Genomic DNA, 144,179 nt, shown 5'->3' with positions numbered 1-144,179 from the left:
CGCCCTTTGCAGCTATAACAGCTTCAACTCTTCTGGGAAGGCTGTCCACAAGGTTTAGGAGTGTCTATGGGAATGTTTAACCATTCTTCCAGAAGCGCATTTATGAGGTCAGGCACTGATGTCGGACGAGAAGGTCTGGCTTGCAGTTTCCGCTCTAATTCATTCCAAAGGTGTTCTATCGAGTTGAAGTCAAGACTCTATGCAGGCCAGTTAAGTTCCTCCACCCCAAACTTGCTCATTCGTGTCTTTATGGACCTTGCTTTGTGCACTAGTGTGCAGTCATGTTAGAACAGGAAGGGGCCATCCCCAAACTGTTCCCACAAAGTTGGGAGCATGAAATTGTCCGAAATGACTTGGTATGCTGATGCATTAAGAGGTCTCTTCACTGAAACTAAGGCGCCAAGCCCAACCCTGGAAAATAAACCTCATGTCATAATCCCTCCTGCACCAAAAACTTTACACTTGGCACAATGCAGTCAGGCAAGTACAGTTCTCCTGACAACCACCAAATCCAGACACGACCATTAGATTGCCAGACATTGAATCGTGATTCGTCACTACAGAGAACATGTCTCAACTGCTCTAGAGTCCATTGGCAACGTGCTTTACACCACTGCATCCGAAGCTTAGCATTGCACTTGGTGATGTAAGGCTTGGATGCAGATCCTCGACCATGGAAACCCATTCCATGAAGCTCTCTACGCACTGTTGTTGTGCTAATCTGAAGGCCACAAGAAGTTTGGAGGTTTTTAGCTACTGACTCTGCAGACAGTTGGTGACTTCTGCGCACTGTGTGCTTCAGCATGCGCTGTAGGGGCAGGGCCACCCGGGGACATCACCCGAGTGGCCCCGCCCCATGTGGGGTGACGGCAGGCATCTTGATTGACGTTGGATCTACTGCAGGGGACATTCTTTTAATAAAGGACTTGTCAAAGACTGTGTCCTGTCTTTTTTCACACTACACTTTTTTTGTTTTTTGTGAATGAATAGGGGTACCATGTACCCCATACTCACATGGGGAGGAGGGGCGGAATCTAGGGGCTTGTTAAAGGGGGCTTCCAGATTCCCATAAGCCCCCTGCCCACAGACCCCCACAATCACCGGTCAGGAATTGTGGGGAAGGGGCCCCTGTCCCAGGATTGTGGGGAGCCCCCCCTGCCCCAAAGCACCCCCCATGTGGCCTGGTATGGTTCAGGAGGGGAAGATGGGGGGGCGCTCGCTTGTCCCCCCCCCCCTTCCCGACCTGCTGGGCTGCATGCTCGGACAAGGGTCTGGTATGGATTTTGGGGGGGGGGGCCCAATGTCATTTTTTTTTATTTTGGCGTGGGAGTTCCCCTCAAAATCCATACCAGACCCGAAGGGCTTGGTATGGATGGAAGGGGGGACCACACGCGGTTTATTTATTATGGTGCAGGTTTTTAAATGTACTTACCGCTTTTTTTTTCTTCACTGTAGCTCAGAAATTCAGCTGTCACTTTCCCCCCAGCTAAAAGAAAGAAAGTTTTCTTTTAGTTTATTTTCCTGAGTTAAGAGAAACAATGTTTCCTTTTAGTTTCTTAAAAGAAACCGTTTCCGTTAACTCCAGGGAAAATGACAGCTAATTCTGTGAGCTATAGTAAAGAAAAAAAAAATCTGGCAATTGCATTCAAAAATCAGCACTGACATACACTTCGTATTGTGAAAAAAATTTGTAAAAAACTGAGGCATTATTTTCAATGGATTTTCATTCGTAAACCGAAAACTACGTTAACTGAGGCATTCGTAAACTGAGGTATTACTGTACAAATCACCCAGAGGGGAATGTTTTTTTCCCCCCTCAACAAAAGTAGAGTTACTCTTTAAAGGACAAGTTCACTTCTTTGAACATGTTACACATTCCACTCGTATTTAGGGTGAAATATGTAATGTTTCAACAGCTGCAGTCTCTCCCCCTCTCCCAGTGACAGTGAGCAGGGATCAACTCCAGGCAACAGTCCTACAAATCAGGCCTGCCCCCATCTATACTCAATAAAACAATGACTCTCTCTGACTCCCATTCAGCAAGAATCCATGTCAATATCTCCCTCTGACCTGGTTGAGATTTAGAATGGTACCTATTAGGCCCTCTTGCCTTACATCTTGGCTATAAAACATTTAGCCAGAGACTTCAGCAATAACTCCTCTATCCAAGGGGTCTATACAAATCCAGATTTGGTAACAATCACCATAAGATAGGACTATATGGAGGACAACCTCTTCCTTTATGGGTCCAACCCAACTATCAACATTTGTGCTATTTTTCAGAAATGTACCATCTTTCAGTACTTTAAAGTTAATGCCAATAATTCTATTCCACTCGACACTAGCCTTCCTTTGGGAGTGATTCAGCGATTCAATATTTAGGGGATACAGATTCCAGCCAAGCTCATTCACATATATAGCCTTAATTGCTCACCCCTCCTCCATTCAACACTCCCTAGGTTTAAAAAGTGATCGAGTAAGATTTGGAACTTCTAACTGCTTCACCAGTCCTCGCCTCCGCTCGTATTTTGACTAGATTTGGTGCCTGAATTGGTAGCATGTCTCAAAGTTTGTCCAAATGTCAAACTTGGCTTACTGTGTTCTTGGCTTTCACCTTTTTTACAGCCTTTCCTGCTTATATCTTGTGGATAAATGTGGGGTAAAGCCGGACACCCCTTCTTTTAAGTGTCATACTTCTACTGTCATCCCCATCATCAGGATGCTTTGGTAAAGTTCAGGTGCTTTTCAATTCTGTGCCCCAAGGGATTCATCAAGTACCACGGATGATAATTTAACTGGGCTGAAAACTTGCTGCATTTTTGTAGATCCACTCAATCATTGCAACGTGTATATGGGGGTAGTCATGAGGTTGCCCTTTCTACAAACCTAATGAAAGATTTGTTGTTACCGCAGACTACATTTTCAAGACGTCAAAGTTGAACTATACTTACTTTGAATCCAGCGATGTGCTGTTTAGAACTCTCCGGCGACCGCTGACATCTTTGGGCGCCTGGCTGTTATTGGCCAGGCCAAGATGAAGTCACTAACGTGCAGGCGCAAGAGTTCCGTCAGCTGCTTGCACATCTCACTGTACAGGGGCAGACAGTGTCAAATCCTAAAATGTAAATTATTTCACTAATAGGCAGTGAAAGTCACATGCTTAGAATTTTAATTTATTACCAATAAGGTTATTCTAAAATTTCTTAAAAAATCATATTTGATAGGAAATAAAACCATTCTGTACATCAAAAGATAAAAAAAAAACAAACACACTGCTTACCATTCTGTCTAAGTTTTCAATTGATCTATATATTTCTCCTTGAGATTCATCATAATATGTATAACGAAATCGCTGACCTGGAAAAAAAAAAAAAAAAAAGTTTATATAAAAATTGAGAATCCTCACACAGTGGTTAAAAATGCAAATGGGAACTCAGTTCATCTTGGGCATACAATATCAAAATCCATACAGGGGACACTGCATATTTACTCCAGGCCACCTCACTATACAAGGTCCAGTTGGTACTAGTAATGTTCTATTCTCAAAGCACAATTGTATTCATGAGCACAAGTATCAAGCCAGAAACCATAATTCCACTCATAGTGTTAAGCTTTGACAACAGGAAGACCTCAATTACCATCCCTGCTGCTCTCATTAATAATGGGTAGCAGTAATAACCAATTCACATTAACAAGAGGAATGGCTCAACAACCTTGTTGATCATTCTCCAAATATCATATCCTTTTAAAATTTGAGAGCTTAGGTTAAATGATAAGTTGACCTTTTCAAAAAAACAAAAGAAAAAATGCACTTTTTATTTGCAAGTAAAAAAAAAGTGCATTATTTATTAAAAGGAGCCTGCAGAGCATTGCAACAAACAGATCAGGGGTGCAATCTCAGGCTTGGGCAGACTTTCAGGATAGCAGTCAATGTACAAGGTACAGGAAAGCAGTTACCTGAGAGCAGGAAGATTAATGGACGAAGAGTGCTCACCAGATGCTGGAACAGGTTAAATTTTCCACCTTAAAAATGGGTGAAACATGTAACATGTTCTGAAGGTGAACTTATCCTTTAAGCTTTCTAGGGCAATTAAATTAGTAAGGGGGATGGAGGACCTAAATTATGAGGAAAGATTACAGAAATTAAACCTATTTTTCATGGAAAAGAGGCACTTGAGAGGGGACAAACATTTCAGTAGTGGAAAAACTTTTTAATATAAGGCACATTAAGCTGAGCCAGAAGCAATTTAATCTTAAAGCAGAACCTCACCCAAGAGGGAAAGTTCCTCTTGTTTGTATCCTCCCCCCCTCCACTGCCACATTTGCCACTTTTCAGAGGGGAGAGAGAGCGGGTACAAGGTTTTGATACCCACTCCCAGTCAGATACGCCGTGGCGATCTGAGCAGGAAGTTTGCCGCCCCCCTTCAATCCCCACGCAGCCTTCTGGGGCACTTCACATGTCCCTGAAGACTGTGGGACAATTCACAAAGCGCTTCACACAAGGCTTCACTGCCAGTTAAGATGTAAGTACTTAAGATGCGGGCACCTGCACCCAAAGCAGATTGAAGAATCGGCTCGGGTGAGGACATCGCTGGATCACTGGACATGTAAATGTCCTTATATTAAAAGTCAGTAGCTACAGTAACTGTAGCTGATGACTTATTTTTTTGGGGAGAGCCTGGAGCTCCACTTTAAACTGCATATGGAGTGGTTTATATTAGAGCAGCAAAAATGTGGAACTCCATTCTACAATTGGTTGCATCAGCTGAGAGCATCGTCATCTAATAAAAAAACAATACTCATTTCTCATTGAACACAATACACAAGGATATGGGAATCCATACAAACGTGTATACAAACACACACACATTGGTATATTATCAAACTCTTCCTGCCAATAACAAACCAGTTTTGGAATTTCCAGAACATGTATTGATTCTCCTGTCCGGAAACACATCTAGGGCACAGGGGAGAGTCTCTGAAATGGTACACCCTACGTAACAGAAATAGCTGTGTTGGCATCAAGAAGGGGATATTGACATCTGAGGTAGCCTTTGTAGCATTCCCCGCCACTGCTCATCTGTAGTTTGACCGAAATCCTGTGTCCATTCATCATTACATGAAAGTAAAGTGGGACTGGTGGACCATGCAATTAGAGTTCTATATTCTTTGGTTAGGAAGCCCTTACACAGAGATTGAGCTACCAGTGGGACCAATTCCATTTTTAGGTCGAAAAGTTTTTCTGGAATTGTAAGGGTATGGTAAAGCTGGAGATACCTACACAAACCCCCCCCCCAAAAAAAACCCCCACAAAGATCTTGGAATAGAGAACGCAGTGGCACACTTCAGTCCTTCCAGCACCACCAGACTAACATATAACTGACAAAACTTGCCATTCTAGATTTTTTTTCCACAAGTCTGAAACTCCAAGTAAAGCAAGGTGGTACATTAAAACCCTAATGTTTATATTACAGAAAAAACTGATTATGTGGAGCCAACTCAAACACTTTTTAATATTATATCTAACCTGTACTTGCTATTCTCATTCAGGGCAAAGCAACAGGTTTGCTTTAATCCTCAAATATACCTTTATCATATACACTCTGTACTTTTCCTTCACTTCCCTGCTACTCTGTTCACTACTGGGTGTTGAAGGACATACCTAGTACATCCAGGTACAAAGAAGCATGTAACTCACTTCATTTGACCTCATAATGAGCCAAACAGTGCTGTTGTACAGATAGTCCCACAGGGCTGTGTGAACTGTGGCACCAGCAGCTTGTTGCTTACATGGGGCCTTTTTTTGCTCCTGGCAGCTGAATGAAGAGGCAAGAGGGTGAAAGAAAGGCAAGATTATGCTGCTGGCTACTAAACGAAACCTGTTGCTTAGTCCTTCAAAGTTTAAAGAAGGATCCTGCCTTTTGTAATAGCAAAATTAACAATCACACAAGAGCAGTTATAGAAGCGTGGACTGGCATTTAATCCAGATTTTATCTGCAGTGGTATCAATTAGGCTTATTCCATGTAAGGGGCACGAACTTAAGAGTAAAGATACACATTTAGAACAGAAATTACTGTGTATGGACCAATACTGGAACTTTTTTTTTTCTTTAATAAAAATGCTTTAGCTGACTGAAAGAATACTTACCCCAGTGGCAAAAATCTGAAGAAATTACAAAAAGGTTAGAAGGATCTGCTAAGTATTTGCTAAAAAGTTTTCCAAATTCCTGTTCCTTTGATTCACTAAGAGCTCCGACCAACACAGGAACAATGGTAAACTCATCCTTATGGCTGAAAAGAGAGAAAAGAGGAAACAAAAGTTATTTTGAGTGAATAATAATTGTAGCAATAAAGGAAAATGTATCAACTGCAGAATAGGATGGGACAGAAAAGGGATCATGCAAAAATGCAGAGAAACAAATTAGAATCTAACTACCAGGGGCAGACTGACAAATCATGGTGCCCCCGGGCAATAGGGGATCATGGGGCCCGTGTCCTTGCCCAAACTCAAAAAAGCCTATGAAAAAGGTACCAGGGGCATCTCGTGGGGCCCCCCACTGACCCCAGGCCCTCGGGCAGCGCCCGAGTTTACAAATGGTTAGTCCGCCCCTGCTAACTACACTATTAAAATCCAGTGGTTTCTAGATGTAGAGGTGGCAATCTGAATGGCAATTCTCAGTGGTACTTCCCTGATGATTTTTTAACCCATCAAAGCTACCTGGTTGGCTCCTGGTGTGAGTGCGCTTTCTTATGGGTGCAATTTCCTGTAAGTTTTGAACAGTGCTGAGGGATTGAGTCCTAAAGTAGATGTGTAGCCTAAACTATTTTGGATAAAGTAGATAATGGCTTTAACCCCAGACATGTTATTTGATGTTGTGTGTACCATTGGGGAAATTTTCCTGTACTTCATGTTCCAGAGAGAGATGCAACAGGACGTGAAATATGACATTTGAACAGGTGACACCCCCCGAACTGAAAGATTTTCCTTTAACTCATGTTCTGGGAACAACTAAAATACTGGATTACGCTTCACTTTTTCAGTGACAATGGCGACCAGTATAAATAGAGGGGTGAATCTTCCCAACACAGACAATAAATCGTGACAGAGGATCTTCTAACTATTCCCAATGAAGCTTGTGTTTAAGAGAACTGCAAGTGCCCTGTTGGAAGGTGGAAAGTATAGCAAAGGCCACACTTTCTGGTAACAAAAGTGTAAATCGGAAAGAACACCACACAATAGAAGAGGTGGCACACATCTCATTAAACCTGGCTATTTGCTACCCTGCAGATTTCAAAAGAACTTTCCCCCCCCATTTTACTTTTTTGAAGCTACCATTCCTTAAATTATGCATCCACAATTAAATTTCATGCCAAACCAGCAAGGCCAGTGTCTTTTCCACCTGCAAGCAGTTTCCCCTCTTTCCACTCCATCCTTGAACCCAGCCCTGGAAGTACTTTGTATTGCAAGCCATAAACTAAAAAAAAGCCTGCACAGAAGAGATGGCAAAAAAAAAAAAAAAAAAAAAAGACAGTTTGCTGCAACCCAGCCCTTTTTTACATTTTTCTAAAACTCTTAGGGCCGGTTCACACTATAGAAACACAGTCCAAACGCATTCCGGGTGCGTTTCTGTGCGCTTTTGCCGCTTTTTTGCATTCCAGTTAATTTTTTCCCTCCCTTTTTGTTCAATTTAAATAGGGACATGTGAGCACCAGTGCATTTTACCACATTCCAGTACAGTTCTGTGCACAATAAAAATGCAGCATGTTCTACTTTTTTTCTGCAACTGAAATGCACTGGAACTGCAAGTACTGATGTGAACTATGACATTGACAACTAAATAACCTACTTTCTCTGCATTTTGGATGCAGAAAAAAAGCACACCGAAACGCATGTAGTGTGAATTGGCCCTTAGTTTGAGTATAGACTTGGGTTTGTCCCAATCATGGTAAAATTCACCAAGACGACAAATACTGCTCTAGTCTATCCCAAATATCAACTACTCTACGTAAAACACTTTCTAAGGTTAACTTTCCCAATGCTAGTATTAGGACATACCCCCGTAGTCTTGATCTCGGCTTTATATTGAAGATGTTGACCTCCTGAACCTTATGTGCACCATGGAATACTCAGGAATCACACTTATACTACATTATGGTCTTTTATTCAGAATGACATTCTTACAAAATTATAAACAAGTACTTTTATAAATTATATACAAGTAGCAAATAATCAATGGCACCACAGACATTAAAATAGTACATTTAAAGTTTACCCCCACTTTCTACCTGGTGAAACGGTTGCCAGCAGAACAGGAAGAAGTGAGGGGAAAATCTTTATTAAAAGTGGTCCAGATAGCAGTAAAACACAGCAGTGGTATTAATCCTTCCCCACTCTATTCAAAACTGAAGAAATAAGCAGAAATAAAACAAAAAAAAAAACAAAAAAAAAAAAACACATCACAAACCTTTTGGCTGGACATAAACTTAGAACATTTAAAAATGTCCCTCTAAAGCACTCCTGAATAAATATGGTATGCTGAAGTTTCAAGACAAGAAATATCCAATGTACAAAGCATTAATAAGATCCCCTAAAAACCTGGAAACCAATGTACCTCTATTTGACCCCCTGAGAAAAAGAAAGCCAAATAACTGAGGTTCTGTTACATATTTCACACTTTCATTGCCGTAAATCATTTAAATTGAATGTAAAGGATTTTTTTTATTATTCAAACATATCATGCTTACCTTCTCTGTGTTATGGTTTTGCACAGAGCATCCCAGATCCTCCTCTTCTGGGGTCCCCTGCCAGCGCTCCTGGCTTTCTTCAGTGTGACTTGCTATCGGGTTACTTGTTCAGGCATGATTGCAAACCAGGCTGTGTGTGTCCATTGACAAACACAGCACAGCTCAGCCCCGCCTGTGATTGACAAGAGCAGGATCTAAATACTACCTCAATGTCCAGTAAAGAGAGGGATGAGAGAGAGAACTGCTGCTCTCAGGCACAGAGCTGGAGCAAGACTGGGCTCAAGTATAAGGGGAGGTTGGGGAAGAAGCTAAAAGCAGGGTTTTTTTTTACCGTAATGCAGAGTACACGAAGGTAAAAAAAAAACCCTTCTGCCTTTACGACTATTGTAATGTGCTCACTGGAACTCAGATAAAACATCTTGGTGGAACTCACACCACATTTAAAATCACTGTGTTCACGTGGTGCTCACAGACATTATGGCATGATCACCGATACTTGTTCTTGTGGAGAATAACGAATTTTAATTTTGTACTGGTTCGGCACAGACATTGGCTGATGTTTATCTCTTTGATTTGCATTAGCTTCATATCGTTTCCAGTTTACTACTTACTCTTTAGTAACCATCTATCATGCATAATACTGGATGTGGCAAGTGCTTTCTTTGGGATTGATGGAGAAGGAGTGGGAGGTGGGGGGACATGGAGGTGAACGATACTGCTACATCAGCCTGCAAAAACCTGCTTTCTATACAAAGTAAGTGGGTGGTGTTCTCAGGGGAAGAAATCAATTCACATCCATATTGAATGGAATTACATACAACAGTAATAAAAACACACCTTTCCATTGCTTTAGCAGTGTAAGGTAGATGCATTTCGATGCTGTGCTCATCTTCATCTGTTTGCATTGACATTCGCTCAAACATTCCAGTCTTCCACAACTCTCCGTAAACTGAAAACATCCAAAACACAATAGGCTTTATTTTCCATGTAAGGACACTAGTGACATGCCCAGACAACCATTTCCATGTAGCAGAATTAACATGGTCTAATTATAGTCAAGGTTTTCTCTCATTTTCATTGCCGTCTGAGCTTTAGTAACCATTTTCTTTCCATAAAAGTAGCATGAAAAGGTTTTCCTAAAGAGACAATGTCACCTTGACCATGCAGGGCAAAGGGACAGTGTATATGGAAATGGAGTTACTGTCAAGGGATCCATTATATGTGTCAGAAAATAATGGATCAGAAATTTCTTTGAGCATTGTGGTCAATTAAATTGGCTTCCTTAATACAATAAATGTTAATGTGCAAACCATAATATTAGGCATGTGTTAATTCAACACACCAGAGAAGACAGGTGTACTGTAGGATCTTAAAGCCCAATTTAAACAAAACCTTTTAAACTTTTTTGGATAGAGTGGGGAAGGCTTAGAACCTCTGTCAGGATTTTATTCCTGTGTCAATGACTGGTACAGGGAAAATCTGAAGAAATCTCCTCAATCTTCCAGGGTGCTTGAAACGATGGATTCTGCACATATTTTAATAAGACTGCTCCCCAACATGCTTGTAATTTTTTTTATTGGAACATTAACTGAAATATCGACAGGTCAACTAGAGATAAATCACATCAAACAATAAGCTGCTTTATGATCAAACATGATTTAAAGCTGAAGTTTAATCTGCTGATATATTGACTCTTCCCTGGTCGTCCCCCTCCCCCCCCCCACATCAACAAGCTCATTACATTCTTAAGTAAAACTCATTTTTATTACAAACCTTATTTTTAGGCACAGTGACAACATCATTGTGTCTCTGCTTCTCTATGCAATGCAGTCAGATCATGGCTGGTTAGAGGGACTGCTATTGTGCTATTCATTCGCCTTGCAACATCAGAGCACCCTGCCGCAGTACTCCTCTCCAAAAGCCCTTAGCTCGGATGCACATAGTGGGCTGGCTCTTTAGAGGAATTATGCGAATATCAAAATGTCAGGATGGGTGTCAGTCTGGAGGAGAGGGTGTTCCTCAGGTTTCACAGCTAATACAGTAGTTGTTCATTGGTTCAGGTCAGGTTTACATCAGGATTTTATCCTGTTCACAACTGATGACGTGCGGTTTTTGAAATGTTCCCATAGAAGTCAATAGCCTGCAATTTGCACCTGAACCTGACCGCACTGCTCAAACATTTGCAGGACTCTTTCAATCCGCAATGCCAATGCACAGGACATATTTGAACAGATATGTCATACAGATTGGATGCGTATCAAACCGCATCCAATCCGCATATATGTGAACCAGCACTCCAAAGGTGTATTTTAAGTGGTATTAAAAAAAACATTTTTAAAATTAGTACTGTCAGTATTAGTTTGTTTTAGGTAGGACAAAAAATATGCACTATTGTTTCTGGGCCCTATTATGGGCGCAAACAACAACATATACTGTATTGCTCCAATCGTCAGGAGCAGGAGAGTTTATTTTGGGTTGTTCTTTGCTGGTAGATCACAGTAATAGCAAGAAATGCAGCTAAATTTTACAAAATTATTTTTCTTTTATGCACTAGCTTTGCTTTCATAAAAAACAAAACAGAAACAAAAAAAAAAAAAAAACACGCAAGGTATAATCCACCTTTATACACTATGTAGTTGCTATGATATGAAAGCAAAGCGGTTGAGGGGTTAGGATCTTTTACCCTCCACCATGAAGGGAGCGAAAGTTTAATAGTAAGCAAACAGCTGAATTCATAGTTGAAACACATAACTAAAACATGTCATCTGACAGTTCTTTAATTCACTTCAGCCAGTTTATGATCCAAGAGCCCTGTTGCTAGGCTGACCAGGATGCTCTCAACCATACCTTTCTGATCAATATGGAGGTCATAGAGGGGTGTTCTATATATATCCACAGTGGAAAGTGCACATCTAGAAAGAGCCACATGGTGAGAAGGACCGAGAATGAAAACTCTTCGCCTGTTTTTGGGCAAAAGAGAAGAAATTTGTTTAGTAATCTAAATAAAATCTTTCCTTGCACTTTCAGGGACACATTTATAAAGACGAGAAAATCTAACAGTGAGATCCAAATCTAATTAAAACAATTTTTTGTCCCATTGTACCTCTGTAAAAATTTTCAAACAGCTTTGTTGATGTGTTTTAGGCTGTGATCTCACTCTTCCCAGGCCTCCAGCTATCTACAGATCCCCTAACCATCAATAGTGCCTCCGAATATCCTATAGTGGCCCACAGTGCCCCTATCGCAGAGCTCCTCAGAGCCCCACAGTCTCCAGAGTGCCTGCCAATGCCCCCCATAGTGCTCCCCAGCCCCTGCAAATTCCCTAGCCTCCTGGAGAGACCCCCCCAGCCACATACAGAGACCCCATTAACTACAGTTGTCCCCAGCTCCCTCGAGAACCCTCCTCTCCTAGAGGGCTACCAATTTTTTTGTACAGATTTATCCGACCCCCAACCCCTCGCCCCCCTTCCCAATCCAGGTGGTTGCTAAACACCTTTTCTGGTTCTTGCTAAATACAAAATATAGCTTAACAACCAGTCTCCCATGAAACCAACCGCTCTATTTGTGACACCAAATTCTAAAGACCTTGGGATTGTGTGGCAGCAACATTGGGAAATATGTAGTTTACAGCTTCCCAGGTTCTTTTTTGGTACCCATCTGCTTTTTTTCTCCAAGGGATCCTTAAAGAATCCTATTTTCTTAAAATTATATTCTTACATTGGAAGGTGGGAAAAGTACAAAAAAAAAGACCCAACACCGAAGCTTGAGGAATAGGAACCCCTTGAAGTATTGGAGAGACAAATAATGTACCCATTTCTTTCACCTGTGCCTTGTTGTTAGGTGCCAGCCCATACATCAAGTGCGGGATCTTGAAATGTAATGTGCGGTCATGAAATGCTATTTTGCTTGCCATTTCAAATGGATATTTGAGGACTTAATTGCACAACGGAAAGGATTTTTTTTTTTTAACTCTAAGTTTGGAACATAATTTTAGCATTGGCCAACAATAAACACAACTTGTCATAAATAAAATAATCTCTCACATCAGCATCATGAATTTTTTTTTTTTTTTAAAGAGAAGTATAACATCTAGTGGTGAGTTGAAGATATAGCAGCCAATTTTAATATGCAAGTACTGAGCTCTAAGATAAAGCCATTGCTTTGATTAAAGATAAAGCTGCGGCATTGGTACCTTATCTGCAGGGCATTTTTATGTTTTTCTTCATCTAGCTACAAGATGATACCAGGGATAAGATTTTAGGCCTGTGACCCACAATAAATGCTTAGTGCCCCCCACTCAGGCTGATGAGGTCCAATGAATTGGATGCTGCTGACTAGTGAGGGTGCAGTGTTGGGGAAAGGTTCATTCAGACCCAAATCTCACTGTAGAAATAGGAAGAGATAGCCTGGTCATAGCACACCTTGCCTGGCCCGAGTGGTTAGAAGGTAAAAAGCAGCCTCCGATCAATACATCCAAGCCATGAGCTCAACATGTTTTGTCCTGTCCCCGGGGCTTAATCATGGACAATCTTCCTATTTCTACAGTAGGTTTTTAGACCTATTATATCTGTATATCTATATTAGGCCTATATATTTGTTGATTGTGCCAGGAATCCAGTGCTGCCCTGTGCACTGTGCAGTCTGAATAACCCTGCCCAGTTCACCACTCCCACTACGTTTTGAAGAAGAGAGGAGGGGGAGGTGTCCTGTAGTTCTAACATTTTTTTGTAACACAGCTCTTGCATAGATACAGTACAGCAAGTTAGCATAGTCACCCTAGGCTGGTGTGCTACTGGCAGGATCACCAGGTGAAAAAGTGTTAAAAATACAAAACTGAAAATAGAATGTAGTCACCACATAAGGAATAGTAAATAGCAATATATTCCATTTGTTTTCTTGGGTTTAGATATACTTTTATTCCGTAATATGGGTTGTTGACAGCAATCTTAATCTGCAGCACATTGAATCAGCCAATCAAGCTAATTCCCAATAAAAAGGTTAAACTTCCATTCCCATTTTAAACTTTTTCAATAGCATAAATTTTATGTTCAACCTTTTTTGCCAATAGCATTTTGGTGATGGGTGTATTTCATCCTTTGCGTGACTCACAACCACTTAATATATTTATGCGGCTTGGAGATTAATGCAATAATTGTTGGGTTGGATTTTTTGGGGCTATAACCTATTTTTAGTGTTAACTATGTATCAGTCAGGCTTGTAGGGAAAAATGCTCATGCTAGCCTGCTGAAGGAATGAAGGAGGCCAGCAACTAAATCATGTAAACAGTTATCAAGGGATCACGCCCAGTTTTATTCATGCTGGTTTGTAAAATGTAATTGCTAAAAACTGCTTTTGCATAAGCCAAAACACATTACAAAGCAGACAAAAAGTATTTTTTACATATCAAGTCATAGGTTTAGAGGTAAAATGATGGATATAACCAATAAACGTGTGTGTAAGTCTGAAATGCCCTAACAGCCAGTACTGCTCACTCATTACATTCCTAAAGCCACTGTTTTTTGACTGACCCGCTGATAAAGTGAAACATGCTTCCAAAGCCAGCCACAATAGAATGTCCACACACACTTTCTTTTTTTGTTTTTAAACACAGAAAAGCAAAGCTGTAAAAAACAACCTATTTTTTTTAACCTACCCGTTCATCCTTTTTCCAACTTTGTATGTGTAAATGTTACCTCTAAGAAAGATTTTTAAATATTTACATTAATATGTAGCATTTTTGTATTGACTGTAGAAAACACTTTTCTTGGAGTAGGCAATACATTTAACCACTAACAAGCCCAAGAAAACACAGAACTTGGGGCTGCCTGCAGATTAAAGAGCCATATGAAGGACCTTACACCTGATGTTGATATCAGATGATCCAACAACCGCATCAACAGCCGCAACATCCACCTGTTAGAACCCAGTGAACAAAAGACCAAGTAGCAGCCTTTCGTCTCTGGGAAACAGAAGCTTGATGCTAAAGTCAAAAAAATGACTCGCAAATTTGGCAGTGGGCCTCAACAGAAACAGGGTGGAACCCAATCCTTGAGATCATAAACTGGGATCTGCCTAAGCCACCTAGAGATGATGGCACGAGAAGCCAGAGCACCCAAACAGGGTACATCTGGGATTACAAAAGAGGGAATCGGGTCTTCCTACGGCCTTGCTCACACCCGAGTGATTCAGAATCATGGGCAGATCAGCACGATTCTGCCCACATTTTGAATAGATCTAAAAGCGCAGCAAAAGGCGCAACGCACATTTGATTGTAATTCTTATAAAAGGAACCCCAACTGCAGTGCGATTTTGCTGAAATTGTTGCAAAACACACAAAGATCATGAATGATGATCAAGAATGAGTGGGGAAGAGTTCAGTTCCTTAGGCTTCTTCTGCTGAGGTAATGGGTGCTCATTCCACCAATGGCATTCTTAATGATTTTATCAAGAGCTGGTGCAGAAACACTGACTCAATGGACATGCAGATCAAACTCTTTTCACAACTAGGTTCACACCTATGAAGTGTGCGTTTAATCAGTTTCTGCAATGCTTTTTGCGGTGTGATTTGACATGGTTTTTGGCCATCTTGTAGCTGATTAAAACACATCAAAACATGTCAAAAATGCACTACATGCATTTCTGCAGCGTTTCCACTGAAGTCTATTGAACCAAAACGCAACATTTTACGTTTAAAAAAAGTCCCTGACCCTTTTCAGAAAACGCACTGGGTGAAAACGCAGAGATGTGAATGTGTCCCTTAGGAAATCAGGTTAAATGGACTGTAGTGCGTTTCTGCAAGATGCAAAACGCTTAGGTGTGAACCCAGACTACACAAGGGTTCTGCAGTCCAGCTCTTTAACTAAAGTGACCTGCACATATGAACTGATCAGAGACACATGCGAAAATTGAAATGAGAGGCTTCTAGCAAACCATCACAGCTGAAATTTAACACTACAGCCACCTGATCCACACATTCTATAAAGCAAGTAATCAACCCTGGCAGTGGTCAGATCACTTGAGGGATTTAGACCAGTAAGACATTGTTTGACAAAGCAAGACAAAATTGCGGGCAGGGCCCACTAGCTAATGCAGGCAATAGACGGGCCATTTATCGGCCGAATTGTCAGCCGATAAACGAAAAATCATTACCGATGCCACAAATGGCCACGAAAAAAGGGCCATTTTCCGTGGATTTTCCAGCATGACCGATAAAAATAAATGAGAAGATACGTGAAAAATGGCCGATGGGCAGGCCCCACTAACGGAGTAAATATCAGCCGATTTTTCATGCGGATGAAAATTCGGTCAATAAACGACCCGTCTATGGCCTGCATAAAGGTCTAGGAAGCACTTTAATTGCTTGAGAAAGACAGGCAGATTCTCTATCAGAATAGTAAGTGTACTGTTAAGGCGGGACACTGCCGGATTCACAGTGGGAATAGACTACTTCTGCACAAAATGCTTATTAAATGGATACAAGTCTAGCAAACATTTAGGTTGAGTAAGCAGCTTATTTGGATGTTTCTAATCTCCACAGAAAAATAATTGGAAAAGCGTGTGAAAAGTCCTTTTGGCCTTAGAACTTTTAATGACCCAAGGCTGGAACCATCATTGGTAGAAGCAACAGTTTCGGAGTGGTGTGTACTACATTATTAAGAGCCAAAACAGTCTTCAGCGTCAGAATAAAAACAGAAGACTGACTACTTGGGGGCAAGCTCATCAGTCAAGGAGTGGAGCAAGTTAGTCAGTCTTGGCAGCCAAAATAGAAGATCTGCAGGAGAGGGCATGGCAGTACGCTTGTGACCTCTGATCAGTCAGCAAATAACTAGGTCATTTGGAACAAAAAGTCTTGCACGACCATGGTAAAAAGCCCAAACTACAGGGAAGAGCGCCACACACACAACAGAGTCAAGGAAAACTAAGGATGGAACAGATCACATGATAGCAGGTTGTGGACTTTGGCACTTCCAGAAGCCAAGCTGCAAGCAGCCCCAGAACTGTTCATGGAATGTGAGCTGGGGGAACCCAGTATAGCATGTCAAGAATTAGTCATGTTGCAACGGGGTGGAAAGCAATTTATAAGGCTCATGGTAAGCAGACCTTAGGTAATCAAATAACCCAGAAAGCTGATGGCAGGTGAGGGTCAGATGACTGAAGGTGACTAAATTCACTAAAGGCGGGTAGCAGGAATGGATCGAAGTTCCAAGTGGCTCTTTTCATGCAGGGAAATGCTTCAACCTGTATGACAGGAAAGAGCGTGGGTGTCACTCCAGCCAGTGGCTGATAGAAGCTCTCAGTCCCACAGTGTTAACCACTACCACAGCAAAAACCAGCAGACGTGGGTAATAAAGACCCCCAGGTACCTATGTAACGGAGGCAGCTGCTAATGCATGGTCCGATCGGTCTACTCACTGAGACGTCAAAGATATCTTAGTCTGACTTTCAGTTTTTTGTTTATGCTTCCTGTACCCCTCAATGGATGAGAGAGATTCCTTTTCAGCATCCATCAGCTACTAATATACTAAATAAAGAAGGGTATTGCAACCCAGACTCTTACTAAAGAGGGCATATGTCAGCAAAATATATATATACACACACACACACACACAATTTATTATATCTCTAGCTATCCCTTGCAGTAGGGATGTGCCTAAAATCTTACATTTTCCAGAAGCTGGTTATTAATTCTGGACAATGCCTTGTATTACGGCTTTATGGCAGAATAGGGCTGGACCAACAAAGCCACACTTTTGGCATGCATAGGATGTTTGCTACAGACATAATAAATGTGTTAATACTGACAAAGGAGTCGGATCTTATATGTTCAGGGGTTGGACAAACCTATGGAAACACCACATAAAAGAATGAAATTGTTACCTAATATGGTGCTGGACTGCATTTGACATCCAAGATGGCCTGAATTCTCCTTGGAATTGAAAAATACAGTATCAGCCTTGGATGGTGGATAATAAAATCTGATGCAAAAATCATTCCAGATCTCGCAGAGATGCCGGAGGCGGAAAACTCACCCTAATCTTGTTCTCCAAAACTGACCATAGTGGCGCTATGATATTGAGATCCGGTGACTACGGCGACCAGGGAAGGTGCGAGACTTTCTTTGCATGCTCATGAAACCACAATCTGACAACACCAGCTGTGTGAATCAGAGCATTAGCATCTTGGTAAATGGTGCTGTCTTCAGCAAACAATGTCTCTATTGGGTGCACATGGTCGGCCAAAATTTGTACATAGTCACTGGCAGTTACTCTACCTTTCAAGGTGATGATGCAGCCTGCAGAATTCCAAGATATGGCTGCCCAAACTGATTGCGCTCACACCAAGCTATACCGTCGGCAAAAGAGACAGTCCTGGTCGTAACCTTATGACAAGGTTTGCCACACTTAACTATGTCCGGTGGTTGGGAACATTGTGACATTTGATTCATTGGACCATATTACAGTCTTCCATTGAACGAAGTCCACAATTTATAGGTGTTGCACCTCCCTCTCCACTTCTGAGCATTAATATCAGTCTAGTGGATTGCCAGCTGCAGCTCGCCCACAAATGTTTTGCTTATGGAGTTCCCTCTGCAGAGTTTTTGTGGACACGCACTTTGGAAGATTGAGATTGAGCTCTGCAGTCACTTTTGCAGCAGCTTTCTTATTCCAAGTCACAATCCTGTGCAATGTTTTTTTGTCTCTTTTGGTCAATTGACCAGGTCTGTTATATGCCATCATAACCTTTGACACTGTACATTGGAACGCTACAAATAAATTGGCAACTTCAGTCACAGAGGCACCAGCTAAGCGGGCACCAACAATTTGCCCTCTTTGAGGCTCAGTAAGCTCTGACATGACTACGTATTACTAGCTGCACACGCAGTGTAGAACGAAAGGTGAGGCTTCCCACCCGTTAGCTAGGTCTCATCACACAAGCAAGCAAAGGAATGTTACATCACTTCCGCTTTCACCGTGAAACATTTCGTCACTTTCACATATGCAAATCATATAGTGTTTCCATATTTTTGTCCAACCCCGTATATATAATACCATAGGTTCATTGAGCCAATATGGGCCCATTCTCCAGGAGCAAGCAACTGGTGGAAATGTTATTTGTAAGGTAAGCTCCAATGGAGCATGGTTAGATACAGCTTTGGGTAAATATTGTATATATTAACATTACTAAAATTATTATTGTTATTGGTACTTCTATAGTGCTGCCAATTTATGCAGCGCTTTTTATATATATTTTACATTTACATGAGTCCCTGCCCTCAAGCTTGCAATCTAAGGTCCCTAACTCACAATCATTCATACATACAGTACACAGGCCAATTTAGACAGGAGCCAATTAACCTACTAGCTTGGAGTGTAGGAGGAAACCAGAGTACCCAAAGGAAACCCACGCAGGCACAGGGAGAACATGCAGACTCCAAGCAAGTAGTACCATGGTTGGGACTCAGACCGATGACCCTAGTGCTGCTAGGCAGAAGCACTAACCACTTAGCCTCTGCGCAGCCCATTAGACTTAAAAATAATATCCAAAATTGAGTATTGTGTGAGTCAGACTGGCAGAAGGACTCCCTGCGATCAGGGTGCCTCTATCGTCACACCTCAACAAGATTATATCCTTCTGTCCAGTCCTTCAAGACTGAGGTGTACAGTTTGCTACAATGGAATCAATCAGTGGAACCCAGTAAATTAGTTGCGAGCGCAAAAAAGCGTAAAAGCAGCTAGCATATAAAAGGTAAACCTCTGCACCTCTAAACAACTGTAAAAAGCAATAAATATGCAGCGCTAAAATAGTGACATATGATGCATACTGATAGTTTTAATAAAACTATATAGAGTGAGCGCTGCTGAGCGCATAAATGGTGAAGTGAAGACTACGTCTTATTATGACGTTTCAATACGACAAAAATGTATAAAGTTGAGTGACAGATGTGAATAGTCCAATCAACCAATATAACAGTCCATAAAATGGGGTGATCTGTGCTCCGTGTTGGTAACTTCAGGTGCGGAGAACCAGTGAGACTATGCACTTACCAGAAGCGCATAATAAAATGCGCAAAACAGATGTATCCTATATATGGTCATCTAAGTCTGGTCTAGGGCTGCGGGGTCATCAAGCTCAAATGTGGACACATGGGATGATGCTGCTCACACACAAGGGTCACACTCCGCTCACATACCCATCAGAAACAGCTCCACGATGATACTCCAGATCCAGATGTGGTTCCACCTTATAGAGCTCGAAATGACCAAGCCAAGGAACAAATAGGTGCTGATAGTGTAGTATGTTTTTATTAATATCAGGCGAACAATCCAGATAAAAAAAGGTAAACTCACATGTGGTATTGGAAATGATAAACAAAAATGGCCGCCGGCCTTGCTCGCGGTCGTGTGCGGCGTGACGTCACTCCGGTGTGCTCCTTGCTGGCGCGTTTCGTGCACCAGCAGTTTGTCAAAGGGGTTACCCTGAAGTTATCAACACGGAGCACAGATCACCCCATTTTATGGACTGTTATATTGGTTGATTGGACTATATACATCTGTCACTCAACTTTATACATTTTTGTCGTATTGAAACGTCATAATAAGACGTAGTCTTCACCTAATCAGTGGAACCCATGTCTCATACCAGTTATATGACACTAGGCTGGAGGTGATGGAAGACATCAGGAGTCACCGTTTCATACATGGAAAAAGTAGGCCTTGGTAATATGACCAATTTTTGAAAACCTTTTAGGCCTTTTTACATCCAAACTGGATGTTTGGACCACACTGAAAATAGAAACTTTACAATCAGACTTATTATGCTATACACTTTAACCCACAAAAGTGATAAATATGACGAGCTTGATCCAAAAAAAAACCTTACGTAATAGAAGGGTCTACTTGCTTGTAGGCATGAGCAGCACAGGATCCACAGTAGGTATATCCAGCATGACTGTTTAGAAATATTTAGAGTTAACATGGTTGTTTATATCATAGGATAACATACAAATGATTTTAGCTGCAGCAAATTTTTTTTAATTTGCTTTAACAAAAAAAAAAAAAAAAAAAAGTGCCCATTTTTGCATGATCTAAGCAAAAAAAGAATATTACTTTTAACTGGTAAACTTTTTAAATTTAAACATTCCCCACCCCCACCAGCACTTACTATGCTATATTAACCCTGCCTTATGTCAGGCCAATTCTCAACACATATTAGTAAATGCAGAATCACCATGAATCCTTCCATCTAAAATTTTATTACAATATGACTTCTAGTAAGTTTAAATCAGAATACACAATACTTACGGTGCAATAATGGCTCTTGCAGGTCTTTTTGACGTTTGTGCTTGGGACAGCCAACCATCCAACTGGGCACTCAGCTGGGGCCCTAAAAAAATCATAAACCAAGCCATCAAACTGTGAAAATAGAAATTGAACACTGCGAGCTGGTGTTTACAAAATTTTTATTTAGATAATACCAACAAGTATTTCAAATTCTCTACTAGAAGTGTATTAATTGTCTACATTTTAAAAGTATGCTATTTCATTGGTCTTTCTGTGAAAAGTACTAGATAGCATGCACATTTTAGCTAGGTTCTGTGTGCCACTTTTGTTGCTGTACCTGCAAGGAAAAAAAAGGGACTTCACAATTTTCAAAATACAACCGCACTGCGCTTTGGCACCAATCATTTCTGCATGTGGGAAATTATACTGCGTTTTTCAGTGCATGGGAGTGCCATTAGATGTTAATGGTACCCCTGCGCATGGGCAGCTGCAGGACCATTTGTGCGATTTACACACTCCTGCACCCGTACAGATGGAACAGTCTCAGCGCTACCAGAGATTTTGAGAAACACCGGTTATGACTATATGAACAGATCTCCAACAATTCAAGTTTAACAGCAGCAATGCATAAATAATGCTTCACCAGCATTACGCGTTATGGGTGTAAACTGGGAATTTCAGCTAAAGCCTAACTAGTCCTCAAAATGCTCCCTTCCCCCTCCTAACATCTAAACTAAATAAGCTGTAAAGACAAAATACATATGCTTATCTATTTTCAGCCTACTCTGGTTACATGTTCCAGCTCCCATGTGGCAGCCAGTCGACAATGGTTGCACCATAGAAGTCTATGGGTGACGTCATGGCTCTCAGCTCTCACAGCCTTTGTAAGGTGCTCTCTCCATTTGTCAGCAGCCACTGCTAGCTGACACAGGGGATCACATGACAGGACCAAATCAGAATGAATATAGGCAAGTATATGTATCTTTTTTCCACAGGTTAGTTAGGAATGGGGAAGCAGCACTTTTAAGACCAGTTTTAGATGGGATTCTACTTTAAAATTCAAGAAATGTTTGCTATTCAGATGACATATAGAAGCTAAAGGGGGAAGTTAATGTAAAAGAAAACCCAGGAAGTTAAGGGAGGGCTACCTCCACCCTCCCTGACATCCTGGGCAATCACAGAGTGGCAACGACATGATCTGTATGGTCCACTTATATGTGCAAACAGGATACGTGCACTTCATTGAACAATTTATGCTATGCCTCTTCTGCAATAAAACAAACTGGTCTCCCTGTTCAGTCTTTAGAATGTACTCTGAGGTGGATATGCACAGCTCAGGGTATATTCTCAGCACAGTGGCTTGGTGCAGGGGTGAATGAATGAACTGCACACGCATGGAAGTTGTCATCCCACACCAGCCAATCAAGACAGTCGAAAACCCAGAACAAGTCAGAGGGAGAGACCCCATGGACATTTGAACAAAGTATTTGTGGAGCTTACTTCTGCTTCAAAGAGAAAGGTTCTACTGAAAGAGAAAATCTATGCTACACAACTCTGGTTTTTCTACTGCTTCTGGGGATTTAGTTCTTTAAAAGACCCAGCCATGAGAGAAGTATGAGCGCAATTACAGCCTCTAGGATTCTCTTGTGAGAGGTTTTCTTACGTTCTAAACCTGAGTGGATTGGGACTTTTCTGAGGGAGGAAGACCATTGTCTGATCACACGTTTCTGGGAGGGGCCTTCACTGATCATATATGGGGCCCCGGTATTATACCGATAGGGAGCCACACTGTTCTTCTTTGCTCTGATCACATGTCTGGGAGAGGGCCACATTGAGAATGTGTGGGGCCCCTGTGTTGTGCTAATCATATGGAGGTGCTCCTGTACTGATCATATGTACTGTGTGATATGGGGGTTGTACTGCAGGGCTCGACAAATCGCAGGTCGCTATGGTGAGGCTGTCAGGCACCGGAATGCCGCTTCACTGATCCAGGAATTTTACATCTATGTGGCCTAATCTCCTATCCATACATCTCAGCATACAGACAAGAGGCATTCTAATTGGTCAGCACAGTCTCATGGATAGTGCTGACCAATCAGAATCTGTCTAGCCCGCCCTGTCAGTGCTGAGAGGAGAGAAAGCTGTGATTTCAAATCCCCGAACCAGTGTCTCTTTCCTGTTTGTTCTTTCTAAAAAAAAAAAGTCTCCTAACCTTTTTTTAGCTGGCTCCTAGATTCAATGCAAATTTGTCAAGCCCTGACCTAAAGTCTCTTTCAGGAGGGCGGTAAAAACGGGTGTTTAAGCCACAGTTTTATGGCCCTACTGGCTGCCCAACTGAGCTATAAAATGACAGATGGGTGAGGGTGTTCATTTGCCATGGCATTTTTAACTAGCAGTGCAGTTTGACAGGTCGCACTGCTTGTCAAGCTCGCCCATGGAGTTGAATGGGTCCATGCCACAACCACATGCAATTACAGGAAGGGTTAAAAAAAAAAAATTTATACATACTACTCTTACAGAGGGCCCCCGACCCCCACTGCAAAGATGGAGGGAGCCAGGCATTAAGCATTTCTTAAAACTGTAGAACACATATTTGAAATGGAACGTGTGCAGTGGTAAGCGTTGTGCAAATTATTTGATGGTGACAAATATCAAAACCATAAATGTGTATATACTGTATATCGTGTATAATTGATTATCTGAAAATATTTACGGATATAAATAAAAAGGCTGTCACTGCCAACCACCTTTTGAAAAAAAGGTCTAAAATACTTGCAAAGCTGAAACTGAATTCTTACGAAGAATACTAAGGTGTAGAACTATTTCAGGATCTCCATAGGCCATTTGGGGGTCTGGAGACTCAGGTAGCCATAAGTTCTGCCCTTATTATAACCCACTACTGTAACAGTACTGCTTACAAAAAAAAACAGTGAAAAACATGAAGAACCCATCACAATCATATTTCTGCTGGTAAAGAAAATATTGAACAGCTGCCATGGGCTAATGCACTATATGCTCATGAAACCGTGCAAAAAACTACACTGCTTGACAAAACACAAACCTTTTCTGCATCATTTCACTCTGCAAATTTTATCATTTACAATCTACCTGCCAAAATCATAGCAGTAAGAGAAACTAAATATCAGTGGTGTTGGAGCCCCCCACATACACTAGGTAAATATGGCCACTTAGATAATGATAAAGTCCACCAAGTTTTTATTTTATCGCTTTTTCTGCCGGCATGTTCACAGGAAGACCCAATGATGCTGGGGGAAGCTCTGCAGGCTGTCCAACGATGTGACATGCTTGATGCTGAACGTGTTTGCCCTTATGCAAGAGTATAAATAAAGGACATTTACAAAGCTACCCTATCACGTGAACCAGCACATGCAAAGTCAGCACTGTCATCCTAATAAAGGAAGTGTGGAATGAGAATTTTAAAGCATGTAAAAACCCTAAGTGAATTTTTGTATCCCAGTGCTGTTGATCTTCTGCAGTTTCTTTACAGCCACTTCCTGTCTACTTCCATGCACTCCAGCAACTACGCACATCATGTCTTAGGGACCATATTCCCGATTGTGACAACACTGAAACATGCCTGTGCACCAGCTAAATTTCATCTACTGCAACCAATCAGCTTTGGGCGATGATGGGTATAATCTGACAGTGGCAGGTGCAGCTCTCAGGAGTATAATGTTCCAGTTTGGGGGGAGGTTGCGGGGGCCAAGGGGGGATTCCTCCATCCAGCTCATTTGCTTAAAAGGAGGAATCTGTTGTATGGCTAACTTATAGTTGTTGTTATTGCTCAAGGTTTACATTCTATGCAAGGAGGTAAAAAATCTTTGGTGTGCAGCAGCTCCCCAAAAAATACTTACCTGTGCCGCCTCTCGATCCAGTGGAGTGCACAAGAGCAGTGGCTCTCCGCAGACTCTTCCTCCTCATTGGCTGAGACAGCAGCCATTGGCTCCTGCCATTTTCAATCACAGCCAGTGAGGAGAGTGGGAAGCAGGCCTGAGCCATGCTAGTGTATGAATGGACACACAGAGCAGTGGCTCAGGAGCAAGACTGCTCAGGTGCCCACACAGCAGGGTGCTTGTTCTGAGGGAACTGGGCAGGAGGGAAAAGCCAGGAGCACTGCAGGCTAACCAAGAAGAGGAGGATTGGGGCTGCATTGTGTAAAACCACTGCACAGAACAAGTATGGCATGTTTGTTATTAAAAAAAAAAATCTGCCTTTAATATCACTTTAAGAGCTAGTTTAATAATGCAGGAGAATCGGAAGGCAGAGACACAGGGGTTTATTTACTAAAGCTGGAGAGTGCAAAATCAGACTCACTTCTGCATAGAAACCAATCAGCTTCCAGGTTTCATTGCCAAAGCTTCATTGAACAAGCTGAGGTTAGAAGCTGATTGGTTTCTATGCAGAAGGGAGTCTGATTTTGGACTCTCCAGCTTTAGTAAATAAACCCCAGTGTCATCCAGACACCCCCCTGTTAAAGGGTGACTAGGTTTTCGTAGGCAGAATAACCAGTATTATTTCCATAAAAGCTACAGAATTAAGACTAAAAACACTGTTCAAATCTCATGTGAAACTAGTGAATGGGTTTAGAACTGCTATTCTTAGTGTTATGCAGAAACGTATGCCTTGATCTGACATAATTTAAGGGATTACAGCAATTGCAGCAGAACCAATAAGGAAAACAACTAGCATTGGGGGGGGGGGGGGGGGGGGGGACATTGAGAATAAGGGCTTAGATACATTTTAAAATACATGATAAAGCAACTCCAAATGTTTTCAACTGATCCTACCACAAATGCCCTTGTTCTGTCCATTTCCTCCAACTGTGCTCCTGCTTTGTCAACTGTCACATGTGCCCTGATGCAAATTACAAGCAGCTATGCTGACACATACAGAGGTATAGCCAAATATTGTCAACATGGGGAAGCTGGTCCCGAACAATGATGAGCAGCCAGCGCTGCAGTGCAAACATGTAGACAGGATGTAGTCTGGAGAAGATCAACAGCACTGAGATGCAAAAATAAAAAAGAAGTATGAAAGCATGTGTTAATAAAGCGACACAATAACAATTGTAAACCAGTATTCAGCCAGTTAGATTTTAGAGCTACTGTAGTACCTCTATACGTCAACTTACCACCTCTACCCTGAAACTAGACACAGGCGATAATCTGTATGTGCAGTTTTTTTTTTTCGTTTAACCCGCTGGGCTGAACAAATAAAAACTTGCAGACTCCTATGCTATAAAAGTAATGTTGGTTCATTGATCTTCTCCGCTGCGCTATTGTATTGTATTGCCCCTTCCCCCAGGCAGAATACACTGATCAGTGCTCACAGTCATTGGTTGCAAACGCTGATTGGATGCTGACTATCCAGCATGTCCCTTTGACAAAAGCCGGTTGTTAGACCGGACAGACTGCTGTACACACTGACTGAAAGTCAGGCTGATTTTCAGACAATGTACTGTATACCCAGCTTTAGATGTACTCTCTGCTGCAGCAAAGATATGAAGCCCCACAAATGAGAGCCAGATAATTAGACACTACCAGGAGCGTTGGATCCTCAGGCTTCCAGGCTGCTTGCAGTGTCCCCCTTTCCCTCCGATCCTACGTCATCACTAGGTTTCTTCTGGAAGTACAAAAAAATCTCATAAAAACATCAGCAAATGCCAATGCAGAATGACCAGCAGATTTATTGCAGCTTTTTCTACAGAGATCTTGGCACTTATAGCAGAAGCACAGTGATGTTAGGGGCCAAGGGACCATCAATGCAGGTGGCCTACAAGTCTCAATCTGGCACCCGTGAAAAGGATGACTTTCTAATCATACTGTGGAAATGATGACTTTGCATAGGACTCTCAAACCGCTACAGCAAAGAAGTACATGTAATGCAGGTTACAAACCTGTGTTTACTTGTCAGGGTAGGACATGCTGAAGGAGTCTCTTTAAATCGCTACCAGAACACTGGTGGCACTTTTAGGGCCCATTTAGAACTACACATGGGTTTGGACCTGCATTTTTTGCAGAATTAGGTATGAATGTTGTGGTGTCAATGCATAATATGTGCTTTTGCATTTAGAGTGGACAGGGTTAACAGCCATGGACCAAGCCTTCTTAAAACCTGCTGCCAAAGCACCAAAATGCAAGCTCATGATTCCTGCGAAATTGCTGAAATGTAAGTTGTGGGTTGTCCCATCGGCCCCACTTAGAACATAAAACTTCAACTAAAAATAAGCTGAAGGAGTCGGGTGGACAATAGTTGGAAGAACAGTGACTGCATCTAGTCAGATGTTACTGACTGATATTGATGCAGCCATGGGTGCTGGCTATCCATGTATACGTGCACATGGTAGGTTTTGCCCATCTGCATCAAGTCCTGGAGTTTTTGGGTGCCTAGGAGGCACAGATACAGCATACAGCCTGCTGCCAGCAGGCCATCAAAATCAATGATAGGTTGAAATATGCTGCGGATGGATGTTCTGAGCAGTACTAGCATTTAAAGACCACATGCACCGAACAGAGGAATTCCTGCATTTGGGGCATATGGTTCTAAACCTGAGTACCGCTTGGTACAGTGTTCAGCTTGTCTGATTTTGATAGGCTGCTGGCAGTGGGCTGTATACCTGGACTTCCTGGGTGGCCAGAAATAGCAGGATTTCACACTGCCCGTGTGCAGGAAGACTAAGAACAATATAGTCAGCAGTGGAGATTCATTGTGACATTGAAGGAAAAATCTATGCATGTATGGCTTGCTTTATATGCCTTCTCATAGATTGCCATTCACTTCTATAGACCTCCCAATGCATTAAATGAAAAAAAATACCAGGTCATTTTTACAAAACACACTGCAGTGCTGGGATGGGAACACGTGCCACCTTTATTAAAGTAAACCACAATACAAATGTGTTTTAGCAGCAGTGTAAATGGGCTTTTAATCTGCCAAGTCACTTATATACAATATAATCCTGCTACACGTCTGTCCACCCCCACGCACACTCCATGTCTCATAGGATGTGATGACAGGTGTTTCTAATCAGCATAAAGAACAGTGGGGGTGCACTTACATCCTGCCATGTCTCCCATCCCCCTATCACTTCCATACAATATAATCCCACTCCATGCATCTCCCAGCCCCTCCCCTCCACAGTCCATGGTTTTCATTCCCAAGGTGGGATGTGGGGACATGGTTCTTTAGTCAGTATAAAAACACTGTACTGTGGGTGCTTTTCCATCCCATCCTGCCATGTCACTCAGCCCCCATCACCCTCATCCAACATAATCACACTCCATGTGTCCTGCTCTCACTGTAGGATGTAATGACACTGTCTCTTTTGTCAGTATAAAGACCAGAGGGGGGGAGGTGCACTTCCATCACTCAGCCTCCCCCCCCAAATCAATCCGTAACAATATGATCAAACTCCATGTTTCTCCCCCAACCCCTTCCACATCTCCTGCTCTCACAGTAGATGTAACAACAGATGTTTAATCAGTACAAAGCCCAGAGGCAGTGGTGGTGATGGGAGGGGGGTGCACTTCCATTACTCAGCATCCATCATTCCAATTCCATATAAGCACACTGCATGTGTCTCCCAGACCCCCCCCCCCCCATGTATCCTGGTAGGATGCAGTCCTCCTTAATGAGCATAAAACCTAGTGGGGGTTTGCTTCCATCCTGCCATGTCACTCAGCCCCCATCACTGTTACCCAACATTATCACACTCCATGTGTCCTGGTCTCACAGTAGGATGCAATGACAGGGTCTCTTTGGTCAGTAGAAAGGTGTGTGTGTTTTCTTCCATCCTACCACATTCCCCCCCCCCCCTTCTTCTGTCACTGCCATACAATATAATCCTATTCCATGTCTCTTGGTAGGAAGCAGTGACAGGGTCTCTTGAGCACTTCCATCCTGCCATATCACTCAGCACCCCCCATAAAATACAATCACACTCCATGTCTCTTGATAGGATACGATGACAGGGTTTCCTTCGTGGGGATACAGCTCATTGGGGGCGCACTTCCATCATTCCAGATCACTCAGCCCCCATAGATTGCAATTCACACTCCATGTGTCTTGGTAGGATGCGATGACAGGGTCTCTTTAGTAGGGATACAGCTCATTGGGGGCACACTTCCATGGTGCCATACCACTCAGCCCCCCATAGAACACAATCATACTCCATGTCTCATGATAGGATGCAATGACAGGGTCTCTATAGTGGGGATACTGCTCATTGGGGGCACACTTCCATCCTGCCATATCACCCAGCCCCCCATGGAACACAATCACACTCCATGTGTCTTGGTAGGATGCGATGACAGGGTCTCTTTAGTAGGGATACAGCTCATTGGGGGGCACACTTCCACCCTGCCATATCACTCAGCCCCCCATAGAACACAATCACACTCCATGTGTCTTGGTAGGATACGATGACAGGGTCTCTATAGTGGGGATACTGCTCATTGGGGGGCACACTTCCACCCTGCCATATCACCCAGCCCCCCCATATAACACAATCACACTAAATGTGTCTTAGTAGGATACGATGACAGGGTCTCTTTAGTGGGGATACTGCTCATTGGGGGGCACACTTCCACCCTGCCATATCACTCAGCCCCCCATAGAACACAATCACACTCCATGTGTCTTAGTAGGATGCAATGACAGGGTCTCTTTAGTGAGTATACAGGCCAGCAGGGGGCGCCCTTGCATACAATGTCCTCCGACTCCCAGCCCTGACTCCTCCCCCCTGTGTCTCCCCGGGCCCCCCTCCCCCACCCCGGTACCTGAGGCGGTGTACCAGCTCCCGGCGTGGCTCGCATCCCTGCACAGCGCTCGGTTGGACATCTTGGTGCCGGAGCCGCCTATGATGTGTAGCCGGGCTGTGCGGACGAGCGGGCTGTGTGTCCGGCGGCGAGGTGAGGAGGGCTGACCGGCCGGCTCGGGGCAGGGAGGCGGGCGGAGCTCGGACACTAATAATAATGATGATAGGAATGGGCTCCCCCGGTCACATCTAGGTTGGGAGGCTGGGGCCACATCTGTTTCCGGCCGGACACAGGTGGAGCAGTCTCCGCGGGAGACCACCGGCCTGGCCTTCTACTCCGACTGCGCCCAGCTTGCTGACAGGGCGGACAGAGCGGCTCGCTCTGACACGGGCTGAATGAAAAGTGTGCGGGACGGCTGTGGCCTGTGACGGGGGAGGAGCGGGCCGGGGCTGTACCGGGAGGCCTGGCTGGGAGCGCCTTGTGACTGAAGGCCTCTCACACCGGCTAAAAGTGCTCCGACAGGGAGGCGGCCAGAGCCAATGCAAACGCTTTAGTGGTTTGTCCCTTCTGAGCCGCGGTGAAAGAAGAGGTTACGTGGGCGGGGCGATCCGTGATTGGTTCGCGGTGTTGGTTGCGTCGGGCGGTGACTGGGCGGGGTGCTGGGGACGTCACTAGCCGGGTGGTCTGCCGGAGATTGGTCAGAAGGGTCTGGGTATGACACCGAGGGTGCATTCCTGGGACTAATAATGGGGGTGGGGGGGTGGAGCGCCCATGCGACGCCTGATTGGACGGCTAGTCTCTAGGGGGAAGTGGGCAGATCTGGGTGTTTGTCGGCAAAGTTGGGCCATTTGTAGAGCGGCTTTTGTTCTACTTCTCCATACAAGTCAATGGAGACTATAGGAGTTTATCCACTCCTATAGTCCTATACGCTGCCTGAAGCAGGTCCCAAGGAGGTCATTCGCATCTGACAATGAAGTCTGAATGGTGGCTCAAGCCATCAACACAAACCCATAGGTTCTTGGTTTTGAAGGGAACAAGTACCAGCATGCTCTGCAAAGGGGCTTTGTTCATATGGTATCTGCTGGAAGACCGGATAATGCTGCCATTGATTGTCTATAAAAAAAGGATTGCGCTGTCTCTTTAACAGTGACGATGAATCCTAACACTGACGTACAAAGCTGTCCACCATACTGCCCCAAATTACATCACCGACCTAATATCCAAGTACCACCCAACACGCACACTCCGCTCCTCACAAGACCTCCTTCTCTCTAGTTCCCTGGTCACCTCCTCCCATGCCCGCCTCCAGGATTTCTCCAGGGCGTCACCCATCCTCTGGAACTCGCTACCACAATCCATCAGATTATCACCTACTCTCCTTTAGGTACACCCTGAAAACCCACCTTTTCAGGGAAGCCTACCCCACCCCCTGCTAATTGCCGACCTCCTCCACTCCTACCACTCCACCCCCCACAGCTATCTCCTCCTGTACCACTATCCCCTCCCTCCTAGATTGTAAGCTCAAAAGAGCAGGGCCCTCGAACCCCTCGTGTATCACATTGTATTGTTATTGTACTGTCGCATGTTCTCTCTCCCTTTGTAATGTACAGCGCTGAGCGAGCTGTTGGTGCTTTATAAATACTGTATAATAATAATAATGATTACTACATCCTACATTGCTCAAAAAAATGAAAGGAACACTTTTTAATCAGTATAGCATCAAGTCAATGAAGCCAATATCTATATGGTCAGTTAAGTAGCAGAGGGGGTTGTTAATCAGTTTCAGCTGCTTTGGTGTTAATGAAATTAACAAAAAGTACACTAGATGGGCAACAATGAGACGACTCCCAGAACAGGAATGGTATTACAAGTCATAACCACTGACATTTTTTCCCTACTCATCTTTTCTGACTTTTTCACTAGCTTTCATTTGGCTAGGGTTAGTGTCACTACTGGTAGCATAAGGCGATACCTGGACCCTACAGAGGTTGCACAGGCAGTCCAACTCCTCTATTATAGCACATCAATACATGCTATTGCCATATGGTTTGCTGTGTCTCCCAGCACAGTCTCAAGAGCATGGAGGAGATTCCAGGAGACAGGCAGGTACTCTAGGAGAGCTAGACAGGGCCGTAGAAGGTCCTCAACCCATCAGGAGGTCCAGTATTTGCTCCTTTGTGCAAGGAGGAACAGGCTGAGCACTGCCAGAGCCCTACAAAATGACCTCCAGCAGGCCACTGGTGTGAATGTCTCTGACCAAACAATCAGAAACAGATTTCATGAGGGTGGCCTGGGAGCCCTACATCCTCTAGTGGGCTCTGTGCTCCCTTCCCCGCACCATAGAACTCAATTGGCATTTGCCATTGAACACCAGAATTGTCAGGTCCACCACTGGCGCCCTGTGCTTTTCACAGATGAGAGCAGGTTCACCGTGAGCACATGTGACAGACGTGAAAGGGTCTGGAGAAGCAGTGGAGAACGTTATGCTGCCTGTAACATCGTTCAGAATGACCATTTTGGTGGTGGGTAAGTGATGGTCTGGGGAGGCATATCTATGGAGGGACACAAAGACCTCTACAGGCTAGACAATGGCACCCTGACTGCCATTAGGTATTGAGATGAAATCCTTGGACCCATTATCAGACCCCGCACTAGTGCAGTGGGTCCTGGGTTCCTCCTGGTGTACGACAATGTCCGGCCTCATGCGGCGAGAGTATGCTGGCAGTTCCTGGAGGATGAAGGAATTGATACCATTGAATAGCCCTCACACTCGCCTGACCTAAATCCAATAAAACAACTTTGGGATATCATGTTTCAGTCCTTCAACCACCACCAGGTTGCACCTCTGTCCAGGATCTCAGTGATGCCCTGGTCCAGATCTAGGAGGAAATACCCCAGGACACCATCCATCGTCTCATTAGGAGCATGCCTTAACCTTGTCAGGCATGCATACAAGCACATGGGGGCCATACAAACTACTGAGTACCATTTTGAGTTGTTGCAATGAAATTTCAGTAAAGTCTGACTAGCCTGCTGCATAATTTTTTCACTTTGATTATCGGGGTGTCTTTGCATTCAGTCCTCTGGTACGTTGATAATTTTTATTTCCATCAAACGAGGGGGCATCCTTATATTCTTTTTTTTTTTCACTTTACCTAGTCCATATCAGTATAGATATGCGGCATATTTTCCCCATTGAGATCTGATGTGTTTTCAAAGTGTTCCTTTAATTTTTTTGAGCAGTTTACATAAATATGGAAGAACCAACAAGGTAAATACGAATCCCCTTGGAATTTTAACAGAAATAAAATAGAGAAAATATCTAAAAGACCAATTGTCAATTTTTATTCACGTAAAGACTTTAGACAAAAGGCCTATAACATTTGATAATGGTTCAGCTAGAGTTGCACATACTATATAAAAAAACTGGACATTCAACATATACCTTTGTGGAATACAGATACGCCGATATATATGAATAAATCTTGATTGATAGCGGTAAAGTCTTCTGATAACACCCAGCATGTTTCAGAACAGACTTCCTCAGGGAACAGATGGGTATAGTAGTGATTTTGAAGAGCATGTATGCCAAATAATCTCATCCTCCAGCCTCACCTTTTCTGGGTAGCAATGACCGGGCCTTCGTGCACCTGATCTCATTGATGGAAGAGAGTGAATCTACAGATCTTATTGACAGGTTGGATATTGAATCTTTGCTAAAAACAACTAATGGTGGGTATTTGTCACCTTCCTGTGACACCCACAATGTTTCCCTCAAAAAGATCTTTTACCAATTTCCTTCGATCAACAAGATATTTTCTCTATCTTGTTTCTGCGTTTAAAGTCCCAAGGGGATTCATATGTACCTTTTTGGTCTTTCTATGTGCAATTTGGGGATGTTGGCAGTTAGCACCTGTTTTGCATCACGAGGCTCATACTTTCTTAATCCTATATAAATATAAACACTCACATACAGTATATAATTTGTGCATTTCCCCCAAGTAATAAAGTGACATAATACTGATGCACACTGCAGCTCAAATGGAAAGCCCAAAAATAATCTTAAAGAAGCTTGTGCTAAAAACACACAAAAGCATAAGCATTTTTTTCACAAACACTCTCAGCTGATTTTCCACTCCTAAAATGCATTGCAAAATTAGAAATGTTCCTTTATTACTGCAATCATCATGGATCCCTTAACTTTAATGATTCATGAAATAGTGCTACTGCCTATGTTGCGGAAGCTGCTATTTCTCAGAATGCAGCTGCAACACAGGCCAATTTGTCATCGTCACTACTGGATACCTCCTTTGCTTTTGAATCATATTCCATCTGAGCCCACCGATGCGACAACTGCAGCCACGAGATCCCAGGAACGCCTTGCATGCAGTTCATGCCCAGCGTCCCACAACTGTGGAAATTGCTGCACGGTGGCGATTAGCTGCATTTGGGTAATGTCCTTTTTGTGCCTTGGGTAATGTCCTTGGCCATTTTCCAATAACAAAAGGGTAGTAGCACAACCGGCTCTCAAGACCACATGTAGCAAAACAATAGGTGGCAGGGCTTCCGGGAACTTGTACCTCCCAGGGCTTCCAGTGAATACAGTATTTTCTTAACCACTGTATATGGGAAAAAAGGAAGCTGAATGCTCATTATAAGTGTTTCTGCATCTTTTCTGCTTGACATCTCTTCTCAGAAACATGAGTTTGGTGGGGGGGGGTCTGCCTGTAGGATCATATGCCTGTAACATCCTGAAAATGCCTATAGTGTGCATGGACACATTGGCTAACATGGAGAGAAGTTTCCAGGCAGAGAAAAATGAAAGCGCAAGAAAACTCAAAAGCCTGTAGGAACAGCTTCTTTGAGCTGCAGTGTGCATGGGGCCTACTGTCAAAACAAGTGAAAGTCTTCAGCTTGACAAAAAGTTGCTTCATTAGTTCATCCGTGCCACCAACAACTTCACAGCTCCAACACCTACACACCAGGCTGCTTACCAGAGGCCTAGACTTCACTGCATAAGAGATATAGCTACACTGTATAGGAAAATACTTGGATCCCTGATGGATGGATGCTCTCTCCCTCGCTTCATATGTCAGTGTCAGCTTGCAGCTTAACGGCACTGTGGCAGGGTGACCCTGTGCCACTGTTTAAAATGGTGGTTTACGCCAGAGTTTGTAAGAAGCAAGAAAACTAATGGCACATGTGTGTGCTGGCTTCATTTGAGAGCCAGAATAAGGCTGGCCATACATTACACAATAGTCTTACAATTTTCTGCCCAATTTCCTTTAGATTTATCTTCAACTATGTAATGCAAGGGCCTGCCAAACTGGATACAATTGAAAGTGTTGTTTAGGTTTGACCTCATATTATATGGTTTTTGGTAAATCTAAAGCAAAATTATCAAGAAAATTGTATAATGTATGGCCAGCCTAAGGAGCTGCAAGGAAAGATGCAGATATGAGGTGCAGCATCTGTGCATGAACACTGGGACATGTTTGATGGTCAGGAGGACCAAAAAGCTACTAAGGGTGAGGAGGACCAAGAGGTACTAATCAGAGCAGTAAAACTGCAAGAGAGAGCTAGGAGGCTGAATATCATGTTTTGTTTGTATTGATGGTGAAGAACCCTCTGCATGAGAAGACGTACCTATATGAATTTTACCTTCTTTTAAATAAAAGTGGGCAAGGAAGCCCTGAAAATTATTTCTGGCTTGGAGGAAATTCACTGTTTTGGCTCTACCACTGAGCTACAAAACCCCAATATGTAACAGGCACATACAGAAGAAATGCAAGAGGAAATCCATAATGCAGTAAACTGAGGACAGTTTTTATTAAAAGAAATATAAATGCTCACAAAAGGTAAAATTCAAACCGATCACGGAAACTGCCACTGAACCGAATAGACACGATGATGGGTAATTTTGAGAACTTGATGTTTAAGCACATAGATTTCGAATACTATTTTGGTACTGATTGTTAGTCTAGGTTCACACTGTAGCAGGTCCGGGAACATGTGTAAATTGCACTCGTTCCTAAACCCCCAGGCAAATCATGCTGTTCATTAGCAGACGCATGGGCTTGCTATTAATTCTTAAAGTGGAAATAAACCCTCATATCTTTTTCAGCCAAGGAATCTGTCATTTTATCCTGTTTGATCTGCAACTGCCTTGATGCTGCATGGTGAACAGTTATGACACTAGCCATTAGTCGGATAGGTTGGTTCAGAGCACAAGCAAATGTGACAGTTACATTCCTGGCACATGTCAGGCCCATTTAAACTGTTAAATCAATGGGTTTAGTTCCTTAAAGCAGAACTTCACCCTAAGTCTAGGTTCACACCCAAGCGTTTTCTGCAGCATTTTGCAGAAACGCACTACAGTCCATTTAACATGATTTCCTATGGGACACATCTCCGTGTTTTCACCCAGTGCGTTTTTTGGAAAGGGTAATTACTTTTTTTTAAAGGCAAAAAGTTGCATTTTTGGTTCTATAGACTTCAATGGAGACGCTGCAGAAAAGCATGTAGTGCATTTTTTATTCAATTTTGATGTGTTTTAATCTGCCAAGCAACAAGAAAAATGCAAAAAGCATACAAAATGCATGTGCAAAAAAGCACTGCAGAAACCAATTAAATGCAAACAGTATAGGTGTGAACCTAGCATTAGGCTTGATTCACACTAAAGTGGGTGGAAGCTGCTGCAGGATCCGCACTTCGTTCCACAGCTGCAACCACCCACACACAAAATGTGGACCCACGGCAGGTCTTAATGGCACATCTCCCGAACTGGAATTTGCACATGCATTGGGAGCTGCGCTGTAGTGCAGGCTGTGATTTCTGGAAGGGTACATATACATATATACTGTGATGTGATGGTGGGCTTACATAATTGAAAGCGGAAATCCAATGAATGAAAGTGACAGGAAAGAATAGTTCACCTGGGGAGGAAAGGACTGGATGATGCTAGATTACCTCCAGCCAGGACATTAGGCAGGTTATTAAAGACACTATAATAAGCTCACAGTGTGCAGTGAAATCAGACTCAGCAATGTCAGTACAGTAAAGGAGCCTGTAGAACTGCAAGACTGAAGGATATCCAATGTTGAGAATATGGCTGGAAGGAAGTACTGACCAGGAAGATAAAAAAAAAGAAATATCCACCACCAGATAAAACATATTTTGACTCTATTGCGAAAGCAAGGGGTCCACCAAATCTGGTGAGTGTGGTCACTATGGGGGTCACCAAAAGAGAACTGTTTAAGAGCACATCTTTAAAAGAGCTCTTTGTCACTGGAGCATTTTTAAGAAGAATTGACACATATATTCTGAATTTGAAGGTTTATTTGGGAAAGAGAACCCCTGTGAGGTTCGCTGTTGCCTCTGCCACCAACTGGGTCATATAGTTGCCCAGTGTCCAAAGGAGCCTATGGAATGCCACATTGGACAACATTGCCCCATGTATGCTTATGCAGTATGTGCTACGAACAGCCTGAATTCGCATGTGTGTGCTGCAGGTCAATGGACAAGAGGTTGTCTCGCTCTTCAACTCGGGGAATGTTGTTGCCCTGCTCCAGACAGGTTTCAGGGAATGGTGATACCAGGGGAACAAACTGGGGTCATCTGTGTGCACAGTGATGCTAAAGATTATCCAGTGGCCTATGTAACGCTGTGTACATCAAGGATTGCCTCATGACTTGCTACTCAAGCGAGACTGCCCCATACTTTGGGAAAAAAAGTAAAAGGAGGAACCCTCAGATGAATCAATTAATACTATGCTCCAGTTTGTCAATAATAATGATGATGTGTGTGAGGAGATATGTGAACCTGCAGAAACTGACCCAGTTCCCCTGGAGGTGTTTTCATAATTGGAAGTGGAGAGGTCTTCCTCTGATCCACACTTGTTAGATTTCAGTGATTCCTGAGAGGATTTCCCACTTTGATCCCTGCCAAGGAACAGGTCACAGTGTTAAGTAGTGAGCCATAGCAACCTGGGGTGGATATATGGTTCTCCCAATTTACTGTGAATCATGATTTGCAGTACAGAGTACCCAAAGAAAATGATAACATTTTTAAAGATTTTTGCAGACTGCTGGTAAGGGTCCAGAATCAAGTAAATAACCGGTCTGCCGAGGTCAGAGAGTCTAAACCTGGAGATCGGGTGCTTGTATTAGGGCCTACTTTGGAGAGCAAGTGTCTCCCAAAATGGCAGAGACCCTTTGATATAAAAGATAGGAAAGGTTAACGATCTACCAGCCCAAAAAAAGAGAAAACCCTACCAGACTTATGTTAATCTTATCAGACCCCAGAAAGAAAGAGGATTTGACAGTCAGTCAAAAAGCCCAAGAAGAATGCAAAATCATGGTACCTCTCATATCTATAAGATACTGACCATAACATCTGAACCGATTGTACCAGAATTTATAGGGAATTGGGAAAAGGAGTTGGGAATGCAGTTGAGTGAACAACAGAGGAAGAAGATACTTAGGATCGCACATAGGGTGGTGGATGTGAGTACGGTAGAGATGAACTATAAATTGCTGGTAAGATCAGAGCAGAGCTCATAAACAACACCCAAAGAACTCTATGTATTGTTGGAGGGGATGTTGTACAATAAAACATATTTGGTGGGAATGCCTCAAAATACAGGAATATTGGCAGGTGCAACAAATAGTTGAGATTACGAGGGAAAGTAGATAAAAAGATCCGTGGGTATGTTTATTTCGTAACACCGATTTAACAACGAAACAATATAAAACACGATGATACCCCATTAAATGCAGCAAAGGGGCTGATTCCTACGTTTTGGAAGACCCAAGAGATCCCAAAAATAAAAGATTGGATAGAAAGAGTGGAATCTATATATAAGAATGAAGAACTTTATTTTAGTGGAGAAGATAAAATAGATAAATTCAGGAAAATATGGGAAACGTGGAGAGAATTTAAAACTACACAGAGATTCGTAGGATTGATGGAATAGAAGAAAATAAGGAAATACAGAAATGAGAAGTTAGGGATAAAAGTGTATATAATGGTATAACAATAAGATATGTCTGACTAAGAGGAAATTAGCAGTGGTGAATGAAAACTATTAGAAAGGAAAAGATAGGAAATTGGAAGGGAGGAGGGGGGGGGGGGGGTTAAGTGGAAAATGTAATAAATGTTTGATTATGTTGTATTAATATATGTATGATTATAGTTCTTTGGTACATAATAAACATTAAATTAAAAAAAAAAACCCAGGAGGACCTAGACTCTCAGATTAGGAAAGTAGTGCATAGCCCTAGGGGCATACATCGGAATGTGGATGCCTTTTCCCAGGCCTATGGCTGTTTTGTGCATGGTGTCCAGACCCCTGGGGCAGGTTTAAGAGGGGTTTAATTGTAGAGGGCAGGTACTTTTCCTTCAGGCCAGTTTATTAACCAGATGATGAGAGAGGCTAGAGATGGCAGTTTTGCTGTCTTCAAGGAGAAGATCTGGATGCAGCCTGGTAGTCTCCATCGTTTAACTTTTACCTGCTGGGTAAGCTTGCCTCCCACAGGGACTATGCAATATTGTATGTGCTGTGGCTGCAATGCTGAAAGTTATCCATATAGAACTGTGTTGTAATGATGGGAAGATTTACCTGTCTTACTTGAGCTGCATCTGAAGACAAAGCCCTTCACTTTTCTGTTTGCTGATAAATAAAGCGTATTTTACGTTTACGGAACTGTCTGCCAAGAGCCTGTTTACCTCTCTGATCCTGACAGTAGTCACACCAAATAATGATTTGATTTAGATTTTTCTTCTATTTACTCACTTTGCATTTTGTAAATTGATAAAAATAAACAATTAAAATATATATTTTTGAAAGTATTCTGACTTTACAGCATTACTTCACCCCTGCCTAAAACGTTTGCACAGTACTGTAGATTTGCAACCACATTAACTTAACACAGCGGTACACATGCTGAGGCAAAAATTTTACCCATTTGTTGGGCAGTGCTGCTACCGAACACGACACATTCAAGTGAATGAGCCACACGAAACTGCATGCACTGTGGTTGTGGGCTTTTCAGGGTTTTAACAGGTGAAGAGGTGCAATATCGCCTCCCAGCCATCTATCATCCACCCTATGAAAAGCCATCTACTGTGAATCACTTTCAGATGAGTGACAAGGGCTGTGCCACTGTAAACAAACCCCAAAATTGTTTTGACTGCTCAACCTTGCTGAATGTGTTATGATGTTTCCTAGCCTTTGTCAATGTCTTTTATGTGGCATTTTCCACAAGCTATAGCAGCCACCTTTGTGCAGGGCACGGTTTATCCTTATATAAGGTCCCCATCATGAAGGGTCAAAGTGACAGAAAATAATGAAGAAAGAAGTGAAGAAAAAAAGGTGACAAATATATAACAAACAATAAATCCCCAGGTCACAACTGATACACTGGATCTGCTATATGGAATTTATGGTTAATTTGGTGGCATCAAACATTTGTATTTTTATGGAGCCTAACTAAGAAATCTCAAAATCTTGACAGTACAGGGACGGATTTAGTATCAAATGTTATTGATAAATGCAGAAGAATGGACAGTTGAAACCAGGTGTCAGGGATCCAGGTATGACCAGAGATGTGTGGACTGACACAGGGAAACAGCAGGCTTCAGAAATGATTAAATAATAATATTTATTATGAGCTGCACAAAATAAACAAACACAGTGCAAAACAAAACAAACCTTAAACTAATAGGTACAGGTGCAGTCAGGGCTGGAGAGGTGGAGTGGTCAGGCAGGCCGGGTCAGGAACAATCAGGCAGAAAGGTACAATGGGAGCAGGCAGAAGAATGGTCAGGAATAGCCGGGGTCAGTGCAGGCGGAGTTCTATTAGAGTCAGAGTCAAGCAGGAGAGTCGAGCAGGCAGGAGACAGGATACAGGAAACAGGGCACATGGGAAACAAACACCAAGGCACTGACTACAGGTCTGGCCATTCCTTAAATACACCTCCTGCAATCAGCCTCAGGTGATGGCTGATTGCAGGAGTGAGCTTCTGGTTGCTGAGAGCACCCGCTGGCCAGCCCTGGTACTGCAGCCCACAAGGCAGGTGAGTCCCACCACCATTGGCGAGTCCATTCCTGACAGTACCTCCCCTCAAGGAGCGGCCTCAGGACGCTCCAAACAGTCCTTAGTGGGCAAAATGTTCCACCGCCCGGGTCAGGTAACTGGCTGGATATCAGGGGCTGGCACATCAGGCTGGGCAGCGGGCGGAGGCACATCAGGATAGGCAGCGGATGGAGGCACATCAGGCTGGGCAGCAGACGGAGGCACATCAGGCTGGGCAGTGGACGGAGGCACATCAGGCTGGGCAGCGGACAGAGGCACATCAGGCTGGGCAGCGGACAGAGGCCCTCAGGCGAGGCAGCAGGCACCGGGCCATCAGGTGGAGCAGCGGGCACCGGGCCAACAGGTGGAGCAGCGGGCACCGGGCCATCAGGGGGAGCAGCAGGCACCGGGCGATCAGGCGGAGCAGAAAGAAAGAAAGGAGAGAAACGAGACAGAGCGAGAGGAAGAAAGAAAGAGAGAGAAAGAAGGAAAAATGTGAGAAACAGGAGACAGAAAGAAAGAAAGGAGAGAGAAAGAAAGAAAGAGGGAAGAGAAAAAGAAAGAAAGAAGGAGAGAGAAAGAGAAAAAAGAAAGAAAGTAAGGAGAGAGAAAGAAAGGAGACAGAGAGAGAGAAAGAAAGAAAGAAAGAAAACTATACGAGAACTTTCTGATGTATGTTGGCCCCTAGGGGTCACCGCGTGGAGGTGAGGAGGCATTTTAGCCTGTGGTGGATACATGTATTAGGTTGATCACCATACCTGTCACCTATCAAGTCTTACACGGAGTTATACCATTGGATTTTGCACAAAGTTTGTTTGGACTTTACACCACTTTGTTAGTTTTTAATATTGTTTCGGCACTATCAGTCACGTTTGTCCATGTCATTTTCACACGCATTTATATTTTTTCTATTTGATGTATATTTATTTCTCCCGGTACACTCAGGCAACCACCCATCACATTGGGGGTTTATCTTGTTTCATATGTCATTGGATGGTTATATTATTGTTTATGATCACGTTTTTACTGCTACATTCTCACTTCCATATGTTTTCAATATTCACTTCTGTATTTTCTCATATGTTTTAGATCTGCTCACCATTTTTACTGCAGCACCTGTTTCCTTTGTGTGTTCACTATTTTTTATTTAGGGTGCGTTTACTTGGATTGTATATGTTGATATTTTATTCATGACCACAGATCTGTTGACACACCCTTCATTTTTTAATTTCATTCTTTTGTTGATTAGTGATATATAATTTGTCTTCACTTTATTTAGGATTAGCGCAGCACCACCTTTCTCATTATGCTGTTTTCTCACTATATGGTTTGGAGCTAGCAGCTATTCCTGGTTTTGGAGATAGATTCATTCTTTTTGGGGTTTAGTGGCAGCGCAGGAACTTTTCTGTATTTAATAATACCTCACTGCCTGTCAAATGACCTCTGAAAAGCATTCTGAACGTGGAAGTCGGTTCAGCCATTACAGTATTTTCTGTCAGTTCAACAAGGAACTTCGGGGCATTGCTGAGTAACCTCATGGTCTGCAACAAATACAAAAAAACTTTCCTGGGCCTCATCTGCTTAGCTGGGGGCCAGGGGAATGAACAGGACTATTAAGGCTACAGGCACACCAGCGATTAGAGCCAGTGTGAATAGTAGCAACAGCAACCAGAGATTCCTGTTGCAGCTCTCAAGGGTAGGTGCAGCTGCCGGCCCCGACAGGTCACCGACAAACAGCTACTTACAGCTCTCTGGATAGCCAGCAATTGATTGCAATGATCACTACTGGATGAACACAAAGTGCGTCCAGTGGCAATCATCGCAGGTAATCAATGACTGTGCAGAGAGCCGCATATAGCTTTGGTTATTGGCGAATTGTCATTACAGTGAAGGGGGCCAGAGGCCGCACCCCCCCGCTGAGAGCCACAACAGAAACCTCTGCCACTACTATTCACTCCAGTTCAAATTGCCGGTGTGAATGTAGCCTTAATGTTTATGGGGGACCAGCTGTTAGTGCTATACCTCCCTTGAACAGGTTGATTGCTATTGTACAGCACAATACTGGAGGTAGACATCAAGAAAAATAGGACTGGGAAGAAAAGAAGCTGGAGTTGGACAGTGAAAGTGAACCTGGCATTCTCTAAAAGTTTGTAAGGTAACAAAGGATGCTATAGTTGTTCAGGCACCTAATCCAGGAATAGTTAATGCTTATCGGGCAGCGGCAGCAAAATAATCCTTGTGCAGTAGTTCCAACAAATAAATCAGAGTCCTGACCTCCACTTCAAAATCAGTCCACCAAGGCATGTAATCGCAGGAACTGCAGCACATGGATTACTCCACCTGTGCCCAAAAATCATCAAATAGTTCCAGTGGAGTAATCCTCGTGCTGCGGGAATTACATGCCCCAGTGGTTTGACATAGATGAGGAGACCGGGAATTTAAAGTGGGGTTCCAGTGAAAATTAAAAAAAAATAAAAGTCAGCAGCTATAAAAACTGTAGCTGCTGACTTTTAAAAAACAGACAATTACCTGTCCCTCGATCCTGTGGTGGCCCCCGGGCAGTCAGTTTCACCAGCTGCCCTGTGTTCCCGGCACCAGCATCTTCAGTGTGGTCACCCAGCTTTTATTTATTTATTTCAGGTACTTATATAGCGCCGTCAATTTACTCAGCACTTTACATATATTGTACATTCACATCAGTCTCTAACCCTCAAGGGGCGTACAATCTAAGGTGACAGCTTGCGGCTTCACAGCTGGGTGCTCACTGTGAATGGGAGGCCAACTTCCGCTTCCAATCCTCTAGGCGATCGTAGTGGAAGGGGTAGCGGGTACCTGTTAATTTTGGGTACCTGCTCCCCAAAGGTGCCAATCCTTAATGGGGAGCAGGGACCAATCTTTAAGTGGAACTTCCCCTTTTGGGTGGAGCTCTGCTTTAATTGTTGGGACTCAGGAGCCGCTACCCAAGGATTGCTCCGCTGCTGTGGGATGAACATTAAGTAACACTGTTCCTTCCTTGGCCTCTGGCTGCTGCCCGGTAAACACTAGTCCTGTTGCTTACCTTGGCCCCTAGCTGCCACAGTCCGGTCTGAATAATGTGTCCGGGTTTCAGGCAGACTGAAGCCTGGACACATGATTCAAAATGATTAAAAACCCGGACTGTCTGGGTGAATCCTGGACAGGTGGCAACCCTACATGCAGCTGCACTGGCTACAGTGACCTGTAATTTGCCTAACCCAGAATTACAGCCATACTGATTGCAGTGAGATGAAGCTAAATTTACCTAGCACAAAAATATAGCCTCACTGACTACAGTGAGCAGACTAAATCTATCTACTGCTAGCACCTCTCTAGGAGAGAGCTACAACAGGAAACAAAAAAATAATACCTAGCCACCTGGCTCTCTTCAGCAGCATCTTTGCTTAGGACCCAAACCTTGGCCTTTGACTGGTCCCTCAGACCAGATCTTACACAGTACATCTATGTTTCTGCGCCCCTTTCTTAGCTCACCCAGCTCTTCTGGCTTTCTGGGCGCTCTCTCAGCTTTTCTGGCCTTCTCAGTTATCCCTCAGACCTCTATATTCCCTCAATCCCAAAGACTCACTTACCATCTCAGCTCTTTGAACAAGGAATCTCCTATCTCTAGCATTGAGCACTATGTCTTGAATGGAGCACACCTGCATCCAAGAGCCTTGAAAAATGCTCAAGTCTGTCATTATAATGGGCATGCAACCTGTACACCCAGCCTGCTGGTCTTCTGTAAGACTTGGACACTGGGTTGGAGACTTCTTCCCTTCCAAAACTCTTTGAAGTCCAAATCCCAGAACCCAATCCAGGAAAACCAAAATCTGGAGAAAAGGAAAAGATCAGTTTTCTCTGCTCAGAATCGATATCCTCCTAGATTGTTAGTTCTAATGAGCAGCGCCCTCTGTTTCCCCTTGTGCTGAATTGTATTTTAACTGAAATGTTTTTTGTAAAGTGCTGCCCAAACTGTTGGCGCTATATAAATCCTGTATAATAATAATATTCTGGAGCCACACACTCTGCAGTCGTGTGAACCCTATCTCATGTTCACATTCATTATCACAGTGGCAGGGCCTCGCACTGTCACAGTCCATTTGTGAAAGGGCTGCCCTAACGTAAAGCACAATGACGTGTGTGCGTAAGTCAATGCACAAGAATGGCAAAGTATGAATGGGTCCTAGGATGATGTAAATTTGATGCCCAACTGTTCAGTTCTTTTGAGAACATACATACAGCTGAATGAGTCAGAGGGGATACACACCTACTTCTAGCTTCTTTTTATAGAATATCAGTTATTCACTCACAGCTATTTGTGTGCATCACCATGTGTATTTAATATGCATTAAGACAGCACATGAAATGTGCTTCAGTTGAGCCTCCAATGTGCATTAAAATCGTACATAGACTTTTTAACAACATCATCACAATACAGCATAGAAATCCATTAAAGCTCAATCGAAAACAATAGATTTTATATGCACAGTGTACGTGTTTACTATATTATATATGCATTATATTGCAGTGGTGTGAACTCATCCTTATAGCTCAGTCACACTAGTCGTGCTACCCTGCAGTTTGCAATGTAGGCAAAATGCAGAAACCAATGCATTCCAATTGAGCTCATTGTAATATGCAGTATTCACTGCATTGCAGCATGTTACAAAAAGATCCAACGTGCAGCATGCAACCTGTAGATTCCGTTTAAGTCAACTGACCAAATTCAAAACAGAGCACATTCTGAAAAGCATGTTGAAACATCTGTTAGATCATTGCACACTGCAGCATGCATTACAGTATAAACAAAGCCTAACGCTGGTCCTACAACTTGCAGCCTGAATGAACAATCTTAAAGTGGTAAAAAACTATTAGAAAATCGACCGATTGGTCTTCCGAAGACTGAGAGGCATTCGTTCGTTGGTCAAAATCGGGGTCCACATTAACCAATCTAAAAAAGTTGTTTGTCGGGCAATACGTAGTGTTGACGTCTTCCGTACAAGTGGAAGTGATCCAGTGTGCGTGTGAACTTGTAGCCACGCCCTTCCTGCCAGAACGAGCGATATACACAACAATTACCAGCAATGAGTATAATATAGTTTATTACATTATCTGTATACATAAATAGTGATACATAAAATATAATATGCAGAATTCTGGTTTCATTATCTCATTAGGCCAATCTACTTTTAACATTTGGATTTTTTGTTCGTGTTTACGAAGATTCCTTGGACATAATCATCTGGGTCATCTTCTGTTTACGCTCATGCGCGATATCGCTTGCTAGATTTTTTACGTACGACCGTCATACCACCGCATAGAAAATTGGTCGTTCGTATGCGAAAAGACAACATTTTTCACTGTTGTTCAACCGGACTTTTTCGTTCACAATATCGTTATTGGTTAAAACATCCTGCTCATCATCAAATAGAAAATCGTTTGATCAGTGGTTCCGCAAAAATTTTCGTACGATTTTCTTATCTGTCTTTAGATCAGCCTTTCTCAACCTTTTCAACACAGAGGAACCCTTGAAATAATGTTCCAGTCTCAGGGAACCCCTGCTTAAAATGACTATATCTGAAAGTCATGGTACATTAGTGTGATGGTCAGTGGGAAATATGTTCCTTACACATGTGGTCATTGAGAAAAATTCCTCCCTTACAGATAGATAAAAAGATCAGTGGTGTCAGTGGGAACTTGTCTGAACAGTAGAAATTGCTCATTGCTCAAGGAACCCCTAGCTATCTCTAGAGGAACCCTAAGGTTCCCTGGAACCCTGGTTGAGAAACCCTGCTTTAGATCTACCAACAATGATGTTGTAGAAGAGCCTACTTCACTAGATACAAATTACATGAGTTTTTTAGGTAGGAATTCTGACAAACTTTTGGCAGATCTATAAAGGAGGTTATAGAGACTGTATTTTTAGATTGCAAGTTGTGTGGCCAGCAAGGTAGTGAGAGGATAGGAAGACAATCCACAGGTGAAAAGCTACTGCATTCTGTTCTTAGGCTCCATTCACATCTGTGCCTAGCGTTTTTGTGTGTGATTTATTCAGGCGTTTTTGGGCTTTTTGAGTTCTGGCATTTTTGTATTAGAGTAAAATTTCATCTGTGACATCAATTGTTGCCAAGCCAGAAAAATACTTTTGGCTGCCCTACAAAACGTGCGAGCTTCAGGCAACTTGGAGAGGAGATGCGAACCATCTCCATAGAGTAATATTATTATTTTTTCTCCCTGAGTGTCTTGGAGTTTCAAGCTTTGGGCTACAAAATGCTCAGGTGTGAATGGGACCTTAGCCCAGAATTATCTGCAAACCTTAATAAACTATGATTTCTCAAATGAATATCAAAAAAAAGATCAATTTTTTGTAATTACATAAACAATTTTAAAACTTTAAGCCAAGAAACCAGGCACCGTAGGCTTTCAGTAACAGCTTGATTATATACAGTATTTGTAAAGGAGAGGACTTTACTTTTTAAATGAGAACGGCTCTGCCACTTGCTCAATACAGCTGTCTCCTGATCAGGTTACTTGTGCTGCTCTGGGTCATCTGAGTTCAAGCAGCATTTCTTCAGAGGCAGAAACTGTGCTGTTTAGACATAATTTTACAGCGACAACTCATAAACGCTAGCACCAGTATGGAGTTCTTTCAGAATGTTCCTGTAGCTAACTTAGGGCCAGGGACTGACTGGCAACTTTTAGCCCAGAAGGCAGGTACAACCCAGAGGCCCATGGTGCAGCAAATCCCCCCCCATTCCCTGTTCATCCTCCTACCTGCCTCCTCTTGATCCCCATCCCAGGTTAAAGCACCACTCCAGGTATCTTCTGCTCTCTGGGCAGATCAGGCTGCACAGCGCCTGCTGCACCGAGTCTGGATTCCCAAACTGGCTGTCAGGGGGAGCAAGGGCGATGGGGTTTGAGCTGGCCGGGGGAAGAGAGCCTCTGCTGGGGCACAGAGTCTTCCTCTGCTCCATGTTGGGGGGGAGGCTTCGCTCTGTCCTCATCCACATCCCACACTCAGTAGGACACCGATGGGGGCTTTTTACTCCTCTACACCAGGAAGCCTTTAGACATGTCTGCAGATGAAGTGGTGCACATACCTCCCAACTTTTGAACTTCAGAATGAGGGGGAACTGGAGGGAAGAATGACCTGTGGCTCACTACACTGTGGCAAAATGTGGCTGTAGCAAAACTCTTAACAGTTGGAGGGGCTTAGGGAAACAGAATTAATTGGTTAAACAAAATCTGTGCTTCCTTGTACCTATATGATTGCTATGTCTGAGCCTACCCGAGAAGAACCTCATTAAAATAGTCAGAGACTGCATAGCAACCTGCAACTGACAGTCAACATTTTGGTGAGAAACATGTAATGTACAGTATTGTGTATATAGTGCAGGATTGTGTAAAGCAGAGTACAGGGGTTGGAGATGTCCAGTGCTGCTGTCAGTGTCGGGTTTAGGATACACAACACAGGGGTCCAGGGTGTGTAATGCAATGTGTTCAAGGATCAGGAGTATGTAGCGCACAGCGGGTTGTAGTCAGTGATAGGTTTAGGAGTACATGACACACAGAGAACAAGGTCCAGGAGTACAGAATGCACAGAATTTATGGAACAGGAGTGTTATCCATAGAATGCAGGGAACAGGAGTGTGTAATGCATATTAAGGGTCAGGACTACAAAAAGAGTGCAGGAGTCAGGGGTGTGTAATGCACAGTGTAGGAGTAAGGAGAGTGCAAACCCTCCCCCCTCCTTCCCTGCAAGCAGTACTCTCCCACACTTTACCTTTCAGCAAAAAATCCCACCCCTCCCCTTCCAAAAAACACTAATTTGCACTCCCCCCCCAAGTACAAATCGTTTCTCTCTCCCAGAACAAATCCTCCCACACAAATCTTCTTTCCCCTTCCTCAGTACAAGTCCTCCACCCTCCCCAAATCCCCAGTCCCAGCACAATCCCCCCTTCTTCTGTATCCTAGCACTGATCACCACTCCCCTCAGTTCCCCCTCACATCACAAGTCCTCCTTTTCCCCAATATATCCTCTTCCATCCCCAAATCCTTCATCCCAACACAACCCCCATTCCAGTACAAATCCTCCTACCCAATTCCCCCTCTCCAAATCCCCCAGCACAAATCCTCTCCCCCCACCTCCCTTCCCAGCACAATAAATCCCCCCAAAACTTCTCCCAGGAAAAATGATCTCCCCCCTCAAGCTAAAATTCCTCTTCTAGCACAGATCCTTCTCCTCCCAGCCAAATCCTTTTCAAAATATAAAAACAAAACTTGTGAGCTGCTAAATACATTTTAGGAACCACAATATGCTAATTTGTGGATCGCCTGCACCTAACATATACTCATACCAGTGTGTTTAATCAGCAATAAATTTTCAAAATGTGCTGCGCTCCACTTATTAAGGCTGATGAAGCCACGTGACCGGTGGCGTAACACGTAGGGGAGAGGCTTTGACGTCACGACGCTCGATGGTTCCATACTGACATCAGCTGGTACTTTTAGGATGTTCACCACTGCCAAAACTCAGGAGGATATATTTTATGCACAAAGCGGTTTATATACAGATATCATGTGAGCGCATTAGCTTTTATCAATAAAATGTTGTCTAAGGATAAAACACTATGATCTGATTATTCTTTTATACAAACCATCGTGGGAGGAGAGCCTATCGATGAAGCGAAGGGGATCCCATTCAGCAGGATACCATCCCATCCACATTTGGTCCAATTAAAGGGACACAAGCGTTATATGACCTCACTTAATGGTTTGGTCATATTTTTGAGGTGAAAGCACATCCGGTGGAGGTGCATGCAGTTTTAAGTTATTTCACACAAAAGGTGAATTAATAAGCACTATATTCATTTATTTCAAGTGAACATGTATTTCTGAAAAAGTATATATGGACTTTTTTTTTATGTGTATATGGACACTGTTTTTTACAGCGGATGTTTATAGTGGATATTTATTCTTTATTGCACTAATTGTCAATAGGAACACATGTGTGTATATATAGGCAAATCCTTTTCCCTTTTCGCAGCACAAATGTTCTTCCACACCCCCAAATCCACCTTCCAGCACAAATCCTCTCCCCACTTCCAGTACAAAGCCACCCTATCCCTCCATCCCACCACAAACCCTTCTTCCACCTCTTCAAAATCCTCCAGGACAAATCCCCCCCATCCCCAAATCCCCCTCCCAGCAAAACTTTTCTTCTAGCACAGATCCTGTCCCCCAAGTCCTCCCTTCCAGCACAACCCCCCCCCCCCCCCCCATCTTAGATCAAGTCCTCTTCCCAGGTCTATCACAAATCTTCCCACCCAAATCTCTTCTCCCGGTACAGTAATACCATACAATCTGGTTGTTGTGCATTTTTAAAAATATTGCTTGGGCTACTTTTGATGTGGCTTGGCGTGATTTTAGCCCATTCAAATTATTGGGCTGAAATCACACTACACCCCGGTCACATGTGAATTGCACAGAGACGCACAGCATCAGGGGTCAACAGGAGTTAGGGGCACGATAGAAGTAGACTCAAAAATGTTCTGGATGGAGTTTCATATTCAATAGAGAACTGGCAGGCACTTTTTTTCTCAGTATTGTATAGATCCAGGGAAGGTATTCTGGGACATACAGTATATGTCTGTGCCTAAAGTGGTCTGCTAGCTTCTCAGCTCAACAAGAAAGTGGATAGATTTGTCTTTAGGCTGCATGACGAGGATGGTGAATGCAGCAGATGCCCTGGTCCAGATTTTGCTTTTGCTCTGCTGCAACTTTTATTCAATGGATCAAAAGCAAGTCTGTTCCAGTCATTGTCTTTGCTCTGGATTGGCCTGGGAGAGTGTGGTATGCTGACCTCTTTATCTTTCAGCCAACTATGCTGTGACCTCTGCCAGATTGGCTCCATCTGTTTTCCAATGACCAATCTTCCACCCTGCTTCTTGGTCATTGGCTTTTCCAACCTGGATGTTGAAATCCAAGTTTTAGATTCTAGGTCATTTCAGACTCCGTTTATCTGACGCTTAAAGCTTTTAAATTTACCTTGTCTATTTTTGTTCATTGTCCTCTTACTAAAAATTATTTGATTCAAACTTCTTTACAAGGGTTTGCTCCTCCTGTTGTGTCTCCACTCCAAACTGTACAATCTAAATCTAGTATTGTCAATGTTATTTTGAAACTGTCCTTGCATTATTAGTCCATAAAGTGGTCTCTCTTGTGGCCCCACAAATTGGCCAGCATGGTTAGCATTATCATTGCCCTGGGAAGGTGTTTCCTCTACCAAGGAAGGTGTGGGGAGATCAGAGAAAATAATGATCAGCAGATTTTCTTGGCAGTCAGCAGGAAACTGTATAAGATTCTTAGGTCTCCTACGTCCCACGTCAGGAGAATATTTCTTACATCAATGGGATCAAGTCTCCTTAGATCAGAATGTCACCCTCCTTGAGTTCAACGTCCCCTAAATTAGTGACTGGAATCCACCAACGTGAAACCCTGCAAGGTACCTTCTTCATGGCAACTGGGTTACCTTCACCAGAGCCACCGTTGGCAGGGGTTGGGGAGCTCACTGTATAGGATGAAGGATGCAAGGGCAATGGCACTTTACAGGCTCTATGAGTTCCAATCTGCTAAAGTTAAGAGTATTACTAAACCCAGGACCCTGCATTTACTATATCTGGTCTTCCACACTACACAGAACATGGAAGTGCAATTATTTTAGTAGATATAAACTGCTAAATACATTTTCCCATCAGCAGTTAGAGCAGTATTGTGACTTCTATCAGTGTCCAGCAGAGCACATGTTAAAGCTTGTAGGAGTTTTAATTTCACCCTAGGAGGATGCTGAGCCTCTGACCTCTGTCTGGACAGTGCTAATTGGCCCTGTGCTGATCACATGCACTCTCTCAAGAAAAAAAAAAAAACCTCTCTAGCAATACACACCAAACTGAGCATGTGCAAAGTGACGCCACTCGATATGTCTTATCAGGAGATAAGCGGGGGACATTGGAATAAGGGGAGGATCAGGGAAGTCAGGATCAAACAGCCTTTTTACACAATGCAGAAGATTAACCTCTTAGGTTCCACAGTGAGTATAACAAGCATGCTTTACTGCATATACTGACTGATTTTACTGTTGTGGGTTTAGTAACACTTTAACCGCTTAAGGACCACCCTATAGCAGATATATTGCTACAGGCCAGCACCTGTGCGTAGAATCACGTATATATGTCATTTTGCATTTACGGGTAGGAAATATCGAGCCGCGCATGCGCCCTACCCGCACTGCTATTCGATTGATTACCGAGCATCTCCGACAGGGAGGAAGATTGTTTTGTTTACAGTCTTCCTCCCTGTCAGCTCGAGCACACTGCTCGGGATGGCTGTGCACAGTACAGCCAACTCAATCAGTGTGCTTACAGTGAAGAACACCCCCTAGTAAAACACTTCCAGTACACGGTTAACCCTTTGATTTCCCCTCACATTAACCCCTTCCTGCCCAGTGTCATTAGTACAGTGTCAGTGACACCAAGTTAGTTCTCCCCCAGTCTCTCCTTAAGGCCTCCTACTCCGTCAGGTTCTGCCGCACAGCCAGCTGTGGCAGCTATTGGCATTTTCCAGAGTCTTTCTGACCGTGTCTAGAAATGGATTGGAAGACAATCAGGGCAGGGTGAATGCTCAACAGAGGAATTTGAGGATGTTCTGTGATTGATACTCTTAAGGATTCATTTCGGAAAATTTCTCCCTTAGCCCTCTTATCAGTGCACATGTGTAAGGTTTTGTGATTGAAGAGTTGGTCAGCAGAAATGCTATGCAAAAAATTGTTGGCAGGTTTTCCCTTTCATGGGGAATGGCTGTTTGGGGAAGCTTTGGACAAATATATCCAAAAGATTTCAGGAGGTAAAAATACTCTTCTACCCTCTAAGAGGAAATCTAAACACTCTTCTTTTAAGGTGTCAGGGGCTTTGGTTGCTGGGCCCTCATCTACCAGGCAGTCGTTTCACCACACACCGGTCCCAGCCTCTAGGAGTAGATCTCAGAATCAAAACTCAAGGAGGCCCTGGGTGCAAAAGTCTTCTAAGACAGATCCAAAGTCTGGCTCTTTATGTAGGGGTTCCCCCACTTGTTCAGGTAGGGGGGGGGGCTTTTCAATTTTGTGGCTGCATTGAGGGCTCTAATCCAAGACAAATGGATAATTTACAGAATTTCTCTGGGGTACAGACTAGAATTTCGGGTATTTCCCTCTCCCAGGTTTCTAAGATCAAATGTACAAAAACAAATCCAAAGAAAAGAGCTTTGTTTCAAGCACTCAATTGCCTATTGGCTCAAGGAGTAATCACAGAGGTTCCAGTGGACGAAAGGTTTCAGGGGTTTTATTCAAACCTGTTTACAGTCCCAAAACCAAATGGGGATGTAAGGCCTATTTTGGACCTCAAGGGGATAAATCAGTCCCTATATGTCCAAGCATTTTGTATGGCATTGGTTCGGTCAGTAGTGGCCTCTCTACAGGAGGGAGATTTTTTAGCATCCATAGACATCAAGGACACATACCTGCATGTACCAATATCCATTCCTCACCAAACATTTCTGCGGTTTGCAGCAGAGGCTTAGCAGTTCCAGTCCATAGCACTACCATTTTGTCTGGCCACAGCTCCCAGAGTTTTCACAAAAATTCTTGCTTCGGGGTTGGAGCTACTCAGAACACGGGGAGTATAGGTCTACAGGTCTAGACGATCTCTTCCCCAGAAATCAGTCGGTGCCAGATGTGAAGCAGGATGTGGTCCTTACGATGCAGATCCTGGAACAGCTGGGCTGTGTGCTCAACCTCAAGAAGTTGGCCCTGGAACCAGTGCAGAGCCTGGAGTATTTGGGGATGGTCCTAGACACAGTTCAGTCAATGGTATTTCTGCTTTTAGAGAAACATTGCATTCTGAGGAACGAGGTTTGCAGTTTGAAGGCCAAGAGGTATCCTTCAATTTGCCTCAGTATGAGGTTGCTGGGGAAGATGGTGTCCTCATTCGAGGCTATTCCATATGCTCAATTCCACTCCAGACTGCTGCAAAGGTACAATCTGTCTGTTTGGAACAAAAAGATTCTGACTCTGGATTACTGCATATCTCTGTCTCCAGAGGTGCAGCAGAACCTGCATTGGTGGTTGATAACTCACAATTTGGAGAAGGGAAGATCCTTTTGGCCAGTGGTGTGGAAGTTGGTAACCACCGATGCAATCCTTTCAGGTTGAGGGGCTGTTCTGGAGGAGGCCACAGTTCAGGGAACATGGCTTCCACGGGAAAGGGTTCTTGCCATCAATGTCCTGGAACTTTGAGCAGTGAGGCTGACTCTGAGATATTGGACATCCAAGCTTCAGGGTTGGCTTGTAAGGATTCAGTCCGAAACTGCCACATCAGTCACATACATCAACCACCAGGATGGTTCCAGGAGCTGAGGTGCCCAGAAGGTGAACTACATTCTGACCTGGGCAGAGAGATATGTTCCAAGTCTGTCATCAGTGTTCATTCCAGGTGTGAAAAATTGGCAGGCGGATTATCTCAGTCGCCGACAGTTGATAACAGAGGAATGGGCTTTGCATCCCTATGTTTTCCAGGAAGTCTACCAGCAATGTTGTTGCCCAAATGTAGTTCTATTGGCATCCAGGTTCAACAACAAGGTCGGTCTTTTTGTGTCCAGAGTATGGGAACCTCATGCTGCAGGGGTAAACGCCCAGTGATCTCTTGGAACCAGTTCTCACTGATTTATGCCTTTCCTCTGATCCAACTGCTGCTGCGTCTTTTACGCAGGATTCGGGAGGAGTCTATACTGATGACTCCAGATTGCCTCAGGAGGGCCTGGTACATGGACATAGTGAAGATAGCATTAGATGGGACACAGGCCCTGCCGTATCGGCCAGACATTTCTCAAGGTTCCATATTGCACCCAGCTTTATGGTCGCTAAATTTGACAACATGGCTATTGAAACCCAGATCCTGAAGGATAGGGGACTGTCTGATTCTGTCATCCCCATCATGTTGGGTGCTAGAAAGGAAGTTTCTATGAACATTTATTACAGAACCTGGAAGGCTTACATTGCCTGGTGTGAGGTTCACAAATCGCACCCACGAAAGTATGTGATTGGCAGGATTCTGTCATTTCTTCAACCAGGATTGCAGAAAGATTTGGCTGCTGGTACCATTAAGGGCCAGGTTTCAGCATTGGTTATTTTTTTCCAGAGGCCCATTGCGTCTCACTCTTTGGTCTGCCCTTTTATACAAGGAGTAATGCGTACGGCTCCTGTCAGGTTGCCTTTGTGTCCTTGGGACCTGAACTTGGTTTTGGAGGTTTTGCAAAAGCCATCATTTAAACCTACTGGAGAGATTCCACTTGCCCTGTTGACTCGTAAGGTGTTGTTTCTAGTAGCAATCACTTCTGCAAGAAGGGTGTCAAAGCTCGCAGCTCTACCTTGGAGATAACCATTTCTGGTTTTGCATTATGATAGGGTAGTGGTTGTGACCTCATCCGTGCTTTTTACTAAAGGTGGTTTCTGGTTTTCATCTCAATCAAGACATAGTTCTGCCTTCATTCTTTCCTGGGCCTCAGTCAGCAAGAGAGAGATCTCTCCATACCTTGGATGTGGTTCTTGCTGCAAGGATCTTCTTGAAAGTGACAGCACAGGTCAGATGCTCTATTTCTGCTGCCAAAGGGTCTAGGAAAGGGCAGGCGGCATCCAAGGTGATTTTTCACTGGATCCGCCAAGTGATCATTCAAGTCTATGGTTTGAAAAGTAAAGTCCCACCCTTTTGGGTGAAGGCACACTCCACCAGGATTGTGGGGGCATCTTGGGCAATCTGCCATCAGGCGTCAGTGGCTCAGGTTTGCAAGGCCACTACATGGTCTTCGGTTCACACAATCACAAGGTTCTACCAGGTGGATGTCAGAGTCGCAGAGGATTCTGCCTTTGGCCGCAGTGTTTTACGGACAGCTGATTAGGTCTTGAGGGATTATTGACGACGGCTATCATGATGTCACCCTCCCCTCAAATTTCTTTTTGCTTTGGGACATCCCACATACTCACGAACAGCCTGCTCTGTGTCCCATGATGTACGATAAAGAAAACTGGATTTTTTCTACACTTACCTGTAAAAACTATTTCTTGGAGTACATCACGGGACACAGAGGTCCCACCCCTCATTCTGGAATGTCATTGCGTGCAAAAAAAACTGAGGAGGGGTTATATAGGAGAGGACCTCCTCTCTGATTGGTCGGCCAGTGTCCATTCACCTATCATTGACCCATAACACACAGTCATGTACTCCAAGAAAAAATGGATTTTACAGGTATGTAGAAAAAAATCAAATTTTTCGTTAAATCAGTACAGTAGCTGTCCGAAAATACATTACTTTTAATTTGTTTTTGTGCGTTACGGATGATCATTCGTCCAACATTCTTATCGTGTGTACAGGGCATTAGTGTCTACAAAGCAATGACAAAATCCTCTCTTCTCTACGAGGTGATTTTTTTTGCAACTCACACTCAATACAACCACAACCCCACAATCTACAAATGCTGCCAAAGACTCCAGATATTACGGTGTCACCCGCAAGCCACAATTACTAAGAGAAAAAATGTAATGTTTAAGCGCCATGGTAACAGTCATCGTCCCCTTTTCTGTAAGAAGAGAGCGGAAAATCTCTTTGCTTTTGCTCTTCCGCCCTGACCAGCCCCATGACGTCACCGCTCCAGGTGGAGGCTTGCACCGCACACTCTCGCCCTCCCGGCTACGGTGGCCGCCGAGGACCCTGAATGTATTTCACGGAAGGGGGCTCCTCCTTGCAGGTAAGAAACCTTATCGAAGTCTGAGGAAGGGTTTATTTCCTTGACGGCGCTGCTGCTGCTTTTTTTTTTTTACAGCAGCACTGGGCTTATGCGTCTTTTCTGTTTCTAAGGAGTCGAAATCAAAGACGTTGTGTGTCAGAATGCTGGCTTCCGCTTTCACATTGTTAGCTGTTTCCTTGTAGGCAGAGAGCTGGACACAATTGTGTTGTTCTAAAGCAGACTCACTCAGAAAAATGACTTTACACCATTGTATCCCCTCCCCCCCCCCTAATCAAAAAAACATGACTTTTTTCTTATTTAACCGTTTTTTCTCTCCCCCCCCAGCCTCTGTTCTCCCCTCTCCTGCCCCCCCCCCCCCGCCTCTGTTCTCCCCTCTCCTGCCCCCGCCTCTGTTCTCCCCTCTCCTGCCCCCGCCTCTGTTCTCCCCTCTCCTGCCCCCGCCTCTGTTCTCCTCTCTCCTGCCCCCCCTCTGTTCTCCTCTCTCCTGCCCCCCCTCTGTTCTCCTCTCTCCTGCCCCCCCCCCCTCTGTTCTCCTCTCTCCTGCCCCCCCCTCTGTTCTCCTCTCTCCTGCCCCCGCCTCTGTTCTCCCCTCTCCTGCCCCCCGCCTCTGTTCTCCCCTCTCCTGCCGCCGCCTCTGTTGTCCCCTCTCCTGCCCCCGCCTCTGTTCTCCCCTCTCCTGCCCCTCCCCCTGTTCTCCCCTCTCCTGCCCCCCCCTCTGTTCTCCCCTCTCCTGCCCCCCCCCCTCTGTTCTCCCCTCTCCTGCCCCCCCCTCTGTTCTCCCCTCTCCTGCCCCCCGCCTCTGTTCTCCCCTCTCCTGCCCCCCCCCTCTGTTCTCCCCTCTCCTGCCCCCCCCTCTGTTCTCCCCTCTCCTGCCCCCCCTCTGTTCTCCCCTCTCCTGCCCCCCCTCTGTTCTCCCCTCTCCTGCCCCCCGCCTCTGTTCTCCCCTCTCCTGCCCCCCGCCTCTGTTCTCCCCTCTCCTGCCCCCGCCTCTGTTCTCCCCTCTCCTGCCCCCCCCTCTGTTCTCCCCTCTCCTGCCCCCGCCTCTGTTCTCCCCTCTCCTGCTCCCCTCTCCTGCCCCCGCCTCTGTTCTTCCTTCTCCTGCCCCCCCTCTCTGTTCTCCCCTCTCCTGCCCCCGCCTCTGTTCTCCCCTCTCCTGCCCCCCCCTCTTTTCTCCCCTCTCCTGCCCCCCTCTCTGTTCTCCTCTCTCCTGCCCCCACCTCTGTTCTCCCCTCTCCTGCCCCCGCCTCTGTTCTCCCCTCTCCTGCCCCCCCTCTCTGTTCTCCCCTCTCTTGCCCCCGCCTCTGTCCTCTGTTCTCCCCTCTCCTGCCCCCCCCTCTGTTCTCCCCTCTCCTGCCCCGCCTCTGTTCTCCCCTCTCCTGCTCCCGCCTCTGTTCTCCCCTCTCCTGCCCCCCTCTCTGTTCTCCCCTCTCCTGCCCCCGCCTCTGTTCTCCCCTCTCCTGCCCCCCCCTCTGTTCTCCTCTCTCCTGCCCCCCCCTCTGTTCTCCTCTCTCCTGCCCCCCCCTCTGTTCTCCTCTCTCCTGCCCCCGCCTCTGTTCTCCCCTCTCCTGCCCCCCGCCTCTGTTCTCCCCTCTCCTGCCCCCGCCTCTGTTCTCCCCTCTCCTGCCCCCCCTCTCTGTTCTCCCCTCTCCTGCCCCCGCCTCTGTCCTCTGTTCTCCCCTCTCCTGCCCCCCCCTCTGTTCTCCCCTCTCCTGCCCCCCCCTCTGTTCTCCCCTCTCCTGCCCCCTCCTCTGTTCTCCCCTCTCCTGCCCCCCTCTCTGTTCTCCCCTCTCTGTTCTCCCCTCTCCTGCCCCCCCCCTCTGTTCTCCCCTCTCCTGCCCCCGCCTCTGTTCTCCCCTCTCCTGCCCCCGCCCTCGCCTCTGCTTTCCCCTCTCCAGCCCCCGCCTCTGTTCTCCCCTCTCCTGCCCCCGCCTCTGTTCTCCCCTCTCCTGCCCCCGCCTCTGTTCTCCCCTCTCCTGCCCCCCCTCTCTGTTCTCCCCTCTCCTGCCCCCCGCCTCTGTCCTTTGTTCTCCCCTCTCCTGCCCCCCCTCTGTTCTCCCCTCTCCTGCCCCCGCCTCTGTTCTCCCCTCTCCTGCCCCCGCCTCTGTTCTCCCCTCTCCTGCCCCCGCCTCTGTCCTCTGTTCTCCCCTCTCCTGCCCCCCCTCTCTGTTCTCCCCTCTCCTGCCCCCGCCTCTGTCCTCTGTTCTCCCTTCTCCTGTCCCCCCTCTGTTCTCCCCTCTCCTGCCCCCGCCTCTGTTCTCCCCTCTCCTGCCCCCGCCCTCGCCTCTGTTCTCCCCTCTCCTGCCCCCGCCTCTGTTCTCTCCTCTCCTGCCCCCGCCTCTGTTCTCTCCTTTCCTGCCCCCGCCCTCGCCTCTGTTCTCCCCTCTCCTGCCCCCCCTCTCTTTTCTCCCCTCTCCTGCCCCCGCCTCTGTTCTCCCCTCTCCTGCCCCCCCCTCTGTTCTCCCCTCTCCTGCCCCCCCTCTCTTTTCTCCCCTCTCTTGCCCCCGCCTCTGTTCTCCCCTCTCCTGCCCCCGCCTCTGTTCTCCCCTCTCCTGCCCCCCCTCTGTTCTCCCCTCTCCTGCCCCCGCCCTCGCCTCTGTTCTCCCCTCTCCTGCCCCCGCCTCTGTTCTCCCCTCTCCTGCCCCCGCCCTCGCCTCTGTTCTCCCCTCTCCTGCCCCCGCCCTCGCCTCTGTTCTCCCCTCTCCTGCCCCCGCCTCTGTTCTCCCCTCTCCTGCCCCCGCCTCTATTCTCCCCTCTCCAGCCCCCGCCTCTGCTTTCCCCTCTCCAGCCCCCGCCTCTGTTCTCCCCTCTCCTGCCCCCGCCTCTGTTCTCCCCTCTCCTGCCCCCACCTCTGCTTTCCCCTCTCCCCAGCCCCTGCCTCTGCTTTCCCCTCTCCAGCCCCCGCCTCTGTTTTCCCCTCTCCTGCCCCCGCCTCTGTTTTCCCCTCTCTAGCCCCCACCTCTGTTTTCCCCTCTCTTGCCCCCGCCTCTGTTTTCCCCTCTCTTGCCCCGCCTCTGTTTTCCCCTAGGTGATAATGAATTCTCCTCCGCTCCTGATGCCTCCTGAGATATGTACCGTCACATAGCCCAGGAGGCATCAGCTTCCACAGTGCTGCTGGAGGAGGTGGGACCTGGCTGGACGTTTTCAGGGAACTGGCTGTCACAACCTAGAAGGAAGAGACTGCTCCTGGTGACATAGGAAGCAAGATGACGACGTGGCACCCTGCATGTGGCAGTGGATCACAGCAGATCAAGGCTGAATTCGCTAGTCATATGGAGTATTTTATAGTGGATGCCTTAAAGCAGAGCTCCACCCAAAAGGGGACATTCCGCTTTAAGGACTGCTTCTCATTAAGGATTGGCACCTTGCGGGGGGGGGGGGGGAGTGAGTGGATACCCGAATTTGACAGGTACCCGCTCCCACTTCCGGTCCGTTCGCTTAGGCGATCAGAAGCGGAAGGTGTCCTCCCTCCCTGTAGTCTTTTGGGACACGTGACATGTGACAGGTCCCAGAAGACTACAGGACCATTCACGAAGCCGCAAGCTGCACAGCCAGGTGCCCACACTGAAGATGCCGGCATCCTGGAATGCAGGACGGCCGGTGAAACAGGCTGCGGGGGACACACCGCGGGACTGTGGGACAGGTAAGTGGCTGTTTTTTAAAAGTCAGTAGCTACAGTATTTGTAACAATTTTGTGACAGGGTGAGTGGAACTCCACTTTAATGAAAACAGTAAAAGGGATAATGAAAACACAAAATGATGGGGTTCCTCTTTAAAAGGCCTGTGCAGATAAGGAATATCTAGATAAAAAACAAAGTTGAATAATGCCCTTGCTATAGGTGTAGGCCATTTACATACCTCTTGAAGCCTGGCTGGAAAACTCCTAGGACTTTGCTTAGAGAAGCCTAGTGTTACTGCCCAACATTACCAGCACAGGCGTGAACTTTGGCCCCTTTCACACAAGTTCCAATTGGATCCGCCTGTCTTTTTTTTCTGGGGGATCCGATCAGAACCTCCTTTCTGCACTATTGAGCGGCGGGTGTAAACGGACTTGTCTGTCTACACCTACCTACCTCCAATCCGATTCACCAAAAACAAACAGAAGGGGATCTGTTCCCTCCCATCTGGGCAGATCAGATCAGAGGGCAGTAGGGTGTAAAAGGACAGCCAGTCTGTTTTCATCTGACTGCTCATAGAGCAAAGCGGGCCGTGTCCATGTCACTTTGCATAAACTGAGTGGACATGGACCTGTCATCCACCTGAGTGCAGTCTGCCAGATGTGAAAGGGGCCTTTCTCTGATTCAACCCCCCTCCCATGCAGATTACACAGATGGCTTTTATATACATGCATCCCTTATCTGCACAGGCCTTTAAAGAAGAACCCCTTTTTTTTTTTATCCTCCTGCCAAGGGTGGCATTATTAAACTTTAGTCAAAACTTTGTAGCTGGGTCCCTTAAATTCCCCCCCCCCCCCCCCTCCTCCTCATCCTGTCGGCAGTTTTAGAGTTTACCCACAAAACAGAACTGTGTGTGGACTCTCCCCTCTCTCTTAGCAACAGCAACGGACCAATCAGCAGTACAGTGAAGGAAATATCATTTTTACCAAAAACAGTGATTGATTAGGTTAGTGATGTCTGACTGCTATTATTTTGAACACAATTGTACTTATTTCCCTCATGAACATGCAAATCAGTGCATAATTTGTTAGACATGCATTTCTTTTGAATTTTTTGTTGCTATTCTGTCTCTCAGTGTTTCAATACACCTACCATTCGATTTTTAGACTGATCATTTCTTTGTTAGTGGGCAAACTTTCAAAATCAGCAGAGGATCAAATACTTATGTCTACATGGCAAATAATTTACTAGCAGGTGTAGTAGAGTAATAGAAATCCAACAGACCCAACAGTCATGACATGCATGCTGCTGATTCTGTGTAATTGAATCACTAGTTGAAAGGGGCATGTTCAAAATAATAGCAGTGTGGAGTTTTATTAGTGAGGTCATTCATTCTTTGAAAAACAGGTGGCAATTATTGCCCTTATTTAGGGAAGGAAGGCAGCAAATGTTGTATATGCTGGTTACAGTACATTTCTCTATGAAATTCTGAGGAAAATGGGTCGTTCCAGACATTGTTCAGAAGAACAGCGTACCTTGATTAAAAAGTTGACTGGAGAGGGGAAAACATATAAAGAAGTGCAGAAAATGATAGGTTGCTCAGCTAAAATGATTGCAAATGCTTTAAAATGGCAACCAAGACCTGAAAGACGTGGAAGAAAGCGTAAAACTACCATTCAAATGGATAGAAGAATAACCAACATGGCAAGGACTCAGCCAACAATCAGCTCCAGGAAGATCAAAGAAGGTCTAAAGTTACCTGTGAGTACTGTTACAATTAGAAGACGCCTATGTGAAGCCAACCTATCTGCAAGAAGCCCCCGCAAAGTCCCACTGTTGAAAAAAAGACGTGCTGAAGAGGTTACAATTTTCCAAAGAGCACATTGACTGGCCTAAAGAGAAATGGCGCAACATTTTGTGGACTGATGAAAGTAAGATTGTTGTTTTTGGGTCTAGTGGCCGGAGACAGTTTGTCAGACGACCTCCAAACACTGAATTCAAGCCACAGTACACTGTGAAGACCGTGAAGCATGGTTGCGCAAGCATCATGAAATGGGGATGTTTCTCATACTACGGTGTTGGGCCTATTTATCGCATACCAGGGATCATGGATCAGTTTGAATACATCAGAATACTTGAAGAGGTCATGCTGCCTTATGCTGAAGAGGAAATGCCCTTGAAATGGGTGTTCCAACAAGACAACGACCCCAAACACACCAGTAAACATGCAACATCTTGGTTCCAGACCAACAAGATTGACGTTATGGAGTGGCCAGCCCAATCCCCGGATCTTTATCCAATAGAAAACTTGTGGGGTGACATAAAAAATGCAGTTTCTGAGGCAAAACCAAGAAATAGAGAAGAACTGTGGAATGTAGTCCAATCATCCTGGGCTGGAATACCTGTTCACAGGTGCCAGAAGTTGGTTGACTCCATGCAACACAGATGTACAGCAGTTCTCAGAAACAGTGCTTATACAACTAAATAATAATTAAGTGATTCAACGGAAAGCAAAATCTTCAAACATTTTTCAGTTTATATAGTGAATGTTTGAGTTTGTAAAGAAGAATTCAAACGCTGCTATTTTTTTGAACAGTCTAATATTCACGTTTCTTCAATTTTTTTAGAGGAACAACACAAATTTGATATATTTTTTTTCATGTTTTGATTTGGAATAGAATGTGTAGTGTTCCCAATGCATTTGTGTGTATGGAAATAAAAGCTATTAGAAGGATTTTGAGCTTTATTCACTTTTTTGAACACACTGCTATTATTTTGAACACAACTGTATTTGATCCTCTTCACAGAACATGACTTAGTACTTGGTGGCAAATCTCTTGTTGGCAATCACAGAGGTCAGACATTTCCTGTAGTTGGCCACCAGGTTTGCACACATCTCAGGAGGGATTTTCGTCCACTCTTCTTGGCAGATCCTCTCCAAGTCATTAAGGTTTGGTGGCTGACGTTTGGCAACTGGAACTTTCAGCTCCCTCCACAGATTTGCAGGACTTTAATGAGCTTCTTCTTGAGCCACTCCTTTGTTGCCTTGGCCGTGTGTTTTGGGTCATTGTCATGCTGGAACACCCATCTACGACCCATTGTCAATGCCATGTCTGAGGGAAGAAGGTTCTCACCCAAGATTTGACAGTACATTGCCCCGTCCATCGTCCCTTTGATGCGGTGCGGTTGTCCTGTCCCCTTAGCAGAAAAACACCCCCAAAGCATAATGTTTCCACCACCATGTTTGAGAATTGGGATGTTTCTTGGGGTCTTAGTGCGCCAACTGGCCCCAACGTCTAGCTTAGCTGAAGAGTCCGATCTAAAGACTGTCCCTAAAAGTTGCTGCTCTGAGGCCTTGTTTTTTTTTTTTTTTTTAAGTTAGAGATACAGTGCACTTTAACCTAGTGTAGTGTTATCATCATCTACAGTGGATATAAAAAGTCTACACACCCCAGTTAAAATGTCAGGTTTCTGTGATGTAAACAAATGAGACAAACAGAAATCATTTCAGAACATTTTCCACCTTTAATGTAACCAATAAACTGTACAACTCAGTTGAACAACAAACTGAAATCTTTTAAGTGGAGGGAAGTAAAAATAAAAAACTAAAATAATATGGTTGCATAAGCGTGCACACCCTTAAACTAATACTTTGTTGAAAAACCTTTTGATTTTATTACAACACTCAGTCTTTTTGGGTGTGAGTCTATCAGCATGGCACATCTTGACTTGCCAATATTTGCTCACTCTTTATTGCAAAAACACTCCAAATCTGTCAGATTGCGAGGGCATCACCCTGTGCACAGCCCTCTTCAGATCACCCCACAGATTTTTGATCAGATTCAGGTCTGGGCTCTGGCTGGGCCATTCCAAAACTTTAATCTTATGGTGAAGCCATTCCTTTGTTGATTAGGATGTATGTTTTGGGTCGTTGTCATGCTGAAAGATGAAGTTTTTCTTCATGTTCAGCTTTCTAGCAGAAGCCTGAAGGTTTTGTACCAATATTGACTGGTATTTGGAACTGTTCGTAATTCCCTCTACCTTGACTAAGCCCCTGTTCCAGCTGAAGAAAAACAGCCCCAGAGCATGATGCTGCCACCACCATGCTTCACTATGGGTATGGTGTTCTTTTGGTGATGTGCAGTGTTGTTTTTGCACCAAACATATCTTTTGGAATTATGGCCAAAAAGTTCAACCTTGGTTTAATCAGACCATAACACATTTTCCCACATGCTTTTGGGAGACTTCAGATGTGTTTTTGCAAAATTTAGCCGGGCTTGTATGTTTTTCTTCGGAAGAAAAGGCTTCCGTCTTGCCACTCTACCCCATAGCCCAGGCATATGAAAAATACAGGAGATTGTTGTCACATGCACCACACAGCCAGTACTTACCAGATATTCCTGCAGCCCCATTAATGTTGCTGTAGGCCTCTTGGCAACCTCCCAGTCCAGTTTTCGTCTTGTCTTTTCATCAATTTTGGAGGGATGTCCAGTTCTTGGTAATGTCACTGTTGTGCCATATTTTCTCCACTTGATGATGACTGTCTTCACTGTGTTCTATGGTATATCTAATGCTTTGGAAATTCTTTTGTACCCTTCTCCTGACTGATACCTTTTAACAATAAGATAATTCTGATACTTTGGAAGCTGTCTGCGAACCATGGCTTTTGCTGTAGGATGCAGCTAAGAAAATGTCAGGAAAGACCTACTAGAACAGCCAAACTTTATTTGTGGTTAATCAGAGGCACTTTAAATGATGGCAGGTGTGTATTGATTCCTATTTGAATGTGATTGCTTAATTCTGAACACTGCTACTTCCCCAGTTATAACAGGGTGTGCACACTTATGCAACCACATTATAATGTTTTTTATAGGTCACATTAAAGGTGGAAAAATTTCTGAAATTAATTATCTTTGTCTCATTTTTTTACATCATAGAAACCTGGCATTTTAATAGGGGTGTGTAGACTTTTTATATCCACTGTATACTGTATTTAATGTTTACTAATATTGTTTATAGCTGATTTACTAATTCACTATCCTGATTCTAGTTAGGAGTATAAAATCTGAATGTTTGTTATTTTAACATACCTATGATTCTGTCTAGCAGACTGTATACTAATCTATCAGCTGGGTGTTCATTTATGTTGAATTTGTCATTTATTCCAATCCGCAGCATCAGATTAAGAGCATTTATCACTAAATGGGTGTTTTTCTATTTACTGGATGTAACCCACAGCCAGATTAAAGGTATTTTTCACTTGTGTAATTATCCATGCTTGCAGTCATTTATAGTCAATTAGTTGTGTCAGAGGGACCGAGGTTGTTCATGGAGTCGAGGTACAGAACAGAGATCCCAAAGTTATCAAACAACTCCTTTGGGAGTAGTGCTACAGTGGCACAGTTTGTTTTTTTGTTATCTACAGACGCCCCTTATCTGCAAAGCAGGTTTTTGGTAAAGGTGAACTAACCCTTTAAGTGGACATTAGAGTTGACTTTGGGTGTCCTCCGAGCTCATCTCCAGCCAAACTCTAAAATTGCGGTGTTTCTTTTTTAAATGAGCTGTGGGGCAGGGATAACCCAAACCAAAGCTCATTGGATTAAACAAAAAGAACGAGTGTTCGGCTAGAGATGGGTTCAGAGGATGCCAAAGCTCATCTCTAATGGGCATCAGTTGAAGTGAATTCCAGCAACGACTGTTGGCTCCACCTCCACTTTGTCTTCATGTTGCAGTCACAGTGATCACATTCCCTTCTGCCTTTCCCCAGGCATAAAGATCAATTTAAGGGACTCCGGGTAACTTTACTATCCCCCCCCACATTTTTTTTCTTTCTCCTTTTAACTTATCCGCTAGGTTGTCCTCAAAGAACATACTCAAACGCTTTGTGTATTCAGCATTGTTCTGCTGTGATCAACCAAGCGGCTCCGGCTATCCTGGTTCCTAGCCACCATCTTCTTTTCTAGTATGATTGGGAGCCAGCTGTCTGTTTCAGGTTTAGGCAACTGATCACCTGATGACGTGCTGCTAGATCCAGCCATTGTGTCTAAGCTGATGTGACATGCATATCTCAAAGATTTTAGTAGTGGAGGAGATGTCATTGGTAGGGTGGAGTGCAAAAAAGTAAATAAACAAAAAAACTGGAATTTCAGATTGCGGCCGGGGAAATGGGTGGGCAGAATAAGGGTTTTTACAGATTGAAAGTGCTGTGTTTGAGTGAAGATCCACTTTAAGTCACGGTGTAGACAAGTACATTGAGGTACAGCTGAGCCACATTTTTTCCACCTGTCTGCTGCCTCCTCTTAAGCTGCAATAGGCAGCGAAATGGGGATTTTTTACATGCCACAGCTGTGATGCTTTGCAACTCCTGCTGGAAGTGCTGGAAACGCATTGCATTTTTAAGGGAAATCTCCCCAATGGGGATCAAATAGCAAAAACAAACTTGACAGGGGTTAGAATCATCTCTTACTCCATCCAATATGAAAAAAAAAAATTACCTTCAGTTCTACTTTTAAAGGAGAAGTATAGCCAAAGCTATTTTGGCTGTACCGCTCCTGTACAGTAGGTCACAGGAGTACTATTCGTTGTACACTCCAGTGACCCATTTTTAGCCAACAGCAGGCTAAAATCCACTGTTGGCTGATGTCACTCAGCCAGTCCAGGCCCTAAAAAGATCCCAGCCATATGGTTGGGATCCACCCAGATGTCTGGACCGGCACCTTGCTCAGTCTCTCAGTGATCCTTCGAGAGCCTGAGCCAGCTGCTCCCTTTCTTCCACCGCCCAGCACTCCAGTGAGCGCTGGGGGGGCAGATCAGAGAGCTGGTGACTGACTGTCACACCAGGAAGTGGTATGACATCCATACTGATATGCTAGAATAATAGTGATGCACAAGGAGAGCAATGGGTGATCTGATGGGTAGAAAGATTTGGGTATCGTCAGCATAGAAATGGTATTGGAAGCTGTGGGAGGCTATCAGCCTATTATTTTATTATGCACACATAAGTTCTGATATTGTAGTTAGGTGAGAAAAGTGAATTAAATAAATGTTTTAATTCTGAATTTAAAGAATTCTCTAAGTGGAGTATTTATAAATTCATTTTTGAAACAAGCCAGCTAAATCTTGTGGTTATTCCGGTCTCATGACTCTGGTAGAATTTTTAGGGAACTTGATTTACTCATTGTCCTGAGGCAAAGTTTGCGTACAAAACACCATTTGTTCAGTACATTTTGTTTGGGACTTTGTGAGTACTGGTATTTAATATTCATAGTCTTCCTTGCTATTTGATCTCCCTTATTAACTAGTCTCTTGGAGCAAGGCTGCTCCAGACCTCACACAACACTTATTTCTTCATGCTGTTTACCATAGCTATTTTCACTATAGGTAATAATTTTTTACCTACGCAACTTGGGGTGTTACTGTTCATTTTATCATTTGAAATGGTAATCCAGTAGCAGGGCTAGAACACCCCTACTCATGAAGACCTCAGACTTCAATCCCTGAGATCCCTGAGAAGCATCATTTTTTTAAATACCCCTCTCTGCCATTCTCGCCTAGGCTATATGTTGGTGAACAGGTGAGCTTTATATTCCAGGCTTCAGGAAATGTCCATAAAGAGTCATAAAGGACAATTTTACTCAGTTAAGCTTTCTTCTGCTTGTATGCTTTTATCATCTTTTGTGTCATATTCAAGTTTTTATTTAAAGCTGGCAAACATTCCTGTGGATATTGAGAAATATGTCACACCATTATATGTCAGTGAATATTAAGTGCTGCAGTTATACACACATTTGTGAGAATAAAATGGACAAAAAATATAATGTGCAGTAGGTCCCATGTATTTAAAATTGTAAATAGTCCAATATTTTATGTATATATATCAATCTTGTTCTTTACATCAATCTTCTGTGGAATAATCCTCACATGTTGCACACTCCTTCACCACAAGCTCCTCCTCTGGTGCTTTGACCAAGTCAAGTGGTTGTAAAGGCTCAAGGTTTTTTACCTTCATGCATTTTATGCATGAAGGTAATAACCTTCTGTGTGCAGCAGCGTCCCCAGCCCCTTTAATACTTACCTGAGCTCCAGCGATGTGCACAACAGCCTCGGCTGTCCCGTGTCTCTGCCTCCTCATTGTCTGAGAGAACAAGCGAGAGCCATTTGCTCCCACTACTGTCGATCACAGCCAGTCAGCCAATGAGAGAGGGGGTGGGGCCAAGCCACGGCTCCGTGTGTGAATGGACAGACGGAGCAGCGGGTGCCCCCAGAGCAAGCTGCTTGCTCTGGGGGCACCCGACAGAAAGGAGAAGTCAGGATAGCTTGCGGTGGACCCAAGAAAAGGAGGATCCAAGTTGTTTTGTGCAAAAACCATGGCACACAGCAGGTAAGTATAGACATGTTTGTTATTTTTTACAAAAATAAATAAACCTTTAGTATCGCTTTAAGACTAGTGCGCCTTCTCCTTTAAGGGGGTAATATAGCCTGGATGGATGCTGTAAACCCAGATGGATCTGAATACCTCCACTGCTCCATATGATGTCACTTATACTAAATCTCCACAGGTGCTCAAGAAATTAAAGATTGAACCATCATAGTGTTTTCTGTATAAGCATAAACATTTGTTAAACTTTTAATAAAAACGCACTCACATGATACTGTGCACTGGACTGGTGCACCACGGGTTAATGGCTTTATACTGTCCCCTTAAGGCATAAATGGCAACTGCACTTTCCCCGTTCAAGTTCGCATTGTCTCCTTAAGGTGTGGGTGAAAGTTGTAATAGGTGTCAGATAAACTCACACTAATCCCCTTAAGGGTTGTTGATATACCCCGCTTACTGTCTTTTCCGTGCTGTGTGTATCTTCCGCCCCGGTTTCTTGTATGGCTTGCTGATGTCACTGGCTCCGCTCCTTACGCCGCTCTCAAGTGGCTTCATCAGAGGGGTAGAAGATATGTCAGCAAGAAGTCTGATATTTGGTGCTGATGTATCTGCAGTCCCTGATATGGGCAGCAAATTGGCTAAGTGGTTAGCACTTCTGCCTAGCAGCACTAGGATTGTTGGTTCGAATCCCAGCCATGGCACTACTTGCAGAGTTTGAATATTCTCCCTCTGTCTGTATGGGTTTCCACTGGGTACTCTGGTTTCTTTCCACATTCCAGAGACATGCTAGTAGGTTAATTGGCACCTATCTAAATTGGCCCTAGTATATGTATGAATGCGAGGGGCCTTAGATTGTAGGCTACTTTAGGGCAGGGACTGATGTGAATGTACAATATACAGTATATGTGTAAATTGACAGCGTTATATAGGTACCTGAAATAAATATTAATATTTTATACATATACCTTTCTTTAATATATACATTTTTAACATATACCTTTCTTCAAAATTAGTTGTCAAGAAAGTTAAAATGTGTTATTTTTTTTTATTTATTTCTATATAATTTGATTGACCCCACTTCTAGGTACTTACTGCTTGAACATGTTTACATTCATGAACAGTTCAGACAGTGAAGAGGAAGAGGAATGCAATGAGAGAACATCACTGATTGCTTCTGAAAGTCCACCTCTACCTTCTTATCAGCATGGAGTACAGACCCCATCAGAGGCTACAAATCAAAGGGTGAGAAACATGCAACTAATCCAAAAACTGCATTCCCAAGTCATGTACAATATATAATGTAAGTAGGGGGGTCCAAGAGGTCCCCTCTTCCACATGTCCTTCTCACGAAGGTCATCGATCATAAGATGAGAAGCAGACATTTAAAGTGGACCTTCTGCAGTTACGGAGGATCTTGAATTTGACAAAATACTGTAGCTGCTGACTTTTACTAAACGGACACTTGCCTGTCCAGGGGTCTAGTGTTGTCGTCACCTGGCCTGGTTCTCTGCCGGTCATCGAATCCCTGGCACCAGAATATAAAACATAAGAAATGCTGCGCTACATTCAAATCAAAACAAATTGTGAATGTGGGATCCCAAAATATCAAATCAAAAAATGTGACAATATTAACAATACAGGTCTATGCGTGCTTGCTGATAATACCAAAATCCAATAAATCACTCAAAAAAATGTGAAAACACAAAAAACTATATCCATATGTATGCGCATAAACCAAACATACACATAAATATAATTAAATCACTCGTGCCTATTGTGAAGTGAAAAAATAACCATATTAATAGTGCACACAAACTTATATCTCAAAGTCCAAAAAAATATAAAGTATTGTTGGTGAACAAAACAGTAAGCGGTGCTTCCAAATAATACTGTTAGTGACCACAGGTGAAAACTCGTGCAGGTTTCTGGGTATATATAGATCTACGAATCCAACCACCTTCTGGATTAGCCTCTCACCTCATCCCTTCGACCCTTGCGGATCAAAGAGCAGTAGTGGATCCCTCTCACAGATCCTCCAGGCACCAAAACACTCCAAAGACCGCTTTCAGGATAACTATTCCCACTACGGCTCTTCTCCAGGAAAAGATGTAATATCAATCTCTCAGAATGAGACAAAGGAATCCTCCCATAGTGTAGTATATTTAATTATACCATAGGAACATGTAACATTAAAACTTATGTAGCAGCCAGTCCAAACTAAAGCCTCATGCTTTCAGATGAGGATATATCTGTTGGGTGACACCCAACAGATATATCCTCATCTGAAAGCATGAGGCTTTAGTTTGGACTGGCTGCTACGTAAGTTTTAATGTTACATGTTCCTATGGTATAATTAAATATACTACACTATGGGAGGATTCCTTTGTCTCATTCTGAGAGATTGATATTACATCTTTTCCTGGAGAAGAGCCGTAGTGGGAATAGTTATCCTGAAAGCGGTCTTTGGAGTGTTTTGGTGCCTGGAGGATCTGTGAGAGGGATCCACTACTGCTCTTTGATCCGCAAGGGTCGAAGGGATGAGGTGAGAGGCTAATCCAGAAGGTGGTTGGATTCGTAGATCTATATATACCCAGAAACCTGCACGAGTTTTCACCTGTGGTCACTAACAGTATTATTTGGAAGCACCGCTTACTGTTTTGTTCACCAACAATACTTTATATTTTTTTGGACTTTGAGATATAAGTTTGTGTGCACTATTAATATGGTTATTTTTTCACTTCACAATAGGCACGAGTGATTTAATTATATTTATGTGTATGTTTGGTTTATGCGCATACATATGGATATAGTTTTTTGTGTTTTCACATTTTTTTGAGTGATTTATTGGATTTTGGTATTATCAGCAAGCACGCATAGACCTGTATTGTTAATATTGTCACATTTTTTGATTTGATATTTTGGGATCCCACATTCACAATTTGTTTTGATTTGAATGTAGCGCAGCATTTCTTATGTTTTATATTTACTTGATCACTGGTATATGATTTAATGCTAGCAGCTCCCTTTGGGATTTATACACATATTTATTTGATTTATTATCTTTTAGTTTTTTTAAATACACACTTGGAGCGCAGGAGGGTCACACCACTATTCCTGGCACCAGAATGTTTACTGTGGGAAACCGCAGCCTGAACCTGGAATCTGCGAGTGGGGGAAGGAGATTTTCTGGAAACAATTACATGGGCAATTTCAGAGGAAATGGGAACGGGTACCTGACAAAATTAGGTACCTGCTCCATCCCCCCCAAAAAACGTCAGTCAGACAATGCCACATCAGTCTCATACATCAACCACCAGGGCGGAACCTGGAGTTGAGGTCCCCAGAAGGAGGTGAACTACATTCTGACCTGGGCAGAGAGATGAGTTCCAAGTCTGTCGGCAGTGTTCATTCCAGGTGTGGAAAATTGGCAGGTGGATTATCTCAGTCGCCGGCAGTTGATTCCAAGGGAATGGGCTTTGCATCTCGGTGTTTTCCAGGAAATTTGCCAAGGTTGGTCTTTTTGTGTTCAGAGTAAGGGACCCTCATTTGGCAGGGATAGATGCCTTAGTGATTCCTTGGCACCAGTCCTCACTGATTTATGCCTTTCCTCCAATTCAACTGCTGCAGCGCCTCCTACGCAGGATTCGGGAGGAGTCTGTTCCGGTGATACTGATTGCTCCAGTCTGGCCCAGGAGGGCCCGGTACGCGGTCATAGTGAAGATGGCAGTAGACGACCTGGCGTATTGGCCAGACCTGTTGTCTCAAGGTCCTATATTGCACCCAGCTTTACAGTCACTAAAATTGATGGCGTGGCTATTGAAACCGAGATCCTGAAGGATAGGAGAATATTGGATTCTGTGATCCCCATCTTGTTGGATGCTAGAAGGGACGTTTCTAAGAACATTTGTTACAGAGCCTGGAAGGCTTACATTGCCTGGTGTGAGGTTCACAAATGGGACCCATGGAAGTACGTGATTGGCAGGATTATGTTGTTTCTTCAAACAGGGTTGCAGTAGAATTTGGCTGTTGGTACCAGTAAGGACCATGTTTTAGCATTAGCTATTTTTAACAGAGGCCCATTGTGTCTCACTTTTTGGTCTGCACTTTTGTACAAGGAGTGATTCGTATGGCTTCTCCTGTCAGGTTGCCTTTGTGTCCTTGGGACCTGAACTTGGTTTTGGAGGGTTTGCAAAAGCCACCACTTGAACCTATTGGAGAGATTCCACTGGTTCTGTTGACTTGTAAGGTGTTTCACTTTTGCAAGAAGGGTGTCGGAGCTGGCAGCTCTATCTTGCAGAGAACCATTTCTGGTTTTGCATCATAAGGTGGCGTTGCAACCTCACCTGTGCTTTTTACCAAAGGCGGTTTTTGGTTTTCATCTCAATCATAGTTCTGCCTTCATTCTTTCCTAGGCCTCAGTCAGCAAGAAAAAGATCTCTGCATACTTTGGATGTGGTTCGTGCTGTAAGGGTCTTCTTGAAGGCGACAGCACAGGTCAGGAGGTCAGATGCTCTATTTGTGCTGCCAGAGGGGCCTAGGAAGTGGCAGGGGGCATCAAAGGGACTATTTCTCATTGGATCTGCCAATTGATCATTCAAGCATGTGGATTGAAAGATAAGGTCCCACCCTTTCGGGTGAAGGCACACGCCACCAGGAGTGTGGGGGCATCTTTGGCAATCCGCCATCAGGCATCAGTGGCTCAGGTTTGCAAGGCAACTACATGGTCTTCGGTTCACACATTCACAAGGTTCTACCAGGTGGATGTCAGAGTCGCAGATAATTCTGCCTTTGACCGCAGTGTTTTACGGACAGCTGAGTTGGTCCTAAGGGATTATTGACGATGGCTATCATGATGTCACCCTTCCGTCAAATTTTTTATTGCTTTTGGACATCTCACATAGTCATGAATAGCCTGTTCTGTGTCCTGTGATGTATGATAAAGAAAATTTGATTTTTTTTCTACATAGTTACCTGTAAAATCTATTTCTTGGAGTGCATCACGGGACACAGAGGTCCTACCCCTCTTTCTGGAATGTCATTGCTTGCTACAAAAACTGAGGTACTTCCTGTATAGGAGGGGTTATTTAGGGGAGGACCTCCTCTCTGGTCGTTCAGTGTCCATTAACCTATAGGTGGCCTATAACCCACATAGTCATGAATAGCCTGCTCTGTGTCCTGTGATGTACTCCCAAGAAATGGATTTTACAGGTAAGTATGTAGAAAAAATCCAGTTATCCCCTTCTAGGTATAACTCCTCCCCAATGGGCAAGGCTTCGGTTTTTTTGCTAGTGACTTAGGTTCTAACCTATTCCAATTTACTTGCTTGGGGCTTGTCATGTTGCCCTTCTCTCATATTTAGTGCTTTGGGACATCCCTATCATAAATGAATACGATGAAGCTACCCTGTGTCCTGGGCTGTACAGTATAGAAAGTGGGATTTTTGGCTTTCCTGTAAAATCCTTTTCAGGTAAGTATATCACTGGAGACAGGGATCCCACCTCTCTGCCTTAGAGGTTTATGGCTTGCTACAAAAAACTGAAACCTTGCTGAAGAGGGGAGGGGTTATGTCTAGGAGGGATTTCCTCTCTTTTTTGTTGATGCCCACACACCTGAAGGTGGCAGCATATCCCCATTGTAATGGAGATGAAGATAGTGTCCTGTGATGTACACCAAGAAAAGGAATTTACAAGTAAACCAAAAATACAATTTTCATGATTTTTAATTAATGCATAACTCCATTTGTGATATATACATTTATATTTTAAAGCTAAACTCTAGGTTGATAAAGTATGGCTGTCTTAACAGGGAATAATTAGCACAATTTAGTGTATTAAAACAATTCCATACAAGTGACAATTCCTCAGCATTCTCCCTTCTTCTAGCCTCACAGGTGACTGTCAGACATTTTGCATAATCAGAGGCAAATCTTTTATGACCGCATGTTTTTTTTCTTTTAACTGGTGCACCAATAAGGACACTCTTGTGCCAGACCATTATTTTAATGGGGGAGGGGTGCCTAGGAGCTTAGCTAGCAGAGGCAGTAAAGTGGTCATATGCTGACTGAAATTCAGCCAGTCCAAAAGGGATGCAACGAATTTCAATCAGCGTGTGGGTTCCCTCGCTTGACAGAAATTAATTGTTTAGCCACTGATGGCATGCCTCTGTCAGAATACAATGTCCTAATAGGGGGACTCTTCTAGTCACCTTGTTTGTGGGAATGGAGGAATCTGTTTTTATTTTATTTTTTTTTGTGTTTCACTACAGAGTATGATCAGCTTAATTAGACACTCTCAGAATAGGAGACAGAGCACTGTGCTACAGAATGGACTCTCCTGGAATAAATAAAGCAGAACTTTATTTACCTCCACCCCAGTGCTGGAGTGGCCTGGAACTCCCTTACCGTCCACTGAACTTTTTAGTCAGTCCTTTTCCGGGTACCCATCTTCGCCCATTTTACATTGGGTGAGAAGGCATTACTCACATGCAGAGCCCTGTGTTGACGAACACAAGGCTCTATACAGAGGGAACAATCGCAAAGCAGGGAAAAGAAATCAATCTGTAATAAAAAGCAGCACATATTACAATTGTTAGGTACACAATTAACCCCTTGATTGCCTCTAGATTAGTTAACCCTTTCCCAGCCAGTGTCATTAGTGCAGTGACCATGTATATTATTAGTACTGATGAAAGTATAAACAGAGAAAGGGAACACTTATCTAAATAAAGGCTGTTAGGTAAAAAAGGAAAGAAAAAAGTAATGCACTCACTGTCTTCAATGTAGAATGAGCATGTAGGTCAGCGTGGAGGATCTCCAGAGAACTGATGACAAATTGCAGAGATCAGCAATCAGGCGGCTGGACTGTGTAATATAATAATATAAATATAAAAAACTCAGTGGTGATCAAATACCACCAAAAGAAGCTCAATTTGTGTGAAAAAAAATATAAATTACATTTGGTTACAGTGCTGCATGACTGCACAATTGGCAGTTAGTAGTGCAGTGCCAAATAGCCAATAATGGCCTGGTCCTGAAGGGGGTAAAATCTTCAGGAGACATTAAGGCAAGACATGGCATCTCTCTTATGCATTAGAAAACCCGCTTGTTCACAATTTCTTCTTTTTTTTTTTTTTTTTTTCTTCCAATTACAGTTCCACTTTTATATTTACTAGCAAATTCAAAGGTAACCTCAGATGCAAGTAAGCATTTAAATATTTTTTTCTGTGCTTTTACCTGCAATTTACATTGATGACAGGGGCTCTTTAAGCAATTTTGGCAGTTAAAAAAATAATAAAAGAAACCTGTCACCATGTAAAAGGGTAGAAATAATATCAGTCCTGGCACTGATCATTCCGATCTTCACTCTTTTATAGAGCTACACCAGCTGAAAAGTCTTCAGCTTCTTAGGCTGCCAGCTGAGTGGGAGGCTTGCATCCCTCACTGTGTGCTGTTGTCCCATCCAACGCAGAGTGACAGAGAGATCAGTAAATCACTGTGCTGCTTCTGCTTCACTGTACAGTCACAGGCTGGAGGGCATTGTGCTTCATGGGATTTTGTCATTTGTATCCAATAAGTACTTCTAAATGTCAATCAGTTGTGTTCTTGCACTGATTACAAGCCTTTTTTCTTCCACAGAAACACTATACCAGCAGTGCTCAAGCTAGTGATGCAGCAAATGGAGCAACGTCTGTTCCCTCTGACAGACAAGTCCCCGTGGACACTGATGAGGAAGAACTGACTCTTAAATATGGTGCCAAGCATGTCATAATGCTGTTTGTCCCAGTTACTCTCTGCATGGTGGTCGTTGTAGCTACAATTAAATCTGTCAGCTTCTACACCGAAAAAAATGGACAGTTGTGAGTACTTTTTTATATAAAAATTTTCCATAAAAGGGGAAAAAGACTGTAAAATACTTCAGCTGAAGCATATATATGGTTGCAGTGTTAAACTCTAAAAGAAGGAAGTAAAGATAGAGAAAATAAAAAATGAGTAAATAGGAAAAAAGATTAGAAACAAATCATCAATTTCTGTTATATTGAAAGATGATTTAAATTGTCTCTCAGTTTGGAGAAAATGCTAGAAATATTGGTTAGAAATCAATATATTTGCCTAGTTATGTTGCCTAAGTAGTAAATGCTCCCTAAGTAAAAGAAAATCTATCTAGTAGATGCCTGGACATATCTGGTTTGGCCAATTATAAGTTGTATAAAAGTGTAGTCTAGACATAAAGGAGTAAAACCTTTGTGAATAAATCTGCACAATTACCCACCTCCAATACTGAATATGACAAAAAAATAACCATAATCAGTATTGATGAAAGAATGGATGCAAAGTTAAACACTGAAGGCTATCACATCACGCCCCAATAAAATGTACAAATAAAACAGTGCGGCGCAACCAAAAGCAATAATCAGTCCAAACAAATTGTCCATAAGCATCCACAGTAAATGTGAATCCCAGTGTCTGAAAATCAGTTAATAACCAATTCTTCTGAAAAGTACAATAACTTAACCAGTGATGGTATGTAAATTCTTTAACATCGTCACCAATATCACCATTGTAAAAAAAATTCTCCACTAGCCAAACTGGCCTCTCACCTTAAGGAAATGACCCCTGAGCTAAAAGAAGGTCGGAAGCGTTTCCCTTTAAGGGCATATGTTCACAATCTGGATGCTGCTTTTATTCCTCCATTTTCACCTCTAGAATTTACATCTCTCATATAAAAGAAAAAGCAGCCCATATTGCGCACTGTTTAAACAATTTTACTGCTAAAACATGGATAACACTTACACTCAATAGTGCAATGTGACAGGCATACACAAGCTGGGCACAAGTCAGCAAGATGGCTGCGGGATGACATCAGATGTGAAGCTCTACCCCCTACACGCATTACGTTCAAAGGCGGGACTTCCTCAGTAGGCGTGGAGCTGATGCCATTCCCCGATGTTTTATGCGATCCCCGACGGTCCAATGGCAACTTGTGTAAACAACCTCAGGGACCAGAACGCAGAGTAGCCCAAAGTGAGGAACCAGCCTCAAATATACAATAAATAACTTCCATGCACAGGGACACTAGACGAACAGATGAAAAATATATAAAAAATGCTTATAATCTCGTGGCCACCTTTATATTCATGCACATAAACTACATCTTTACAATCCATCAATATTATCCCACTTTTAATTAATACCTGCAAATGTAAAATGAATTAATGATATAAACTAAAATAGGAAATAAATAATAATAAAAAAACAATAAAAATTAAACAAGGGGGATGCAGAATTAGCGATCACTAATAAAACTGTTCAAATCAAAATCAACATTATGACATTTTGGGGATAGAATCTGAGTCTCATAAATCCAGTAGGATTCTCAATGACTTAGGCTGCTCACATAGTTACCTCCCTTCCTATTCCTTTCTACCTTTTCAATACCCCAAAAGTGAAGACAAATGGGATCTTTTCCTTGGTAATCTCTAAAATGTTTAGAGACATTGTTTTTGTGAACCCTTTCTTAATACTATTAACGTGCTCCCTTAACCTCACTTAGAGATATCTGGATGTCCAACCTACATGCACTTCGAAAGGAATTATTTTTATGCTGGAATGTCCATGTAAGATTCAGTATGTAGTTAGGACATCCAGACAGCTCAAAGTGAGGTTAAGGGAGCATGTTTAATTTTAAGAAAAGTGTAAAAAGCCACAGTTTCTCTAAAAATTTTAGAGATTACCACAGAAAAGATCCCAGTTGTCTTAATTTTTGGGGTATTGAAAAGGTAGAAAGGAACTGGAGGGGACAACAGTGGGTAAAATAAATAAATATTTAAAATATGTATATTCTATAAAATATAGAAAAAATACCTAGATCAAGGTTTGATCTAGGTTATTGTTTGGGTCAAAAGTTAGGGTCAGTATATTTTGGGCAGGATTTCAGGATGGTTTTTTTTCAGTATTATGTCAGTGTGTTTTAGGTAGGACAAAAAAAAATAGCAAAATGTGCACTGTGGATTCTGGGCTGTACTACGGGTACAAACAACAAATAATATACCCATAGGTGGCAATGCTGAAATCGTCAGAAGCAGGAGAGTTTATTGTGGGTTGTTCTTTGGTGGTAGGTTATGGTAGTAAAACGAAATATACAGATTTTAATTTTTAATCTTTTATTTTTTTTTTTGCTATTTTGGGCCAATTTTTCTTTTGATAATAAAAAAAAATCAGGAGATATCCATTACCATTCACTACCAAATGGAAGCCCAATTTGTCTTGGAAAAAAATATGGTATAATTCACCTGGATGTACAAAGTAGTTGTAATGATCTGTACGGATTTACTAACACATGTCAACGCTGCAAAATTGTGCTTAGGCATTAACATTTGTTTTACCCTTAGGCTAGAATGGGGTTAATATGCATACCTGACCCCTGCTATGCCTGGGCAAGAGTGATGTCCCTGTCCTTCCAGCAAGATTCTGGTGAATGTCAAGCAGTTCTGATCTCATGAGATAATGCTACTGCACTATGCTGTAGCATCTTCTCACAAGATTTGGGCAACTCCACATTTCCTGGGCATTCACTGGAAGGATGGTGACATCACCCACTGCAGTTCAGAAATTGGGGGGGGGGGGAGTAGGTACTGTATATCACCTCACCACCCCCCCCCCCACCCCCGCCCAGGTGACTTTTCTCCCTACCTTTATTTCCAGTGTTTTGAGGTGGGGGAGGGGACACACTAAGTAAGCAGACCTTTCATGAAGCTTTAAAGGCAGAATTCCACTTTTATGATCATGTTTCACATTATATCAATACTCAGGCTGTAGCATGAAACATGGTCACATTCCGCATCCCTCCAAAACCACTCCACCCACCACCCCCCATGTTACCTGAATTACTGCATTGTATTATTTCTTACTATTTTGGCATCGCTGTGCGAGGTTCTGTACACATCGCTGCAGCATACGTTCACATATTCATTCACAGGGATCTGTCAATGGAAGACTACAGGTCCCTTCTGCCATTACGATAGAAGGACCTGTAGATCTCAATGATGCACAAGTGCAATGCCATCACTGCACTTGTAGTCCATTGATACTTCCTCCATCCCTGTAACCTAAGTTACTGATGAACTGATTGTGCTTTCAATGCTTTGCTGGCTCCAATGCAAAACATTAATAAATGCACTAATAAAGCACTTCATTCTTTTAGTCACTTGACAATATTTTCACTGGCTCTGAATCCTCAGATTTTCATACTTAGCAGATGTAGATAGCATATGGACAAGCCTAGTTTGCAGGATGATCAGTGTTTACTGTTTAGATCCAGATTCAGGCACAGAATAAGTGTAACCAATCCAAAGATGTCACACATTCTGTTCTTTACAATTTATATGTGGTTTATTGGTGCTTTTATTAGCCATTGTCAGTTTTGGTAAATATCTTTACACATCTTTATTCAGCTGTAATCCAACTTGTATTAAATGCAAAGCTGCTTATCCTTTAGATCCTCAATGTAAAAAAAAAGGAGAGGTCATTACTTATTTTTTTTGTTTAAACAAGATCCTTGGAAAGCTGAGTATTCCAAATCATGCAAGGATATGCTCCAACACTATGTTGGGGATCCTCGGCTTTATCAGGATTTCACCAGACGTCCATTACCCTCGCTGGGTGCCAACTAAAGGAATGTTTTTGTTGTTTTAATTGCTGTTTCTATGTTTTTACATGGGGTGGGGGTTGCAGAATAAGTGGGCATTGCATTTTTATTTAGTTCATTAATAGTGTGCGCCCAGTAAGTGCAGTAAATAGTTGTCTATGGGGTGCGGCTTTATAGACACACACAGCTTGGCAGTGAGCACACACATGCGCTCTCACAGCAAGCGGCTTTCTATTGAGGCACACAGAGCAGAGGAGGAGCCAGGAGTGCTGGTGGGGGACCCAGAAGAGGAGGCGTAGGGCTACTCTGTGCAAATCCACTGCACAGAGCAGGTAAGTACATGTTTGTTATGTTAATAAATACGTATTTCCATTTTTGCATTTACCCTCCGTTCACATCAAGCCTGACTTTGAAATCGTGCGACTTACAGTAATGTTGCACGATTTCAAAGTTGGGGGACCCACCAATTTCAGGTGCAATATGCAAGACATCTGATACACATGTCTATGCAAATTGCAGCAAAAGTCGTACATGCACTACTTGAAATTGGTTTGGCTCTGACCAAGTCAGAACCGCACCAATATGACCGCTACAATTGTGGACAATAGGGTGCAACTTGGCATGCAATTTGCAAGTTGCAGGGCGTGCAAATCGCATGCCAAGTCGCATCCAGTGTGAACCAGGGCTTAAGGTAATAAAAGTGGATTTTGGTCAGCATTTAAGGAATCAGATGTAGCTAAAGGTAATAATATTCCTTTGTCTTGCTATCTCTTTAAATTATGTGTTCATTTATACTTTACTGGAATTAAATTAAAAGTCTTCAACTAGCAGTGATGCCAGCAAAACTGACTTTAAGACTTTAGTTATTTAAACAGTTTGTCACATTAACACCATTGATCTAAGCACAGTGTAATTACAGTAAATCTTTTTGCAATGGATATGCCTTGCACATCTTTCCTTGTACTGCCTTGGTGAATGATTTATATTCTCAAAAATATTTTAAGTATGATGGGGTGCATTAGTCATTTTGTTAATTTGTTTTTGCTTTTAGAATCTATACACCTTTTTCAGAAGATACAACCTCAGTCGGGCAGCGACTTCTGAATTCTGTTCTGAATACAATTATAATGATAAGTGTTATCCTTGTGATGACAGTGTTTCTTGTTTTATTATACAAATATCGCTGCTATAAGGTAAGATACCTTTATTTCATTCATTTTTTCCCAAATAATAATGCATAAAGATTATTCAGTGAATTATTAAATAGAATTTATATTTCTTCCGATTTAGGACGTAGGCCCTAAACCAATTTACAGTTAAACGTTTTTCAGTAATAGTTTGTACTTTTGTTGTGGGTAGGTTACAAACTTTGTGTCAGCTGGTCTTGCCTGACTTTTATTCACATTTACATATGCAGAATGTTTGTTTAATGCATGTTTCATCTAATAATATAAAAAGTTTAAAATAATCAGGCAGTTACATGTTAAGGCCTTATTCACAGATAAGGCCTTCCGTGATTACATGTGGGGATCCCAGCGAGGGTTCACTGAAAAAAGCGGTAAAAAAAAGCGCCATGCTCCGCTCCAAATGAAGTACAGGAGATTCTTTGGGCATTTGTGATGTGTAGGGAAGCCCATTCAAGTGAATAGACTGCCCTATGTGTGATGTGCGTTATTGCGTGAAAAACACGCAAGAAAACGCGAAATAGGAACATTCCAAAATGTGATGTTAAAAGCAAACACAATTTTAAAGTACTTTTGAATGACATTCGTCATGGAGTGCACTGATAAGGGTTTACATACGAATGTTCATACAAATGTTTGTTTGAAAATCTACTTATGTATGGACAGCGTAAAGTGATTCTAAAGGTTGGAATTAAAAAAATAAATAACAAACATATCATAATTACCTGCTCTGTGCAGTGGTTTTGCACAGAGTAGCCCTGATCCTGTTCTTTTTGGGTCCCCAGCTGGCAGTCCTTGCTCCTCCCCCCAGCCGAATACCCCCAATAGCAAGATTCTTCTATGGGGGCACTCGAGCATGGAATACATTAGGTAAAAGAAAAAAAAATTTCTGCCTTTTGAACCACTTTAAGGCGCATTTAACAGCCACTAATCAAATTCAAACCTATTTTTTAAGATTAAAGTAGGAGTAAACCTTTACATGTAGCCAGCATAGCGACTGGCCTCAGGTGATACAAAGAGATGAAACAAATCCTCCTACATAAGTCATACCTGTTTATCTGTAGTCTTCTCTTCTGTACAGCTGTTCAAAGTCCAGAATATATAAAGCTTATCTGAGAGTTTAGAAAAAGGGGGCAGAGAGCTAAAATTATACTTTGCAGAGCTCAGTGAAGAGAGCTCTGGGAGCTGATTGGAGGGAAAAGATGCACCCCGCTCCACACAGCTCACAGGAAACAAGCAGAGGCTGTCAATCTGCTGGAGGTCCCTCAGCTGTCACCATTTTTCTCTTGGTGTCAAGAAAACTTGTCAGAAGTGATTCATGCTGATAGCAGAAGAACAAAGCAGCAGACAGAAATAACACTTAGTGCTTTTAATTGACACAAGTACACACTATAGAGGGATATGCTTTGTTCATATTTCATGTGTGAGGTTTACAACCACTTTAAATTAAATTGTTAATGCAGGAAGCCTAGACATCAGCTGTGCTCCTACTAATCCAATGAAGATGTACACGGGGCTGGATGCAGAGGATTACAGAGAACATATATTCATATAGTCGTGGTATATGGTTAAAACCCTTCTCAGCCAAAATACCCCACTAAAACATGCTATAAAACTCCTGTATTTATCACCACTACCCTTACGTCACTTGTATGACATTTCTGTATTTATGCAATGTGCAGATGCTTGTATACCATATAACATTATTCTCAGTATAAAAAATATTTGGATTTACAGTGCCTTGCAAAAGTATTCATACCCCATGAAACTTTCTAAATGTTGTCATGTTACAAACAAAAATGTAAATGCATGGTTTTGGGATTTTATGTGATAGACGTGGGGAACACAGCAAATGTGGCAGAAGGTGCTCTGGTCAGATGAGACCAAAATTGAACTTTTTGGCCTGAAAGCAAAACGCTATGTGTGGCGGAAAACGAACACTGCACATCACCCTGAACACGCCATCCCCACTGTGAAACATGGTGGTGACTGCATCATGTTGTGTGAATGTTTTTCTTCAGCAGGGACAGGGAAGCTGGTCAGTATTGATGGGAAGATGGATGGAGGCAAATACAGGGCAGTCTTAGAAGAAAACCTGTTAGTCTGCAAAAAAATGGAGACTGGGACAGAGGTTCACCTTCCAGCAGGACAACGACCCTAAACATACAGCCAGAGCTACAATGTAATGGTTTCGATCGAAGCATATTTATGTGTTAGAATGGTCCAGTCAAAGTCCAGACCGAAATCCAATTGAGAATCTGTGGCAAGACATGAAAATTGCTGTTCACAGACACTCTCCATCCAATCTGACAGAGCTTGGGCAAAGAAGAATGGGCAAACATTTCACTCTCTAGATGTGCAAAGCTGGTAGAGACATCCCCAAAAAGAATTGCAGCTGTAATTGCAATGAAAGGTGGTTCTACAAAGTATTGACACGGGGGTGAATACAAATACACGCCAAACTTTTCAGATGTTTGTTTGTAAAAAATGTTGAAAACCATTTATCATTTTCCTTCAACTTCACAATTACGTGCCACTTTGTGTTGGTCTATCACATAAAATCCCAATAAAATAGATTTACATTTTTGGTTGTAATGTGTCAAAATGTGTAAAATTTCAAGGGGTATGAATACTTTTTCAAGGCACTGTAAAACCCCTCTTAGGTTATTATAGCTGTCTGTGAGCCTATTAGAAATATTCTCTGCATTTATTGTCCTGGAGACAGAGCAGTAACTAAGAGGAAATCCCACCTCAACACTTGTCACCACAACAGCAACGACTAAGGATGTTCAAAAGTCCAAAATGCAACATTTATTGTTACCACCCACATGCTGACGTTGCAAATAAAACAATATTTTGGACATTGAACGCACTGCTGTCTCTTCTCACTGGCAATAAACACCTGACAGAGGTTCTAACCCTCTTCCCCTCTATGTAAAACTAGGAAAACTTTATGGCTGGAGTTCCATTTTAAGTTGAGCTCAGTTTACAGTTCGATTTAGCACAGATGCAGTGCTTACTTGAATGAACTAGTAGTTCTCAACCTGATATTTTCACATGTAAGCAGGGATTACTCTGTAATGAAGAGATGCATCCCCTGTATGTCCTACAGACACTGTCATTTTAAGTCAGCCCTCAGCATGTACTTCATCATAATCAGGCTACATTCACACTGCTGAATTGCAGTGGCCAGGGGTGGTTTCTGTGCAGAAGTGAAAATCCTGGATGCACACTGTCCTCATCTATGATTGGTCAGGTGCTCTATTCGCATGTTAACACTTAGATGAGTGTTTATAGGCGAACAGTAGCGGCGCCAGCCATTGATTTGTACAAAGTATTAGGCTCCATGCACACTGGCTTAAAAAAAAAAAAACACTGCTCCTAGAGGAGTTTAGCATTTTACCTCTAGAAGCAACTAATGTTATCCTGTGTGTCCATGCATATTAGGCAGTCTGGAAGCATTTTTTAAGCTCAGCGTTTAGAGGCAGAAAAAACCCTTTTGTTTTGGGTTTTTGAGATTGTTTGGGGTTTTATTTTGTAAGAAAACACTAGTACAAAAATGCTCAAAATTAGCCGTTTTTTTTTTCTGCCAGAAGCACTGGCATTTTTTTAAGCCAGTGTGCATGGAGCCTTATTCTGACCACCACCACTGGCAGCTGCTGCTGGTCGCACACTGTGTGTGCAAGCAGCGTTTACAACCGCCATGGCTAATCGGGCATGTTGTATGTGGCCATAGAACAGCATTGTGCCATAGCACAGAGGTGTACCGTATTTGCCGGCGTATAAGGCGTCTGGGTGTATAAAACGACCCCCTAACTTTCCAGTTAAAACATAGGTATTGGGCTATATTCGCCATATAAGACTGCCGCACTGAGCCAAGTTGACTCAAATCGAACGTCTCTAATCTGTGGTAATACTGTATGTACGGTAGCTTCTGCTACATATTGTATACTGCGCTGCGCCAATCACGGCGAGCGATGTATTCTATTAATGAATACAGAGTCTGCTCGGATTGGCTGAGTCAGAGAGGTGGGCTGATGATGTCACAACCTCAGTCAATCCAAGCAAGCTCTAAATTAATTAATAGAATACATTGCTCGCCGCGATTGGCTCAGTGCGGTATACTGTATGTAGCCGAAACTACCGTACATACAGTAATACCGCACATCCAGCAGGCTGACAGATTAGGGACATTCGTTTTGAGCCAGCTTGGCCCAAACGAACTAAAGGTTCACATTGTATACCCAATGTAAAAAACGACCCCCGATTTTTGGGGTGTGTTTTTAAGTATAAAAAAAGTCGTCTTATACGCCGGAAAATATGGTATTATAAATCATTCTAAATCATAAAGTACTGTATGTACCTCTAATTCATAGTATATTTTATGCAAAATACTGTATGCACCTTTTTGATATTTAATTTTTGCTGTATAATTCCCAGTGTTTTTTTTTTTTTTTTGCTTTTTTTAGTTCATTCATGGGTGGCTGATTCTTTCCTCTCTAATGCTGCTGTTTATGTTCACTTACATCTATCTTGGGTGGGTATAATTTATTCTTACATTTGAACAGAAACTATATTTTATATTTCAGATACCCTAGAGATGATATCCCAAAATAGTAGTACTAATGAAATACAGTAGCTAGGTGAAAGTGATTTAGTGCAAGCATTACCAATAACATTTGTTGCTTATGACTGCTATAATTATACAAAATATTCTGCACTGTAACACTGAAACATCTGCTGTTAGGTGTGTGTGTTATGTTTTTCTTAGTAGCTAGCATGTTGGTTTTTTTTTTTAGTAGCTAGCATCTCCTAGATTGTGAGCTCCAAGGAGCAGGGCCCTCCTAACCCTCTTGTATTGAACTGTATTGTTGCTCTATTGTCTCCCTTTATATTGTAAAGTGCTGAGCAAACTGTTGGCGCTATATAAATCCTATATAATAATAATAATAAATCTCCCCAGTTAACTGATGTAAGATATGGGAGTGAAGAAATGATAGGGCTGAATCACTAATTTTGTGCAGTTTGTAAGGTATCTGAAACATTAAGCAATGTTTATTTTTTACTAAAAGGAATGTTTCTTCTTTTTTTTTTTTTTGGTTTTTGTCATAGGGAAGTTTTTAAAACCTACAATGTAGCGATGGACTACCCAACCTTGATCATGATTATCTGGAACTTTGGAGCAGTGGGCATGATCTGTATTCATTGGAAGGGGCCTCTCCAGTTACAACAGGCTTATCTTATCATGATCAGTGCTCTTATGGCTCTTGTTTTCATCAAGTATTTGCCTGAGTGGTCGGCCTGGGTAATACTGGGAGCAATATCTGTATACGGTACATAATTTGTAATTTGTCATTTTATTGTTATGAAAGGTGAATGCCATCAAATGCTTTTGGTGTATATTACTATGTCATTTTGCCATAAATTAACATCATCAAATCACATCAGAAAAAAGTTTTCTGCTTCAATAGCTCCAAGATACTTATATTGGGCAGATAAGAATTGAATCTGATGTGTAGACACCTGGTAAAGTAATGTGTAAATTTTCATGCCCAACGATATTATGAAAAATTTTAGCTGTGAATTCCAAAGCAAGTAGCATAGGTTATGGCACTGGTTGTTAGTCCTTTTTTGTATGTGAAGAGTGAAATAACATAAATGGAACGAAGCTAAGAGAAAAAGCATACTAACTATTATGTCTGTTTTTTGTGTTATCATTTAGTTAAAGCTGAACTCCAGGCAAACTGTTAAATGCCCAAATAAAAAAAGCATATAGATCAACAAAAACAACAACACTGACTGTGTTCATGGGGGAATCAAGCGATTTTCTTTCCTGCAACGTGGAATAATCTATGGCCTTCCGAAGTTACATAGTTCAGTAACTTTGTATCTGATACACTTTCCTAGATTATTGTCTCACAATAAGCATATACTGTATTTATACAATCTCCCACTGTACGTTTACAGTGTATATTCTTTGGCTTTTCCTTCTTATGAATTTAACACAATGTAAGCACTCCTTGCATTCTTCTGTTGCCTTGGTGTACCCAAGCAAGGGTTAATAGCTGTGTTTATATTCAAAGAAGCATGATAAGATACCTTGGGGTTGATTTACTAAAGGCAAATAGACTGTGCAGGTTGCACAGAGCTTAGTAAATGAGGGGAAGCTCTGCTGACTTCTATCATCTAATCATGTGCAAGCAAAAATGCTATTTTTTATTTTCCATGCATATGAGTGGGTATTTTCTGCAAAATTATTATTTTATTTATTTATTTCAGGTATTTATATAGCGCCATCAATTTATGCAGTGCTTTACATATATATTGTACATTCACATCATTCCCTAACCCCCAAGGAGCGTACAATCTAAGGTCCCTAACTCACATTCATACATACACATACTAGGGTCAATTTAGACAGGAGCCAATTAACCTACCAGCAAGTCTTTGGAGTGTGGGAGGAAACCAGAGTACCCAGAGGAAACCCACACAGGCACAAGGAGAACATGCAAACTCCAGGCAGGTAGTGCTGTGGTTGGGGTTCAAACCAACGACCCTAGTACTGCCAGGCAGAAGTGCTAACCACTTAGCCACTGTGCTGCCCACAAAATAAAGCTTCACCTCATTTACTGAGTTCTAGAGCAACTACACTTTGAAAGTGTACAGTCTGTTTGCCTTTAGTCAATCAACCCCATTGTCTCACTCTCCTTCACCTCAGTAATTCACAGTTTTTTTGCAATGATTGGTGTAGGCTTGTAAGAAGCCAGACATAGATGAGCACACCCACTCTAGATAAACACAATTGCCTCAAGCTGGCCGCAAATTCAGCTGGTTCAGCAGGAACCGACGAATTTCAGTTTATGTATAGCCGTTCCCATTCATGAGATGTCAATCTATCAATTGACTTTTTTTCATGAACAAGCTTGTTCGTATATTTCCACTCGCTGATCAGTGTATTCTTATGGCGGGGAAGATCAGCTGGCTGAAAGCAAAAAACGGAACCATGTATGGCCGATTTAACTTCCTCTGCATACACACACCGATAAATAGATGGTGCAAAGATCCGTGCAGTAAGTATTATTCACATACTCCACTGATCACACACAGTATTTTTGAAAGTCCATATCAATCAAGGACTACGAGATTAGTGGCACCAATACCATAATCAGCATGCAATTATGCATGCAGTTGATTCAATCTTTACACATTTCTTACAGCAACTTTAATCTTGTATAGGGTGTTATGCCGACTCTCCTCCTGTCATTGGAGCGGATGAGTCATAGTGAGGCAAAAGTCTATTTCCTCTCAATTTTCATATACAATATATACCTGGGGAACACATGAAGCCTCAGATAATTAATTAGACAGTTAAGCTTTTAATCATGCTATTAATGTTCCAAAGGCAGTCACCTACCTTTTAGTGGTGTTACAAGGTAGATTCACATCGCTCTTAGATAACTGGAGAGTATTTGACAACTTCACTCGTCTGCAGCTCTTTGCGGGTAAGTCACACCCAGAGAGAGGAGTCCTGCATCAATGCGTTTCTTTCCAAACTTGAATTTCCTCAGATGTACTGTAGCTATTCCATGTGTGCAAACATTTATATACTCCCTAGACCAGGGGTGGGCAACTGTGGCCCTCCAGCTGTTTGTGAACTACAAGTCCCTTCATGCCTCTGCCTTTGGGAGTCATGCTTGTAACTGTCAGTTTTGCAATGCCTCATGGGACTTGTAGTTTTACAACAGCTAGAGGGCCACAGTTGCCCACCCCTGCCCTAGACCTTAAGGCAAATTAACTCTTAAGTTACATAAGTTACAAAGAAGTTTATAACGCAGAGAACTCTGTCTTACAAACTACTGAAATCTGAAATTTGCATTACCAATTACTGGACTCCCTTTACAAACTACTGAACTCTGCGTTACAAAGTGCTGAACTTTGCCTTACAGACTACTGCACTCTGCTTTACAAAATAGTGAACTCTGAACTGTGTATTCAAAATTAGGTAGTTTGTAAACACAGAGTTCACATATCAGTAGCAACCACTACATAAATACAGTTAAAATAAAATAACACATACACAGTTCGAAGTCCACGCAAAAGATGGTAAAAATGTATAATAGAGCAATATTATCACTTCAGGATCTCCTCACCCCCCCCCCCAAAAAAAAACAAGATGCCAAGTCAAAAAACTGTGGCAGATGAAAAGCAATTGTGCTGTGTTACCCATGCCCACAATAAGCCTTGTACTGCCAAGAGCTCAGAGTTCAGCCTTCTCCCTGGCTTCCTCACATAGTGCATGGCCTTCTCATACAGACATACAGCTTACACAGTCAAGGAGCTGAACATTACTTTGAGTTCCCAGAAGCACCTGTGTGAAATGGTCCCAGTAAGCTGTGTGGGTGCTCGACACGTCCTTAGCAACCAATGACGTCAGTGGTTGGCAGGATGCAGGCGGGCGGCCCGCAGAGCACACAATACTTGTGCAGCTTTAATGTCAGTTTAAAATAGCAACAGGCCAGCAGCACTAAAGCTGAGCCGACAAGGGAAAATGTTTATTTGTAAATATCTGTCTTAGTTGAGAGAGTTTTTTTTTTACTTTTGCCATGCACATCGGTTTAGAAAAGCTGCTCTATTAAGACCTTTAGCTATCTTTTTGTATTTCCTATGTATGATAGACGACATTGACAGTCAATTTTATATGTAACCCTACCTGTAGCACAATTGATAAAGGAGTTAATGTGAAAAATGAGCTGCTTCCATCTATAGATTAAAATTGATTTTCCCATTCAATGAAATGGCAAATATCACTCTCTCCCCAGCTATACACATCTCTTAGGCTGAGTACTTTCTTTCATCATTTTGGTCTGACCCTTTTGAATTCACTTCTAACCAAGATATCCCTCAGATTCCTGACCCTTTTTGCAGTCATATGGGGGTAAGATCCCACTATTTATCTATTTATCAATTGTGCTAATACATCTAATGATTAGTAAGCTGCAATAGTTACAATTTTGGGTTTATTACTATTTTAATGGTTGCAACTGAAGCCCTACCAGCTTCTCTATAAATAGATGTCCTTATTGTGTCTTTGCTGACAGATTTGCTAGCTGTATTATGTCCAAAGGGCCCTCTCAGAATGCTGGTGGAAACTGCCCAGGAAAGAAATGAGCCTATATTTCCAGCATTAATATATTCCTGTAAGTACATAGACTGTTTCACCATTCTGCCATAGAAAGGATGTCACTTAAAATTGATTTAAATGCAGGGGGTGCGTTGTATTGTCCTGGACAGTCAAGAGTGTTTCCTATAACATACACCTGTGTCTGATAAACACTTCGATGTGTGCACTGGTGGGATATGTTCCTTTCTATGTTCTAATCTGTAAATAAAAATACTGCTAGTCCCTGGCCTCTGGCCAGCCTTCTTATTTCTGTGGACTGCAAAGGCAATAGCAATAACCTTCTTCATGAATAATGAGACTATTGGAAAGTATAGTATAGTATATTGCACAATAAATATATTTCCAGTGGCAGATAAGCTGACTTAGGCTTTTGATTAACCCCTTCACGCCTAAGGGTAAAACAAATCTAAATACCTAAGCACAATTTTGCAACGTTGACATGTGTTAGTAAAACCGTACATATCATCACAACTACTGTGTACATCCAGGTGAGTTATACCTTGTTTTTTTCAGGACAAATTGGGCTTTCATTTGGTGGTAAATGGTAATGGATATCTCCTGATTTTTTTTTATTATCAAAGGAAAACTGTCCCAAAATAGTAAAAAATCATTTTTTTTATTTAGCTGTGTCTTTCTTGTTGCTACCATAACCTGTCACCAAAGAACAACCCAAAATAAATTCTCCAGCTTTGGCGATCGCAGCGATACCATATATGTGTATGTTGTTTGTACCCATAGTACAGCCCAGAAACAATAGTGTGCATTTTGTTTTTGTCTTTTTTTTTTTTTTTTTTAACTAAAACACACTGACATTGACACTAACTGACACTGATACCAATTTTTTTTTAAATCCTGACCTTGACCTTTGATCCTGACCTTGACTCAAACACTAACCCTGGCACTGAACTAAATCAAACCTTGATCTAGATAATTTTCTTTATTTTTTATTTTATTTTTTTAATATTTATCTTTTTTTTTTTTTACAAAATTTTTTTTTCTCTCTCTGCCAGGAGTTAGAGAGATACAGTGTATCTCTCTTCTCCATTTATAGAGAGAGAAAAAAAACAAGGGGGCCGGGCTGTATAGTGACTGATCATTGTGATAGCCAATCAGAGGCTATCACAGCGATCATGTGACCCGGAATCGGGAGTCCCGGGTCCCGATCGTTAGAACAGGACCTGGGGCTCTCAGTGACACCACTGTCTTTGTGCTAGGAACGCCCCGTGCGACGCGCTCCCAGCACAAAGACAGGTACGCAAATATGCGGCCCCATGGAAAAAAGCCCAGTTCTGTGAGGCCACATATTTGTGTTACTTCGGCGTCAAGGGGTTAAACAAATGTACATAACATACAGTATATGTGTATAACCAAAATGTGTTGTTGATTAATAGTTTGGCTGCTTTGGACCTATTGGAATTGAAAAACAAATTTAATGTGTATAGCTTTTGGGGTTCACAATGGGATCTTGGAGGCACTGTGGGAGGTTAAGGAATTTGCAGCTGGATGGAGGCCTGTGACTAAGGAGGCTGCGGGCCAGCAGTGAGCCATGACCCAGTGGTTAAGAACCACTGCCCTTGGGTACACAGTGCTTATAGCAATTTATCCTATTTTTAGGTAGTCTGGCTGCTGAGATAGCCTGGTAGACAGCGTGCCCTCCTTCACATTCCTGTTTAACCATGCTACTTTCAAGGAGACAAATTCCTAGTAAGTTGTGATTTACACGCTTTGTCATTTTATCAAAGACAGCCATGCTCACAGAGCTGTACCTTTGCTCCTAAACTCATGCACCCAATTGTCCTGATGCAGCTGGCCTGGCCACAAGCCCCATGACAAGCCATGAAACCGTGCAGTTAGGCTGCTCACACCTTGAAAGGCATGACGCTGTGAAACCCATCCACCTGCATCCTAACAACCAATGAAGCTGGATCGTCAGGTGATGGATCCAGCTGAGCTTGTCAGGGACAAAGAAGGGGTGGAACAGGGGAACTGTGAGCATGAGTTTAGAGCACAGGCACAGCTTTGCTGTGCGCATGCCCCAATAAGGTCAGAGCTCCTGACAAGCATGCTCCATGAACAGGGGGTGATAGCTCTGCCCGTGCTAAACAATAGTAATGCCCGAAAAACTCCTTTTGCCAGAGAAGGAGCTAACAGGAAAAAATGCAAGAACCAAAGAAGGGATTTTCTTTCAGTAAAGAGGCAAAGGAAGGTATTTATACAGGAATGTAAGGACCGGTATTTCATTTTTTAATGCTCCTGATAGCTCCTCTTTAAATGGACCATTAGTTCATTTGGTGTATTAAAGCCAAACTTTAGGCACGTTGATAATTACATTTTTAAAATCTTAAAATTGTTTTTTTATTTTCAAGGCTGTTTTTTTCTCCTGAGTTCAACATGTGTTATTCTAACTTTGCATTTTATTTTGAAAGCCGCCATGGTATGGACAGTGGGAATGGCAGATTCTGATGATTCAGATCGAAGAATAGATCAGCATGCAGGTAAATGTAAAAAAATATATATTTTTATTGAAATTGCAAGTCATGTCTAGTAATTAGCATTAACATGTCCTTACTAGAATCTGAAATTACCATCATCTGGCCACCAGTCAAATTTAGACCTGGTCTGAATATCTGAACGTGATTGGTTGCTGTTGGAAATAACTGTAATTTGTAGAAAAGATATGCTAATACATTAAGCTCTGTGCATTTATCTAATAAAAGAGATCCAAGTATTAAAGCTAACCTCCAGGACTCTTTCTAATTTTGCCTAATTCCTTCTTTCCTTAGCGACAATAAAGGCAAGCTAAAATTCCTTTACTTAGCCACAATTTTGAAGAAAATGACATTTTAAGGTCTGCGACATAACTGATTTGAAATAAAACAGTAGCTATTCCCAGGCACTATCAACGTGGTTGGGGCAGACAAGGAGTCTCCTGGACTGTCAATCAAATTAGGCTGTAAGAGTTAGCAGTACAGGCTTAAAGTCTGAGCTGCCCGGATTCTCCCATTGCATATATTAGAACTAAAAAGATGCTGTTAAAGGACCAGTGGACCAGGCATTGAGAGGGCATTTCAGCCACTGGTCTTACTAACAGGAAATCAGGAACAGTGAGCCCAGTAAATACAGGAATCAGAGATTTCTCAGTGACTGCTGCAGTGAAATGAAAAAGAACATATTCATTAAAAGTAGGAAATTACATATATCATAATCCACTTATATCCTACCTCCATTTGTTTTTGGCTTTAATATAAATAGAATTTTAATGTTATGCAATTTGGGGCAAAGAATAATTTGTTCAAGTGTCAAAGAGAAAATAACCAATGCACTTTGATAATAGCATTCTTTTTTTTATTAAAGCTAAACTCCAGGCTGTAGTAATTTGGAAGCATAGCTCCCTCCCCTCAGGGGCGGACTGACCATTTGGAAACTCGGGCAGTGCCCGAGGGCCTGGGGTCAGTAGAGGGCCCCATGAGATGCCACAGGTACCTTTTTCATAGGCTTTTTTGAGTTTGGGCAAGGACACAGGGGCCCCATGATCCCCTATTGCCCGGGGGCCCCATGAGTTGTCAGTCCGCCCCTGCCTTCCCTTTTAGAATTTAGAGAGAATTTGCTGCAGAAGCTAAAGTTTCTGTAGCGTCATCACAGATCCTTGAAATAATCTTTTTACAGTGCTAGCCAGGGGAGGAAATCTGCATGACTCCCTGTGTGTGCTCCTGTATATGTAGGCTTAACATGCAGTAACACCGCCTTAGAGCTCTCTGCCTCTATTAAGAGGACTCAGGAGTGTACTCAGCTGTGCTATGAATGCCTTGGCTATCACTCATGCTTCTGCATTATAAGAGGCAGTATGCACTCACCAGTGTAGTGCCAGGAAAATATCCCCCACACCATTACACCAGCAGCCTGAACCGTTGATACAAGGCAGGATGGATCTATGCTTTCATGTTGTTTACACCAAATTCTGACCCTACCATCTGAATGTTGCTGCAACCGTTCTGCCCATTCTCCTCCAACCTCTGACATCAACATGGCATTTTTGTTCACACAACTGCTGCTCACTGGATATTTTCTCTTTTTTTTGGACCATTCTTTGTAAACCATAGAGATGGTTGTGCGTGAAAATCCCAGTAGATCAGCAGTTTTTTAAATACTCAAACCAGTCCATCTGGCACCAACAACCATGCCATGTTCAAAGTCACTTAAATTCCCTTTCTTCCCCATTCTGATGCTTGGTTTGAACTTCAGCAAGTCATCTTCACCACATCTAGATACCTGAATGCATTGAGTTGCTGCCATATGATTGGCTGATTAGCAATTTGTGTTACCAACCAATTGAACAGGTGTACCTAATAAAATGGCTGGTGAGTGTAGATATGCAAGCAATGCTGGTGATCAGTGCAGTATTTGCTAGTTCTGTTACACTTTTGAATCAGAGGAATGGAGCAGAGCAGGAGAAACCCCAACTGTCAGCAGTGTAGAGGGGCCTCACTGGAACAGGGCAGAGAGCTTTTGTTCTTGGAGAAGCAACAGGAGCTCATAATAAAATAAATACCTTGTACAACTAGTGGAGGGGGGCAGAGCAGGTAAAGCTTTCACTGTTGGCAGTGTCTCTGCCCTACTTCTGACAGGAGATTTTGCTAGTTTTGCCTGCTCCTCTGATAAGGGTACAATGCATACAGCAGGAACAGGCTCCAGATTAAAGTAAGTTATATATGCAGCTACACATTTATGTGGTCAGAGTTAAGCTGTAAATTAGTTTTTTTAAGAACTCATTCAGACAAAAGCTGCGACCCATCCTCCGCGGTGAGCTTCTTTTTGCTGCATGTGCATCCAGCTGCGGCCTGCATGCAGGCAGCCCATAGAAGTGCTTGCAGACACAGCGGCTGCACAGACCCAGTCGCATGTCAAATGTTGACATGTTGGCAGGAGTGGATGAATGGATCTGAATGCAGACACTGCGTGTTCTGATCTGTGCACCCTCTGCTGCCCGCATGACATGCGATTGTATCTGTGCAGCCGCTGCATTTCCAGGTGGATGCTCATGCAGCAAAAAGTGGCCCAGCACAGAGGACGGGTCTCAGCTCAGCACCTGCCTGAATGAGCCCTAAGACACAATACATTTGTTGGAAGCAAAAATAACTACCATCATTTTGGAAACTGTATAATTTCTAAGTAAAATGAAGGTTGAACAGAAGCTGTATATTTGCTACCTATGTGTTTTTGCTATCTTTTTAATAGAGGAAAGACCACTAAATGCGAACCATATCTTACAAGCAGAAGGACAATCTAGTGAAACTCAAATTCAAACACCTAGCCATCAAAATGCACCTTCTGATGATGAAGAGGAGAGTAAGTGCAATGTACCAGCACAGAAGTTTTGACCAGTAGTATTTTCTTATTATTTACATGTTTAGAAGCAAATATAGATTGAAGTAATAAAAAAGGCCATTAATAGAAGACCAAACTTAAAGTTTATTTTCACATGGTCCAGTTGCATCTCGATAAATTAGAATATTAGCAAAAAGTTAATTTATTTCAGTAATTCAATTCAAAAGTGAAACTCATTTATTATATAGATTCATTACGCACAGAGTGATATATTTCAAGCATTTCTTTATTTTAATTTTGATGATTATGGCTTACATCTAGTGAAAACCCAAAATTCAGTAACTCATAAAATTTGAATATTACATAAGACCAATAAAATAAAAGATTTTTAATACAGAAATGTTGGCTTACTGAAAAGTATGTCCATGTACAGTATAGTATGCAATTGGTCGGGGCTCCTTTTACATGAATTACTGCATCAATGCGGAGTGGCATGGAGGCAATCAGCCTGTGGCACTGCTGAGGTGTTATGGAAGCCCGGGTTGCTTTGATAGTGGCCTTCAGCTCATTTACATTGTTGGTTCTGGGGTGTCTCATCTTCCTCTTGACAGTACCCCACAGATTCTCCATGGGGTTTAGGTCAGGTGAGTTTTCTAGCCAATCAAGCACAGTGATACCATGATCATTAAACCAGGTATCGGTACTTTTGGCAGTGTGGGCAGGTGCCAAGTCCTGCTGGAAAATGAAATCGGCATCTCCATAAAGCTGGTCAGCAGAGGTAAGCATGAACTACTGTAGAATTTCCTGGTTATGGGCTGCGCTGACTTTGGACATTATAAAACACAGTGGACCAACATAGCAGATGACATGGCTCCACAAATCTTCACTGACTGTGGAAACTTCACACTGGACCTCATGCAACTTGGATTCTGTGCCTCTCCACTCTTCCTCCAGACTCTGGGACCTTGATTTCCAAATGAAATGCAAAAAGGACTTTGGACCACTGAGCAGCAGTCCAGTCCACTTCTGACATTGTCTCTGGTTCAGGAGTGGCTTGACACAAGGAATGTGACAGTTGTAGCCCATGTCCTGGATTCGTCTGTGTGTGGTAGTTCTTGAAGCACTTACACTAGTCGTAGTCCACTCCTTGTGAATCTCCCCCAAAGTTTTGAATGGCGTTTGCTTCACAATCCTCTCAAAGCTGCAGTTATCCCTGTTCTTTTGCACCTTTTTATACCACACTTTTTCCCTTCCACTCAATTTTCCATTAATATGCTTGGATACAGCACTCTGTGAACAGCCAGTTTCTTTAGCAATGACCTTTTGTGACTTACCCCCCTGGGGGGGGGGGGTGTCAATGACTGTTTTCTGGACAACTGTCAATGTTAGCAGTCTTCTTCCCTATGATTGTGTAACCTACTGAACCAGACTGAAAGACCATTTAAAGGCTCAGGAAACCTTTAGGTGTTTTGAGTTAATTAGTTGATTAGAGAGTGACAGCATGAGTCTACAATATTGACCTTTTTCACAATATTCTAATTTTCTGAGATACTGAACTTTGGGTTTTCACTAGCTCTAAGCCATAATCAGCAAAATTAAAAGAAAGAAATGCTTGAAATATATCACTCTGAATGTGATAAATATTATTATATAAAATCCATAATTCGGCACTTATATTATATTGATGGCAAGCTTGCAAAATATTTGGTTTTTATGATTAATCATAATTAATAGTAAAATGTGTGAATGGCCGCCTTAAACCAGTGATAGTGTTAATTTCTTCAGTTAAGCTGAGATAGGAGTTAGTTAGCTGAACTAACCAGCTGAGAGCTAAGTATTCTATAATTGGGCATAGCTGGTTAGAAGACTCTAGTGTAGAATGTCATGGAGTAACCAAAATAGTATAAGTATGACATAACATATTCTAATAGTATCTGTGTGTATTTAGTTTGTTTATAAGTTGGTAATATTCTTACATACGTAGATTTCTGGTTATACAAAATTATTGAGATGTTGTAAAGATACATTCTTAATTTATATTATTTAATCAGAGACTGGTCAAATGAGCAAGCTGATGTAACATCACCAGCTTATTATGGTCACTACATATGTGCCTGTCAATCAAAAGACCATATATGTAGCGTCCCCTCCCTTCAATGAAATTGCTCTGCTAAGCAGTATTGCTTGCCATACAAGGTTCTAAGATCACTAATTATGTTGCATACCTGCATCATAAAAAGGCATCCTAAGATACGGACAGGGGGTCACACACACACACACACACACACACACACACACGTCTGTCCATACAGACACGCACAAGCAAAGCTGAGAAGCTGGAACAGGTGCATGCTGTAAGACAAGAAATAGTCACTAACGTCTACTTCTGGAAAGACTCTGAAGAAGAACCATCACATGGAAGAGCACATGAGACAATCGGCCATGAGAATAAGGGTGACACATCTTTAAACTTCTGCTTTGATATTCCTGGAACTGTCCATGATACGCTTTACTTTGTTATTTTAAGCCATTGTGTGATAAAATAAAATCACACTTTATTTTTTATTTTAATGGCTCTTTAATTTCACAAGCAAAATTGCCTATAGAGACTATATATATAGACTCTATATGAATCTATATAATATACAAATTTCACTTTTTGAATTGAATTACTGAAATAAATTAACCTTTTAATGATATTCTAATTTATTGAGATGCACCTGTATATAGGAAGTATTGAAAAGCCAAAATACTTTTGGGGATTTTCTGTAATATTGGACTTTGCAGGTAAAAGCCTATTTTTTTTACTTTAGAGTAAAACCCTTTCTAGATTGTTAATGCTGCTTGTATCCCCCACTGAGAAGAATAACCCTGTTTTTATGTCCTGTTGACCATTGTCTCAAGCACAGACAAAATGGTATGGTTTCATAGGCACATTAGGGAAGGGGAAGGGTGGAGGGAAAATTCCAATAAGGGCACCTGTTCAAATGACAAACTAGATTTCCCCTCAATTTTGAGAAATTATCACTTATCACTTTTTGGAACAGGAAGTGATAGGTCTCCCCAATTAGATATTTTTTTTACCCAATTCAATACTAGAAAAAGGGCATTGGCTTTAAATATACATTAAAAGTTACATTGCAACATGTTCAGGATAATGCAAAGCATTGTTTTGCTTTATGGCTTCTTAAACATAAAAAAATTTCTGCAATGGCCTATTTTAGGATATGCTGATAGAGGCACTATAAAAAAGCACACTTTTCAATCATTTATTGCAAAGTGATATGTTTGGTTACATGTGAAATTATTTTCCCTAACAGCACAAGATGGTGCTTCTAAAGCCCTTAAGGTTTTTTTACCTTAATGCATTTTATGCATTAAGGTAAAAACGTTGTGTCGCAGAGCACCCCAGCACCCCTTATACTTGAGCCTAATCACGATCCAGCGATGTGCATGAGAGCAGCGGCTCTTCTGGCTTTGTCCCTCCTCACTGGATAGATTAATAGCTCCTGCTCCTTGCCAACAAAATCTGTGGTGGGGGTGGGGTGAGCCGCACTGTCTGTATCAATAGACCGAGGCAGTGGGGCTCGGGAGCGAGCCCGCATGTGTGCCACCATAGGAAGCGGCTGTCTGTGGTGGCACACGGAGAAGAGAAGGAGCTAAGAGCACCAGCCGGGGGGACCCCAGAGGGGGAGGATCGGGGCTACTCTGTGCAAAACCATTGCGCAGAGCAGGTAAGTTTAACATGTTTGTTATTGTAATATTAAAGCTTCCAGTTTGTTTTTTTTTATCACTTTAAACTGATCGCACATGATACAATTTGATTGTATCAACTTTAGATCTACCAATTACAGTATGTAGTGTGGGGGGTCTAAGTAATTGGATATAATTTGAATACATTGTATAGGGAGGCCTTCACACTGCATAGTTCTTGGTAGATCAAACAGAAATCGTACAGAAATTATACATTCAGATTGCAGTCTATCTGACCAGCTTTAAACTTTTTACTCTAAAAAGAGATAAATAGCTCCTACAATCAAAGACAATCAAAGTATGGTGTTCAGCACACATGCTATGAACATTAGCTTCTTCCATGATTTTCTAATCAGTGTTTCTGCAGGGGGAGTAAAGCTCGGCCTTGGTGACTTTATATTCTACAGCGTGCTCGTGGGAAAAGCTGCAGCAACTGCTAGTGGAGATTGGAATACTACTCTTGCCTGTTTTGTTGCTATACTAATAGTAAGTGCTGGAATCTATGTAACTGAAGAAAATATTGCACAAAAGAAAACTGTTAAGTACTTTGTTTCTTGACACTTATTGGTTCATTATAATTTGTATATAAAATGTCATGCTACAGTTTCAAAACTACAAGCTGCAAGCACAAAGTGATAAACCACCCTTAAATAGCATAAATTAATGTCCTGCACTGAATCAGTACAATAATGCAAACAGAAGAGTGCCAGTTAAAACATTTATGTTTTAAAAAATAAATCCAATGTTGCAAAATAACAGAAATAAGCATAAATAATGTATAAACATAAAATTGGGCCACTTTCCTATTAGACAAACACTCTGAGTTCAATCAGTGCTCAGTCCACAGAAAATGGGGCACCCTGATGACATCATTCATGATGAAATGTGTTGAGTAGAGCTTAGTGGTCTGAAGGAGAATAGACTATGTACGCGTAGGAGCAATCTCTGTGCCTGGCAGCTCCTCATTCATTGCTTTGCAGTAGCACTGTATTGCTGCTTATACTATTTATGAAGCAGTCTTTCTTCATATAAATGTGAGTGCATTTGTTTATCTTGTATTTTATAAAATATTGTGGAGAACAATGATTATTTTTCTGCTTCTTTTGAGTCTGAATATGGGACGCATTCCTCTCTGGCTGGTGTTACCAGTTAGGCTGAGTCCTGTGAGTTGATTGATCCCTGCTGGAGGACCATGTGGTTTGGAGAAATTTAGAGGATTACTAGTACCTACCTGAGACCTAATGTTAACAACATGTGTATCTGACCTTTTTGTAGTGAGGGTCGGTGTTAAAGGTGAGTGGACACCCTTAAGGGGGGCAGTAGAGGTTGCTCACTTTGGGGGTGCAATTATTCATTTATTTGGAAAATTTTGATCTTTTTGGACTGAGTACTGATAGAACACAGAGCGTTTGTCACATAGGAAAGTGGCCCGATTTTTATGTGTGTATATATATAGTCTTTATGGTAATTTTGTTACTTTGCAACATTGGATATATTTTGTAACACATGAATGTTTTAAACGGCACAATCCTGTTTGCATTATTGTATTGATTCAGCGCAGCATATTTATTTAAGCTATTGGTTCAGTATAGTCACTTAGCCGCAGTTTCAATATACAGCGAGATATTAATTTGGGTCATTCTACTTGGGCTTTACATATTTTTTGCTTTGTTTAGATTACTTGTAGATTTTAATAGGAGTTTAAAGTGCCTGAAAATATTTTAGCAACTTGCCCACTCTTTATTCACATTGTGGGACAGATGCTTCAGCTATAAAACATTCCCTTTGTCTAGGTGTCTATTTCTTTACATAAAAGCAACTATGTTGCAGGGCTTTGGAGGAACTCTAAATATAAAATATACATTTTTGGTGGTGGGGGGTGCAGAAGATTAAATTTTTACTTTACTATTACTTTACTATTTAGGACAGCCCATGAATCTAAGAAAATCAGAAACCAGAATACTTTCCTCAGGGTAGGGCTACACATTCAGTGAAGGGTAGCATGCAAGCTAACTACACAAGTACTCAAGAACACAAGAAATAGGTGGTAAAAAGTTCCAAATAGCATTTCTGTCTATGAGGTAAAATTAACTTGACAACAGTTTTCTTTTTCTTTCTCATATACACTATACTGCCAAAGATATTGTCTTTACATGCACATGAACTTTAATGGCATCCCAGTCTTAGTCCATAGTGTTCAATATTGAGTTGGCCCACCCTTTGCAGCTATAACAGCTTCAGCTCTTTTCGCGGAAAGCTGTCCACAAAGTTTAGGAATGTGTCTATGGGAATGTTTGATCATTCTTCCAGAAGCGGATTGGTGAGGTTAGGCACTGATGTCGGACGAGAAGGCCTGGCTTTCAGTCTCCAACCCAATAGAAAATCTTTGGGATGTATTAAAGCGAAGTCAGGACTCTGCAGGCCAGTCAAGTTCCTCCACCCCAAATTTGCTTATTCATGTCTTTAACCATTTGCCGCCCGCCCTATGGCCGAATGGCGGGCGGCAAATGTCATCAGCGTTCCGGGTGGACGCCATATGGCGTCCTCCCGCACATGCGCAGATTGAAGGTTGGAGGTCTTGAGCTATTGACTCTGCAGACAGTTGGCGACTTCTGCGCACTGTGCCTTCAGCATGTGCTGAAGCTGCTCTGTCATTTTATGTGGCCTACCACTTCGTGGCTGAGTTGCTGTTGTTCCCAGTTGCTTCCACTTTGTTATAATACCACTAACAGTTGACCATGGAATATTTAGTAGCGCAGAAATTTCACACTTGGACTTATTGCACAGGTGGTAATCTATCACTGTACCATGCTTGGATTCACGGAGCTCCTGAGAGCGATCCATTCTTTCACAAATGTCTGTAGAAGTAATCTGCATGCCTAGGTGCTTGATTTTATACACCTGTGGCCATGGAGGTGATTGGAACACCTGAATCCAATGATTTGGAGTGATGTCCCAATATTTGTGGCAATATAGTGTATCATTTAAACATTCTGTCAAGAGCAAACACCATGTTATAATTGCAATTATTTTTATAGTTGAATGTTTAATGATTTTTTTTTTTTTTTTAAGGATTGATTTGTACCTTACATTTGCAAATTTCCATTTAAATACTTAAGGCAGAGGGAGAGCATGACGAAAAGAGAGAGACAGCTATGGTTGCATCAACCATGAATGGACACAAGGAAACATTCACAAAATCACAGTCTTAAACATAGGCTGAAACAATAGTGTGATAGGCAACATCATAGTCAATAAGACACATAGCAACAGACAATTAAAAAAAATTACATTTCTCAAAATGCTGTTCTGTGAACAGATATTTTTATCAAGTGTCCTTGGCCATTATATTTCTTCATCAGCAATCATACTACCAATCTTGTGTATGTATGTAACTGTGATTTCACCAGACATTTATGTATGTGATGTTTATTTATAGTGGTTTTTTTTTCATTTAACAGGGACTGTGTTTGACCCTTTTACTACTGGCAGTTTTCAAGAAAGCACTACCTGCACTTCCAATTTCTATCACATTTGGCTTGGTATTTTATTTCTCTACAGATAACATAGTACGGCCTTTTATGGACACTTTGGCCTCCCATCAGATGTATATATAACAGAATGAATTTTCTGAATAGACATTTTTAGGAATCTGTGATCAGTGTGTGTACATATGTGCTTTTACCTTTAGTGCCATATATATATAAATACAATTAGCAGGGATAGTGTGCACAACACATGGTATTCATAGGAACAAAACCAAAGTTTTAATTTGGTGTATCTTTCTGGAAGTTCATAGATGATCTGTGTTTGCAAAACATGAAACCGTACAAGTTTTAGGGCAGGTGGTTGAGCCATGTTTTTGCACCTCTCCTTAACCCCTTGGCGCCGGCGGCTCCCGGACCCTTTACGGGTTTCAGAAGCAGGGAGGCAGGGTTTTAGGGTCACGTGAACGCCATGATTCGCCGTCACGGTGGTCACATGATGGGGAAAGGTCCCGATCGAAAGAGAACAGGACCTTTCCGTGAGTATGGGACGTGTGCTGGGAGCGCGCAGGGCGCGCGCTCTCAGCACATATGTTTTTCTTAATTCCACACAAATGTGCGGCTGCTCGGCGTCTAGGCCCAGACGCCGGGAGGCCGCACATTTGTGCGCGGCCGGCATGAAGAGGTTAAGCCGCAAAGGCAGCCAGATGAGGTTGTACACACGTTATGGCAACAAATGTTCCCCCTGTTGCATTTCACAGTACCCCTGTCTAATACAACCCATTCTTGTGAATGGGACCACTCCATAACTGCCCTGCAAATGCTTGCAATGCATTCAGTTGCAGTACGGTGGTGCTGCACTTACAGGGTTTAAACAAGTGGTGAGAAGGTGACTTATTAACTCCAGTATCCCTGTCTAATACAACCCATTCTTGTGAATGGGACCACTCCATAACTGCCCTGCAAATGCTTGCAATGCATTCAGTTGCAGTACGGTGGTGCTGCACTTACAGGGTTTAAACAAGTGGTGAGAAGGTGACTTATTAACTCCTCACTACCTGTCAAATGTCTCTGAAAAGCAAACCACCACAGATTGCTTTTTAGAGAGCTGGCAAAAGCCAGCCACGTGCAAATGTAGCCTCACAGTTACATTTAGAATATTGCTGAAGCAGTTTGACTTAATGGCCAGTATCCCAAGTGATCTAATGTATGTACATGTAGAAGCATAAGCATAAAAACTTCCCTGTAAAGTGTTCCCAAATAAAGTGCCCCCTTTATTATCTGTGGATACAAAGAAGGATGAAAGAAAGGATGCAAAGAAGATGCTCAATGAGCCCCACAGAGAAATGGACAAATCCAGACTTCACATTTAAATTTATTGTAGTGAGAGATTATTTTGGAATATGCTATGGGATGTGTGGTTGACATATGCTGGTGCAAGGCCCATTTATTGAACACTGCATTATGGCTAGTTTTGATACATCTGCAACATGATCTATAACTGGGTTTCATGCCTGATTATATACTGCTTAGAACATGATGAAGCTGTAAGTGCTCGTTTGACATGGATATCTGTTTGGACAGCTATGGGCATGCTCATTGGTAAATCACAAATAGCAAACCTTATTGGAGAATGAAAACCCATACAGCAGAATGTCAAGCCCTTAGGTACAAAGTTGCTGTTTGCACTAGTTTCAATAAGCCTGAAAATCATTCTTCTTACAGCACGAAGGACCCTATTGTTGTTGTTTCAGAACTGATATGAAATGTTTGAGAATTACACAGGAAAAAAGTGAAGGCATAACTGCAAAAAATATTTACTGGTTTGTTTATATTTACTTGCACATTTTCTAGCTGCAATATACTGTAGAGATATTTTGCCCATATTAATACATTCTCAGAAAATAAAGTAAGCACATAATTTATATATGCATTGCCTATGTTTTGAATTGGGCAAGTTCATGATCGTGTATATGACATTAACTCACTGAGGCACTAAAGAAAGGAGGTCTTAAGCTGGCTAGAAACTAGTAAATTCTTGAACTAATGTCCGTACAATCATTTGTATGAATATTCCTTGTACACTTGATTATAAATGACATTCGCAAAGTTCTTCAAAATTTTGTTTGCTTTTAATGTTTGATTTTGGAATGAGTACATCACTGCAGTAAAAAATGAACATTGGGTTGACCCAACTAACATTAGAAAATGAAAAAAATGCACATGAGTGCCAGGCCTCGTGTGCATAAGCAGGATTGATGTAATCCCTGCTGGCCAATGAAGAGGCCCGAAGACTGGCACTCAGAAGATGCCAGCACTTGTGTAGTACCGCTTGACAGGTAAGATTAAGGCTTTTAGCTTGGCTTTAATAATGGATAGTGTTTCAATGTTAAAAGTGTGTTAGCACAATTAAAAGAATCTAGATCTTTTTTTTCACTGGAAGTTTGCATCTGAATGGTTGCAAATGGAAAACAGACAAATGTAATACATTTACAAAGATGTCTGGTCACTGCTCATACTGTATGGGACCAACAACGATTGTCCATGTGACATTCAGCGGGAATGCAAGACAGGTCCCAGATCCTGGGGAAAACAGGATTTTTTTTAAATCTCAGGACATCCCAGATAGATGAAATGTTAGTATAATCTAAATGAATACAATATTCATTCACTGTGTTCTGTGAATGAATGGACTACAAGTCCCGATAGCCTTAGTATTTTGATACTAAATATTTACTCCTTGTTCATGTAGACCATGTAACAGACATGCAAATTAATTTAATTTGGGCTTTTCACTGCTATTTTCCCTTATATTAATGTTTTAAAATAACCAATATAATAACCTATAGGATAGATAAAATGTTAGTTTAATCTAAACTTTTATTTATAGAGATATCTACATGAATTAACCCTGGTTTACACCAAATGAGATTTGGTTCCATTTAAAGCCCAGCTTCAGTAATGCTGATATAGACACAGTTGCGATTTCAGTGCCATTTAGACTATGAGAGTTAAATCACACTGAAGTGGTGAAATATTAATGCAAGAACTATTTTTCAAACTGCGCTATTTGGAATTGCACCTATTAAGACAGTGCCATAGAAATACATTAGATGCGACTTCAGGTGCGATTTGTAAATCGCATGTCACAGCTGACGTTGTAGCGGTGTGAACCAGGGGTTAGAGACAGATGGAGTTGATTTCAAAAAGGGTAAATTCCTCCAACTAAGGGAAGCTGGGGTTATGAAACTATATCACATTGGTTTTATGAACTTCCATACCTTCCAAACATCCAGAATTCCACAGTACTGTCCAGGGACTTTAACAAAATCCTGTTTTCCCGAGGATTTGAGACCTGTCTTGTCTAGACTTTTCCTGGGCTTTCTGTGTCCTGCCCCCTGCTGTAAGCCATAGAAGTACCAGGGGAGGGCTCAGAGTTCTGTCTCTTCCATAAGGCATTTACAGAGGAAGAACTGCTGGAGCACATGGTCCTCTTCTAGATCACCATGCTCGGTTTCTCCCTGGGCTAAGAACCTACCATCACTGGACTTTTGCTGAATAGACTTTGCTTTTGTGGAAGGTATGAACCTGGCAGTTCCCCGCCACCCTATAGTAAAAGTACTGCTACAGTGCGGCAGGGCTGCTCAAAATCACGTATATATACGTGCTATTGCATTTCTGGGTAGGGGGTGCACAGGGCTATTGGTGACTACAGCTGTTGATCACCGGGTCACGGCCGGACACCCAGCGATCACCAAAGAACAGTGAAAGGGGAGAGGTCTGTGTGTAAACAACACAGATCTCGCCCCTGTCAGCACCAAAATGTTGCTTTGTATTGCTCTGCATATCAGAGCAATACAAAGCAGTATGTTTCCCTAGTAAAACACACACATAGTAAAACAGCACACAGTTAACCCTTTGATCGCCCCAGATGTTAACCCCTTCCTGCCCAGTGTCATTGGTACAGTGTCATTCCTTTTTATTAGCACTGATTACTGTATTAGTGTCACTGGGGATGTCAGTGGCAGTTAGTTCCCCTTAGTGTCGGAATACCCACTGCAGTCCCGCTATAAGGCGCTGATCGCTGCCATTACTAGTATTAAAAAAATATTAAAACTTTCACATAAACCAATTAATTTACATGTATTGGGATTTGATTTTTTTTAGCAAAGAATACATTTCGGCCTAAATTTATGACTAAATTAGATTTTTTTACAGGATATGTTTTCTAGCAAAAAAATCAAAAATGCATATTTTTTTTGTTTATAGCTCAAAAATTAAAAACACAAAGGTGATCAAATACCACCCAAAGAAAGCTCTATTTCGGAGGGAAAAAAGGACGTACATTTCATTTGGGTGCAGCGTTGCATGACCGCGCAATTGTCAGTTAAAGTAACTAAGCCGTATGGCAAAAAATGGCCTGGTTAGGAAGGGGGGTAAATCCTCTGGAGGGCAAGTGGTTAATTAAAGGATAAGTTCACCTTTGGGAACATGTTACACGTTTTTAGGGTGGAACATGTAACATGTTCCCAGTCTTGCAGCTGCCTCCCGCTGTCGCCCCCTCCCTGTGACAGAAGTACAGGGAGAAGTTCCCCATAATAGCTGTTAGTCTTCAAAAACCGTGCGACTGTGCAGCACTCTGCCCACACGGTTGCGTCATTTATTCAATGTGTTCTGTGAATGAATTGACTACAAGTCCCAACATCCTTAGGGGCTGTCGGCTTGTAGTCCTTAATGAACTATTACGGCGCTGTGGTAGTTCATTGAGTCTTCCTGTCAGCAAGTATCGGCTTGTCCATATGGGATGTATGAGCAAGCAGATATATTGACACTGTGCAGGAGACCTACATGGCATCAGCGATCTGCTGATTGCTGGTGCAATGCTTTACAGGCTTCTAACACAAAAATAATAAATGCACATTTTTTTACCTGCAAAAATGTGCATTTTTTTGTGGAAAGGTGAACTTATTCTTCAATTGTTTCAAGCCTGGTCTGAAGTCATGCTAAAGGGTTGCTGGTTTCTGGCATATGAAAGAACAGGGCCTGTAAAGCTCACACTGGGTACAGGAGGAAAGCCACTACAAAGGAGTAACTCAGAAGAGGAGTTGGAAGAAGCGAGTAGTTGTCTTGGGTAACCAGGTATTGGTGAAAAGTGAACAGCAGCCTGTCATGAAGCGTGGTACCTGGCATGGTGACAGGCTCTCTGGTAGTGAGGGGGCCAGTGCTCTGACTCCCTCCCCAATGGTCTGATCCCCGAAGGTAACGGGACCGTACCCAAGTTATGGAGACCCACTGCCTGGCCACAAGGTACGAGGGAACAGCAAGAGTTAATTTTGTGCACGCATGAGGTCTGCGCTATGTGTATGACAAGACCCCATTCTGTCACTGGGAGTGAGGTGTCAGAGGTATGCTGGACAGGTGAAGAGGGCATAGGCTCAGCTGTGTCCCCTCCTAAATTCAACAACTCACAGGCAAGGTGTGCAGTAATATGGGACAGCATGTTTTACAGAGGTACATTTATCTACTACACACAAAAGACGGCTCATCTCTAAACCAGGGTACCATCATAATGTTGATGTCACATGAAAGTGGCCCAGCCTGGTCCTGAGCATTGATGAGCGTGCACACGTGTGATAAGGTACCCCCATGTGCAGGGCGAGGTGGCCCCACCCAAGTGCCCACTTTCCTGAAAGCCATCAATTATAATTTTGAGCTGTAGCCAATCAGTGTGTCTTGTAAGCTGCTTGAAGGCCACTGCCAGGCAGGAGAAGATGGTCCTGCAGCTTCTCACAGCTAGCATCTTTTCTGGAGAGCTGCAGCTGGACCTATTGATGCTGAGTTTCTGGAGTGTGAGCGGAGTATCAGCAGCTGCTTGTGACATCTTAGTTACTATGCTGGGACTGTGCTCTCAGCGCAGAAAAAACATTCCCCGTGGATGCATATGTGGCCACTTGGCATTAAGGTCTACCTGCCCAGCAGCTGCATATATGTCTACAGCCAGCGGGAAGTGGTTAATACAGTTAGGTCCATATATATTTGGACACAGACACAATTTTCATTTTTTTCAGGTATTTACCAAAACATATTCAAGCTATAGTTATATAATGGATATGGGCTGAAAGTGCACACTCTCAGGTTTAATTAGAGAGTATGCACATCCAAATTGGAGGAAGGTTTTAGGAATTACAGCTCTTAAGAGTAGCCATCCCCCTTTTTCAAGGGACAAAAAATAATTGGACAATTGAATCAAAAGCTGTTTCATGGCCAGGTGTTGGCTACTCCTTTGGTATTTCTTCATTGGTTAAGCAGGTAAAATGTCTGGAGTTTATTCTAAGTGTGGTATTTGCATTTGGAATCTATTGCTGTGAACCTACATCATGCGTTCAAAGGAGCTGTCCATGCAAGTGAAACAGAAAGAAAACTCATTCTACAAGCTTTAACCAGTGCTCTGCTGAACACTGATAGAAGTCACAAGACTGCTCCAACTGCTAATGAGAAAAGGTGTTTAGCAGTATATATTTATTAAAATAATTGAATTTCCATGTTCTGTGTACTGTGGGAAACCAGATAGAGTGAATGCAGGGTCCTGGGTTTAGTAACACCTTAACCTGTTTCCTGACGCCAATAATAGAACTACTGCTACAGGGCGGCAGGGCTGCGCAAAATCACGTGTATATATACGTGATTTGCATTTCCGGGTAGGGAGCATGCATGTGCGCCACCCTACCCATGCCGCCATTGGTGGTTAGGCATGTCAATCACCAGGTCCCAGGTGGAGATTCCCAGCGTTCGCTGTGGAAAGCTGACGGGAAAGACCTGTGTGTAAACAACACAGGTCTCTCTCCTGCTAGCAAGGACATGCTGTTTTGTATTTCTCTGCACAGTAGAGGAATACAACAGCATGGCTCCTTACTAAAACCGCACACAGCACACATAGTAAAACAGAACACAGTTAACCCTTTGATCGCCCCAGATGTTAACCCCTTCCTGCCCAATGTCATTAGTACAGTGTCAGTGCTTTTTATTAGCACTGATCACTGTATTAGTGTCATTGGGGATGTCAGTGGTAGTTAGTTCCCACCCTGTGCCAGATTGCTGCTGCAGCCCCACTATAAGTCACTGATCACCGCCATTATTAGTATAAAAAAAAATTAAATTTCAGTATATATACCGCCATTTGTAGTTGGTTTCATGTAAACCAATTAATTTATACGTATTGGGATATTTTATTTTAGCAAAGACGTAGAAAATACATTTTGGCTTAAATTTATGACAAAATTTGTTTTTTTTAATTTAAAATAAAAAAACGCAGAGCTGATCAAGTACCACTGAAAGAGATCTCTATTGGGGAAAAAAAGGACATATTTAACCCCTTGGTACCGGCGCCTCCTGGCCCTTTAACCTCCCTAGCGGTCTGATTATGTCAGTATTTCTGTGCTCAAAGTGGTACATTTTTTTGCATGGAAATATGTATTTTTTTTATTGTAGGCCTGTAATTTTTAGGAAAAACTCACTGAAATCTGTCAGAGCAAGAGTCTAGTAAACATCCCAGGTATGTTAAAATTTGAAACACGAAATCATAAATTATAATTTAATAAATAATCATAAAAAAAATAATATAATAATAAATTTAATTCAATAATATAATCAAACCAAAAACACTGAAATTATAAATATAGCGCCAAGTTCGCACATCACTGAGCAAAGTCGCAAAATCGTTTTCAGTGTCTGATGATGAATTTCCCCACGAATCATTATCACTCAATTCTGCAAGTGGTTCTGATCTACTACCGCTGCTCTCTAGCTGGTCTAAAACCGCTTTTGACCTAAAGACGCTTTTTGGACACCATGGACATTTCTCAGTTTCAAGGAAGAAAGAACAGTAAAAATGCAGGCAGGGCAGAGGACAAAGCACTAGGGACAAAATGTATGTGAAATGGTTTGATACAGTAATGTTTTACTATGTGATTTTAGTGAATGTCACTTTTTGACATTTTTAAATTTCCCTCCGGTTACGTCCCCGTACGTCCCGATGCTCGCAGGGACCGGAACCCAGAAGACAGATGCCGTCATCGGCCGGAGGACATTGCCGGGGACGCTGCAGGGTGAACATCGTGGAAGTGCAGGACACGGTAAGTGAAGAAGAGATCCCGGAGCAACGCTGCAGGGTATTCCTGAGTGTAGCTCGGGGTTACCGCTTGTGGTGCTGAAACTTTACCCCGAGCTACACTCAGGAATACCGCCAGGGAGGTTAAGGGTTTCAGAAGCCGGGAGGCTCGGCGGGGTTTTAGGGTCATGTGACCGCTGTGATTCGCTGTCACGGTGGTCACAGAATTGGGAAAGGTCCGGATTGAAAGAGGAGATCGGGACCTTTCTGTAAGTACCATACCAGTGCTGTGAGTGCGCAGGGCGCGCGCTCTCAGTACATATGTTTTTCTTAATTGCACGCAAATATGCAGCCGCTCAAGGCCCAGACGCCGGGAGGTCGCACATTTGTGTGCGGCAGCACGAAGAGGAGAATTTACGGACAGTTGAAAGACCGCGCAATTGTCAGTTGAAGTAACGCAGCGCCGTATCTGAAAAAGTGGCCTTGCCATGAGGGAGGGGGGGGTTGGCTTGGGTAAACCCTCTGGAGGGCAAGTTGTTAATAATGTAGCACTTAAATATTGCCCAAACATCCCACAACAAAAATGGCAATTCCAGCTGCCTATCACAGTTCTTCCAAAACCTGACTCGCAGCTGCTCTGCTATTGGTGAGACGCTCTGCGCCTGTCCATAGGCAGTCCCAGGAAGTGGGCGGAGATAAGGAAGTGTACGGTTAGGTTGCCATATCTCCGAGCAGCTTCCGGTGCATGCGCTGTGCTGCCCGCGGTTGTGAGGTGTGTATAAAGCCGCTTGTTGTGTGTGGTCCCTCACACGGTGTGCTGTAGTGAAGGTGTATCGCTCTGTTGTCTTGTAGGTGTGCTTCCCGGGGACAAGCGATGGAAGCCGAGCAGAGCGCAGAGAGCGGGCAGAGCCAGGTAAGTGTGTGTAGTGCAGAGCTCACCCCGCTGGCTTCCCTTGTCTCTGCTGACCGCTGTTTTGTTTTGCAGGTTTCGGAAAACCCCCATTCAGAGTATGGGCTCACTGAGAATGTTGAGGTACCAGGCCATAGCTGCCTTGAAGCTTTGAGTGATGAGGTCCATTATCTCTGAGCGGTCCCTGTGTGTGCTCTGTGCTCCCTTGTAGTCCCCACGATCATGCATGGCCTTGTTGGTGTTCTGTGGTTAGCAACGCTGTTGTCGTGATGAACCCTTCTCTCCAGACCCTGCGATTGTACTTGTGGCGCTATTAACCCCAAAAGCAAATATTTACTATATTCCAGCCTGCCAATTCCTATGTGATGGCTGCATTAGTGTTCTGTGTTAGGGCTTCTTTCCTTTACTCTCATCTGGTGATCTGGACGGTAGAAAAGTTGGTTTTTCAACAGAACAAGCTCTCCTGCAAATGTATCAGAGTGTTGGGACAAACCTTTACCACTGATAGCGGTGCTTACAGTGATCAGCTTTTATTTGTGTCTAGAATACCTTTATACCAAAGGGAACAAAACAACTGCTTATAAAGTGTTAGTTGGCTTCAAGTCATTGTAAAGTGTGTGGGGTTTTTTAAAAACGATTAAACCGTGTATGTGCATCCTGATCCTCTTCTGCTAATAGGGTCCCCTGTTTGCACTCTGGGTTTCTTCTGTGTGCCACCATAGCAAGCTGCCCTGCCCCCCACTCTTGTCATGGGATTTGATTGACAGCGACAGGAGCCCAATAGCTCCATTTGCTCTCATGGAGTGCAGTCAGGGAGCGTGAGAACAGTGCCAGTGCTCCTGGGCACAGCACTGCACCTAGGTAAGTATTTGGGGAAGGGGGATTGTGCTGACAATACTATTAAAATATATATATATATATTTTTTTTTTAACCAATTCAATACTGGGCAATTTTACCCCTTCCTGCCCAAGCCATTTTTCAGGTTTCAGCGCTCTCACACTTTGACAATTGCGCGATCATACAACACTGTACCCAAACTAAAATTCTATCATTTTCTTCACACAACTAGAGCTTTCTTTTGATGGTATTTAATCATCGCTGGGGTTTTTATTTTTTGCTAAATTTAACAAAAGACTGAAAGTTTTGAAAAAAAAACCACATTTTTTTTTTGCAAAAGTTTGCAAATAAAAAATTGTTCATAAATTTAGGCCGAGATGTATTCTACATGTCTTTGGTGAAAATAACCCAAATTAGGATGTATTTTTTTAGTTTGTAGGACTGAAGTACTGACAGCCAATCTAATTTCTTGAGGTCCAAGAATGTCAGAATAGTACAGATATCCCCGAAATGACCCCCCTTTTTGCAAAGTAGATAGTCCGACGTACTTCATAAGAGGCTTGGCGAGTGTGGGTTTTTTTTTTTTTTTTTTGAAGTTGTGTTTTTGTCATAATTTTTTGGAAAATAAAAAAAATTTTCACTTTTTTTTTTTTACATACTGTCGCCAGTACAGTACAGCATATAACTGGCATGGCGGTGATCAGGGACACTGACTGGTGACAGTGTGAAAAAAAAATATTTTTTTTTTATTACATTTTTTTTTTTTAAGGTATTTTTTTTTTTTTCATATTTCACTATGTCCAAAGTAGTACAATGTTACCATAGTAACATTGTACTATGGTGAAGTGATCAGTGTGTGTATATATGTATGTGTGTGTATATGTGTGTGTGTATATATATATATATATATATATATATATATATATATATATATATATATATATATATATATATATATATATACACACTGATTTTTTTTTTTTTTTTTTTTTTTTTTTTTTACACAATTTGCTTATAGCAAAGAATTACTTTGCTATAAGCAAGCATTTACCTGACTGGCATCGATTCAGGGTTTTTTTTTTTTTTTTTTTTTGTGTGTTTAACCATTAGCCGCCCGGCCAATGGCCGTTTGGCGGCTTCAAAAGTGTCTCTGCACTCCGGGTGCACGCCATTTGGCGTGCTCCCGCACATGCGCAGTTTGCGCTAATGCAGAGCGGCGAAGCAGTGCGATCTGTCACCGGCCATGCACCGCGGACACGGCCGATGACAGATCCGAGTACCGGCTCCCGTTGCTGGTACCATGTGACCTGCTGTGACCAATCACAGCAGGTCACATGACAGTTGTATACAATGGATGGCTTCATTCATGATGCCATCCATTGTATACTAGTGCCTAGCTGTGACTGGTCACAGCTAATCACATGCACATGTCATGTGCTTAGCTGTGACCAAATCACAGCTAAGCACAAAAAAAAAAAGCTGAATGAATCGATTTCATTCAGGTAAATGCTTGCTTATAGCAAAGTAATTCTTTGCTATAAGCAAATTGTGTGTAAAAAAAAAAAAAAAAAAAAAAAAAAAAAACACTTCCCCACAGTAGTACAATGTTACTATGGTAACATTGTACTACTTTGGTCATAGTAAATATGAAAAAAAATCTTAAAAAAAAGTAATAAATTAAATTTAAAAAATATATATATATATTTTTTTACTGTCACCAGTCAGTGTCCCTGTTCACCGCCATGCCAGTTATATGATGATGCTGTACTGCACTGGTGACAGTATGTGTAAAAAAAAAAAAAAAAAAAAAAAATAGTGAAAATTTAATTTTTTCATTTTCCGAAAAATTATGACAAAAAAATACAACTTCAAAAAACTCACCATGCCTCTTATGAAGTATGTCGGACTGTCTACTCTGCAAAAAGGGGTCATTTGGGGATATCTACTATTCTGACATTCTTGGACCTCAAGAAATTAGATTGGCTATCAGTACTTCAGGATTGATCAATATTCAGATCTATACCATAGTTTGTGAACTCTGTAACCTTCCTACAAACTAAATAATACATCCTAATTTGGGTTATTTTCACCAAAGACATGTAGCAGAATACATCTTGGCCTAAATTTATGAAGAACAATTATTTATTTGTAAACATTTATAACCGAAACAAAAATGTGTTTTTTTTTTGTTTTTTTTTTTTTTTTTTTTTTTGTTTTTTTTTTCCAAAATTTTTGGTCTTTTTTTTTTTGTTTAGCAAAAAATAAAAACCCCAGCGGTGATTAAATACCACCAAAAGAAAGCTCTAGTTGTGTGAAGAAAATGATAAAATTTTAGTTTGGGTACAGTGTTGTATGACCGCACAATTGTCATTCAAAATGTGAGAGCGCTGAAACCTGAAAAATGGCCTGGGCAGGAAGGTGTAAAATTGCACGGTATTGAAACGGTTAACTGCGCATGTGCGGGAGTACACCAAATGGCGGCCTTCCGGAAAGCTAGTGCATTTTTCCGGACGCCATACGGCCAATGGTCGGGCGTCAAGTGGTTAAAAGTGGAGCTCAAGTCCCAACAACCTGCCCCCACCACCACCAGAATTAAAAGTCAGCAACTACAAATACTGTAGCTGCTGACTGTTAGTGTTACTAAACCCACAACAGTAACTTCAGTCTGTATATGCAGTAAGGCATGCTTGTTATACTCACTGTGGAACCTAAGAGGTTAATCCTCTGCATTGTGTAAAAAGGATGGGATGTATGATCCTTTTACTGTCCCCAATCTATCTTATGATAGAACAGGGCCTTGGGGGGCAAGCTGCACATGCTCAGTTTTGATGTGTATAGCTAGGTGGGTGTTTTTTTTTTTTTTTTTTTTTTGTTGCAGAGTGCATGTGATCAGCACTATCCAGACAGTCGGGTGTACTCCATCCTTATAGGACAATTGCAAGAACAGAAACTCCTCTTACAGGCTTTAAGCAGTGGTGCTAGAAGTCACAAGACTTCTCTAACAGCTGATGAGAAAAGGTATTTAGCAGTTTATGTTCACTTAAATAATTGCATTTACATGTTCAGTGTACTTTGGGGTAGACCAGATAGTGAATGCAGGGTCCTGGATTTAGTAACTTTCATATGTGGAAACTTCCTTGTCCAGGGATCCAGCGATGTCCTCACCCATGCCAATCGGCTTCAGGTGCAGGAGCCAGCATCTTGGGTAAGGGAAACAGGCAGTGAAGCCTTCCAGCTGGATACCTTCGGCGTTGCACTGTGACTGGTTCTGCAATTTTCTGGGACCTGTGTGCCCTAAGTGTATCTGCTAGTACATCTAACACTCTGCCTAGATTAACAATACTGCTGTCCAAAGGTGTCCTGTTGCCTTTCCATCCAGAGTGGGGGCACACTAATGCAGGAGGTGTTACTGGCCAGATCACCAGCAGGTGAAACCGGGAACAAAAAATAAAAAAAACTAATGCAGCCACCACATCTAATGATTGGCAAGCTGCAATATTACACTTTTGGGTTTAACGCCACTCTAAAGCTGAACTCTGGATAAAAGAGAGCTTAACCTTGCAGCAAGGGTCAAATGCTAACATTCTGTCCAGGGGGGAAAAAAGGCAATGTTTCCAACAGCAGTTGAGGGTTCTTCTATTTCCAGTGCTCTGGGTGGTGGGTGTGCCCTTGTCATCCCACTGGCAGTGCAGTACTGCTGGTCCTGTGGTGTACGAAATGACATTGGAGAGCCTGCCACTCACAGGGCTTCAACTAGAAGTAGCTTCAGGGAACTAGTGGTGTATCTGGGAGGCAATAAGTACATTGGCCTTTTCTGTTTCCTCCTAGACAAAAACCTAAACCATTTAAAGTGTACGTTTACCTTTGGTAACATTTTACAAAAATTCCACCTATAGTTTTCTAGATCCCATAAGTACATAACAGCAGTCCTTATTTTAACCATTTCAATACTGGGCACTTTTACACCCCCCCCCCCCCCCCCTTCCTGCCCAGGCTATTTTTCAGGTTTCAGCGCTCACACTTTGACAATTGCGCAGTCATACAACATTGTACCCAAACTAAAATTTTATCATTTTCTTCACACAACTGGAGCTTTCTTTAATGGTATTTAATCACCGCTGGGGTTTTTATTTTTTGCTAAATTAACAAAAAAAGACCGAAAATGTTAAACTCCCACATTCTTCTTCTTTGTTTCTGTTATAAAAGTTTGCAAATAAATAATTGTTTATAAGTTTAGGCCGAGATGTATTCTACTACATGTCTTTAAAATAACCCAAATTAGGATGTATTTTTTTAGTTTGCAGGAAAGTTAGAGTTCACAAACTATGGGATATATCTGAAAATTGATAAATCCTGAAGTACTGACAGCCAATCTAAATTCTTGAGGTCTAAAAATGTCAAAAGTACAGATCCTCGAAATGATCCCTTTTCCAAAGTAGACAGTCTGAAATACTTCCTAACAGGCGTGGCAAGTTTTTTTTTTTTTTTTTTTTGTGCTTCGCTGTGATTTGGCCACGGCTAATCACATGACATGTGCATGTGATCACTGTGACCATTCACAGCTAGACACTAGTATATAATGGATGGCATGAATTAAGCCATCTATTGTATACAACTGTCACGTGACCTGCTGTGATTGGTCACATGGTACCGGCAACGGGGGCCGATACTCAGATCTGTCAGCGGCTCTGCAAGCGCGCAAACTGCGCATGCCTGGGAGTACGCCATATGGCGTCCACCCGGAAAGCTAATGCATTTTGCTGGCCGCCAAACGGCTATTGACCGGGCGGCTAATGGTTAAAACGTTGCTCTTGCTTTCCTTTACATAGGCATCCTTGCTGGCCTTCATCACAAACTGCTGGCCTCTCGACCCCCTCCTTCCTGCCAACTACAGGATGGGAGGGATGCTAAAAGTGTTTGGCCAATCCAGCCCATTTAAACTGGGCATATGTGTAGTGAGCTCTTTCTCTAGTTGTGGGAAGGATCAAGGGGTGATCAGTTTATGTAGAGGCCTGCCATATGTGAAGCAAAGCAGGAGTGTCTTGAAAGGAGGACTGCTGTTATGTACTACACATGCATTCTAGAAACTGCAAAGGTGTAATTTTTGTAAAAAATTACCAAGGTGAGCTTTAACCCTTGCAGTAGTTTTCCAGAAATTTTTTTTTTTTTTTTTTCTTTACTGGAGTTCAGCTTTACAGTTTCTTGTTAATGTAGAATAGTTGTCTTGCTGATTCACGGTTTCTTTTCTTAGAATAAAATCCACTGGGAGTCGTTTATCAAAGTGTCCAAAGCAAGGACTGGTTTTGCTCTCCCCATATCCGCTAACCAGATTTGAATGGAAGAAAGGAAGTATCTGGTTGTTTTGGGGCAACAATAGTTGAGGAAGTTGACTCAATTACATTTTTGTCTTAAAGTGAACTTGTCACACTTAAAGTAGTTCTAAATTTGGATCACACATTAAGTCAAATTACATAGAATTTCCTCCTGCATTTGAACTGCTCATTAAATCAATCTCAAGTCAATTTAAAAATATGATCCTGTTTTTCATTATTAACCTGTTCATGTGAAGTCCTTCACTTCATGCCTTTTCACCAGTGGTCTAGCCTGCGGATGCATGTTCAAAACTGGACACGACTGACTAAAACTACAGTTCTCATTTGCGCATACCAGAATCAGTACTACAGAGAAGCCGCAACACAGATGGGATTGGTTTATGCATCACTCACTTTGTGAATCTGGTATGGTATGTTGAGATGGAGACAGAGCATAGACATCCCTTGATATAAGAAGCAGCCTGTGATGTGGATCAGATGTGTGGGCACATTCAGTTGTAGTTTGCAGCAGGGATGAGCACCAGGTGTTGACAACCAGGATATTGTTAAAGGACTGGTGTCACTGGTGTCAAATGGCCTGTATAGAGCAATTAGGGGAGATTTACTAAAACTGGTGCATTTGTGTATGGTAGCCAATCAGCATCTAACTTCAGCTTGTTCAATTGAGTTGTGACAAAACCTGGAAGCTGTTTGGTTTCTGTGCGGAGCTGCACCAGATTTGGCACCGTGCAGCTTATCCACTAAATATATCCAAATGTGCAAACGAAACCAGCGTGCAAATTTTCATGCAGACTTGGAAAAACTTTAAATAGACCCTTAATGGGGTAAGCTAACTCGTTTCGGGAGATGCACTCTTCTTCAGAGCTAAAATGTAGACCTTTTCCAACATTTATAAGCCAAAAAATGGTAGAGGACTCGACCATACCCCTAACACATGACGACACAATCTGGGTTGAGCCAACCAAATCCACCTCCAGCAAAAAAGTGTCAAAAAAAAAAAAACACACCAGCACTCCACTAACACTATCTCAAAGTAGGTATTGCCAAATAAAATGGTTTACTCATGACTATAAAACCTACAGAATAAATAATAAACTCTACTCACAGAAAGTGCAGAGGTGAACATGAATAAATAGATGTACATTGGGACACGTCAGAACTAGATGTAGGAATGAACAATTATCAAATAGAATGTCGAGGTGAACATAAATGTATACCGGAGATGAAAAGGGGCACTGTCATGGTGTCCACACTGATTGCCACGCTGAACAGGTATAGGAGAAACTAGGAATGAATGGGCATGTGCACTGCAAGGCACCCTGCATGCGCCGTGTAAGTTCTGCGCATGTGCCCGAAAGCCGATCCAGCTTGCATACTCCAAGGACACACCTCTGACACTTCCTTGGAGTATGCAAGATGGATCAGCTTTCGGGGGCATGCGCAGACCACTTTTTTTGTTTTTTTTTTCTCTACTTTTGTAGAAGCCCAGAAAGCATTGCACCAGTAATGCAGGACTGTCAGTGTAATCTGTCTGCCTGTACAGGTGAGGGGCACACGATTAGTATAGCAGAGTTCTGGTAGAAGAAAAGGGTTAAGTCCGCAACACAAGGTGGGGCACACAGCAAGGATAACAGAGTTCTGGTATGCAAAAGGCTGTTAAATTGTAACACAGGTTGGACATGCAGCAAGAGGCAGAAGTCCAGTAGACAAAGGGGGCTAGTCCATAGCAGTCTGGGCCCACAACAGGGAGGCAGGACTCTGGCAGGCAAGGGTTAAGTCCTCAGCACAGCAATTGGCACACAGCAAGGAGGCAGAGTCTGGCGTGCCTGGGTTAAGTCCAGTTTAAATCCTCAGCGCAGGGGTTGGCACACAGCAAGGAAGCAGAATTCTGGCAAGTGGTGGAGAGAGGTGTCGGTAGCAGTGGCAGGCCAGCCGGGGGGATGGGGGGTGTAAGGAGAATGTGCCCCAGCATCTAGGAAGCCACAGTCTTGTATGGGCTGTGCTCTTTCTAAACTGCTGGGACTTTTTTCATATTGTCTGTCTTGCTCAGCAGTTCTACTTATCTTCTAATTAACTTCTAGGAAGACATGCAGGCTGAGATCAGCCTTACCTCTTACCCCCTGCGGGGCACAGGAACTCCTAGATTTAATTGAGCAGACAAGCTGACTGCTTGACAAAAAAATAAATTATTTCTGCTGTCCGTCAGTGACAGGTTCTCTTTAATGAGACATTCAGGATCTAAAAGATCCTGGATGTCTCCTCTGCTCCACTGAATGTAATGCTGGACAGATCGGACCGCATTCTTTCCCAGCCATGCTGGGGGGAAAACTGTCAATGGGGACCTGCAAGTGACGTCATACCTTTCTTCCCAGTCAGGAACAAGTAGGGGAGGAGAAGGGATCGGTCTGCTCTCCCCTCTGCCAGTCCTGGGCCCACAGATGCCAGGTTACATTGTGAGGAGGGGGGGTGTCACACTTTTTCAAGGGTGTGTGGCTGCATTCAGGTAGCAGCGCAGATGCCCAAATGCTTTCACCTGACAAGTAATCCTTGCTGCTTACCTGCAGCAGGGCTGAATGTTAAAACTACTTGCCCAGAACTGCATGTCCTGGACATCAGGCAAACAAATCCAGCATCCCTTACACATTTGAGGTGGATGAAGGAATCCTGCCTGCCTTGTCATTGTATTCTGACAATGGGAGTTTCTGCTGCCAGAATACGCTGATTGGCGATGCAGCCAATTGCATGCGCTGATCAAACACATTTTCCACAGTTCACTGTGAGAGGAGTTGATTACTGGTAGAATATTGGACAGGAATGACAATAGATGGATCAAAATCCGTCCAGTTCCTGTTGCAGTTGGCTGAAGTTTGTTCATCTGATGCCAGCAATTAACAGGCTTCTATTTCTCAACCTGCACTTTTAAAGTTGGTATGTCTGTGTGTTGCAAAATAGCAAGGATGTAGGAATCCATGATCCTTAAATGTACTAATGGGTTCACTTTAAGACAAAAAATCTATTCAGCATAATTTTATCTCCTCAGAAGTGTTTTGGACTCTTTGAAGCTCAAAGCGGTAACACTGGCATTATTTGCCCTAATGATCATTCTAAATAATAATCTGCCTTGATTTGGCTTTTTTTTTGTATATATTTGTATGCTAGTGTTTTTGAACATACGACTTCTTATATTTTTCTGTATCATGCTTTCGTATTGTGTTCACAGGTAAGTGTCTAGTGAATAATTTATTTTTCTTCGCTATGGCTGTGTGCATTGCTTTTTGTTAGGTTCATAATGTCTCATGTTACTGTGTGCCTTTTTTTTTTTTTTTTTTTTTTTTTTTTTTTTTTTCTTCCTCCCCCCCCAAATTCCCTAAACCGTCCCAATGATAACATCTTCATGACATACACTGTATTGCCAAAAGTATTGGGACACCTGCCTTTATCACTTACCTGAACTTTAATGGCTTCTCAGTCTCAGTCCACAGGGTTCAGTATTGAGTTGGCCCACCCTTTATACCTATAACAGCCTCAACTCTTCTGGGAAGGCTGTCCGCAAGGTATAGGAGTGTCTATGGGAGTGTTTGACCATTCTTCCAGAAGCACATTTGTGAGGTCAGGCACTGATGTTGGACGAGAAGGCCTGGCTCGCAATCTCCAATCTAGTTCATCCCAAAGGTATTCTTTTGGGTTGAGGTCAGGACTCTGTAGGCCAGTCAAGTTTCTCCACCCCAAACTTGCTCATCCATGTCTTTATGGACCTTGCTTTGTGCACTGGTGTGCAGTCATGTTGGAACAGGAAGGGGCCATCCCCAAATTGTTCCCACAAAGTTGGGAGCATGAAATTGTCTGAAATGTCTTGGTACGCTGATGCCTTAAGAGTTCCCTTCACTGGAACTAGTGGGAAAAGCCCAACCCACTGAAAGAAGTCCCCCTCCCAACAAACTTTGCACAATTCAGTCAGGCAAGTACTGTTTGGCAATCCAGTGGACATGTCTTGGCAATTGCCAGGTCAGAGAAGCAGGATTCGTCACTCCAAAGAACACATCTCCACTGCTCTAGAGTTCAGTGGTGGTGTACTTTACCCCACTGCATGCGACACTTTGCATTGCACTTGGTGATGTAAGGCTTGGATGCAGCTGTTTGGCCATGGAAACCCATTATATGAACCTCTCTACGCACTGTTGTGCTAATCTGAAGGCCACACAAAGTTTGGACATCTTTAGCTATTGACTCTGTCGCACTGTGGGCTTCAGCATATGTTGACCCTGCTCTCATTTTACATGGCTTACCACTTTGTGGCTGAGTTGTTGTTGTTCTCAGTTGCTTCCACTTTGTTATAATACCACAAACAGTTGACCGTGGAATATTTTAGTAGCAAGGAAATTTCACAGATGGACTTATTGCACAGGTGGCAACCTATCACGGTACCACGCTTGAATTCACTGAGCTCCTGAGAGCGACCCATTCTTTCACAAATGTTTGTAGAAGCAGTCTGCATGACTAGGTGCTTTATTTTATACACCTGTGGCCATGGAGGTGATTGGAACACCTGAATCCAATGATTTGGAAGGGTGTCCCAATACTTTTGGCAATATAGTGTATCTGCCATTATATGCTGGATGTACTTAACGAAAGTGTCTCAAGTGCTTGTAAATTTCATACATCGGCTAATTCAGGATCTTGGCTGCAAGCTGAGTCTGGCATCTGGATGGAGCCCTACATTTAAAGTTGGGATTCTTCCAGAGTTTGGACCTGCTCTGTGACCTCTAAGCCTAAAGCCCACTGACTGTTGAATACGTGTTACAAGAGTCCAGAATTAAGTGATCCCCAGGAGAAGTAGGGTCAAAAGAGCTTTGGCCCTACTTCTCCCTTTGTTTTTATAAAAAAAAAAAAAAAAATGCAATATAGTGCACACTAACACAATATGACCCCCATTTTCTTTGTTTACTAAACACAACCTAATCTTAGTTTGTACAGATACCAAATATAATAAACCAAAAGCCACAAAACTGCATGCACCTGTGACATGGTGAAAAATGATGGCATCCAAAATGATCAGAAGTGAAGGATTAGGATTTTAAATGCCTTTACAGCTCATCAGCTTTGTTCACTGTAAATGAGGAACTTGGCATTTTATTTCTTCCACACTAGTGTTTGTGACAGTATCTGTTATGAGGGCTTATCTGGTTTCCCATATGATTCTTTTGCTCCTTCCCCTATCTACCAAGGGGGTGCAGGTGTACTACCTCCCAGATCCTCTCCTGTACCACTTGTGGGTTGGCTGCTTCTACAAGGCCTATCAGCTGGGCTACTCCTTCCCTGCCATACAGGTGGCCCTTGCTCAAGAGACTAGTGAGTCCGGAGATCTCCGACGCCTTTCCAGGCTCGCAGGCAGGCCTCACTCGACTAGGCCTCCTGGCAGCCTTCCACCTCCAGCCTCACATCTTCCTGCTCCTCTCTACACCTCACTCCTGCTACTGACCAGGCTCTTCCGCTTTTAGGAAGTCCCAGCCCCTTGCCAAGCCTCCTGTTGGGGATTGGCTAAGGTCCCTCAAGAGTGTAGCCAACAACTCAGATCCACCCACTGCCTCCAAGGCCCTCCTCCAAAAGCCTCAGAGCAGGGGGGAAATTCCAGAGGGGCTGGCCTGCAGAGTCTCAGTCCTGACCAGAATTTGACCCCTCTGGCTATCACACCTGAGCTGCTAGTCGGCTCCTAACTAACAATTGGGGTCTAGCTCCCCCTATTTTGTCAGGAATATGCTGAATGCATAGAACTTTTTCACCAGGACCATGCTGACTACATTGGACTTTCTAATGGGCACAAGATGAGCACTGGGCCATGCTGACTCCTAACAATTCTGTGTACTGACTTAGTTATGCAGTCCCCCGCTCCCTGCTGAAAAGATGTGGTTTTTGTGTGGATATAAAAAGTGAGCCCTCGTGACGGTTTCCAAGACTGCTTGGTCTTGCTCCCATCACCAGTTTTTACTATGTAGAAATTCTCAACTTTGGTAAATCCTCCCAAGTCTAGATTTTGATTAGATCTTTGTGTTGTGTTTGTAGTTTTATCAGTTGAAAGTAAAGGCAACCTTGTTAATTTGACTGCTGTGCTTCTTTTGTAGAGAATAGTAGAAAATGAAAAGGCAAGCACAGAAAAAGCCTCCAAGCAGAAGGTGGATTTACAAGCCCTGCCCACACGAGCATATCTTGACCAAACTGTGGTTCCAATACTATTACAGGGTCTTTCAGTGCTGGCAAAAGAGAGGTAAAGAAATCCATTTAGTTAAGAGGACCTTGCTTGATAGATGTATATTATCTATATAGATGTATATTATCTATATATATCTCTATCTGACAAATTGAGGGGGAATAAATGTGATGTATATAAAGTTTTATCCCAACTGGTGCTATTGCCCATAGCAATTGGCATGTAACATTCATTTTTCTTGTCCATGTGGCTTGTGAAAGAGAAAAGCAAAATTTTTAAAGGTGACTGGCTGCACTCCAGTTAAGGTAGGTGTGTGTGCGTTGTGATATTTATTTCCCCCCATTGTGGGCAAAGTTTTTGTGGGTATGTCTATGTTTGATGCAGTTGTCCTTCTTCCTTTTTTTTTTTTTTTTTTTTTTTTACGGCCAGTAAACTCCCCAGCATGTTATCCTATGTGTCCATGCACACACTGTAATCAGCGTGTTGTGTGTTTTTGTTTTTTTTGTATTAGAAGAGCAAGCACAGAAACATGTGCATACTTCTGCTTTCAGGGACCAACCCCCACATGGCTGTCAAATTGGGAGCAGTGTCTGTGTCCCAGTTGAAATGAATTGGACTTCAGTACAGGAAAGCATGGAACATCTGTGCATTCACATCTGGCCAACATGCCCCTTGTATGGGTATAAGTACGCCTGTGAGAACTAAGCCTAATAGAAACAAATATCCATGTGTCTTCCCACTGCCGGGTTGTGCAGGATCCGCACTTCATGAGTGAGAAGGATCCACCTCCTTTATCAGTTTAACAGCATTAGAAACTTGCTTACATGACAAAGGGAGATCAGAGCACTTCCTTTTCAGGATTGTACAAAGGGGGAAGCATATTGCACTTTTCTGTGGCATGCGTGTACTTGTACCTATTGTACGTTGCCAAAGACCACTTAATCCCCCCCCCCCCCACCCCCCCCCCAATCTGCAGATATGTGTTTGTGATAGTTTAGGCTGGACCTGAGGGGAAACATTGCTTTGTGTGGATCTATGCTTTGGTTTTATGTTCAGGTCACCTAGTATAAGCCTAGGGTCACACTGGGACTATTTGAGCATGCCATGTTTGTGTGGGCACAGCAACCAATTCATTTGAATGAGCTTTTGTACCTGTGGGAAATGCAAGGAAAAGGTCCCTGACCCTTTTTTTTTTTTTTTTTTTTTTTTTTAATTCTACAGTGAGGGGAATTTTACTAAGAATGGAGCAGCTGTACATGGCAACCAATTCTCCTCTAGCTTTTATTTTCAAAGCTTAACTGAACAAGGGGAGGCTGGTTACTATGCACATCTGCTTCTGTCTAATCCCATTTTTGTAACTCCCCCCAAAGTGTTCTTTGCCTTGATCTCTTATAGACTGGTATATTTTCATTGACCTAAGTGGATATAATCGTAGAAGTCATGAAAGTTGACATCACTGTGTTGCAGATGTATTTTAATGGCATAACAGCTCTATGTACATTTCACACTGTTCTTGTTTTTAAATGTATATTGCATTCTATATGGTGTGGGTTTTTTTTTTTTTTTTTTTTTTTTTTTGAGGTATACAATTTTTGATTTTTTTTTTTTCTTTACAGACCTCCAAATCCAATAGAATTTTTAGCAGCTTACCTCTTAAAGAATAAAACTCAATTTGAAGACAGAAGCTAATAAAGTTTTGGGATTCACTCCGACACAATGCCCTGCAGCAAAGGACTAATTCTCCTTTCAACATTATTGGACTCCACCACAATATTTTTTTTTCAGCTGTAATTGGTTTTTATTTAATCTTTGACATTGTTTCCCTTACCTCTATGCATTTTTCTTTTATGTAAAATAAAGCACAGCAATGTTAAACTTCAGGCAAGCTTCTGAATTAGAAAGTGTTTTTTTTTTTTTAGTTTTTTTACGGGTCAATGTTGAGAGATTCATCTGTCATAAGCATTTACAGTCACGTTTTTCTTAATCTAATGTGAGAATACAAATCTTCAAGGGATGTAGCTATAGGTGTCACAGGCATTTACTTAAATGGATGGCAGGACATCTGTTCAAGGTGGTGAGAATAAAGCTAGGGTATTTTTAAGCCTAAGTGGGAAATCTAGAAAATGTTTGTAGGAGTTATAATACCATAAGACTGAGTAACTCAAGCTGAACAACCTACTTTTGGCTGGTGGTGGTTTTCACTCTTGTTTACCAACCTTGCACAGTGTGTCAAGACGGTTTATGTTCATTTACATATCTGCTGGCTGTTGATTAGGGTAATATAGGTCATACATACATACATACATTTAAATTGCACTCACATGAATCTATTCTATGCCATCTGTTTTAAATTGGAAGTACACCCCCAGATTTGTCAAATGGTTTACACTTTACTTTCATTAACCATCTCCTGCCTGGCTGTTGTATATAAATGGCCGGACGGTGGCAGTGCAGGAGTGGGTGGCTGTTTATAAATGGCCTCCTCGCACCCTGCTTGTGCGTGCTTCCTGGGAGCTCGTAGCACTGCGATCCGGTGCCCGCTGTGTCCTCCAGACACCGATCATCGTACGGGACCTCTATGCGAGGTCCCGATCATGTGATCACTGATTGGCCAATCAGTGATCATATGCAGAGTAGTAAGCAAGATGTCACTTTTGACATCATTGCTTACTACGTGTGAAATCTGATCACAGAGGTCTCATGGTACAAGACTATTCACAACAGTCTTGTACCATGTGACAAGCTATGACCAATCACAGCTCACACAGTGTTTCTCAGTGGCTGCAAGAATGCAGCCAGAGAGGAGAAATGATTGCTTTTACAGCCTTTATGGGCGTGTGTTTAAAAAAAAAAAAAAAAAAAATGTAGCAAATATTTAATCATAAATCTTGACCAAAATGTATTCAGTTATCTTTTTAGGGAAAAAAAAACCCAAATTAGTTTATAACCAAAAATTGAGAAATTTACAGGTTTTTTTTTTTTTTTTTTTTTTTTTTTTTTTTTTCTTAACATACTGTCACCCTAGCAGTACACTGTCACCATGGTGACTACTACTTGTAGTAGTAGTCACCATGGTGAGTGTACTGCTAGGGTGACAGTATGTTAAAAAGAAACAAACTGTAAATTCTCAATTTATTTTTGGTTATAAACTCTTGGTGGGTTGTGGGTTTTTTTTTTCTCCTCCCCCTCTCAGTGCACTGGCATTGTCACAATTCTTAACTACTGCTGTGATCCAGGCACCCTTGTATAACATTAGAACCAGATACTCAACCTGTACAGAAGCATCTACCATAATGAGAATTCCTCTGCTTCCATGTATAAGCCTGTTTACTGTCAGTGCATGCAGCAAAGCCTAATTGGCAGGGATGTATTATTTATTATAATCTAGCCAAACTGGTTAATGGACAATTTCCTTTACTAATGCATTCTGTCAGCGCTATATAAACTACGTAGTATTTACAGCACTGTTCTAATAGTGGTATGGGGAATTCTGTCCCATTCCTGGAACAAAATTGAGTCGTCATGAGACTGTTCATTAACAGGAGGCTTTGTACTTTATGAATACCAGGCTTTTCTGGCTGAGGTGGAGATGTTGCATGTAAAGGAAATAGTTTATGCCAGCTTGACCTAAATTAACTTTTTAGGCCCCTTTCACATGGGTGTTTGTTCTAGATCTGTCTGTCAGTTTTTCAGGCAGATCCAGAGTGAACCACAATGTATGTCTATAGGTGGGCGGATGTAAACAGAAGATCATAGTTTACATCCACCTATAGTTTAGGTCTGTGGTGTGGGGTGTTTTTAAAGCATATGTACCTATCTAGGACTACATCCTGATGCTTGCAGGATGGCAACTGTGAGGAAATCAGGTAACATCTGTTTCCCAATCTCTGCTGTCTGTGACGCTGGAAGTATGCAGCTCTGAGCAATTCTGGTTTCAGAGCCAGCATTCCCTGGCTGCTGTAGCTAATTAACTGCAGGTGAGAGAGGGGAAGGTCTGTCCCTTGCCCACTGCTATCATGTAAGGAGGTTGGAAGCCCCCTTGTGGTTGCATTAAAGTTAAATTGGGGGGGGGGGGATGGAAATGACTTCACTGTGGGTATGGTGTTCTTTTGGTGATCTGCAGTGTTTGTTGTTCTGCCAAACATAACTTTTGGAATTATGGCCAAAAGGTTCAACCTTGGTTTCATCAGACCATAACACATTTCCCGCATGCTTTTGGGAGACTTCAGATATGTCTTTGCAAAATTTACCTGGGCTTGGATGTTTTCTTTGTAAGAAAAGGCTTCCATCTTGCCACTCTACCCCATAGCCCAGACATAAGAAGAATATGGGAGATTGTTGTCACATGTACCACACAGTCAGTACTTGCCAAATATTCCTGCAGCTCCTTTAATGTTGCTGTAGGCCTCTTGGCAGCCTCCCAGATGACTTTTCTTGTCTTCATCAATTTTGGAGGGACGTCCAGTTCTTGGTATTGTCACTGTTGTGCCATATTTTCTCCACTTGATGATCACTGTGTTCCATGGTATATCTAATGCCTTGGAAATTCTTTTGTACCCTTCTCCTGACTGATACCTTTTACCAGTGAGATCCCTCTGATGCTTTGGAAGTTCTCTGCAGACCATAGCTTTTGCTGTAGGATGTTACTAAGAAAGTGTCAGGGAAGACCTAAAGAAATAAAAAAACAAAAAACAGCTGAACTTTTTATTTGGGGTTAAACAGAGGCCCTTTAAATAATGGCAGGTGTGTACTGACTCCTATTTAACATGATTTTGAATGTGATTGCTTAATTATGAACACATCTATGTCCCCAGTTACAAGAGGGTGTGCACATTTATGCAACCACATTATTTTAGTTTTTCATGTTCAAAAAGAAAAAAAGCTTTCAGTTTGTTTTTTAATTGAGCTGTACAGTTTTTATAGGTCACATTAAAGGTGGAAAAACTTCTGAAATTATTTCTGTCTTATGTAAAAAAACATCATCACAGAAACCTCACATTTTAAAAGGGGTGTGTAAACTTTTTATATCCACTGTAGGCGGTTACCCATATGTTCATGTTGCCCAGGGCTGGCGACCCTGGAATACACAAGCGGGGTAAGTGGGGAGATATTTTGCGAATAGTGCTGGTGTATAGTACCACCTGGACATTACGTTGAATGAGTAGAGTGACCATGTTATGGAAGAAGCGAAACTATACCTTCCACATGCTATTCCAGTATGTAGGGGACTATGAGGTGTCAAGGTCCTGTTCCCACTGTGCACAATAAGAAGTGGCCTGGGCATTCGAGGAATTCAGAAGAGAGGACTATTATATAGATACAAGGCCTTGGCTTGTTGGCCTAGGTTCACCACCTAGTTTCAAAGGCTGTTGAGTCTGTAGACCAATCAGGATTCCAAGAAGTGATGCGATTTCTCAGAGTCTGGAAAATCATATGCATCTTTTAACTGTTGAACGGAGCATCTTTCCTGTGCGGTGAACAAGGAGGAGGGGGAAAACAAAGGGCATTTGAAAATCTCCAAAAGGAGGAGGTGCGGGGAGATGAGGCCTGCCAAAAATTTTACCGAGTTCCAAACTGCGAGAGTGTGGATATCGAGTTTACAGGATTAGGATGCAGTTGAGCGGGTAACCAGGGTATCGACGAGAGTGGGATAGGATCCACATCCCTCAGATCAAGATGGACACTACCTTTCCTGCAAATAACTTCACCAGGGGGGTGATTTGTGCTCCTTTATAGTAATGAATTACATTAGGTACCCCCAATCCTTTTTTAGCCTTCTGTTTATAAAGTATGTGTCCATTTAATCCTGGCCTAGTTGAAACTCCGATAAACTTGAATGAGGCATTGTAAAGAACGCAGCACATGGGTGGGGGCGGGACCAGGATCAGTAGAACCCAAAAAGGGTATTAAAGCTTTGGAAAGATGGTCATTTTGATTGTGTGGCTGTGTCCCATCCAAGAAATATGGAACTTGTCCCCTGAATCAAGCAGTTGCATTAGTAATTTAATGAGAGAACGATGAAAAGCAACATACAAAGTACCATATGTTGGTGTTAGATTGATTCCCAAATATGGGAAATTGAGAAATGAGCTTGTAAAGAGCATAAAGTGGTTTGAATCCTACAGTTGTGGCCAAAATTATTCAACCCCCAATGCTGTAAAGGGGTTTAGGGACTATAGTGTACATTTGGAATTGTATTCAGAATCAAATCCTACAAGGACGTTGTAACTACCCAAATGCAACTAAAATGACATCAATTGTTTATGTAATACAGTAGTAAATGGTTCTTATGTGGTTTCTTCATTGCCACAATTATTCAACCCCTTAAAGACTACCACTCTGAAGAACAGAGGTTCATACAGGTGCTTTCCATCAGGTATTGAAAACACCTGTGGATGTCACCGAGCAGCAATCAAGCATAATAAGCACCAATTAGGCAGCTTTAAAATGACTGTGATACTCAGCTCCTTCTAGACATTTACTGGTGTGGTTACAAACATGGTGAAGGCAAGAGAATGGTCCAGGAAGACAAGAGAAGAGGTGATTTCTCTTCACAGGAAGGGCAATGGCTATAAGAAGATTGCAAAGATGTTAAACATACCAAGAGACACCTTAGGAAGCATCATTCGCAAATTCAAGGCAAAGGGCACTGTTGAAACGCTACCTGGTCGTGGCAGAAAGAAGATGCTGACTTCGACTGCTGTGCGCTACCTGAAGCGTAGAGTGGAGAGAAGTCCCCGTGTGACTGCTGAGGAACTGAGAAAAGATTTGTCAGATGTGGGTACAGAAGTTTCAGCCCAGACAATAAGACGCACACTGCGTAATGAAGGCCTCCGTGCCAGAACTCCCAGGCGTACCCCCTTGCTGTCTCCAAAGAATAAGAAGAGTCGACTGCAGTATGCCAAAAGCCATGTGGACAAACCACAAAAGTTGTGGGATAGTGTTCTGTGGACTGATGAAACAAAATTAGAACTGTTTGGGCCCATGGATCAACGCTATGTTTGGAGGAGGAAGAACAAGGCCTATGATGAAAAGAACACCTTGCCTACTGTGAAGCATGGTGGAGGGTCAATCATGCTTTGGGGCTGTTTTGCTTCTGCAGGTACAGGGAAGCTTCAGCGTGTGCAAGGTACCATGAATTCTCTTCAGTACCAGGAGATATTGGATGGAAACGTGATGCAGTCCGTCACACACCTGAGGCTTGGGAGACGTTGGACCTTTCAACAGGACAATGATCCCAAGCATACCTCCAAGTCCACTAGAGCATGGTTGCAGAGGAAAGGCTGGAACATTTTGGAGTGGCCATCGCAGTCACCAGACTTAAATCCGATTGAGAACCTCTGGTGGGACTTAAAGAAAGCAGTTGCAGTGCGCAAGCCTAAGAATGTGACTGAACTGGAGGCCTTTGCCCATGAAGAATGGGCGAAGATACCCGTAGATCGCTGCAAGACACTTGTGTCAAGCTATGCTTCACGTTTAAAAGCTGTTATAACTGTAAAAGGATGCTGTACTAAGTACTAAGATTGAATGTCACTTGGGGGTTGAATAAAACTGATAATGCTGTGAGCACAGAAAAGACATTTGTGGTTATTTCATTATAACTGTTATGTTATATTTGTCTGACCTACAAGTGCCTCTTTAATGTAAATGTAAGCAAGATGACTGAATGATCAAAAGCAATGTCAAACTGGCCAAAACACTCAATTTCAGTGGGGGTTGAATAATTTTGGCCACAACTGTATATTTTTAGTACACACAAACACAATTTAGTTCACAACGTTTGTGTATAAGGTAAGGATGAGTTTGTACAGCTGCCAAATTGTTCTTTTCAAACCCTGTCACTTATGCGGCCCCCATGATCATGGTTCCTGAGCTCTGTTATTCCACCTGCTGGCCTGGGACTGGCATGGTGGGTGTTGCAGGTTAAAGTGGAGGGAGACCAGTAAACATTTTGCTGATCTCCCCTAGCTCAAAAGAAAACAAGAGCAAGATGTTTATTACGTCCTATCCGGTTCAGGCTGTCCTTTCCCCTGGTGGCTGGGGAAGGAGCTAGTGGAGTATGGTCTGTATGTTGCTAGCTTCAGTGAAGGGTAGGGGAGATAATAGTGGTCCAGCCCCTGATGTTTCATTAAAGAGAACCTGTCACACAAAATACTATCACATACAGGGCTTTTCACTCCCCTATGTGTAAGCAATAATGTTACAGTATAGGGAAAAACAAATGCATAAAATAATTATTTACACCCAAATACTTCACCCCCCCCCCCCCCCCCCATTCATGCCATCACTGCAGCTAACAATCTAGTGGCTGCTATTGACGCACGTATCTTTCATGAGTTGACGCAGTCCGACAAGGCCCTTTACAACCGCCTAGTCCCATCCAACAATGGAGTACGCAGACATACGTCTTGAAACAGGAATTGTGCTAATATCCATTACACAGGTATGCCTATAAACAATATTGTATACCAAAATTGAACTGTTTCCCGAGCGCATGCAATTTGAAGGCTTGACATATTGGGTATCCTGTTGGCATAACCTCATCTTTAATATAATACACAAAGTGACAGGAGAACTGCCTCAATATATGTTATATAACAAATTTAAATAATATCACAGTCAAATATGTGTTTTATTAAGTCCTCAATGTGAAATCAGCAAGTGTACAAAAATTCACATCCAGAAGGTGATAAGTGCTCTGTGCTCCCCCTCACTCACCAACGTCAAAGGACTCCTATGGTGAAATAAGAGATATTCATGCTTTTGGAAAGGCATAGGCAGTCATGCTGGAGCTTGTAGTCCTCCTGGTTAAGTATTGCTTGTCATCCAACATCAATGGACTCTTCTGGTGAAATAAGAGTCATTCACGCTTTTGGTGGGGCATAGGAAGTCATGCTGGAGCTTGTAGTCCTCCTGGTTAAGGATTGTCCATCATCATTCCCAGTGGTTCAGATAAGGTGTATGCATGTAAGGAATGGAGAGAGGCATCCAAAATAGTGTAATGCCATTTATTAATAAATAAAAGCAGACACATGTTTCTAGATACAATAGACATGAGTCTCCAAATAAACAATAGTAGACCGCTAATAATCCTCAGAGCTCCTGAACTAGTATCACCATGTCCGTTCTGATACATTTTGCTCCTCCCACTGGGCATCCTCGGAGGCATGGATTTGTGGTGATGGACGAATATATTTATATTATAATAAACTCCACCTCCTTCACTCATCCGGATGTATAGTGTCAGCCATATTGGTACCTTCAACAAGAAACTGGAAGTCTCCAGAAACCAGGAGTTAGTCCTCTGCCATCTTGGTACTCTCTTTAGCACTCATCACACACAATAGCTAAACCACTGCATTCAGTGGACTGGGGGACTTACGAAAATGACATATATGCCTAGCAAATGCCGATGCATACCATACTAAATGTGTTGGATACACACACAACAGTAATCCTACAAGGACTTCTGCTAAGCACTATGACAAATACAGTGATAAAAATAATAATGAAGCCCCATGCTGGTATAAGTATGCCATACCCCCACCTATTGAGCTCAATACATACCAAATTCTATTTCAGTGTGTATGATAAATGACTGAATATAAAAACTGAATGTAAACCATAAAATAGTAAAATGAAAATTATGAATAAAGTATTTAAAAATTAGTAATAAAACAATTACCATCCATCTTGATATTAAGGCCTCTGGGGACTAAGGTATCCAAATTGTATATCCACTGGGATTCATTTCTCGAGATGGCTTGCCTCATATTAGTGCGACGCCAATGTTCCTCAACCCTATCTATGCCACAAAATTTAAGTGAAGTGGGATCCCTGTTGTAAATCTGATCCTGAGTTCCCTAGTGGTCCTACCCACATATTGAAGTCCACAGCTACATTCAAGGAGATATGTAACGTGTAGCACTACATGTAATAAACTTTTTTATTTCATATCTCCTGCCTGAGATATTGGATTGGAAATGGGTGGTATTTCTGTGGCCCTGTTTGCAGGTTCTACATATAACACATTTGCCACATTTGAAGAAACCTGTGTGGTCCAAGAAAGTAATCCTTTTAATGGATCAGGGACACTTTTAACTATGATGTCTCTCAATGTGGGTAGACGTTTATAAACAACTTGTGGATGTTTAGGGAGAACCTTAGCTAAGGTTTGATCCTCCATCAGAATAGGCCAATGTTTGTTCAATGTTCTTTCAATTTGTTTATACTGTTTGTTATACGTGGTACAAAAGGTCATACTAAAGTCTATTTTTTGCTTACTGGATGTCTTTAGTAATTCTCTTTCCATCTGTTTGACCTTTTCTTTAATATTTTCAAGTTCAGATTTTTATACAATGTCTAAATCTATCCATCAGAACATCTACCTGCATCTCAAAGTCAGCTTCTAGATCGCAATTTCTCTTAATTCTCATCATCTGGCCTTTGGGAATAGCTCCAAGCCACCTGGGGTGATGTCCACAGTTTGTGGGGATATAGTTGTTTTGGTCCATGTCTTTAAAGAAAGTATGGGTATGAAATTAATCTCCCTTGTTCACAATTACCAAATCCAAATAGTTACTGATGTTTTACTATGTGTTGCCGTGAATGAAATGCCATATTTAATCTTATTTATCTCTTAAAAAAATTCCAATAATGTTTCTTCCGTTCCTTCCCACATCACTAAAATATTGTCAATGTATCTTTTGTACATCAACAATTCTTTCTTATTATAGGTGTAGGTGGACTCTGCTTCCCATTTGCTCATGAAGATGTTTGCTACAGTGGGTGCATATTTAGTGCCCATGGCTACTCCTTTTGTCTGTGCATAGAAATGTCCCTCACCCTAGAAATAGTTGCCCTTCATAGCCAATTCCAAAAGATCCAGTATGAGGGCTATTTGTTTGTGTTTCATTGAAGTGTCTCTATTTAGAGCCCACTCTATAGCTTTGAGGGCATCCTTTTGTTTAATGTTAGTGTACAGTGGGTTGACGTCTATGCTAGCTAGTATGCAGTTGTCATTCATTTTTTTATTTCTTAACAAATAATTAAATCTTTACTATCTTTGAGATATGACAGGTAGCTCTGTGCTTTGGGCTGCAAAAAGTGGTGCGACTACTCTCCTACCCTAGAGAAGATTGACTCTACACTATTGATTATAGGTCTCCTTGGTGGATCCTTAATGGTTTTATGGATTTTGGGCACTTGGTAAATGATAGGTGTTTTTGGTGCTTTGGGAATTATATATTTGGTTTCTTTTTTATTCAAAATACCCTCCTTCTTTGCCTGTTTCACTGTTTTCTTTAATTTGGCCTTTAGTTTGTTTCTAGGGTCTCCTACCAATCTCTCATAGGTCTCTTTATCCTGAACCAACCAGTTTAGTACCCTCATGTAGTCATGCTTGTTGAGAACAACTATAAACCCCCCCCATTGGCCAGTCTGAAGATGATGTTTACTCTTTTTTCCAGATCATTAATCCCTTTATCCCTTCATTAATTTTCTAGGTCCCCCTAATAGGGATAACTTCTATTTTATCTATTTCTTTTTCCAACATCATCTTAAATACATCCAAACACAGATTACTGATAGATTTAGGGTTAAAAGTGAATCGATTCCTCAACCCACTATGTGTATAGTAAACTTCCTCTAGGGTCACGTATATTCCTTTCCCAATTAAAAAACTTTTTGAGATTCAATTTTCTTATAATCTTCTGCAGATCCATATAAAACCTTAAATGTGTCTATATTTTTGGGTGGGGCATATTTTAAGGCCTTTGTTTAATACTTCCATTTCCTCTGATGAGAATGTGGCATCACTTAAGTTAAAGATACCCTTAGCTTAATTTCCCTTTTCCTTTTTTCTCCTCTTACCTCCTCTGCAGCCTCTGTATTTCTTGATTGGTTTTGGGCATAGTTGTATTCTATCTGCTTCCAATATGGTGGAGGTCCCCTGTAGGGTGTAAAATAGCCTCCCCTTCCTCTTTCTCCCCTGTTGCTCCTCCATAACCCTTCTCTAGAATCCTCCCCTATGTCCTCCTGAATAAGAGTCACCTCTATAAGGTTTATGATTCCTGGGGGGCGGGCCAAACTGCTTATGAGAAGGTGTGTGTGGTGGTACAGTGAGGAACAGAAGTATTTGAACACCCTGCGATTTTAAAAGTTCTCCCACTTAGAAATCATGGAGGGGTCTGAAATTCACATTGTAGGTGCATTCCCACTCTGAGAGAAAGAAATAAAAAAAAATTCAGGAAATCACATTGTATGATTTTTAAAGAATTTATTTGTCTTGCACTGCTGAACATAAGTATTTGAACACCTAAGAAACAGCAAGAATTCTGGCTCTCAAAGACCTGTTACTGTGCATTTAAAAAGTCCACCTCTACTCCACTCATTAATCTAACTTAGTCAGTCAGTCAGACGCCAACTACTACCATGGGCAAAACCAAAGAGCTGTCAAAACACACCAGAGACAAAATTGTGGACCTCCAAAAGGCTGGAAAGGGCTACGGGGCAATTGCCATGCAGCTTGGTGAAAATAGATCAACTGTTGGAGCAATTGTTAGAAAAAGGAAGAGGCTAAAGACGACTGTCAGTCTCCCTCGGACTGAGGCTCCATGCAAGATTTCACGTCGTGGGGTATCACTGATGATAAGAAAGGTGAGGAATCAGCCCAGAACTACAAGGGAGGAGCTGGTCAATGACATGAAGAGAGCTGGGACCACAGTTTCAAAGGTCACTGTCGCTAGAAGACTACGCCGTCATGGTTTTAAATCATGCATTGCACGAAAAGTTCCCCTGCTCAAGTCATCACATCTGCAGGCCCGTCTGAAGTTTGCCAATGACCATCTGGATGATCCAGAGGAGGCATGAGAGAAAGTCATGTGGTCAGATGAGACCAAAGTAGAACTTTATGGTCTAAACTTCACCCGTTGTGTTTGGAGGAAAAAGAAGGATGAGTTGCATCCCAAGAACACCATCCCTACTGTGAAGCATGGGGGTGGTAACATCATGCTTTGGGGGTGCTTTTCTGCAAAGGGGACAGGATGACTGCACTGTATTAAGGAGAGGATGAATGGGGCCAATTATTGTGAGATTTTGAGCAACAACCTCCTTCCCTCAGTCAGAGCATTGAAGATGGGTCGTGGCTGGGTCTTCCAACATGACAACGACCCGAAGCACATGGCCAGGATAACCAAAGGAGTGGCTCCATAAGAAGCATATCAAGGTTCTGGAGTGGCCTAGCCAGTCTCTAGACCTAAATACAATAGAACATCTTTGGAGGGAGCTGAAACTCTGTGTTGCTCAGCGACAGCCCCGAAACCTGACAGATCTAGAGGAGATCTGTGTGGAGGAGTGGGCCAAAATCCCTGTTGCAGTGTGTGCAAACCTGGTCAAGAACTACAGGAAACATTTGACCTCTGTAATTTCAAACAAAGACTTCGGTACCAAATATTAACACTGATTTTTTCAGGTGTTCAAATACTTATGTTCAGCAGTGCAAGACAAATAAATTCTTTAAAAACCATACAATGTGATTTCCTGAATTTTTTTTTTAATTCTGTCTCTCAGAGTGGGAATGCACCTACAATGTGAATTTCAGACCCCTCCATGATTTCTAAGTGGGAGAACTTGCAAAATTGCAGGGTGTTCAAATACTTCTGTTCTTCACTGTATATGTGGAGAACCATAAGCAGAGTTTTGCCTCAATGGTTCATACCTATTTTGGACAGGGACATTGTATTTCAAAGAATGAATAGTCCCTGGTGTACGTTGGGCATATCCTTGATCCTTATCTCATACCCCGTTAATGGGATTTCCTTTCATAGTATGACCTTTAATGGGGTTTTTTTGCTTAGAAATATTGGCATAAGGAATCATCTCCCTATCCATGGACACATCCCTGGAATCAGCATCTTCCACAGTGCCCTCTTCTTGCCATTTATAAACAATACCTTGTTTATAATCTTTTACGTCTCTCAAATATTTCCTATTTTTTTTCCTCTGTGTAACCTTATCTATTTTGGAAACGTATTCCTCTATGTGTGCCATCCTCTCCTTGTATTCATTAGTATCGGCTGCTGTTTCCAATTTGTTTTTTAATTCTTGGATTTTCCCCTCAATTATTTTAAGTTTAGTCCTTCTCTGAGAAATAATTACCACCATTTTATTCTCCAGGGTTTTTGCTCTCAGAAAATACTTGTTGGGGGGTTTTAAAGGATAAGTTCACCTTTGGGAACATGTTATGTTTCACCCGTTTTTAGTTGAATCTGAGTTGATTCTTTAATCAACTCTTCACTGTCTTCTAATTCAATAGAACAGTAGTAGAAGTGCATCCAGTTTGTGCAACCTTGGTAAAAGCTTGGGAGCTGTATCCGGACCCCATACTCTGGGTATGGCCTGTAATATGACTTCGGGCACTCTGCTTGTGTATGCTCCTCGGCATTTTGTGCCATACATGTAGTTAGCTGCAGAGTGCTATACAGGTCCCAGACTATTGTCTATACTTATAGAATCCAGAACCAGAAGACCCCTCCAGGGGTATGCCCACCCTGACGGGCAAAACCTGAACCTCAATTAGAGATCAGCTAATTGACAGGTAAGACAGTGTTACCTTGTTTATTGAACCATTATTGTAGCCTTATAGCAATTATGAGACATCATATATCTATTATTGCTATGGATTGATAGGTGTATCCTGACTAGTATATATTTCTAAAACTATCAGGAACCTGGGAATTGTGTTTGAAACTTATTCACTTATATACTGTTACATTTTTTTTACAGTTGGTGCTAAATTGCACTATTCAGAGCTTAGTTTCAGGTAGATGACCTGGTGTTACATCATACCACAGGTCGCACAATTTACTGCCACTTCTGCCTAGAGCAGCAACGGGCAAACTACTGCCTGCGGGCCGTATACGGCCCGGCGGACCTTTTAATCCGGCCCGCGGATGTGGCTGTCAGGATGTGTGTAGGCGGGGCAGCGTGACGAACGTGAGGGGAGGGGAGCTAGGCTCCTCTCACAGTCCGCCCTGAAGACCGGAACGGCGCGGGAACACGGCGAGAGGAACGCGCGGAGCAAAGGTAAGTGAATTGACACAGGGGGGACTTGGCTTACTACTTGGGGGGGATGAAATACTATATGAGGGATGAATTAATATGGGGGATGAATTACTATATGGAGGATGAATTACTATGGGGGATGAATTACTATATGGGGGATGAATTACTATATGGGGGATTAATTACTATATGGGGGATGAATTACTATATGGGGGATTAATTACTATATGGGGGATGAATTACTATGGGGGATGAATTACTATATGGGGGATGAATTACTATGGGGGATGAATTACTATATGGGGGATGAATTACTAAGGGGGATGAATTACTATGGGGGATGAATTACTATATGGGGGATTAATTACTATGGGGGATGAATTACTATATGGGGGATTAATTACTATGGGGGATGAATTACTATATGGGGGATTAATTACTATGGGGGATGAATTACTATATGGGGGATGAATTACTATGGGGGATGAATTACTATATGGGGGATGAATTACTATGGGGGATGATTTACTATATGGGGGATGAATTACTATATGGGGGATTAATTACTATGCTTACTATGGGGGAATATTACTATACTATGGATGACACATACACATCATTCATCTACTCTTGGTCCGGCCCCCGGGTCCAATATATGAACCCATTGCGGCCCTCAAGTCAAAAAGTTTGCCCACCCCTGGCCTAGAGCCTTTTATAGTATTCAGGCACTTTCTTCTACCCTTTAACCATGGGGGCTTTGCTACAGATCAGTTGACACCTGGGTTGCTGCTCACTCCTAGCTCTAACTCAGGCAAGCAGCAAGCAACCTGTCAACATTTCCAGAATCTGCAAGGTCAGTTATTGCCTCTGAGACAAGAGGAGTACATAATATCCTAACATTCTACGCCAGACTGTTGCAGCTGAGCATGAAACAAGCAGATACGTTCTCTGATTAATTATATATGCCTGACGCCTATGACCAGATTTGCTCTGGCCTGGTGGATCATGAATCCCTAAAGTCAGGAAAATCCATTCCTCCAGTGGTCTGAAAGGTTCTCATAATGGATTTCTGCCTGATAGGCTGGTAAAGAGTTCTGGATACTGTCTCTGAGCAGGGGTCTTGGTAGCCAGATATAGCTTGATCCCAATCAACATTCTGGAATTGTGAGAATTTCAGTTGTCCCTTCAGCTTTCTCTGTTGACAGTGTCTGGAGGTGTGCAACCCTGGACGTAGACCTCCTTTCTTCCAGGTTCATCAAAAACTGAGCGAGTTTGTCTCCAGGTGCAGGGATCATCTAGGTATAGCAGTGGATGCTCTGGTGATTGAGTGGGATCAGTTCAACCTGATCTATGCCTTTTCTTCTCTGAAACCTCTTCTTCATCTGCTTCATGAGGTGGAGGGCTACCTGATGATACTAATTACAACAAACCTACCCAGGCAGATGTGGTACTCAGACCTCATTAAACATTTGGGAGACTCCCCTTGGGTTCTCCCATATCGCTTTGATCTTATACCCCAAGGACTGACTTACTACTCTGCTTCTTGGTTCCTGGCTTTAACAGCCTGGCTCTTGAAGCTTAGGTCCTAAATGTCAGGAGCTTACCTGATTCTGTTATACCTATGCTTCTCAAAGCTAGGAAATCAACTCCTTGCAAAGTCTAACATCCAACCTAGAATGCTTATTTTTCATGGTGTGAGGCAAGGAGCTTTCATTCCAGTAAACACTTCAGGGGACAAATTCTGTCTTTTCCCCAGTCTGGCCTGGATCAACTTTTGGCTCTGAGTACCATCAAGGATCATATTTCAGCCCTGGTAATTCTCTTTCAGAGACCCCTTGCCTCTCACTATTTAGTGAAAGCCTTTGTACAAGGTATTGCTTACATTGCCCCCCTTATACATGCCCTCTTAAACACAAAATTAGGTTTCTCTGGAGGAAAAAAAGAACAGTATTTTGTCTCCTTTGATAATATTCCAATGATATTTCTTTGTCTGATAATCATTTGAATTGTATGCATCTGTGAATTAAAGTTTAAGAAATGTAGTAAAATGTGTCTTATCTGTCTTCTCTCTTATACACTATATTGCCAAAAGTATTGGGACACCCCTCCAAATCATTGGATTCAGATTTTCCAATCACCTCCATGGCCAGGGGTGTATCTACCGCGAGGCAGACAAGGCGTTTGCCTAGGGTGGCAATTTTTAGGGGGCTACACCTCCCCCCAGAAGAAAGGACCTTTTTGAGCAGCTGCGGACAGCAGGAAGATCGATGTGGTGGGTGGGAGGGCAGTTGCAGAGCGATGGTCGTGTACCTCTCCCTCCAGCAGCTGATGAGCCAGGACCAGGGAACAGCCTGGAGCAGGGAGAGGAGAAGTGTCAGAGAGGAAAGAGCTCAGAGGAGGTGAGCTGTGTTGTCTTCTGTGAACTCTCCCTCCTGTCATCCATCCAGTACATTACACTGACACTGACAGATCGTATGGGACTGCACACCCCCCCCCCCTTCCTGCTGCCCGGAGATCAGCAGCCTTTGGAAAGGGGTGTGTGTTTGTGTGGTCCCATACGATCTGAGGAAGAGGGAGAAGGAGAAAGAGAGGGAGAAGGAGAGGGGGGGGGGGAGGGGAGAGGGGGATAGGGAGAGAGAGAAAGAGAGAGGGGGAGAAAGAGAGGGGGGAAGAGAGAGAGAATCATATATTCATACACACACTTATTGAACTCTCTCGCTCTCTCATTGGGGAGGGGGGAGGTGGGGCGCAAAACTTTTGTGTTGCCTAGGGCAACACAAACTGTCCATGGCCACAGGTGTGTAAAATCAAGCACCTAGGCATGCAAAGTTCTTCTACAAACATTAGTGAAAGAATGGGTTGCTCTCAGAAGCTAAGTGAATTTAAGTGTGGTACTGTAATAGATTGCCACCTGTGCAATAAGTCCATCCGTGAAATTTCCTTGCTACTAGATATTCCACACTCAACTCTTAGTGGTATTATAACAAAGTGGAAGCAACTGGGAACAACAGCAACTCAGCCTTGAAGTGGTAGGCCACGTGAAATGACAGAGCGGGGTCAACACATACTGAAGCACACAGAGCGCAGAAGTCACCAACTGACGACTGACTGAAGAGAGAGGGGAGAGAGAGGGGAGATAGAAGAGAGAGAGGGGAGAGAGAAGAGAGAGAGGAAAGAGAGGGAAAGAAGAGAGACAGGGAGGGAGAAAGAGAGGGAAGAGAGAGAGGGAGGGAGGAAGAGAGAGAGGGATGGAGAAAGAGAGAGAGGGATGGAGAAAGAGAGAGAGGGATGGAGAAAGAGAGAGAGAGAGGGAGGGAAGAGAGAGAGGGAGAAAGAGAGAGAAAGAGAATCATATATACATACACACACTTATTGAACTCTCTTTCTCATTGGAGAGGGGGGAGGTGGGACGCAGGGGCGGACTGACAACTCATGGGGCCCTCGGGCAATAGGGGATCATGGGGTCCCTGTGTCTTTGCCCAAGCTCAAAAAAGCCTATGAAAAAGGTACCAGGGGCATCTCATGGGGCCCCCTACTGACTCCAGGCCCTCGGGCAGTGCCTGAGTTTCCAAATGGTCAGTCCGCCCCTGGAGGGGCGCAAGGTTTTTGTGTTGCCTAGGGCAACACAAACTGTCCATGGCCACAGGTGTGTAAAATCAAGCACCTAGGCATGCAAACTTCTTCTACAAACATTTGTGAAAGAATGGGTCGCTCTCAGAAGCTCAGTGAATTTAAGTGTTGTACCGTATATGTTACCACCTGTGCAATAAGTCCATCCATGAAATTTCCTCACTACTAAATATTCCACACTCAACTGTTAGTGGTATTATAACAAAGCGGAAGCAACTGGGAACAACAGAAACTCAGCCTTGAAGTGGTAGACCACATGAAATGACAGAGCGGGGTCAACATATGCTGAAACACACAGAGCGCAGAAGTCACCAACTGACAACTGACTGACTGAAGAGAGAGAGAGGAGAGAGAGAGAGCGAAAGGAGAGAAGGAGAAGAGAGAGAGAGAAGAAAGAGAGGGAAACAAGAGAGAGGGGGGGGGGGCAAAGAGAGGGAAGAGGGAGTGGGAGGAAAGAGAGGGAGGGAGAAAGTGAGAGAGGGAGAAAGAGAGAGAGGGGGGAGGGAAGAGAGAGGGAGGGAAGAAAGAGAGAGAGAGGAGGGAAAGAGAGAGAGGGATAAAGATAGAGAGGGAAGAGAGAGAGAGAAAGAGAATCATATATACATACACACACTTATTGAACTCCCTCGCTCTCTCATTGGGAGGGGGTGCGCAAACTTTTTGTGTTGCCTAGGGCAATCTAAATACACTACTGTCCATGGCCACAGGTGTATAAAATCAAGCACCTAGGCATGCAAACCTCTTCTACAAACATTTGTTAAAGAATGGGTCGCTCTCAGGAGCTCAGTGAATTTAAGCGTGGTACCGT

At 42.6% G+C, this 144,179-nt stretch overlaps 3 protein-coding genes across 6 annotated transcripts in view; 2 read left to right on the top strand and 1 right to left on the bottom strand.

Moving 5' to 3' along the window:
* MEMO1 (mediator of cell motility 1) overlaps positions 1-30,384 on the bottom strand; it is a 45,145-nt gene extending 14,761 nt beyond the window's left edge. Inside the window, exons 1-7 of one of the 2 annotated variants that reach the window (XM_089669706.1) lie at positions 29,825-30,381; positions 21,048-21,129; positions 20,626-20,694; positions 11,593-11,705; positions 9,583-9,694; positions 6,149-6,291; positions 3,281-3,357 (exon numbers count right to left, since the gene is read on the bottom strand). In XM_089669706.1, the coding sequence (XP_089525832.1) occupies positions 3,281-3,357; positions 6,149-6,291; positions 9,583-9,694; positions 11,593-11,705; positions 20,626-20,694; positions 21,048-21,129; positions 29,825-29,885 (657 nt within the window). In that variant the 5' untranslated portion in view covers positions 29,886-30,381. Of the gene's footprint in view, positions 1-3,280; positions 3,358-6,148; positions 6,292-9,582; positions 9,695-11,592; positions 11,706-20,625; positions 20,695-21,047; positions 21,130-29,824 lie in introns of both variants that reach the window. The other variant, XM_089669707.1, reaches the window with a different exon arrangement.
* Positions 30,385-56,588: 26,204 nt separating this feature from the next.
* Positions 56,589-105,405, top strand: LOC149468646 (presenilin-2-like). The gene is made up of 11 exons (XM_089669705.1): positions 56,589-56,724; positions 69,800-69,957; positions 76,349-76,569; positions 81,409-81,550; positions 86,011-86,078; positions 86,654-86,874; positions 90,640-90,738; positions 93,149-93,217; positions 95,958-96,068; positions 100,168-100,286; positions 103,262-105,405. The coding sequence occupies exons 2-11, from the start codon at positions 69,817-69,819 to the stop codon at positions 103,415-103,417; spliced, it is 1,347 nt and encodes a 448-aa protein (XP_089525831.1). The 5' UTR covers positions 56,589-56,724; positions 69,800-69,816; the 3' UTR covers positions 103,418-105,405.
* Positions 105,406-112,063: 6,658 nt separating this feature from the next.
* Positions 112,064-126,558, top strand: DPY30 (dpy-30 histone methyltransferase complex regulatory subunit). 3 transcript variants are annotated; one of them, XM_089669702.1, is made up of 5 exons: positions 112,064-112,164; positions 112,245-112,305; positions 112,378-112,464; positions 124,593-124,735; positions 126,295-126,558. In XM_089669702.1, the coding sequence occupies exons 2-5, from the start codon at positions 112,267-112,269 to the stop codon at positions 126,365-126,367; spliced, it is 342 nt and encodes a 113-aa protein (XP_089525828.1). In that variant the 5' UTR covers positions 112,064-112,164; positions 112,245-112,266; the 3' UTR covers positions 126,368-126,558. The 3 variants fall into 3 exon arrangements, with proteins under 3 accessions (XP_089525828.1, XP_089525830.1, XP_089525829.1); XM_089669703.1 differs by having other exon boundaries at positions 112,069-112,164; positions 112,378-112,425; XM_089669704.1 differs by lacking the exon at positions 112,378-112,464 and having other exon boundaries at positions 112,068-112,164.
* Positions 126,559-144,179: the final 17,621 nt, after the last annotated feature.

Source organism: Staurois parvus, unplaced genomic scaffold, assembly GCF_062004578.1.
Source record: "Staurois parvus isolate SC_StPar_1 unplaced genomic scaffold, SC_StPar_1.0 ptg000081l, whole genome shotgun sequence".
Taxonomy (NCBI): domain Eukaryota; kingdom Metazoa; phylum Chordata; class Amphibia; order Anura; family Ranidae; genus Staurois; species Staurois parvus.
The sequence above is the reverse complement of the archived record's forward strand: the minus strand, read 5'-3'. Positions and strand labels throughout refer to the sequence as shown.

Excerpts from the sequence above, each read along its gene's own strand:
- LOC149468646 (XM_089669705.1), top strand. The coding sequence starts at position 69,817 with ATGTTTACATTCATGAACAGTTCAGACAGTGAAGAGGAAGAGGAATGC. Across the intron at positions 81,551-86,010 it reads ACAAATATCGCTGCTATAAG|TTCATTCATGGGTGGCTGAT; the intron begins GTAAGATACCTT and ends TGCTTTTTTTAG. Across the intron at positions 93,218-95,957 it reads AAGAATAGATCAGCATGCAG|AGGAAAGACCACTAAATGCG; the intron begins GTAAATGTAAAA and ends TCTTTTTAATAG.
- DPY30 (XM_089669702.1), top strand. The coding sequence starts at position 112,267 with ATGGAAGCCGAGCAGAGCGCAGAGAGCGGGCAGAGCCAG. Across the intron at positions 112,465-124,592 it reads TTGAAGCTTTGAGTGATGAG|AGAATAGTAGAAAATGAAAA; the intron begins GTCCATTATCTC and ends CTTCTTTTGTAG. Across the intron at positions 124,736-126,294 it reads TCAGTGCTGGCAAAAGAGAG|ACCTCCAAATCCAATAGAAT; the intron begins GTAAAGAAATCC and ends TTTTCTTTACAG.